Source organism: Strix aluco, chromosome 2 (assembly GCF_031877795.1).
Source record: "Strix aluco isolate bStrAlu1 chromosome 2, bStrAlu1.hap1, whole genome shotgun sequence".
Taxonomy (NCBI): Eukaryota; Metazoa; Chordata; class Aves; order Strigiformes; family Strigidae; genus Strix; species Strix aluco.
Window position 1 is genome coordinate 135,408,658 of NC_133932.1, and position 108,989 is coordinate 135,517,646.

The following is a 108,989-nucleotide window of genomic DNA, read 5'->3' on the forward strand; positions in this document are numbered from 1 at the left end:
CAGGAAAGAAACAAAGAAAGAACAAGCATTCAGCCAGCGTGGCAAAGCTTGCATTCATCCAGACTGCGTTAAAATCAAGCTTGACTGAAGAGCAGCACAGCGGCACAGGGAAGGGAAAAGCATAATGTCAAACTCTAATGGGCATCCCACCGTTCTTCTGTCCATCTGTAGGACACTGATCCTCTATCTTTTTCAATGGTTCACCATTTATTAGGTTCAGTCTGAGGTAGGAACACCAACGCTGCAAACCCCCATCTCATGTTCGTGGTAGACACAGCCACTATTTTTGGTAGTATTGGGACAAAGACTATGTCCTCTGCAATTCATTGGTTAATGGTACAACCCCTTCGGAGCCCAAAGCTGGAATCAGCTATTTTCATAGCACTTGCTTTTTTGTTCATGGAGTTAAAAGTTATTTAACATTACAGAGGTTTTGAAATGTAGCCATTTCTTCTCCTTTTAAGCTGCACTTACACCTCTTTTTTCACAAGTGGAAGCAAAGTTCAGGCCAAAACTGCAAGAGAGACTTCACAGTGAGCTTTGTGCTGGAGGGCATTAAAACCAAAATAAAACATATAAATAAATTTAAAAAAAAAAAAAAAGCCCCACCCTCACTTTTCCCCACCAGACAGATAGGAAGATTTATGCAAGTTACTGAGCAAAGCCAGATTTTGGCTGTTGGCAGCAAGTCAGGGTATAGCTGCCTAGCTACAGTCTAAAATTAGAGCACCTAAAAATTAACTGTACGGGTAAAGAACTTTGGTCCCTGTGCTGTATGAACACTGGAGAATTAGTAATAGACAGTTAACCAGCTCCACTTGTAATCCAATTACAAGCTTTTTTAAAAAAGAAAAGGTGGTTTTAGTGTTTTTCTCAATTATGTTTGCTTCCTTCATTAAAAGGGGTGTGGGGGAATGACACATGGGAAATTGGTTAAATATAATAGGGAAAAAATAGCTTCTCCTTACTGAAAGGTGGGAGACTTCCATGTTGTTTTAAGAAACATCACATTAATCTCGTGTTATACTGCTCAACAAATGAACATTTTCAGCTCTCCCCTGTGATGAAGACTGCGTTTTCCCGAAGGCGTCCCTGTGAACTCCTCAAACCTCTGTGTTTGCAACCAGACAACCCTGGGACAGCACCGGCCTCCAACCACAGGTGGGGAAACTGAGGCATGAAGCTGGGAAGGGTGACCATCCAAACCCAGACCACGCATTTCTGATGAAACCAAGGCAAGTGCTCCTCCTCGTCTCCCTGACTCCATCCCAGCTCTCATGCCAGGCGGATCCCCAACAAAAGTCTCTTACACCCTCCATCCCCTGGGCTCATCCAGGACAAATGAGGAAGCCAGGACTGTCCATTCCCCCCTGACCTTCCAGATGGGTCAACCTCTTGAGGGCTCTCCACCACCCATGACAGCTCCGGCCCCAAAGCCCATGCAGGATCTGTCAGTCCCAAGACAGTAAGGAAGAAATGGATGAAAAAAGGAGAAATGGATCTTATAAAGCACCCTCAGTTTGGATGGACATAACCAAGAGTTTCCCCATGGGATTTGCCCATTTCTGGTGCTTTCCAGCCTCAAAGGATTTTACCAATTGTAGCAAACCTTCCTGAGCCCTTTGGGGACCATCCAGCAGCAGCACCCTTATGCAGAGAAAAGCAGAGGCTGAGGAAATCCTCCCTTTGCCCTGGACTCCTGCAATTGTCCCTCAGGGTTTCATCCCCACACAGAGGGTGACTTCTACTGGGGGAGAAGAGAAGAAGGAAAGATGAGCCCCATCCTTCCACAGTAGCCCTTTCAATAGAGACCACCTTCCTACAGGGTAGAGAGGCAAGATAACCACTGCTGCACGGGTATTTGGTTTCTGAAGGCAGAGCTATGACATATTCTGAGTAGCTCTGCTCTGCAAGAAGAGGTTTTGGGTTGTTTCCTTGGAGACTGTCTCCAGCTGCTAGGTCTCTGCTCAGTGTTATCTGCTACTTGTCTCTTCCCTTGGCTGGAGAAAAGCTCATCAGCTTTTTTAGAAACTGGGAGGATGCTTGTGGTCTTTCTAAGATGTAAGAAAGCGCTCCTTAGGATTGCAAACTGAGAGATGTCCGTTTGGGGGCGTTGCTTTGGTGTTAAGACCACATAGATATCTACATCCAGGGGTTTGTCTCAGCGGGAGGAGAGGAGATGAAGACTGCACATGGATGACCCTAAGCATGTGGCTCTCAAGGGAAAAAAGAGCAAGGGAATGGGCATGAGACGGCAGGGATCCCATTCCTGAAACACTGCAACTGGAATTTCCTCTGGTTCAAGCTGCCCCAGCTCATCCTCAGTCTGCAGGAGTGGAGCTCGTGTGAGCTGCTTTGCAATGGGGAAAGGTGCAAGAGAAGGACGTGGCATCTGCTGCACCATTTTCCCCATTGCATGGGGTATGGGTCTGCCCACAGGCTTAGGGACACGCTGTCACCCACCTACCTGTGTTTTATGCATAGCTCAGGGTTCCCAAGTTAGTCTGTCCAAGCTGCCCCTTGAGGTCTTGAAACAAATGGTTTCTGCTGATGCGGGGTTGGGAGCCGACCAAAGGGACTCATGAGGGTCTCAGACCGAGCAAGTTTCCTTTCCAAGGATGCCTTTGTACACAGCACCAAGCATGTTGGAGGTCTGGCTGCGTGTAAGCATCACCACGGGAGCATCTGGGCTTTGGTCTCCTTTGCTATGGCAAATTTCACTGTTTCTACCACAGATTTTTACATTTTTTCTGTATTTTCACAGGTTTTCCCACTTGGTTAAGACTGTCTGCATCATCTATCACCAGCTACAAGCCAGAATTGTGATACTGACTGACTCAAAACTGACTGTGATACCCCTCAGACCATAAGTGAGAAGGTCCTGCAACACAAATCAGTAATAATGATTATTATGAATCTTAATGATTATATAAATCTTAAATTTTCCAGGACATCCAAAAGAGGCCCCAGATCTGCTGCAGATGCTCATTTAGAAACATCCACCTTTGAGAGAAGCTGCAATCAGACCCGTGCTGGCTAATTAGGTCTCACAAATGTAGTTTTGCCTCCTTTCACCCTGTCCCAGAGCTCTCCCCTGTGAATGCAGGAGACCATCACTGTTGGTGGTCTGGGAGAAGGCACAAGTGCTCTTGCCTTGAAGTGCCTCTGTCTATCAAAAGGTGAAGTTTTTCTTCTCTATGCTATAGAAATAGGTGAAGGGAAGTTTTAGGGGTTGTTTGCAGTGTTTCGGTTTGATGTTTTAGAGCAAGTGTGCTCAGCAGCCATCAATTTTATGTGAGTTAACAGTAAACACTGAATAAAATTAAGGAGTTAAGTTCTCAATTATAAAACTGGAAATGCAGCTGCAAAGAGATAAGCATAAAACCACTAGAGCAAAGACCTGGGTCCTACCTGACATTTCTCCTCATGCTCTTCTGCTACTGGGATTTCTCCTTAGGCATTTGTTACTAAGGCAGCAGAAGACCCTGCTCTGCTACTGAAATGCGTTTATCTCTGGGACTTTGACTCCCATGCATACTCGGATATTTTATATTGGCTTTTGAATTCAAAACACATCTCCAGAATCCATGCACAGTTGAAAATGCCTCTCCCTGATGAATGAAGAAGGATCTTGGAATAGAAATCCATCTCATTCCCTCGGGAAGTCAACTAACAAACCATTCCCGCTGAGCTCTGCAAGTTGTACAGCTGAAAGGGTTTGTGGACATCCTTTTGATTCCTCCTGGCTCAGCCAATCTGAGCAATAACCTGAGCCTTCTCATGGTGTTGCAGTAGCTTGCGATTTATGTTCTATGAAAAGCACATAATTTCTGAAGTATTTTTTACAGTCCTTCAATTGCAGGGCTCTATGTAGCAATCACGCGTGATGGATCAATGGACTAGAGGTGCCTCAGTCCCCCATGGTGTTAAATTTAGAGTGTTGCATCACAGCCAAATATAAAACAACCCAGAAATAACAAAGTCTGCAGGGAAAAGGTACCAGCCTTGTTTCACAACTCCTGTGGTTCCCAGCGGAGTCACCCCACAGATGCATGTGGGCAGTAGGCACCAGACAGCCCCAATTCTGCAACCCTTCACTCACCCAGGGAGTCACGCTGACTGCAGCAGAGCTCTTTCTGTAGATGCCCTCTGTGCACCCCACAGCTGCAGGACCAGGCCAGGAAATGCAGTATAAGGGTGGGTACTTGCTGGGGGCACCTACAACCTGAAGGACAAAACCTGATCTGGTCACCTTACGTTGTCTTTACTCTCCAGAGAGCCTCTGAATGGCTCTTCATCTCATCCTGTGATGCTGGAGTGTAAGAAGGGTTTCTAGGAATATTTATGGATATAAAGAGAGATGGAGAAGGAAGACTACCAATCTAGGAAGAAATAGGCTGAACAAGTTGAAATTACAATGATTTTAAAGCAAGCAAGTTGAAATTACTGATTATTTGAATGCAAGCAAACAGAATTGCTAAATTCTCATTGAAAATGAGAAGTAAAGAGGTGATGATCAGATTTGACAGGTATTTAGTATAAAACTTTTTCCCTTCCTTGGAAAATGTAAATGACACAGATAAAGAGCCCCCTCCATGTGAGCCCTGGGCTCAGCATTCCCTGCAGCCTCATGTCCTCTTTTGGTGGCCGTCTCTGTCAGTCTCTATTTCCCCTCTTGTTCCTTCTTAGCCTGCCAGTCTAGCTGGTGTCAGCTCCCTTGTAGAAACACTTGCAATCCCATTGTAACAGACCTCCTTGTGTCCGGGATGTCCACATCCTTTGGCCAAGGGCTGAGACAGGATGGATTTCACGTCTAGCTGAGAGCATGTGTGCAGCACAGAGGTCACTGCTGCCCTGGCACATGACACTGATGATGCCAGGACGTGCTGCTGGTTCTCCCTTGCCAAACTTTAGGGCTTGGCACGGCCAGAGCAGCAGGAGAGCTGGCACAGGAGTGAAACAAGGAAGAGTATGGCCACCTGTATATCTTAGTCCACATCTAGTCCCTTCTGGGGTCGGTAGAAAGGACTTTTCTGCTGAAATCATTTCCTTCTCCACCACCAGATCCTTCCCTTTCCACCCTGGCCATGACTTCCTTCTCTCTCACAGTCAGAAAATGCTCTCCTGCATGGTAACCCTCAAAGGCCATGTTCTCCAGCCTGACCCCAGGTTTTCCACTGCTTCCCATTGGGTCTCAGCAGACCGCTAGACCAGTATCCTGACATAGGATGAACCACTTGGTCCAGTTCACAGGCAGTGAGCCTTCTGGGATTCCCAAACCTTTCTGGACGGTCTTCAGGGACAAATACATATTATAAGTTGAAACACAGGGGCAACTGAGTGAAAGGTAAAGGCCCGTGAGATGTGGAAAATCATAAAGCCTGTGGTTTTCCTGTATTTCCCAGATATTTTCTTTCCCCTTTGCTCTGCTATGGGGATTTAAAATTTCACTTGTCTATTTCTCTTCCACCTCTCACTATTTGAGTAGGATATCAGGCTGCCCATTTGAGGTCATGTATATATGAAGAAGCTGTTTGCTCTTTCATGGATAAGAAAGAGGACAGATGACTAGAAACTGATAATTTAAATGGATACAGTTGTGCGGGGATTGCACATACTGCACCCTAATTCTTAGGGATTGTTTTGATGCTAAATCATCTCTATTTGATTTCATCTACTGCTCTTGGGAAGGAGTTTAAGTTACTGTTAGGTATTGGAAGCGTGAGGAAGGCAAAACAGCAAAACAGTGAGAAATCTGCGAAGCACACATTTTCCTTGGCACAGGGTGCCCAGAATAAACACAGGACGGGACGAAGGTCCAGTGATTTGTGTTTGATGTGGCGCCAAGGAGGGATGCGAAGCGGGGTGTAGGCCACACAGTCCCATTCTTTCACTTCAAGGACAGATTTATCTCCTGTTCTACTCGTTTCCCTTGAAATATGATTTTTTGTAGCAACCTTCCAACTCTGTGCCTCATCCTCCCTTCTTTCCCACACAACCCAGCTGCACCCATCGTACCAAGTTGACCTTGCTTCCCGTCCTCCCTCTTTTTCCCCAAAAAACCATCTGCACCCCTGGCACCAGGGAAAGTACTGTGTCGTTACTTAAAAGATAATGGCTTCACTACAGTCCCACCCACTCACCATACCTACTAAGATAAATAGTACCCCAAGTTTGTAGTTAACTTGGAGGGATGATAATCCAACACCAAATTGGAGGGACAGATCGATGGGTTTGTGCTCTTGCTCCCCCCCAGAAGGGATGCCTTTTGGTAAGGTTCCCTCGGCTACACCGAGTGTTTACCCAGGAACTGTGTGTGGGTGATTGCAATCCTTTTCTTTAGTGTAGTGCTCTAGAGCCAACCTGCAGTTTGTGCATTTATCGTAGGCAATCTTAAAGAATCTGTAGGTGTTGCATAACAATAAACCGTACTATTCGTGAATCTGACGGCTTCTCTTGAATGCAACCAGACTCACAGTGTATGGGCTGTTTGGGCTGGGTCAGACCTTTAGTGAGGGGCACTAATCCGTGCTATTTGTGAATCTGATGGCTTCTTCTGAACGCAACCGGACCTACAGCATACGGGCTGTTTGTGTGTCCGGGTCAGACCTATAGTTATGGCCCCAATTGGCATACCTGTGAAGGGATAAGTCCAGCCGCCCCTAGCCCCTCTAATCTCTGAGGACTGGCTAGAACACAAGGGAATTTATCTCTTACTAAATTTATTCTCACCCTAAACACAACAGTTACTTTTTAGAAAACCCACAAAAGTAAGGATGTTTCTTTGTTCACATATTCCTGCATAGCCCAAGCAGCCAAGTGATGACTGCATCTGAGGAAGGAGCTGGTGTGTTTGTTTCAGTGTTTTGAAGGACACGGGTGCTTATGTAGATTTTGGGTCAGCCTGATGGTCCATCCAGCCATGTCCTGTCTCTACTTATGGTCAACAGCTGTTACTTACAAAACAGGGGAAGACTGGCATTGATGTAATTTTTCTCTCCCAGGAGAGCAGGACACTGCATTTCAGGTGTTGCATTTAGGAGTCCAGTGGACTTATCTTCCATAATTTTTTTGGATTCTTTTTGAAACTGCATGCTTTTGGACACCCCAGCTTCTGCTGACAGTGTGCTCTGGAAAAAGGGAAAACAAAGAAAAACTTCTTTTTGTTTGTTCCAAAACTGTCTGCCCAAAGATTTCTGTGGATGTTTTCCATTCCCTGAGCTCTTAGAAACAATTGCTTCATCACCTTCTCCTCTCCATCCGGAGTTTCACAGACTGCCATCCCCTCCATCATCTCTTTCCCAGGTTGAGGACTCCTACTGTGTGCCTCCTTGCACAGAAGAGGTTTCTATCTCTGTTTATCCTGTTTTGTCCTCCTCAGAGCAGAACTTCACTCACTGTTCGAATATTAACTCACATCATGAGTTTATTCAGTGGTAGAGAGATGCTTTCTTCTTCATCCTTTATTCCTTTTCTAATAATTCATATAATCCTATTATTTTTTTTTAGCCAGTGCTAAGCAAAGAACCAACCTTTTCAGAGAACCCACAAGGACTCCAAGATCTCTTTCCCATGTAGTGAAACAAATTTAAAGTCCAGACATGTGAAAGTTTCTAATTTTGGAAATAATATCAGCTGTGAATATCAAAGTTTGAAAAAGATCTTCTAAGGGAACAGGGCAAAAACATTCATGGGATTTATTGTTAAATACAAATTGATCTCCTGGTCAGGAAGACTCAAACTGCGAACTGCTGAGAACTGCGGAAGTGTTATGGAGGACCTTTACATTGTGCTTATCTTGTTCTTCCCAGGCATCTGATGTTGGGCATTGTGCTGGTTTTGGCTGGGATAGAGTTAATTTTCTTCATACTAGCTAGTATGGGTCTGTGTTTTGGATTTGTGCTGAAAACAGTGTAGATAACACAGGGATGTTTTTGTTACTGCTGAGCAGTGCTCACACAGAGTCAAGGCCTTTTCTGCTCCACACCCCACCCCACCAGCGAGCAGGCTGGGGGTGCACAAGGAGTTGGGAGGGGAAACAGTCAGGACAGCTGACCCCAACTGACCCAAGGCCAGATGGAGTCATGCTCAGCATATAAAGCTGGGGCAAGAAGGAAGGGGGGACATTCAGAGTGATGGCGTTTGTCTTCCCAAGTCACCGTTACGCATGATGGAGCCCTGCTTTCCTGGAGATGGATGAGCACCTGCCTGCCGATGGGAAGTGGTGAATGATTTCCTTGTTTTGCTTTGCTTGCATGCATGGCTTTTGTTTTATTTATTAAACTGTCTTTATCTCAACCCATGAGTTTTCTCACTTTTACCCTTTCAATTCACTCCCCCATCCCACCAGGAGGGACTGAGTGAGTGGCTGTGTGGGGCTTAGTTACCGGCTGGGGTTAAACCATGACAATCACCAACAGAAATGCAACTGAAGTAGCTGGACCTTTGCTCTGGACCAATAAAACTATTTTATCTTCTTAACCTGTGGCTGGGAGATTTGTGAGGACAGAGTTGAAGCTGGAAATGCTCTGCGTGTGCTGGAGAAAAAGCATTTGAGTCAATGTGGCCTAAAAAGAGATTGGGACCCCAGACACTTTCTCTGTAGTCTTCAGAGAGCTGGAGCCCAGGATATAAGACAGAACCAAATCCTAGGGCCAAGAGCTGAAGAAATGAAGACAAGTCCTCAAAGCCAGCTGCCGTCACCTCCTACACTGAGGGCCTGGATTCTGGACCTCAGTCCAGAAATAAACTTGTAATCCTCACTGAAATCTTTATTTTGGTAAGGAGACCTCCTACCACCTCACTTTCTTTTGTATTGACCTGCTCAGAGCAGTAGAAGCAATGAAATTCAGGAACAGGCAAAAACATTGGACACTGGTGTCAGTAAGGAGGAAGAAGTATTGAGTACTTGCTAGCAGGTCACACTAAAGCTGGCCTCATGAAAGATCTGCCGAAGCCTATTAGCTAAGGCACATCCTGGGGGAAATCCTCTTAGAGCAGTGGAGGTGAGAATGCAGATGATATTACCGTTCCCATCACTGCAATCGTAGAGAAATAGGGCTGGGAAGGGATATTAAGAGGTCAGCGGGGCCATGCCTTTTATCTCAAGGGAGGATCAAGTCCATCCATGTCATATGTCACCAGGCAGACATGGTGTTAACATGCTCTTAAAGACTCTCTATGGTGACGATGACACAACCTTTCCAGCCAAACAATTCCTAACCTGGCTGTAATTTGACCCATTGCTTTTTTTTCCCATCCAGTACAGGCATGAAGACAAGATTATTCCCTTCTCTGTCTTTGTGTCTTTAGGTATCATGTCTTCTCAATCCACACTTCTGCAGCCTACACCATGTAAATTTGTTCTGTTTGATCCAGCAAAACCTCCATGATCTTCTCTACTAGTATGGGTGCTTATGTGTACAAACATATATATATTTGTGTGTGCATGTATGTATATCTTGATTATCATCTCAACTTCTGGAGTTGGACAACATGGGATCAGGACTGCTGTGAGTCTCAAAGTGCTTCTAACATAAAAGAGCTGTTGGAAATTGGCCTGTGAAAGGAGTATTTCACCTCTTCCCGTTTATACCCCAAACCTGCTGGTCTGTTCTTGGGCATCCATAAAACACTGGTTCATTTTTGGCCAAGAAATTTCTAGTGTGGCAGATCACTGAACAAACCTGCAACATAAAAATGCAGATGGTAGATTCAGGAAGCAATCAGGAAAGAATCACCAGGGCACACAAGGTACTTTTCTGCTTCTTTCCTTCATATGTGTTTGTCAGCCAAATCAATCCCCATCCTCACTTAGGACAGCCCTGAGGTTGCTCTGATTTCCATTGTGTTCTCCTGAGGTCTCCTCCGAGGCTGGGAAAGTGGAGAACAACTGAAGCACAGGCTGCTCCACCTGTAAGTGTTTTCCACCTCAGGGGACAACCTACTACAAGTAGAGGAGCCTCATTATTTAGCAAATTACCATAAATTAACCTCCAGCCTGGCTACCTTGGAGTAACTGACACATTTAGTTAATAATATATAATGTGCAGCCCCTCAGTTTTCTAGTAGGATGATCTCTGTCCTTGGAGGATTTGTAGTGCAGTGGCTGATTGCCCCAAGGCCAATGCCAGAAGCATCCTCTGCATCTGTCTGTGGATGAGAGGTGGTGAGTTAACCCAACTAAACAAGCCCTGGGTGCAGACACCACTCTATTGTGCTTTTATGGAAGATGGTAATTTTGCTCTGGAGAAGTGATGTCTTGGGGCTGGATGGCCATCTGGAGCAATGGTTAGAGCCCTGTAGCCAAGACGTGAAGCAGGACTCAAGCTGAGACTGGAAATGGGAATCTAAAGCAGGAGCAAACCAACATCAGTGATAGAATGAGGCAGAAAAAAGAGCCAAGAGAGGACACCAAGCCCCGAAGCACCAAAGTCACCTAGGGAGAACATCAGATTGCACTTGTTACACACCAGGCTGGGATGAAGCACCCTGCAGATTCCTTGCCTCCAACCCTGCCGCTGTGGGCATGTCCTTGGATCAGTCAAGTGCAGTTTGGCCAGAATGTCTGTCCCCATGTGAGGAGCAAAGATGTCCTCAGAGGATGACAGTGCTGCTCCCATGGGAGAAGGGGATTTGCTGATCCTGCTCTAACCAACTTTACACCCAGGAACTTGCCTTTTTAGTAGGACCTACATAAATGCCTCTAGGATACCTTGCTCCACAGGTTTATTTGGTAAAGAATCTTCTCTCAGAATAATTTTACAAAACTCAATTTCAAGATACGGTTTAAATTTCCATCCAGTCTTTAACTGCAATGTGTTACCTGTAAAGCCACAGGGTGTCTCATAATGACATAAGAAGACCCAAGACATTTTCTGGGTTCATGTATAAAATAAACCATGTTTGTCTGTGTTCTTACAGAGACCTCTTCTTGCCGATACGATGACAATTTGAAGATAGAACAAAAAAGTGTGTTGTGCACTTCAATCCTAAAGACAGGTACCATCCTGGGATGGTTCCTTTGATTTGTTCAGCTTCTGCTATCATTAGGGGTTACTCGTCACTTGTACAAACACCCAGGATGTTCCTGGCATTGGCCACGGGTAATGAATAGCTGGTAGGAGACGGTGGTGCTGGTGCAACTGGTGCTGGGACACATCATCACTTTCTGGAGTGCTTGAAAGAGAAAACCTCTCTCTCTCTTTCCAGGCTTCTTCCTGTAAGAAGGTGAGATCCAGAGAGCCAGAGGACATGGCAAAGTGTTCATCCCATCCCTCTGGTTTGTCAGGGCTTTGCAATTTGGGTATCCTGCAAATCCTTTGGCAATGATGGGAGCCAGGCTGTCTGGCTGCTGCCAGGATAAGACCTTAAAGTAACAGTTGGGCAGGAGCAGCATCGAGCAGAAGACATTTAAAAGGAGGCATTTGGTGGTTGACATGGGTCAGATATCTGCCCCCAATCTTGTCTTCAGGGCTTAACTATAAGAGGACAGGCAGTGCCATGGTTAAGACCCCAGGACATGGGATGGGGGATTCAGGTCTCAGCTTTGCTACAGACTTCCTGCAACCTGGAGCAGATCAGTTGGGTCTAGATGCAATGAGGGTTTGGGCCACAGGGTCATGTTTATTCTCCCTCTCTGGCCCTGGGATACTCACAGTGTCAGGTTGACAGCGGCCCAGCATCAACCAAGGGGTTAAAGGAGCTCCCGCTCCACCTCTCTGGGGATTATGGAGCGTATTTACTTGTTAAGTGCTTGGCAGTTCTTGGAAGCAAGACACACAGTGGGATTTGTAGGTAATGTCATGGGACTGATATAAAATACAGCGTGGAAAAATCTGTAACCCAGCTCATTCCCTCATCTGAGGGACACACTGTGACTCCAGCAACTGAGCGCATAGTGATACCGAGTCTCTCAAGTCAAGATTTTGGGTTGCTCATGAGTAAAATGAGGTGCTTAGCCCTGCTAGGAGATCCATGCAGCAGCTTAAAGGATCTCTGTTTCAGCAGGTAGAAGCTAAGCACTTTGTAAACACTTCTGAAAATCCTGACCTTACAGTATTTCCTCAGTGGAAGAATCCTATAGCATTGTTTATGTGCTCTTGGCAATGCAGGGTTGTTCTCCCAGTTCAAAGTACTCTGTGATGTGGAGGGGAATTCCTCCAGCATCCACATGTACCCTTGGCCATGAATCGTTTGTTTGCAATAAGCAACCAAGTTCTGTGCTTGCAGATGGTGGTGCATTTTTCTCTGTGCGTGTTTTTCTTCTGTGCATGCATGATTTTCTGTGCGTGCATTTTCTGCAAGCATTTCACAAATCCAAGTGATTTCAAATCATTTCCGTAGTGCTTTCTGTATGTAATTTTCAGTGTGTCTTGAGCTGCTCATTGAAAACATGTTTGAGCTGCTTTTTGTTGGCCTCATGATCTAATAAAACATGAATCTGTTCAGCTCACAGGCATTATTTTGTATGCCTACATCCAAATCGTTGACTCATGACTACCTGGTTTTACAGATGTTTCCCCTCCTGATGAATGCAGGCTGCATTTTGAAGGTCTCATGCTGTCCGAAGCACGTGAGACCCCCGTGCCCCTGGGATGTGGTGGCTCAGCATCTCTGAGTGGGCTGGGGATGGGACATGGGCAGGAGTAACACTAGGAACAAGCTTAAAAAATTGACCAACCATATCCAGTATTTCTTTAAATCCAACATATTTCCACCTGCCTCATGCAGCACATTGATCACTGCAGGTTATTTCTCCGCTGGTGGTTTTTTATATCCTGAACAAGGCAGTCTGCCAAAATCCTCTATCAGATGGTTCTTCCCACAAAGGCTGTGTCAAAAGGTGGTCGCAGGTGATGGCAGATGCAGAAAAGCAGCTCGTTGGCTTCAAATCATACAGAACTAAAAGATTACCCCAAAAAAGTGTCCACATTCCTGCGGAGACTTCTGGGTTTTGTTGATTTTTAAATGCTTTAAATGGTTTTGAAAGCAAAGTGATGAGTTTCAGATGCATTTGCATTTTTATTTCCTTTCTTGAAAAGGCAGAGGCTCTGTGGCAAGAGGGAGGGATGTTTAACATACCACATTTTGGGTCTTTGTCGAATTAAAAGCAGAAAATCTTTCCCCGAGCAGAAAACAACACATTTTTCTAGTTGTTTGCCACAACAGCAAGCAACCTTTTAACCCCATTCCCAGGGCAGTAAAACAATTTTGCGGGACTAGAGCTACAGAAGGGCAAAAAAAGCATTTTGCTTGGCTTTACTCTTCTTGAGGAATTAGTCTGTATTTTGTATTCTTCAGTCGTTGGACGTTTTCTTCTGAGCCTCATGATCTGAACCCACTAAGTAAGGCAAATCCAGATTAGAGCCTCTTGCAACAGAAATACTGGAAAGATCATGAGGGAAGTGGTTGGAGGAAGAGACAGGCAGGAGGACAATACTGAATCACTACACTTTTATTTTTGACTGTATTTGCCAATTTGGAATTTCCATAGAAGTCCCAAAAAGGCTGAAATTTGAAATTTCTGTAAGAGAGGCAACAAATTTATCTCTTCTCCTTGGGCTTGTTTCTCAAATCAAAACCAGTAGCAGAAACAGGGTGTGGACATGATGGAAGGAAACGTGCTGTGTTGTTTTAGCTTTAAATGATCTTTATTTTGGGGTGACAGTGTGGATGTCCCCCAGTCCTAGCATTTGTGCCTCCAACTGACCCAGTCCCAAGCTGCAGAGTCCAAACCCAAATGTAGTTTGGCTTGACTGGCTGATTAGGGCACGCCTCTTTTTTTTAAAATTTTCTCCTGCCTTGTGTTGCATCGAAGGAGTTTTAATCCTCCAGATAGCTCTGTGCGAGGCTGAAATAGCATAAAAGCTTCTCGTCTTATGGCATTTCACTCAGAGACAGCTCTGGCCTCTCAAGATGAGACCTCTCATCACACTGAGCCCTCTGAATGGCCCCGGCTGCAAGGATGCCTATGAATTATTATTCTTAATGTTATATGTAACACAAGCCCAGGCGCTGACCTCTCCAGGGTTATATAGGTCCCTGAGGGATCAAGGACATGTTCCAGCCTGTGAGATAAAACTGAACTCAAAGGAAGCCAATTATATATAACCCACACTCTCCTCTGACCCTTATTCTCCAGCACTGTGGTCTTTCTTTGCATTTGGGTCTTGCATGCTCCTGACCACCCCATCAGCCCTCAGACAGCTCCAACATCCTCCTCTCCATTCCTCCCTGGGATTTTTTCCTGACTACACCTTTTCTTCCTTTTCTCTGTTTCAGGATGGCATCACCAGTCAGGAAGTTGAGGGGCCATCCCACCTCCAAAGTAGGTGTGTCTCTGGCATCAGAGGCATCACCATGCCAGGTCCCCGAAGGGGAAGACTAAGGCCTCCATGGACAATACACACCTTCTAATGCAGCTTCTCCATCAGGTTTGGGCAGAGTCATGTCACTCCTACAGACCCAACCCCTCTTGTCTGTACCAACACTTGCCATGCTTGTCCATGCCATGGACTGGACCTTGCATCCTGCCCCCTCCCCATTTCCTGCATCCCCACAATAACACCACAGCCAATCACCCATCCAACATCTCACCCAACAGCAGCACCTTTTCTCCTTTTCCCATTGTCTCAAGATCTTGTCCTCACCCCCGGAGACCTCCCCCATCTTCACAACACCCTGTTGCTATGTCCCTGGGGACATACCCATCGCTCCCCTCCAGCACTGATCCCCATCAGGATGTTTGCAGAAGGTCATGACGACGTTGCTGGGACCTGTGGGTGGCATGTCCAATAACAGGGAAGGAGAAGAAAGTGTAGGAAAACACAACTGGTCTTAGGGTAAAGCTTGGTTGGTGATGAACAACAAAAGAAAAGGGTGGGAGACAATTATTTTTATTTTCCTGGTGCCTGCTTAGTCACCTCTGTCCTTAATTATGGACAAAAGGAAAAGTCTATTAATAGAAAGCAAGCAAGAAATCATAGTAGGTGACCTGCTTTATTTGACTGGATTAAGTGTGGAATTACAGGAGTGTTTAGAAATGTCGATAAGGGCTCCATCAAATTTGTTCCCATTGCTGCTTGTTTTCTGGGAATAGGAGGGATTTGCAGTGGGTCGTTCAGATTAAGAATCAGGTGGAGTAATTTGATCAGGCCAGGAGGAAAGGTAAAAGAAAACAAAACACAATGGTGGCCCTGGTATTGTCAGTTGAGAAACAGTTCTGAGTGTTTTTGTTGTTAAATGCAATTCTTGCAGCTGCGGTCACAAAAATCCCAGGTGCAATGAAGTGCATGTGCTCTGCAGGATTTTTAGTGGCTCCTCGGAGGTGAGGAATGGGATGTGGTGAAGAGAAAGAGAATAGAAGGAAGAAAGAGAGAAGAAGGTGATGGTAAAAGGGCTCTACAGGGGCAATGTAAAGCTGACCTGAGCAGATGGCTTCCTGCCACCTACAACTTCCACGTTACAAAATCCACTTAAGTACAGAGTTTAATAAAAGTTCTGGATATCAAGAAGCAGCAGCTATTTAAAGCTTTGATCACCTGCCAAACGTGGCTTTATGAGCCATATTTCCTGTCCCAAATCACTTCTCCTGTCTCCTGGCCAAGCTCTCTCCCTAGAAAATGGCCTTGTTTGTAAAATGAAATGCACAGTGCCTGTGCTGCCATAGCTGGTGACTAGTCCAAGGTGTTCCCATGCAGGTGTGTCTGGGGTTAAAGTAATAAAATTATAAGCAGGACTCCTGGAGCCCAGGTAGGGTGAACACTCTGGATGAGCCTTTGCCCTTTATAAATGTCTTATTTCTTTTGCCCCAGTGGGGTATGGCATCATGTTCCTGCCAAGGGTGCCCAACACCATGCTGGGAGTATAAGCTTTCTGATAAACTGTTTCAGGTAATGAGAAAAGAGCGCAGAGCAATTAAAGACATGAAGAGCACCAAGCAAACAATGATCATTGGTTGATCTAGACAAATTATATTTTAAAAAACATATGCATTCAGTAGAAATTATGGCTCATCATTCCATTTCTGAATAAAAATAATGTAAAGGAGACCTTCAATACTTCATATCTGCCTGGAAATACTGGCCTCCAAACCAGGCTGGAAGTGTGAGATTTCTGCTGGGGAGTTTCAATAGTGCTGACCACAGATGGGATTTTTTTCGTCTTCTTTATATCTCTTATGTGTTCTTCAGGGAGAAAAAAAGAAAACTCTGGCCTTATACCCATGTAAATGCTAGGAAAATCAAATTCTTCCCCCTACACTGTCCAGACCATATGTTAAATGTGACTAAGTTGAGGTTGTGAAATGGTTCCAGAAAAAGGGAAAAACTTGGGACTTGATCTCCATGGTTTCACCTTCCTTGAGGAGCTCTATATAAATTCCAGGTGTCTGTCTTCTGGGACGTTGTATTTAGCTTTGTGCTCCTCAAAGAGCTTGCTCAATTCGTTTAGGTATTTCTGATGGACTTGATCAACCTCTTCATTGGAGGGTCTGTGCTTCCTCTGCACTGGAATGGGCTTCCCAACTGGAAAGCAAGCATGGACGTTAGGAAGAGCCAGTGTCAGGTCCCTCTGAATACTTTGCACACCTTAGCACAGAGCTGGGGTCCACCTCTCCAAGGATGTGATGGACGGATTGATATGATCAGTCATGTCCAGGAGTTTGGGAGGCAGCAGAACCAACAACGTAGGGAGATAGAGGTTCAGATCCTGGCTCTGCTGTTGCTCTCCAAGGTCACATCTCTCCTTGCCTCAGTTTCCCCATTTGCAAAGTTGGTTAATGCCAAAGATCCTCTGTGTAGCTCTTTGAAGTAAAAATTCACTGCATCTCAGTGCCGTCCCTACAGCTGCTCCTAAGATCTCAGATGTGCTGCAGATAAAGACAACATCATTCTAATATTTGGGTTGGGCTTTCCAAGCTGTTCCCGCGTAGCTCTGAGAATCTACATTGCAAATGGGGAAACTGAGGCCAGGGAGACCCCAAGACTATCTAAATACACTAGCGATTGGAGTGCTTCCATTTTGCTCAAATGAAAGCTTCTGTGAAACACCTGATTTTTATTAGGAACCAAGTACCCACTTATCTTTAGAAAATCATTATTTTTTCAAGGGCAAATCTATTTAATTTTATTCTTAGCACTAGAAGAAGACCCTTCCCATCTCCCAGAGACACCAGCAGCAGGACCAGGTGCCTGCAAGGGACAGGGAAGTCCATGAGATACCTCTCTTGCTCTGGTGTCTTTATTCAAATTGTGTTTGTCAAGTGATGGTGGGTTTCATCATCGTGTAACGCTGCTCCTCATCAGACTAATGAAGAGCCCTTGTGATACTGCACAGCTCATAAAACCATTGAGACAATCCAAACAGGTTGTAAAACAATTAGAAGTAATTGCTGACTGTCAAACCTAATCAGTGGGGCAAGCTCTGACCTTCCCAAAGAGCCTCTTTAATTAGACTAACATAGAGCATCAGCCGCACTGGTGGGCCAAGCATGGAGTTGTTGAAACCAAGCAAAACTTCTTCAAATCCAAAGACTTTCTTGAAATTTGGTCTCCTATGGGCATGGTCTCTGGTCAAAATGGCTTGCCCTGTTCACGTGCAGATAGGTTGGGGTTTGTGGCTGTGTCTGCACTGAGAAAACCTGCAGACTGCTTACGTGTTGTCCTACTTGTGTTTGTAAAATTGGCTTGCTAGAAGTTTAACCCAACATTATTGACGTGGTTCGTATGTCTGGGCTGTGCTGGGGTTGGGTGCACCCTACAGGGGTGATGGGGTGACTATCTTTCTTCTGAGGCTTTCCTAGCACAGTCCAGATCATAAGACCAAGTCAGAGTCCCAAACCAGTGTCACACTTGAGCAGTTGCATGAAGATGCTCCTTTGCTAGCAAGTTTCTAGCCCATGACACCTTGCGCTCTCTGGCATGATGCTCCAGCCCATCAGGAGGATGACACAACCCAGGGACTGTCCCCGGTCCCCGCTATGCTGGCGTGCTGGGGAAGGACTTACCCACAGTGTAGATGGGCCGCCGGTGTGGTACCAGCCCGAAGCTGTACTGGAAGATGCCTCGGGCGTGGAAGAGGGGAAGGGAGATGCCCATGATCTGCTGGAGCCGGTGCTGTAGACGCCGCAGCCAGGAGCCCTTGGGGTTTCTCACCTGCTCAAAGAGGTCGTTCTCCCCAAAGGAAAAGATGGGGACCAGTGGGGTGCTGTGGGGAGATGAACCCAATGTAGGTCCATGAAGATTAGCAAAGCCCACCCCAAAACACCTTCCCCCCCTCTCCAAAACCAGTAGGAAGACCCCATTAACCAACCATAGACAAGAACACCCCTCCCCAAGCACTCCTTGACCCCATCCCCTGCGTCACCCGTGCTCGATGGCCAGGCGGACAAATCCCTTCCTGTTCTTCAGCAGCAAGGTGCAGGATCCTGGCCGGGCATCCAACGCCTCCTGCGCCCCACCGACGATGATGACCAGCAAGTTTCCACCCTCCAGCTTCCGCAGCACGTAGGATGCGCTCTCCTTGTCGGAGGAGACAAGGCCTGGGGGGCAGAGAGGAAGAAAAATGAGCATCTGTAAAACCCACGTGACTTGGTTTGCTCTGTACCTTTTTTCCCCATTATTCAGCTCTGGAGGGGTGATAGACACTTTATTTTCAGAGTTTTCCTACACTTTGGCAATCTCAGCCCAGCTCCCCTGAAAGGTGCTGGATTCATGCACAGCTCTGCTGTGTGAATATACAATTATCCCTTTGCTGTCTGGCCCAGAAGGGAGAAACAGGAAAAAAATCAGGAAAAAAGTAAACTGAGAACTAGCTGCACTTGAGCTCCAGGGAAAATCTGTTTCGGTTTGTTGTCAAATGAAACTCTGTCCAATGTTAAATTATTCTTAAGTCAGTGAAACATTTACTTGAAGTCAAAACACACACAAATTTCAGTGGATGCTGCTATTTTAAAGCATTTAAAAGTGAGAAATCCTTTATTCAGAAATGACAAAACAACATTGTTTTGATTTTTTTCAAAAAAAAATCCTTGTTTCAGGGGCTGAAATAATTTGCAGATTAAAACCTTTTTGTCAAATGGATTCAATCGACCTGAAAATGAGCTATGCACCAAACTCCCACATTACAGTGATTAAACCTTCTTTTGCCTGGGCTATAACTCTCTCATTGTTATGATTCCTCGCTCTCCGTGTAAATATTTTTTCAGCAGCAGGAGCCAGGATTTATGTGGAAAACAGGGTGATGAGTGCCCTGTGGTATCTCAGGGGGAGCTGGATGTCTATGTTTAGTCTATTGAATCCTGCCCACGACATAAGCCCATTCATCTGGAGAAGTGGACAGTCCCCAAGCCCACGGGTGAGATGGAAGTCAACTCCTGCCTGTCTCCAAAAAACTCTCTAGACTCCCTTTCCCCTCTCTCCATTTAATTTTTACCTACTCCTTTCCATTTCTTTTTCCTCTCCTGCCATGTGGTCTTGCAACAGCATTGCTATTTGCATCCTCTCTCCCTGGATGCTGCTTCCCTGCAAGCAGAAGTAGCTTTGGAAAAATAGGTTTTCTCCTTCTTTTAGTGGCAACCACAATTTCAAGCCTGAATGTTACTTGCATGGAATGAAAGAAATACAGGACCACCCTGCCCTGCTGGTCTCAGCTTTCCTGCTCACGATTTGCTCTGCATTTTGCTGTTATTACACAGCGCCTGGCACAGCGATGCCCTGAGCTCAGAGGCGATCTATGAAGTTGAACAACAGAGATAACAGCTAGGAGGACAATTTTTAACTTCAGAGAGTTATTGGGTGCCACCTCCAGTAGCTGTGTCCATGTATGGGATCTAACCAGACACAGATAAGGACAAACAGACCCTTGAGTCCCCAGAAAAATCACCCGCCCATCCCACTGCTTGGCAGAGGGTTTGACCCATGCTGCTGCCCTGCTTACCTCCGCTCATCAGATAGTCCCTGAAGAATGGGATACGAAACCACAGGGAGAGCATCATCAGGTGTGGGGTGATGCCTGGGAAGAGCGTGGAAAAGCCCGATGCCTCTGTGCAGAAATTGAGAAAGGCTCCTGCTGCCAGGACCCCGTGGGGGTGAAATCCCATCAGGTAGTTCTGCCTAGGGTCCAGCTCCGCCGTCTTCACTAGCTGGACACAGGGATGGAACCAAAAAAGGGCCATGAGTTAGTTCTGTCACCTTGGGGGGATGGAGCATCGGCTATGGAGAGAAGATAAGGAATTCCTGGGTGGGGCTCCATAGCACCCACCATGTCTTTGTTGGAAAAAGTCAACTGGAACATCTCAATCATTTTGAGATGTACATGTCGGGTGATTCAAGGATGCTTTTGTACATGGTAAGGTGAGATCCAGTCCAGACATCTAACAGAGAACAAGCTGATGGTTTTCTTTCCACTGGGGAAAATCAGCAAGAACCCAGCTGCTTGTGCCTGTGTTAGGTGCCCAGGTAATCCCTGAGTCCATCCAAGAGCAAGGTTGCTTCAATTTTACCGGGAGGAGGGAATGGGGAACGCCTGTGCTCAGACTTTAGAGATGGACAGCATGAATTGCAGATACAGTGCAGCCCATGGCCAGCCCTTGAGGGTTGGCTAAGCAGGTAGATTAAATATTTGGCCAATCTGAAAGTGGGTTTGGAGCCTGGGAGATACTACCCGGGAGAACAGGTGCCACAGCAGAAGAGGGGACAATTAAAGGGAGATAAGGGACAACCAGGATTTGGACTCTGTGGGTTGCACTTGCTATGGTCTGCCCAGAGGAGAGGGGCTGGTGTGACAAACCCACCCTCCAGCTATGCCACTGAGAAGACCCTGCCATGCCATCATCAACCAGAACGAACATAACCCAGACAGAAACAGTCAAAACTGAATGTTGATGCTTCTGTGGGTGCCGAGGATGCTCACAGCACCGGGGAAGGATGAACCTTTCCAAGATTAGCCATCACAGAACCATCATGAATCTCCAGACAACTCAAAGACGCTTGTGCTCAAGAAGAACCAAAGCTCTGTGCGTTTTAGCGTGTCACCCCTCCGAGTACCCCAGTCCCATCTGCACTCAGGGAGCAAGTAATGGTGCATGTGTTTTCCTAGAAGCAGACAGGTTAATCACAAGGGTGTATTTTACTTTCTTACGTCGTGGCTAATTTCCCATCTGTCCTAAGGCACTGTTGACTGTACACATGTGCCCATTCAAGCGCCTGCTCTTAATGAGGGGAACGGACAAACAAGAGTCCCACCGCTGCCCGGGTGCAGAGGTGCCTAGGCAGGAAGAGGGGCAGATGGCTGAATCACTAAGTGCCCAGGGCCCCTGCCATCATTTTTCAGTAATCTCATCTTACATCAATGTTTCCTGCATTCATCTTCAGCTTCCAAACAGCCTTTCATCTCTGCGTGATTTATAAGCAGAGAGGCGAGATGCTCAGGTGGGTTGAAAACCACTAAATTTCCAGCTGTGTGTGCATGAGGTGGCAGGAAGGGGGGTTGACAGCAGGCTCAAAGCCTGGTTGCACCCCAAGCTCACACCACCCTCCTTGCTAATGAAGAGCTGAGCTCACTTTATCCACTGAGCTGTGCAAACTGCTTCCACAGGAAAGCTCACCTGTGCTAAGACACCATACATCCTTAAAAACCCTCCCTAGGAGACATCCATCTGATGCCTTGGTGCTCACCCCAGTGAAAGAGGAGGGAGGACAGGAGAGGAAACAATGAAGAGTGGGGCTTGTAGCAATAAGACAAGGGGTAGTGGTTTTAAACTAAAAGAGGAGATTCAGGCTAGATATAAGGAAGAATTTTTTTATGACGAGGGTGGTCAAACAGTAGCACAGGTTGCCCAGAGTGGTGGTAGATGCCCCGTCCCTGAAAACATTCAAGGTCAGGTTGGGTGGAGGTCTGAGCAACCTCGTCTAGTTGAAGAATATCCCTGCCCATGGCAGGGGGGTTGGACTAGATGGCCGTTAAAGGTCCCTTCCAACCCAAACCATTCTGTGATTCTGTGATAAGAAGTGACAGAAGGGAAGAGGAAGGTTATGTCCCCTTACAGATGACTGAACACCCACCAACCAGCAATCTTTCCAGTTCTATTTCTGGCTGATCATATTTTCTCTTGATGTTTTCCACTGAGATCACCTTGTGATTTATTTTATTTGTTGTAGTGCACACCTATTTTCAGATACTGCATTTTCCATCTTGCTTTGCATTACCACATTATTTTCTGGGCTTTTTGGTTCTGGGGTTTTTTTGGGCTAATTCTGGCCACAAAGATAAATGCAACTCCTGGTGTTTTACAATACCCCTGGACAGCATGTCTGTCTCTGATAAATGATTCCTCATCTCCCTAGTGGCCTAAATACCACTAAAATCTGGAGTCCTACCAACCACTGTTGGTTCTGGATTGGGCCTTTTAAACCACACATGAATTTTGGAGCTTGATCATGAGCTGTATCTCTGACTCTATGTATCCTACACATCCGGCTGACAGGAACCTCATGATGTTCAACAAGGAAAAGGACAAAGTCCTACACCCGGGGAAGATCAACCCCAAGCACCAATACATGCTGGAGGCCACCCAGCTGGAAAGCAGTTGGTGGAAAAGTACCTAGGGTTCCTGGTGGACACAATTTGAACATGAGCCAGCAATGGGACCTTGCAACAAAGAAGGCAAATCGTATCCTCAGCTGTGCTAGATATTTTGCTAAAGGTGGAGGGAGGTCATTCTTGCCTTCTACTCAGCTCTGGTGAGGCCACACCTGGAGTGCTGGGTCCAGTGCTGAGTCCAGCAAAGGGCCATGAAGATGATGAGAGGACTAGAACATCTCTGCTATGAGGAAAAGCTGAGAGACCCAGGACAGTTCAGCCTGGAGAAGAGAAGGCTCAGAAGGGATCTCATCAATGTATATAAATATTTGAAGGGTGGATGTCAAGAGGATGGAGCAGAATCTTTTCAGTGGTGTCTTGTGACAGGACCAGAGGCAATGGGCACAGATGGAAACACAGGAGGGTCCCTCTGAACATCAGGAAACACTTTTTTACTGTGAGGGTGACTGAGCACTGGCACAGGTTGCCCAGGGAGGTGGCAGAGTCTCCATGCTTGGAGATATTCAAAAGCCACCTGGGCAGCTGCCTCTGAGTGCTCTTGCCTGAGCAGGGGGTTGGACCAGATGACCTCCAGAAAAAAAAAAAAAAAAATCTGTGATTTTTGGCTGCCTGCTCTAAGCCATGGGCAGCTAGAGGGTAGGAGTCTAGTCGCTCAAGAGTCGGTGGATCTGGTTAATGTTTCTTCAAGAGCTGTCCCCTGCAGTAGCACTGACCACATCTTAGTGACTTACTTGAATTATTTGTCTCTTTCAGCTTTGTAGACTGGGCTCCTTTCAGGGCATAAGCAAAGGAGGGGAGAGAAGGTCCCCATTTGTCACAGTGCCTGATCATTTGGATGATTTGGCCAGAACTTACAGAGAAACCAAAGAGCTTGTACAAGACCAAGAAGGAAATCTGTAGCAGAGGAGAGACTTGGGCAAAGTTTCTTACACCATAGGTTGGGCCCCTGGACTTTAACCAACCCTTTTCCTTCTGGAAACTCTTTAAGGCAGAAACTTGATCCTCCCATCTGGATTGTTCCCACTGTTTATTCACTTCTTCCCTCTCCTGCTGCCAGAGGTCAATCTCTGTTCCCAAACTGCCAGGAAAGTTAATACCTGACACCTCACAGCCCTGCTCTCCTGCACTTCAGCCCCAAAGTTCTTGAAGTGGCTGGGGTTGAGGTGCAGAGGGCTGGGACTCTCCTCCCTCCTGCCTTGGCTGGGTTTTGTCATTTCCACACCCACCGGATGGCATTTGCTGCTCTGGTCTTTCTGGGTGAGTTGAACCTTTAATAATTGTCAAAGGACTTAAGGGTCCAGCCAAGCCGGTCTGTGCGTAAACATCTAAGTGAGACAGGTGCTTGACCCAAAGTTTTCTTGGTGAGACAAGACCAGTTTCTCATCTCAGAGATGTCTGAAGGATGCCAAATTATGGTCCGAAGGCAAGGAGCTGTTAGAAGCTCAGGGTTGTGCTCTTCAAACTGAGCCATGGGTTTCCCCAAGCTTCGCCTTGACATGGTCGGGATACTGGCTGGCTTCTTGGCTGCTGACAGCAGTAATGACCCCTTGTCAAAGGTGATATGAGGCCTTCCAGATCCCAGATCTGGGGTGATCTTGACCTTCCCAACAAATGAACTTAAATTGGTGTTTTGAAGGATGAGGTCTACTTTATGCTTCTCCTTCACAGAAAAATATCTTGATAGCTACAGCTGGAAATCCCCCTTTATTCTGTCTATTCAAATATGGGTCCAAGACATGGGTGAAACCCTGCCCTAGTTCCCCCAGCTCCTGCAAAGACATGGTGGGACCTGCTCCATGCACTGTCAGCCGTGTTAGGAAAATGCATACGCAGACTTTCAGGAGCTCTGATGAGAGCCCACGTACTGGTGAGGATCTCAAGCAAATTAATCCAAATTAATTTTAAACTGGATTAGTTAAACTGCATTAACATCCCAAGTAGATGCTCTTAGCTGGAATTAAAGGGGCCTTCGTTCAGTATTTGTTTTGTTTTGTTTTGTTTTAATTCATTTTGGAGTGGAATTAAGCTAATTGGAATTAGGGCTTCTGAGTGACTGCATCGACCCAGGAGTTCAGCACTGTTTTAATGAAGCTGCTTTAATTCACCTGTTGAGATGTGGCTGGGGTTTCCTGGTTGTCCCCTATGGACCGTGGGAAGAGGGAGGACGGGCGATTCCCTGTGTAAGGCTGGTGTACTAACGCTTGAGGTAAGTAAAATTTTCCCTGAGTCCAACAGGTTGGAGGGCTGGGTGCTCCAGCACGCCCTGGAGATGAAGCAATACCTAGGCCCCCAGCCAGCATTGTTTGCAGGGATGAAGGGATTAAAAAGGCATCAAGTGAGGAATTAATCAAGTCAAGTTGAGATGAGTATGGGCTTGTCATGCCAGGGGACATGTAGCCAGGGAGGGCACTGACATGCCATGACATCGCATCCTTAGGGATTGATGAACATGTGGTGGGAGACAGGGAGTGGCATGGCATTGCCCGCACAGCCATCCACATGGCAGAGGAGGATGTGGTCAGGAAAGCTAGTCAGCAAGCTTCTGCCTTCTTCATTTAAAGTTTTCCCAGCTGAATTGCTATTGTATTTCTATCCTTCTGTGCCCCCAAACTCTGTTTCCAAGGATGTTATGTTCCTTAATCTGCTCTTAAGTAGGATAAACCTCCTTTCAACTTTGTCCTAAGCAAATCCTCAGGTCCCTTGCTGTCTACCCAGGCACCTCCAAAAAGCATCTCTTGAAGGATGAAACATGCAGGCAGTGTCTCTGTGGGATGAAACCCAGCAGAGAAATCCAGAAACCCAGCTAGATCCGAAGAAGGAGAAATTGTGGCAAGGCAACAAGAAGCGGGTAGCCCACCCAAGGGTGTCTGGATGGGAGACCAAAGGAAGGGCAAATATCCGAGTACTGCCAACAGCTGCCGAGAAAGATGGGTTTCACATCCCAGAAATTATGAGGGTCTGAGAGGGACAGTTGGAGAAATAGAGGTCTTTGGGCACTGGGGTTTACTCCAGGTGCTACAATGCCAGGTCAGAGCTGTGTTTGCAGCAAGTAGCAGAGAGTCTGCCCAGCCAGGTGGGTTTACATTGAGATTGGATGGGACTTCACCACCCTCACTCCCAAAATTGGGTAAGGATGGCAGCTCCAAAATGACCAAATCTTCCCTTGCACTTGTGTGACGCTGCATTTGGGGGTCTTGTAGGATGTCCTTTATCCAGTGGCTCAGCATGTTGCTTGGCAGTGCAGGAGGTGGGACACAGTCCTCTGGTGGACCTGACCTTGGCCGTGGCCTGTCTCTTACTTAAGGTCACCTGAGGGTAGAGAAGAGAGGGCCAAGACACAGGACAGAGAAGTTTTTCAGAAAAGGAGAGAGGGGTGGCTTTGGGCCATTTGGCCATATCTTGCTTTAGGCCTAACAAACCCTCTTCTCTCCTCCAGCCAACAGAAGGAAGCGAAGTGAACAGCCAAGACTGCTGGAAATCAGAAACTATATTTAATATCATGGGCCATGACATAAAATCCTCATTTACAAATAATACCACTCTTCTATGAAAAGAAAGGAAACATTGCTGACAGGGCTTGGTTCATGTGAACTAGAGCAGTCCCCTCTCTGCAACACCTCGTACTTCCCCAGAACCGTGACACACTCAAATAACCCCCGTCATGGTTTATGCAATTATGAGAATGAATGAGCTATGGGATGGAGCCTTCCAAATCACAGGTGCTAGGGTTCAACTAACTCTCTAATAACTCATTTTAGTTATGCTGACAAAAAACCAGTAATGCCAGCAAGTCCCCAAGCACAATGACAGAGGTTGGGACTCTGCCAGTTGCTATAGATAAGGTCCAACTGGCATTTAGATAGCCCCAAGGCTAGTAAGAAATGTCCTGTGGCTCTTCACAAGGGGAAAACAGGACAGTGAAGACCACAGGGACCTTCTCCACACAGCAGGCACTTTTCAGGCTGCCCTGAATAAAGCTGGTAAGATGGTGCCTGCTGGGGTTGCTCTGAATGATGACAGCACCTGAAGACAAAAGTTGTCCCTCTAAGACTTTAATTTTTGTTTCCTGCACTAGATTTAACTTGTAACCTGGGTTGTGGGATCTAAAGATGAAATGTCTTGTCTAAGCCAAGCATCCAGCCCCTATTTATAGTCAGCAAGAAAGACAGTGACTTCTGTTTGAGGACTACAGTAGAGATGGATCTTGTCAAGGTTATGTTTTCCCCATTTCACCCCCATCCTCACCTTCTGCACATCCATGGTTCTCCTCAGCTGAAGTTACCAAAGCACATTGGCTGTATGAGGGAGGTTGGTGACAGCAGTCTTAGAGTGGCAGGAGGGGCTGGGGCTGGGGAGAAGAAGCCCTGAAGATGTGCATTTCGCTTGGCCATGTGACAGGGAAATTTGTTTTTACTGTAATGCTGGGTGTATGCTTCATAAAGATGCATTGATAAATGATGGGGAAAGGACTGTGCGAATGGAGATGAGGGTTTGGGCAGAGACCTGGCAGCAGCAGACAGATTATTGACTGCTTTTTGAACATGGCATAGGTAGAGCAGTCCACAGCATCCAAAATCTCTTTGGGGGCAACATCAACCCCTAGCAGGCATCACTGGATATCTGTTCAAATGCAGTCTGTCCCAAACAGATTCATTTTGGATCTTTTAATATATTTCCCTCAATTTTAAGATGCAGCTGAGCTCAGCCATGTGTTGCAGGACTATCATGAGAGCGTATAAAAAAGGAGGACAGTGTTAAAATACAGGGGGATGAAGCAGAAATAACTTACTTGGGCAATGCACTGGCCCCTGCCTTGAATTCTCGCTGCTTTCTTCTCATCCCCCTTTTAAAATCATCTAAACTGGTCCTGCCTGACCTTATAACTCCCAAACCCCTAACTAAAATACAGCCAGCTCCAAGGGGAATAAACCAAGCAGTGAAGTGGTACTTGTGCAAAGGTGGTATCAGCAGAGGGTGCTCCTTGCACGCCTCAGAGCCTGCACGCTCCCACCCTCGCTGCAGCAAAGTGCAAATTCACGCTGCCCAGATTCCTGGAAAACAGATGCTCATCCCAACCTCTCTTTGCTTCCACAATCCCACGGATCCCTTAAAGGCAGCATTTAAAGCCACTTCCTAAAATAAAATAGCAGGCAGCTCTTCCTGCCTCCAAACATGGGTGCATGGCCATGCTAAGTTTGCTGCTGGGATCTGGGAGGATTAAGAGCCACAGTTAATCTTCCCAGAATGGCTAATTCTCCAGGGATGAACAAACTCAATCTACAAAAAATATGGCCCGGGGACCTCGTCTGTGTCCCCAAATCCCACTTCCCTGTTCTGATAAGTGTGAAGTCCATGGGAGTGTCCAGCTGTGCGTGTTCAGACCAAAAGCTCAGCTTGGTTCATCATCAGCTCGTGCTTGGCAGTAGGAAATGAAATGTCTTCCATGCAAGGGAGTAAACACAATTGGGGTTTTTAGGTGGGAGAAAAGCTGGCAGATGGGGGATAAAATAGAGTATAAAGCCAGGAGGGGCACGGGTAGGTGGGGCAGGATTTGCTTGGGCTAACCAGGGAGTTTCCAGTGAAATTAGGAGGGAGTAGGGAGGTCTCCACACTATGAGGTTCACCTGGGGAGCTCCTTGCTGCGGGATGCTGGGGATGCCAAGCGTTTTTCTGCGCTCTTGTAGTGACAAATGGTAGCAGATGCATTCAGCAAGGGCTGCTAAATCCTGTGTTCTGGCTTAGAAAGTCCTTGAGAAAACAAAGTGTGGAAGACTGAGAAAATGTTTTGGGGAAGTAGTAATATGTGGTTGCTTGGCTATAATACTCTTTTTATTATATTTTTGCTTTCTTCTGGAGAAAGGCACCACTGAAACTTCCCTTCCTTCACCCACAATGAACTGCATCCAAACCCAGTAGCCATGCTCCCTCTACTGGTCTTACTGGTCGTCCTGCCAGGTCCTCCCTTCCCCTGGAGGGAAGGACGGACAGACAATGCAGTGTAGCATTCAGGAGGGGGTTTCCATGTCTTTACAAAGGGACAGGAGAAGAGTTGTCGCTGGGCTGAGCTGGCAGCTAAGTTTTAGCAGAGAGGTTGGTCCGACACAGCCCAAGCAGTGACATACGTCCACAGATAAATTATAGAATATATATTGCATATAATCACTACAGCCACATAAATGGATCATAGTGATTCTAGTATTTTCTAAGGCAAGCTTGAGAATAATTTATTAGGAACTCACTTGGTGTTTCCTATTAAACCTCAAAAAATATTACCTGTCCCTTCTGGTAAAACTCACCACAAGCTTTCCTGGGATGTGTTTCTATTTCTCCCCAGAAAATTATGATACACCTTTTGGGGGCCTGACTTTGAAGCTCCTCCAGAAGCCCTTAAATCACAAGTTAAGCTCGGAGATGAGCCATAAAATAACTCACTCCAGATTCTCAACATCACTTTCTGCCATGCCTTTGAGCAAAGAAGCTCAGTGGCAGTAGGACACACACAAGGTAGACTTACTCTGATGGATGGTCTTGTAGAGAAGCAACGTGGAGATGCAGTTCACCCAGCTGAGACATGGGAAGTTTGGCTAGTGTATGCCAGCTTCCAGCACAAAATTCAGTGGATTTATTTGACTTGTCCACAGGAGCGGAAAGGGAGGGTGATGAGCTGGTTCAACCCAGCACATCTATCTCTACCAGTTGCACTCAAGTCCTCTGAGAGGCAATCCCAGCTTGCACAGTGTGGTATGCCGCTAACCAGCCACGGTCACAGACAACACCATCCTTTGCTCCTTCACCTTCACCAACCCAAGAGGCATACTGGGGATGAGGTGAAAATTGAAATGAGGGGAGGGGAAGCAGGGGAAATAAAAAAAACCCTGATTTTCCAGGTGCAACATTTGCTTTTGGAGTATTCTGGAGGTGGTGCCTTCACACGTAGATCTAAGTATGTCCATGGTGTTGCTCTTCTGGACTGTTGCACTTTGCCTTGATATCAAGCGATGTTTCCACTCTGATGAAAAGGAACAACGTTTGCTGGGACACGCTGTCTGCGTAACAAGGTTGTGTCTCAGCAAAGCCCTCATCTACCTGCAGCACTAGGGTCAATATTGTACTGAGTGGTGGCCTGCAAAAGGGGATGATGTGGCATCAGCAGATACATTTTAGGCACCATCACTTTAGGGGAATCTGGGCCCATCTGATTTGTTATAACACAACTATGTGTTAAGATCCACTCAGAAATGGTAGGAGAGATCCAGACAGACCCTATCTTCTCATTTTTTTGCCCAGCCTTGACTTCTGCCCTAAATTAATCTCCTTCTGCACCAATCCTGCAGTCTACACTCCAGGGTCTTGAAAATTTTGGGTGTGTTTTATTGGGGATGTGTGGTTTTTTCTCCCTGTCAAACTGAAGAGACAAACCTCATGTTTTATTGTTGAAGTGCAAGGCTGGGATTCGGAAGATCCAGCTCTTGTTTCTGGTTGAGCAGCAAATCTGACTTTGGGCATATCATTTCTGGTCCTCACTTTGCTTCAGTTCCCCCTAATCCTTATCCCAGGTCCTACTCTATGCAGGACAGACTCTTAGGCTGGGCTCTTGTTTTTCCCTTGGTCTGATGAGTCCTTTGGCTGTTTGGGCTCCCCATTTCATTTTACTTGGACTGCAGCACCCAGCCCCTGACTCCAGGCCATCTGTCTGCATCTTATCTGAGTTCCCTCAACAGGCAATGTTTCATTAAAGGAATTATCTTACAAATTCCCATAGCTCGGTCTACCCTCAAAACTCAGTCCCTTGCATGGCCCATGAACTCTTCTGCTGCATTGTTCAGATTTGTACGAACTTGTGCTGGCTCTGAGGCAGGACTTCGTGCTGGTCCATGCATTCACGCCATGCCAAGGGGATACCAGATAAAGAGCAAGGGCAAAGGCCGGCCACATGCATTAAAGTAAATCAGGAAATGTCACAGAAGTCTTTCTCAGAGAAACAGCAACTCTGTGAGACTGCCCACCAGCTTTACCCATTCAGCTTCTTTCCCAGCAAAAGGGGACCCTGACCTTGCAGGACACCAGAACCTCTTGGATTTTGGTCAAAACTTGGCCCTGTGTCCACTGGGTAAATGCTGAGCAACCTGAAGAGCAGGAGTGTCACAATATAGACACGGAAAACAGGCAAGGGGAGATTTCCCTAACTGCTGGAATACAGCGATGTTAAATGGGTGCATAAAAGGCAGATGATCAAAGGATGCAGTTGTGAAAATGGTGATCCACATTTTTTCTGGGTCTTGCAGTAATCTGGGAGTTGGGAAGACAATCCTTCAACACTGACCCCCCAGCACCCCATGCCATGATTGTTGGCCCCAGGCTGCCTCCAAACACCAAGGACAAAGTTGGTCCCTGAATCTCCTCAGAGCTGATGGGATCAGTGGCACTTACCGTGATGGGGAAATAGTCCCTCATGTACCTCCAGACGATGCTGTTCCGGATGCTGTGGATCCGCCTCCCACCCTTGCTGGGTTTTTCCCTGTCTAGGAACCACCACGCAGCATAGAGGGCACTGACCAGCCAAAAACGTGTGAAGAAGAGGGCGATGAAGGCAGCTGTGCAGCACTGTGCTGAGAGAAAAGCCACCAGTGAGTTGGCAGTTGGGTTAGGTGGACTTTGGGAGAAGAATGATTCACTTGACGGGACTCTGTTTGATCCTGCAATGGAGCCTAAGCCTTTCACTGGGCTTGCTGCTGAATTATTTTATCCATGTGAAGGCACCTTTAATGCAGAGGTTGTTTCTTTCGTATCTATCTGCCCCAGGAACCTGGAGAGGAACCAAGCACCATCCTTGCTACAACCACCTATTTCTCCAAAGGCCACTGTGTCCCCCTCTTCCCAGAAGACTGATGGACCTCACTGCGTCCAAAGGGTCTTTGTGCATCAGATCTCTATCCCTTTGCTGTCTGGCTTTTCTCTGGAGTCTGTCTGATCTCTGCAATGATAATGTTTGTGTTTTTACCCCAAAACTCCTGTCAATACGCCCTGATGACACCTGACATTTTACAGTGGCAGCAAAGTGGGGCACTAGGCCCTGTTTGTACAGTCCCCAATAGCTTTGTCCTAACCCAGTGATTGTCCATTTTACTGGTGTCCTTGATTTTTAATCTTTTATCTTCCCATACATAAGATTTTACTCTTTATTGAGTTTTTTCTTATTGATTTTGGACCTTTTCCTCCACTTCTCAGGTTCACTCTCAGCTCTAATCCTGGCCTTCTAGAGGATTTTCAGTCCTTTCAACTCGGTGTCATCACAGATTTTATAAGAATGCTCTATTTCATTCCCTACGACATCAATGACTTGGGACTTCCCCAAGTCATTAAAGACTTTTCTGAGCTGCTTCCAGTCAGTGTTCACCTTTGTCCTCTACCTCCCATCTCCCTCATCCCCTGTGTTTTGGCACAGGAACAAGAGAAGAAAAGTTTGTGTACAAACAATCATCACTTGGTACATCAAATCCCACCCAAGCCCAACACTGTCTGTCTGCAGAGACTGGGAAGCTCTGATGGCCACCAAGCTGCCACCTGGTAAAGCAGATGCCCTAAAAAGTGTCTGGGAAGAGCTGTGTCCTCTCCATCTGTCCCTCTTGAAGCCTTGGTCTTGTCTGGGAAGGGGGAGACTGAGCTAAAAAAACCCCAATATTCATCCAAGCCCTTTGCCTTCCCCAGCTGATGGGTTACATCATGTGTGGTGGGTTATATATTTTTTTCTTCTCTGGGTCTTCATCACAGATCTGGCAGCCAGGGATGAAGGATGTGAGGGTGGAGATGCCCTGTTCAGCTTCAGCTTCTGCTGTGAGATAGATGCATTGAGGCCCTCATCCTCTAAGACCTGGATTTTCATCTTTGGATGTTACCTGCCCTCTCCAGCTCATCTCAGCTAAGGCCCATCAGAGAAGAGGTATACAGTGCTCTCATTTAAGATCTCCTTGCACCTCCTGTTTCCTTTTACTTAAGGATAAATAAGTAGGTCTGGTTTATAGTCTTTTTTTTTTTTTTTTTTTTTTTTTGTGATAAGTCGTGCTGATCCCAGAGCTTTGTGTGTAAAAACAAATCCCTTCCCTTTTTTAAAACACTGGCATGATGGTACTGATAATTCCTATGGGGGAAAAAAAGCAATAATCTAGCAGCATCCTAAATCTCCTTAAAGCTGAAATGGGATCTAATGTCCTCGTAAAGGTAGAGACCCTGCAGCAGGCACCTGGATAGGCACTAATTCAGTGCATGGGGAAACGCTGCAACTCTCTGCAGAGCAACAGGTCTAACCTGCAGTACATCCTCCAGGTCAGAACAAACCACAGCTCATAGCTGGTGCCACTCCTTTCAAATGCCACAGTCACAGCCTTTATAACTCTTGAGGAAAATAGCATACAGCACGAAACAAAGCTCCAGGGTCCACATGACACATAAACACTGCTTGAGGAACAACGCAGAGGTTGCAATTTTGCTGCATCTGGGAGCCAGGTCATCAGGTCTGCTGCAAAACTGTGCAATGCCTACTCCTCTTTTTATCACACCGTGCAAAGCTCAAAGTGCATTCTGCAAAATGAAGGAGTTGTTCTGGTCCAAATCTATGCACTTCTTATCATCCAAGTGAGTCTTTATCTTGCAATTATATAATTATTAATTTCTCCCTTGATTCATATGCAATTCAACTTTTTTTTTTTTTTTTTCAGGGTAGAATTTGCACACAGTGACCTCCACTCAATCTTAAGATTTTTTTTTTTTTTGTGCTTGTAAAATCTTACAGTGCACTGGTTGCTGTGGGAAAGGCGCAGATTCCTGCCCCAGAATGGACCTTCAGTCTGAAAATTGCTGGGAGCAAAGAAACAGGAAAGTTCCAGAAAATGTATAACTAAATCCTACCATCTGCATCCAAACCAATCCCAGTCTTAGGCAGACACATGATTATTTATGGGCTGTATTTTGGCAAGAAGGGGACACTTGGTACCGCTGCCTGGTGCGTGATGGGAAGTCACCATAGCTGCTTGGTTCAAGGAAGACTGTTGTTCCCCTTCCAACTTCCTTGCAGATCTCTGTGTGTCATGTCCTCGAACTCTTCCATGAAAACATAGCAGAGGCAGTGTGATCCCATCTGTTAGACACCGAGACTTTCTGGACCACCAATGCCAAGATATTTCCACAGAGCTGGATTTCTGCTTCCCAAAAGCCATGTCAGGTCCCCAGGTTGGGTCCACCCGCTGCCCAGGACTTCATGCTCTTCAGCCTGGCTCCAGGGTCCCTTCACCAGCACCAGTCCAGCCTCTTTTAGGTTACACAGGTGACTCTTCACCTCTTAGAGTCTCCTTGTTCTCCAAGCTGCTGAAAAATAACCTCCCACCCAAGAAAGGACCAAATCCTGCATTCATTTGAGCTAAGGGCTAGAGGGAAAGACTGTACACCAGGAGCCAAGATCTATTTCTATTCCTGGAAATCCTGGGTCTTTCCTGAATCCACACTGGAGGGCAACACACACTCCCCTTCCTCCACAAGTCATCTCCCAGAGGCAGAACAGCAAGGATCCATAAGTCATGTCCCACAGGCAGAGCAGCAAGAACAACCTAAAGCCACCTCCTTGCCCCTTCTGCTTCTTTTCTGTAGGACAGAGCAGAAGGGATGGGTGGCAAAGAGAAATATTTGCTCATTGTGAGGCTGTTCCCCATAATCATTGCTTTCTTCCCTTGAGGGGAATCCCAAGATGAAAATGAGGAATGATGAAGGTTTCTTGCCTGTCCCTCCCTGGACTGCGGACCACTTCAGAGCTGCCCAGATGACAGCCGTATTTCCCTCAGCATCTGCTTTCCTACAAACAACTGTCATTTTCTGGGCTACCTGCCAGGAAAACACTTTAAAGGATATCACGAACATCACATTAGGCTCTTGGCCAGGGAACCTCAGCAGATATCTCCCTCCTGGGGCTAAACTCCAGCCTCTGTACAACCCACCGTGCCCACAAAGCAACCCGCAAAGGGCTGTTGGGTCTCAGAAACGCCGCTGGAAGAGATGGAAACCTGTGTCATGATGAGCATGGGGAGAAACCTGCAAGTCCCCAGTTCATTAGAAATCCATCTTTGAACCCCATCGGCTGCCAGGGCTCTGCAGAGCCAGACAAGCTCTCCAGCTTAGAATCACAGAATGATTTGGGCTGGAAGGGACCTTAAAGACCATCTAGTTTCAACCCCCAGCTTGGTCAAGCTCTCCATGGGAGCAAGCTCTCTGGTGAGGATGGGGACTGTAGGTGCATCAGGCACACAAACAGCAATGAGATGTGATTGCAATCACATCTGTTATCTGAAAATGGCCAGATAATCCTAGGCTGGGCTGAGATTAGCTACTGCACTGTCTACACTGTCATGGAAAGTGAAGAGAGACCCCTTCAAACTAAAACCCAAAACAAAGGGCCCTTGACAAGAAGGAAAGCTCCATACAGACCCTAAATCTTCTACTTTCTGCTCAGGCCAGATGCAGGGAGGTTTGTCTGTGGTTGTCCATGGTGAGGTCTTGTTCTGGGTGAAGGAGTCACAGAATCACAGAATCATCTAGGTTGGAAAGGACCTTGAAGATCATCTAGTCCAACCATTAACCTAGCACTGACAGTTCCCATCTACACCATATCCCTCAGTGCTATGTCATCCCGCCTCTTGAACACCTCCAGGGATGGGGACTCGACCACCTCCCAGGTCAGCCCATTCCAACACCCAACAACCCGTTCTGTAAAGAAATCCTTCCTAACATCTAGTCTAAACCTTCCCTGGCACAACTTGAGGCCATTCCCTCTTGTCCTATCACTTATTACTTGGTTAAAGAGACTCATCCCCCCTCTCTGCACCCTCCTTTCAGGCAGTTGGAGAGGGCCAGGAGGTCTCCCCTCAGCGTCCTCTTCTCCAGACTAAACCCCCCCAGTTCCCTCAGCCGCTCCCCATCACACCTGTGCTCCAGACCCTGCACCAGCTTCGTGGCCCTTCTCTGGATACGCTCGAGTCATTCAATGGCCTTTTTGTAGTGAGGGGCCCAGAGCCATAGGGTGTTCGTGGACTGCAGGACCACCAAGCTCTGCACCCAGCCTGTCAACCAGGGGTGCTTCTGGAGCAGCTCTTTCTGACCCAGGACCCAGCACCTCACATCTCCATGGGCATATGGGAGTCAGCAAAGAGAAGACATGTCCATGTGGATGTGATGGCTTTCTTGGACCCCCTCACAGGCCAAGTGGCTTCCTGGGCTGGGCTCCCTCAAAGAAGCTCAGTGCAAAAATGAAATGTTTGGTGGTGAATAACTTGTGTTAAGTAGTTTCATTGTGAGCTGCAAGTCTCTCCCTGGATGAGCATGGGCATATCACAGACAACACACATGTATATGCCATGGGGTCCAAATAAAGCCACAGGCTAGCACACAGAGGACTTTTCTGGCCAAGTCCAAACAGGACCGTGTCCCATCAAAGTGCTGCTGGGCCCAACATTGCTGCTAACCCAGCATTTGCCCATTCAGCCTAAAACAGGGAAAACAACAGCCTATGGAACGAGATTTTTGGCATCACAGCAGCCTCAGAGTGAGTCAGATTCATATTGCAGTTGTCAGTAGGGTTTGCAAGATGCACGTTGCTGAGGTCCCCAGTGCCAGCCTCAAGTCCCTGACGGTGACAGCCTACACGGATGCTGTACCCCTTGGCACAGCCAAGCCTGGCCAGGCTCTCCCAGACTGTGGACTATGGTCTGTGGCCAAGGGGGCCCGACTCACACTGGCACTGCGTGCCCTTTGAGCCAAGCTTGCTGATTGAAAGGGTTCAAAGGCTGGTGTCATACGCTGGATCTGCAGAGGTGGTACGCACAAATTTCCTGGCCCTGCACTGCCTTTGCTTGCATGGGTTCAGCCCTACACTAGTACTTCTGCATGGCGTGTCTGGATGGATACCTGTGCCCAAGTTCATGGTGATAAGGAATGAGAGAGGCAGTGGGAAGCAGTGCAGCAGGCTTGGACACCAGCCTGCTGATTTTGGTGCCCTGCAGAAGCCTGGCTCCACTTCATTAGAAGGGGGCACTGGTCAGTACTGGGATCCTGCAGTGGGGAGGCAATGGGGTCCCCTCTCCATGACCTCCATCCCATCTTTACACCGTGCACTTTCTTTCCAGCAGCTGTCAGCATCTGAAGCAAATGGCACCTTTTGTCTCCATGCCCTTGCCAGGAGCATCCTCAAGAAAACAGGCAGCGCCGACAATGCCTGCCTGTTGTGAGAGATGCTGCAGCAGAGCTCCCTGCCAGCACTGGGGTCGAGCTGCTGCACTCATCCAGCACCCCGCAGAGAATGGATGAATGAGCCCCTCGCCCAGTGCTTGGCTTCTCAGGGGGTGCATTCGCACAACCATAGCAACAGCTGCCTGTAACCAGCACTGCCGCAAGGCTGGCTGCTGCGATCTCCAGCCAAAGAGCTGCGCAGATGCCTGGCAGCGGTCGACAGTGTGTTTTCAGGAGCCCTTTTCTGGCAGCGGAAGTACAAGCCTGTCTCAGAGAGAAAGGAGCAGCTGGCGGCCAAATCTTGGCCCACGGAAGGTCTGATCTCTGTGCCTGAGGGTTAGGACTGAGTGCGGCATGGGGCGGTCGGCAGCTCATGGGATGAAATTAAAGGTATCCCTTAGCATCAAGATTTTGCACTTGTTAAACTGGGAGCTTTCAGGTGGAAAGCTCTAGACTTAAACTTTGTGAAATGAACCAAACCAGTTGGAATCACTCTATAAGATTTCATTACCACCTTTCTAATGTCTTTCTCATAGCATTTCTTTACTGCTTTTTGTTTTATATTGTGTCACAAATAAAACAAAATCAAACTGTTCCAGGGAAAACCAGTAATCTCTGGTTGGAGGTGTGCATCTGGGTCTCATCCTCATTCACAGCAAGCTGCATTTCCTTTCAGGAGGCAGAGACTGAGTTTCGAGTAGCTCCACATTACCCTCTGACTGGAGAGGATTCCTCCTTCCTGCCCATTTTCTGGCTTTCTGCTGGCTTCAGAAGTAATTTCCATCACTGAAAAGTCAAGTGTCAGCTTGCTCCCAATACCAAGAAGGGAAAAACCTAAAGTACGAGTTGTTTTGCTGGAAAACACTGTTAAAGCTCCATAAGCCCCAGCTGCATCCATGCTGGGAATGGGGATGTGTTGTTGTATCCCTTGTTAACATTGCGGCCACGTCTCTACTACGTCCCATCCCATCCTGGAAGGAAATCTGGGTGCAGGGGCAAACAGGGAGCTACAGAGCACCCCAAAATGTCCCAGTCTGGCTGGTTGGGTCCAAGGCTGCATGGCTTTTGCCAGATCTCCCCTCCCCTGCGCTGTCTCCTCCTGCAAGGTGGTCTCCGGTGCGCAGGGGAAGGTTGCTCACAGCTGGGATCTCTTCTGCACTGGAAGAGCCCCAGGGTTTATAATGCCAGTACAGGATGGCACCGAGTGCCCAGCACTCTGCCATGCCATAACCGTGCTCTGCAGCAGCTCAGTGGGCTGTGCCACCACTGCCACACTGGGATTTCCCCTCCAGCTGGAGAGGGATGTCCTCCAGCTTGTCCCAGAGCAACCCAAGGGGCCGCACTGGTTAAACCTCTCCAAAGCAACTCAGCAGAACCCATTTGCTGACCCAGCAGGTGAACATTCATGTCCATGTTGCTAATTCTCTTTTCTTCCAGTAAAGGGCAGCCTCACCCATCCTGGCTACCAACAATGGTCCCTGGCCTCTGCTGTTGCCCAAACTGTGCCAACCTGCAGTTTGGAAGGGTGTTACTTAGCTGGGCCAAGCCTATGCCAAGAAACGTGCGAACAGCTACACCATCTGGACCAGTATGGTCCAGTGCTCCAGTCCATCAGAAACAGGTGCAGAGGTGGCCATTCAGCCCCAGGCTGTAGCAGAGTTTGGATGGAGCCATCTCAGAAACATAATGAGGCTCTGAAGCATAGCCTGTACTTTCTTTACAGGTATTGTTTTGGACATGCTTGTGTGCCAGGACCCATATATACACAAAGATCTGCTGCCTCTGTGTATTGGGACTAGTCAACAGCTATCCTACCACAATAAAGCAAAAGCTTTTCAGAATCACAGAATCACAGAATCGTCTAGGTTGGAAAAGACCTTGAAGATCATCCAGTCCTACCATTAACCTCACATTGACAGTTCTCAGCTATACCATATCCCTAAGCGCTATGTCAACCCGATGGCAGCCCATTCCAACGCCTGACTACCTGTTCTGTAAAGAAATACTTCCTAATATCTAGTCTAAACCTTCCCTGGCACAACTTGAGGCCATTCCTTCTTGTCCTATCACTTGTTACTTGGTTAAAGAGACTCATCCCCAGCTCTTTGCAACCTCCTTTCAGGTAGTTGTAGAGGGCCATGAGGTCTCCCCTCAGCCTCCTCTTCTCCAGACTAAACAACCCCAGTTCCCTCAGCCGCTCCTCGTACGACACGTGCTCCAGACCCTGCACCAGCTCCGTTGCCCTTCTCTGGACACGCTCGAGTCATTCAATGTCCTTTTTGGAGTGAGGGGCCCAAAACTGAACACAGTAATCGAGGTGCGGCCTCACCAGTGCCGAGTACAGGGGCAAGATCCCTTCCCTGTCCCTGCTGGCCACGCTATTTCTGATACAAGCCAGGATGCCATTGGCCTTCTTGGCCACCTGGGCACACTGCTGGCTCATGTTCAGCCGGCTGCCAATCCCCCCCCCAGGTCCCTCTCTGACTGGCAGCTCTCCAGCCACTCCTCCCCAAGCCTGTAGGCCAAAGTGCAGCACCCGGCATTTGGCCTTATTGAAACCCCTCCAGTTGGCCTCAGCCCATCCCCTCAGCCTGTCCAGATATCTCTGTAGAGCCTCCCTACCCTCGAGCAGATCAACACTCCCACCCAACTTGGTGTCATCTGCAAACTGACTGAGGGTGCACTCGATCCCCTCCCCTCGTCTAGATCATCAATAAAGATGTTAAACAGGAGTGGCCCCAAAACCGAGCCCTGGGGGACACCACTCGTGACCTGCCGCCAACTGGATTTAACTCCGTTCACCACATAGATCCCATCTGAGACTAAGAATTAACATGACAATGGCAAATTCTAGGATGTCACCTTCCAGGTTGGCTCCTGATGGGCTGTAAATCACCCCAGGCAGTTTGCACTCTCTGATATCCTGTCTCTGGGTCTCCCATCACCGTTTCCCAGTGCATCCTATCTAAAACTGCGTGTCTTTCATTTCCATCAGCACCTGATGCCCTTCACACAGTAGCGAGTTTGTCTGGGTCTCGGTTTGTTAATGTGTCTCTTCCCCAGCCTGCTTGGGTTTTCCTGGAAAAATGCCCTTTTGCAGTGTGCAGGGGCATCTGTATAAAGTGAAATGTCTGTTTCCAGGGTTGCAAAGCAGAGTCCCTCACGCTTTTCCCATCATACTATCCCTCAGGCATGGGAATGCCATTTCTCATGACAAGCGATAAGCAGATCAGCACCTTAGGCCAGGAAAAAGCTAAACCTAAAGAGCAGGAGAAGCTGAAACCCCACCAGGGTTTAGCTGCTGCATAAGACCCATCGATGTTCCCATGCACAGGCACGCAGCCAGGCACTTCCCTAGTGCCACCGTGCTCAGATGGGGAAAAAAAAAAAAAAAAAAAAAAAAAACAAAAAACGAAAAAAACCCCCTGCTTTAGTGAGACAGAGCCTCCCACGCTGCTCTTCATACAGCGAGACAGACATGTGAGTGCAACATCTGCTGCTAATCACTTGTCCCAACACAGCCTGGGATTCACTGCAGGCTCCCAGAGATGCCTTTAATGCCACTTTCCTTCAGTCCCAGGTCTTTCTTGGGGCTGGGGACAGAAGGGGTTGGGACAAAAGCTGCTCTGGCTTCTGAGAGAAGGACGAGGAGATGTCTCTTACCTAGACATAGGAAGCTGAAGACCCATTGAAGCACCGACGCCATCTGAAGCCTTCTCTGCAGTGGCACGGAGAGCGGAGCGAACTCAATCTTCATCTTGGGCTCTGTGTGCACGTCTTGGAAGGAGAAGGAAGCTCCGCAAGTGGCGAGTGCAAAGTCGCACGTCAGTATTTACCCAGTCGTGCAGTATAGGGGATTGTGCAATGTACAGTGGCGGTGGTGGCTGCCCACAGCCACCCGCCCGTGTGGGGAGGAGAGGAATGCTGCTGGGAGGTGTCACTGACTTTATGCCAATGTGACTCACCACGTGGTTAGACTGTGAGGATTTCATGCTTTTATGACCCAATCTGGGAAATAAACTCCCTTCAGGGCCCAATCCTCCCTTCAAGTGCCTGTCTCAAGTTTTGCAATATTAGGGTGTTTGCCCAGAGGACAAGGCATTTGTGTGTGCCAGACAAACTTTATTTTCCCCTTTCCCTTACAAACCATGGCAGAAGGGGACAAGCAGAAGGGACAAGCACGGGCAGGCCAGTTGTATTTGCAAGTGATATGGTGTGGGTGGGTTTCAGTCGCAGCCAAGGAGGTGGGCAAACAACAGAGGGTGTTTCACTGCTGAGCATGGGAGTACACGAGCAGCCTCATGCCTCTGCCAGGACACGGATGGATGGATGGATGGATGGATGGATGGATGGATGGATGGATGGATGGAGAGACAAGTGTCCACATGCATCCTTGCACACATTTATGTGGGTGTATAATATAGGAAATGCTATCTCCCTTTTGCATTTCTACCTTCAAGCAGGTGCACAGTCTGAACCTTTCCCTAGTCATATGCAAAGAGCTGCAATTTACTGAACGGAAAAAAATTCAGAAATTTGGGGAAAAATTCCTCAGGGAACCAACAAGCTGCTCAGGTAAACAAAGAAATCATCTTGTGAGAGTCCTGAGAAAACCAAGGGTCTCGTTGTAACCAGGATACAGAATAATACCACTAACAGACTGAATTAAATAAGCCAATCCACTGCTAAAGGACCAGCGCACACACAAAGGCATCACTCGCTTGTCTAAGGGGCATTTCAAATCCCCAAGGTCACCACGGCCAAGAATTACAGAACAAAACTAAAAACAACCCTTGGCAAAAGCAAATCAGAGGTGTTAGCTGAAAAATAATCCCTCCTCTTTGTCAGGCCCTAGGAAGACGCTGGGCTATGAGGAGTTTACATCTGTTAGACTCCATTTTCCAGAGTCACTAGAAACAACAGGGCTCTGGTAAAACCCCAAGGGCTCTTTTCTTAAAGACACCAGTTGCTTTGAGTTGAAACTGGCTTAGATTTCACTTGAATCTCTCCCTGTCCTTTGTCTTCTGCTACAAATGTCAGGACCCTGTCTGCTTTGAGGCAGCAAAGGAGGCTTTTAACTCTTTCGGCTCTGTTGCCTGGAGACGAGATGTTTCCTGGTGACCAGAAATTTCCAAACTGCTGTGAGGAGATCTGCAGGTCCAGGGCTTCTGCTCTTTCTGGGCTGTGCAGCCCCCAGCACGGTCAGGGAAGGGGGAGTGCATGGTGGGATCAGGAAAGACAAAGTCCTTGCAGGGACATCCCTGGCCCAGAGATGATGTTTCAAGGTGTTTTCCATCCTGCAGTCTTGTCCTTGTTGGAGCTGAGCCATCCCAGGGAGTTCTTTTGGTTTTTTGCTAGTGCAAAGGGTCACACCTGAGCCCTGAGGACACCCGGACATGTGGGAAGTATTTCCTGCTCCCAGAAAATTCAGACTAAGCCCTGGAGCAGTTGTATTGATGGTTCCCTGAGCAGTGGTATTACAAAGAGTCCCAGCTCCTTGCTTGTGGCTTATTATGACAATGTTCTGGATTTATTATGAACGAGCCAGATCCTTGGAAGACCTGACCAAGGAGTGAAGCAAGGCTCAGTTGGGTAATAAATATTTATGTCCTGCTCTGCTGTGGATATGCAATTTGCTTTACCTTAAATCAGGAGAGAAAAATACGTACTTATGGAGGGCTTTGAAATCTCCTGCTTAAATTAGAGAGGGATCAGAGATTTCTAGACAGTCAGGAGGAGCTGAGAAAGATGCATCTCCTTGCTGTGTGTAGATAAAATAAAATCTGAGGTTTGTATTAGGGAAGAGCAGACCTGTGTCTCTGAAGTACTAAACTAGCTAAGCAGTGTGTGACATGCCCAAACACTGAGCACGGATCTCTACAGCCTACATCCTGCTACCCAGGTCAGCCTTATGCACCTGGTGGTCTTGGCTACCAACAGACAGTTGAATCAAGAGGTAGAAGCGAGTGCTGACAGATATCCTGAAGCCATTCAGGCTCTACAGACCTCATCCAGCCCCGAGTTGATCCTTCCCCACCTTGAAAGCATTCAGGGCCCCTATATCCTCACCCTCCTCTGACACTTTGCAAATGAAGAAAAAAGCAACCATGGTCAATATATTTCACAGAATCATCTAGGTTGGAAAGGACCTTGAAGATCATCTAGTCCAACCGTTAACCCAGCACTGACAGTTCCCAACTACACCATATCCCTAAGTGCTATGTCGACCCGACTCTTAAACACCTCCAGGGATGGGGACTCGACCACCTCCCTGGGCAGCCCATTCCAACACCTAACAACCCGTTCTGTAAAGAAATGCTTCCTAATATTTCTTGTCCTTGAAAACTTTATGGGTCTCCCAGGCTTCAGACAGGGCTTGTTTTCACCCTCACCTTACTAGTGCCCACAGGGCAGTGATCCCTCATCCCATCTTGGAGCTGGATCCAGATTGGGCTCCTCAGTATCAGACGGAACATGACAGATGGTAGTGAATCAGTGGGGCCACCAAGATGGTCAGGGCTAGAGCTTGGGCTGTGCAAGGAGAGGCTGAGAGCTGGGTATGCACAGTGGAAGTGATGGCAAAGAGGGTTTATACAGCTTTCTGCAGCTCCCTGCTGGGATGGTAGAGAGAAGACAGAGACTCGGAGGTGCCCAGTGATGGGACAAGAGATGACAGCCCAAGCTGAGACAAAAGAAATTCCTGTAACATACAAGGAAGCATGTTGTTGGTCAAACCCTGGAACAGGAGTCTGAGGGCAGGGAGGAATCTCCATCCTTGGAGACAGTCAAACCTCACCTGGACGTGACCATGAGCAACTTGATCTTGTAGGCCTTGCTTTGACCAGGGGGCTGGAGCAGAGACCCCAGAAACCCCTTCCATCCAAAGAGCATCCAGGCTCTGTGATCTCACCTGGTTTTCAGCATCTAAATGTTGGATGCTGAGGTCCAGACTACGCAGCTGAGGATCCGTTCAGAGTCACAGCAGGGAACACAAACCTCCACCATGGATTTATCTAACTTATTTTAGCTGTCTAACTCAGAAAGAGACAATTTGCTTTCTGCAAGTGTTTGGACCTCTCCAAGGAAGACTTTAATCTAACAGGAGGGTTGAGGGGCAGGAACTTGAAAGGCCTATTTTGGCCCAGTTCAGCACCTCAGACTACACCCAAGCCTCAGACAGACTCATTTCTCTGCAGGGAGCCATCTCTGAAGGTCTCACCTTGCTCTTTGCCAGTCACATTGTCCTGCTCTGCTCCTTTCCTCTTGATCTCTCTTCCTGGCACTGTCTACATTTTGGCAGTCACTGCTTTGCAGGTAGGTCCTGGTCTCATCATGGTCAACCCCATCCTTACTAAAGGGTCTTGCTACTGTTCAAACATCCTTCACAACTCTTAATAGTCATGGGATCATGTTTGAGGATTGGACTAAAATAGAATCAAAACCAAAAACCAACCTCATGATGGAGCTAGGCTGTTATAAAACCCATCAGGTCAAAATAGGAAGAAGGACTTTACCTTTACAGTGACTTCACATGGGTCTGGGCGGGAAATGGAGAGGTGAAGGGTCATCCTGCTGTGTCTGTGGGGGACCACCATGCCTTGCAGTGTCCTTTCTCTAGAAAGGAGACATGCTATGGGTGTAATCTTACATCGCGTCTGTCCTTGTAGTATCACAATCCCCATCTTGCCTGCTCGGGGAGGGAGTGATTATATGGGATGGGGAGGATTTCTACTGGGAAATGAGAAGACACAGATTTATTCCAGGCTTTCCTTGTAGCTTTCAGCAAGTCATTCAACCTCTCCCTGTCAGGACATGAGTGACGATTTGCTATTTGAGAGCAATGGTAACAATGGAGAAAACTTCACTGGCCCTTAGATGAACATCTGCATGGTAGGACCTTGTGAGAGACTGAAACGTCAAATGACTGTCTCAAAGCTTGCTTGTGTCTGTGCAAACCTCAAGGACAAGCTTCCGCCTTTGGATTAGTCTAAGGAATGTCACCCAAGGAAGCAGGAGTGTATTGAAGGATCCACCCCCCACATCCTTGCAGCTGCATTGTCAAACTCCTTAGATAAGCCTCAAAGGGGGAGACATGGACTGAGCAAAACCAAATGTTTATCAGTGGCTCCATCGTGTAGCCATTTGTGAATCTATCACATATGACAGACACCATCCATGCATTGCTAATGAACTGATAAGAGGCCAGCATTTCTGCAGCAAAAACCTGTGGGACCAGAGAAAAAAAACCCTAAAGGTGGGCAGATATGCTAATCAGCTGATACGATGAACTTAAAAGGCAACAGAAAACTTTGCTTCATGTGCACCCACCACCAAAGAACTGAAGACTGAGGACCAATGGGACACTGCTGGATCCATGGTGGTGACTATTCTTGCAACTCTATTCCGCATGCTTGCTTGATTTCTGTCTTTTCCTTCCACTCTGTCCTATCGTTACCCCTCTTCGCTTTTAATAATAAAAACTGGTTTGGGTGTATGGCATTTGACCTCGTCTTAATCTCGCTATTGGGATCAAACCTCCCCCAACATTGGATCGGGACAGACCTACCCACAAAAAGGCCCATCTAATTTCTCTTGCAGCTGCATGTTTCTTTGGTCCCTTTTGCATTTTCCTTTTGTTCTCTTTGTTGATTTGTGTTTCAGTTGTGGATAGATGAGGGTGAATGCTCTCCTTAGGAGCATCGGATGAGAAATCATTGCTGAGCTGTCATCGTAAGCATGGCAGTGACCGCTGGGACTGCCCAGCACTGATCACTAACAATCCCTACAAGTCCCACGTTAGCACCTCCTGGGAAATTTTGCTGCTGTTTAATTTACCCTTGTTGCTTAATTCTCACCTCCATGGTTTTTAAACCTCCCTTTTCTCCATTTTTTGTAAATTTCTCACCATTTCTCCTTATTTCCTAACATACTAGGGCACTCACACACATGTGGCCCATGATAGAACTCCAACTACCTTCTCCTTGGCTTTTCCCTTCTCAGGTATTTATAGTAATTTATCCAACCTCCTATGGCTTGTGTTTAGTCTGGGAACATTAAGTTCCTTTAATCCCTCAATAGGTTGTGCTCTGTAATCCCTTTATCAGTGGCCCTTGCGAGACTCAGTTGATCAATGTCCATCTCTGGGTAACTCATAAAGCCCTGAGTCACCAAGCTGTAGGCTTTGAAAGTCACCGAGCTTTGCAAGTCAGCACAGTGGGGCGTGCCCACGAGACTTCACGAGTGGAGCAAGTTGCACAGGGAGACCTGGCCATGCTCCAGGACCAGGGCTGAGAAGGCCTAACATGGAGGAGCTGAAGGGACGCATGCAAGGGACATGTATGGGAAGCCAGGACATGGCATAGCTGGTCCTGCTTTGCCCTACCAGAAGAAGTTGGTCGTGGCTCCTTGTCGAGTCCCTTGTTGAAGCCCCACCACACGTAGAGGCTACGGGACTTGCTGCCCCATCAGAAGAGCTAGAAGCTCTCTCCAGATCACTGCTCCTCTCTTCCAATCATAGATAACCCTCTTTTTTTCCCTAAAGCTTCTCAGTCATTCACATGTACTCCTAGAGCTTCCCACCAAACTAATTTCCCCTCCAGTGGGTAAAATTATCAGAAGGAAACCGAAGGTACCTTTTTGGTAGTTGTCCAGCGTTTTCTCTGAGTCTCATTCCTTGCTGACCCATCACTCCACCAGCAGTAGGTGTATCTCCCCTGTGAGGTCCTTCTTGCTGGGGGTCTTCCCACCACACCAAACCTCTGTGATACCATTGCACCAAGCTTGATCTTTGTCAGTCCCCAGCTTTGGGTAAGAGCATGGGTGTGGGAGAAGACCACTTCTGCTTACTGCTATTTTTTTTTTTTATGCAAATTCTTTCAAAATACGGTCTTTCAGTTTTTACTCCCCCTTCCACCTGTTGCAAAATCACTTCTTCTGGAATCTGGCTGTGTTACACCAGTGATTTTCGTTACAGAATTTCATGTCCTTCAGAGCACTTGAATTATTAGTCAAATTCTTCTTTTCATGCACTTCAATTATTCTCTTTATGCAGCACTCTGATATGGATTTTCTTTGGCTCCCATCCCATTTGGCCTTGAAGCACTCTCCCAACATACATGAATCATAAACAAAGTTGACAAGGAAAGCAAGAACACTCCAGGCAGATCCTTGTTCCCGGCAGTTGTGTGTGATTATAAAATGTTTTAAAATTTGAGAAGCCACTAGAAATCCCCTATAAGTTGCCACTCACGCTGTTGTCACGTTCTCTTGTCCCTGGTGATGCATGTTGGGGACAGGAGCAATTCAGACAAGCATCTGGTGCAGAGATTACACCTGCAAAGCTGTTTTGAGTGCCTGGGACAACCCTGCCAGGACAAGGACACAGAGGCAGCAGTGCTGTTGAAGATAAATATAGGTAAATAGAGCTTTCCTTCATCTGACTGGGTAGTGTGGAGTTGAACACACTTCACCAGAGGGTCTCCAGGTGTAGTCCAGGTCTAGCTTTGGAGCTGGAGACTCACCTACCTTTAGCCCATGAAGCTGATGTCCAGGGTCCCTCTATAATGGAGGAGAAAGGCTCCAAAGGAGATACGGGGCTTATACCAGCCCCACCTTGTTATGATTTTTTTATTCATTTTCACTTCATTACAGCTCTTGTTGGTGATCTCCTGGGAAAAATGGGATAAATTGCCATCCCCTTCCTCTGACACTCGTGGGGAGGTCAGTGTTTAGCCAGGAACCAGGTGCCTCCCTTTGAGATGGCTACCACTGTATAGAGGTTTTTTTTCTAAATAAAACCACCTTCCCCTCCTATAAGGTCTTGCACTGAGCTTTGCCGCACCATTCCTACAATGCCATAACATTATTTCCTACAATAATTGGTGGATAAATGTGTACAGGGCGGGAAGGGGAGAATGTGGATGGACAGCACATGATGAGATGTCAGTTGGTGGTCCGAGAAAACAAGCCAATCCCTCTTCATCAACACATCTACATCTAGCAGAGAAAAACATAAATCTGAGCAAGTTCCTCTGGTGGCAGCATACACTTGCATCGTCTAGCTGGTAAGCATGGTCTTCACACTGTCATAAAATGCAGGAGAGACAATCAAACCTGCCCCAGGGTGGTCTCCAGTAGCTTAAGCGTGACTGAAAGGCATCCTGGCTTCATCTGAGGATGCCGGGAGAAGATTCACCAGGTCCCCTATTACTCAGCTCCCAAACCATCCTGGTTATCATTACATGGGGGGTGCTTGGAGCTATTTCCTGCCCCCACACCAGTGGATCCCAGCATGGATGGGACAGGGAACCGCTGCCTGGGGTCTACCCAAAGTCAGTGGTGATTTTGGGTGCTGCAAAATATCAGGCTTGCTCTGGTTTGCACCCCACCATGGTGCCCTTAGCATCATGCAAAGTTCTGGGCAGAATTGTGCCCCAGACTGGTAGTCCGATGCCGAGTGACACCCATGTCCTTGGCCATCCCCAAGGCCAACGTCCCACCACATGGCATCACACTCAGCTGTGGCCTTTTCCCAGAAGATGCTGGAGAAGGAGAAAGCTCTTCCTGCTTTCTGCTGCAGTGCCTGTAATTTAAACACAGAGACATTTTTATTTATTTAACTCCCATCCTCTCAGAGAGAGGTTTGCAGCCAGCAAATCAATTTGGCTGATTAGAGCTAATGGATTTTACTTGACGTAAGCGATTAAATTATTTCCATAGCTGATTCCTGAAAGTGAATGAGCGGCCATGCTTCAAGATTTATATATAACTATATGTTTCACTGCAGGAGATGCTAAGCAATTTTATTCATTCTGCAGCTTCTAACTCTGTCCAGGTCTGCCTGGTATCTGCAGAACAGCAAGAGTCTCCTGACGCTGCAAAACCTCACAGAGCAGTTTTGCCCATGTCTTTTCTTACAAAATAAATAAATTAAAAAAAGATGGGTAGTGCGTGACCGAGCGTTTCAGGTGAGACGTTGCAGGTGAGGGAAGCTCAGAGAAAGGTTCAAACCCACTTTGTGCACGTGCAAATTCATGATCCCCAAATGGGTGCAAGGTGAATGACTCAAGCGTGTCCAGAGAAGGGCAACGGAGCTGGTGCAGGGTCTGGAGCACAGGTGTGATGGGGAGCGGCTGAGGGAACTGGGGGGGTTTAGTGTGGAGAAGAGGACGCTGAGGGGAGACCTCATGGCCCTCTCCAACTCCCTGAGAGGAGGGTGCAGAGAGGGGGGATGAGTCTCTTGAGCCAAGGAACCAGCAGCAGGCCAAGAGGGAATGGCCTCAAGCTGCGCCAGGGCAGGGTCAGACTGGCTCTTAGGAAGGATTTCTTTGCAGAAGGGGTTGTTGGGCGTTGGAATGGGCTGCCCAGGGCAGGGGGGGAGTCCCCATCCCTGGAGGGGTTGAAGAGTCGGGCTGACCCAGCGCTGAGGGATCTGGTGGAGTTGGGAACTGTTAATGTTGGGTTGATGGTTGGACTGGATGATCTTCAAGGTCTTTTCCAACCTAGACAATTCTGTGATTCTGTGTGCTGTGCAAACCCTGGCATGCAGGGCTGGGACACCAGACAGGGGCTCGCACCCACCAGGAACACACTCATATATTACCTCCCCATTATATTAAGGGCAATTAACTACACTAATAGCTCTTAGTTCAGCAAACCCCGAAACAGCAAGGTGGATGCAATTCAAAATGTTTTCTGCAGGAAACACTCAAGCATGTAAATGGCCTCTGGCAGCTTCAGATCTCAGACCAAGACGGGTTTTACACCCTCAAAAATCACTGTGGCAGCTTTGAAATAAATGAAATTACAGAGAGTATTTAAAAATAAACACATCCTTGAGGTTGATCAGCCAACAAGCTTGATCCCGTTGCAATCGATTGCGCGTCTTCCTTGCAGACCTCAGGTCACCATTGTGGGGTGATGCTCTTCCAGTTTTCTGTGTTGTTGTTGCCATATATATTTTTTTTTTTTTTTTAAATACCACAGTCTATTGGATGGGAAAAGCTGTTTGCCATCATCCTGTGCAGAAAGCAGCATGGAAATACAGGGCTGGGGTATGACACCAGCAGTTTGGGGACAACTATCCCACCTTTGCTGCATGACCTGGATGATCTGACAACGGTTTCATCTTCTGCAAAGGGGAAGTGCAGTGCCGCAAGAGCCACGTGCCTTTATAATACTGGTTTAAGGGTAAAAAGTCAGCCTAAACAGAGATCAGCACATCTATCGTGGGTGCGAAGCAGCACGCACCATACTTACAAAAGCAGTATGTGATGCGTTGATGCCCCAGAAAATGGGCTTGGTCCCAACCTGGGAGATACTGAGGAGCTTCCTAAATCTTTATTTATAATTACCCCTTTTAATTGCACTGGATGGAAGATTAGGGATGATATAATCCTTGTGGACAAAGCAATGCCTGGTATAGACACCTCTAGTTGCAATTTATATTTTTCTTTTCCCCAAAGGCAGCTCTTTCCTTCAGCCATTATCAGCGAGGGCTCCAACGCCACCTATAAAATGGGTTTATAATTTATATAAAATTTACTAAAATTTACTATATTTTCTATAAAATTTACCTACAGGTAAGAAATGAAATTAAGAAAATCAAGGCAAAGACAAGCAAAAAAACCCTCAGGGTCCAAGACTCAACAAAGGGGTGGAAAGCCTTGGATTAAAGAAACAATCCCAGCAGGAGTAATCCTGCTTTTCACGGCACTCCCAGCAGCTGCAGTTGCTGCCTGGTGGGAATTGGTTTGGGGTTTTTTTTGTTGTAATTCAGTATTTGAGGACACGGATTTTGGAGGCACCAGGATCACTTGGGTTTTTTTGAAATATGTTCCCAGTGGGAATTCTGGCAGTGCAGCCACGCTGCTGAAGACCTGATAGCTTCAAGTCTGGGGTCGTCTTCATGTGGGTAGACGAGAAGGTGGATACAATTAGGCTGAAAATGGACTTTATTGGGTTCAGAGAATAAAGAGAAAGATGCGGGCAGGGAGGGAGGGAGGTTGGAGGGGAGAAGGTGGAGGTGAGGATGGAAAGGAGGGCGAGGAGTGGGGTACAGGGTGGGATCTGGGGTGTGAATCCACTCAGGGAATAGGAGTTAAGAGGCAGCTGTCGGCTGGGCCTTGCAGCAGAAGAGGCGGGGGGGGGGGGGGGGGGGGTTTGGTTTTGCAGGTGCAAAGAAATATGGAAAAAAACCCAGCCAAAATAAAATAATTACATGTGTGTGTGTGCATGGGTGTGCACGCGTGTGTGCGTTTGGCTTTATCCCTAAAAACCCGACAGGGAGAGGGGAAAGGGGTTCAGTGGGTTGGCAGTGCAAAGCTTGTGGGATCTGTGCGGGCGTTTGTGCATGTGTGTGTGCACACGTGTGTACGCGCGGGGTGTGTGTGGGCACACATGTGCTTGCACATCTGTATGTCTGTGTGTATCTGTGCACGCAGGGGTGTACGTGCACGTGTGTGTGTAAGAATGTGTGTGTGCCTGTACACGTGTGTGCAAATAGCTGCGTGTGTGTGTGTGCATGTGTGTCCATCTATGTGCAAGTGTGTGCATGCACGTGTGTGTGTATGTGCATCTGAGGGCACATCTGTATGTGGGGGGGGTGTGCATGCACAAGGGCGTGTTTGTGTGTGCACGAGTGTGTCTGTGTATGTTGCACACGTGTGTGTGCTGGTGTACACGTGAATACACGCCAATGTGCCAGCTTGCGTGTTTGTTTGCATGTGTGAGGGGGTGGGTGTGTGCAAATGTGTATGCACACGTGTGTCTGAGTGGGTGCATGTATGTGAGTGTGTGTAAATGTGAACGTATTAGTGTGCATGCGTGTGCACATATGTGTGCATGAATCTGGGTGTGCAGGCGATTGTCCACACGTGTGTGTGTGAAGGTGTGCAGCTGTGCATGTGTGTGCATGCGCACGTGTGTGCACCTGCATGCATACATTTGTGTGTGCCCACATCTGTGTGTATGTATGTACATATGTGTGATTGTCCATGTGTCTATGTGTTTCCACGTGTGCGCACGTGCATGTCTCGTGTATGCATGTGTGCACATGCATGTGCATGCAGGTGGGAACGTGCATGTGTGTGCATATGTACATGTACATGTGCATCTGTGTGCACATGTTTGCACGTGGGTGCATTTTTACAATGTCCGTGTACACGCATTTGTGCATGTGTGTACAGGTGTGAGTGTACATGCATGTGTTTGCATGTGAATGCATGTGTGTGCATACATACATGTGCATATCTGTGTGCAGGTGTGTGTGCAAGTGTGAGTATGCACATGTACGTACATGTATGTACAAACATGTTTGTGTATGTGCATGTGTCTGTGCAAATGTGTGTGTGTGTGGTGTGTGTACCTGTCTGAGTGCACACGCGTGTGGATGCGCACATATATGCATGCAGGTGTGTGCATGCACATGTGTCTTGCACGTGTGTTGGCATTCATGTGCCTGCACATGTGTGTGCAGGTGTGAGTGTGCATACATGTATGTGAAAGTGCATGTGCACATATGTGCATGCATGTGTGTCTGTTCACATATGTCTTTGCACATGTGTTGCACATATATGTACAGGTGTGTGTGACCTTGTACATGTGTGTTTATGCAGGTGTGTGTGCACATTGAGTGTGCATGTACATGTGTGTGGACACGTGTCCACGTGTGCTGTCATGCCTTTGTGCGCATGTGTGTGTCTGCATGCATGCATCTGTGCACGCTTGTGTATGTGCATGCATGTGCACATGTGTGTGTGTCGGTGCATGTATGCAATCGTACACGTGTGTGCATGTGTGCATATCTGCATGTGGGCACGCGTGTGTGCGTGCCTGTGTGTGAATGCATGCAATGGGAGTGTTTTGCGTGTGTGTCTGCCTGTGCACGTGTGCATGCTTGTATAGACGTTTCTTACATGCGTATGTGCAGGTGTGTGCCTGTGCATGCGTGGGCATCCATGCACGGGTGTGTCTTACATGTGTGTGTGCCTCTGAGTGTATGCATGTGTGTGCAGGCATGCACGGGTGTGTCTTATGTGTGTGTGCAGGCATGTGTGTGCCCGTGCATGCACAGGTGCATCTTGCATGTGTGTGTGCGTGTGTATCCATGTACAGGCATGTCTTACGTGTGTGTGTATGTGTGTGCATCCATACATGGGTGTGTTTTGCACATGTGTGTGCTTGTGTGTGCTTATGCATCTGTTTGTATCCATGCGCAGGCGTCTTACGTGTGTGTGTGTGCATGTGTGTTCATCCATGCACAAATGCATCTTACATGTGTGTGTGCCTGTGCGTGTGTGTGCATCCATGCATCGGCGTGTCTTACGTGTGTGTGCGCGTGTGTGCATGTGCGTGCATGTGCAGGCATGCATGGATGTGTCTTATGTTTGTGTGTGTGTGCATACGTGTGCATCCATGCACGGTAGTGTCTTACATGTGTGTGCACGTGTGTGTGCGTGCATGTGCATCCATGCACAGGTGCATCTTACGTGTGTGTTGCCTGTGCATGAGTGTGCATCCATGTACAGGCATGTCTTACGTGTGTGTATGTGTGTGCATCATACATGGGTGTGTTTTGCACACGTGTGTGCTTGTGTGTGCTTATGCATCTGTTTGCATCCATGCACAGCCGTCTTACATGTGTGTGTGTGCGCATGTGTGTTCATCCATGCACAGATGCATCTTACATGTGTGTGTGCCTGTGCGTGTGTGTGCATCCATGCAGGGGTGTGTCTTACGTGTGTGTGGCTCTGTGTGTGTGCATGTGTGTGCATCCATGCACAGGTGTGTCTTACATGTGTATGTGCACATGTGTGCTTGTGTGTGCGTGTGTGTGCATGTGCAGGCATGCAGGGGCGTGTCTCACGTTTGGTGTGTGTGTGTATGTGTGTACATCCATGCACGGGAGTGTCTTACGTGTGTGTGCCTCTGTGTGTGTGCATGTGTGTGCAGGCAGGCACGAGCGTGTCTTACATGTGTGTGTACATGTGTGTGCATGTGTGTGCATCCATGCATGGGTGCGTCTTGAATGTGCGTGTGCCTCTGTGTGTGTGCATGTGTGCGCATCCATGCACAGATGTGTCTTATGTGTGTGTGTGCGTGTGTGTGTGCATGTGTGTTCATCCATGCAGAGGCATGTCTTATGTGTCTGTGTGCATGTGTGTGTGCATACGTGTGCATCCATGCACAGGTGCATCTTACATGTGTGTGTGCCTGAGTGTGCATGTGCATCCATGCACGGGCGTGTCTTACATGTGTGTGTGCGCATGTGTGCATATGCGTGCATGTGCAGGCATGCAGGGACGTGTCTTATGTTTGTGTGTGTGTGTGTGTGCGCATCCATGCACGGGAGTGTCTTACATGTGTGTGTACATGTGTGTGCATGTGTGTGCATCCATGCATGGGTGCGTCTTGAATGTGCGTGTGCCTCTGTGTGTGTGCATGTGTGCGCATCCATGCACAGATGTGTCTTATGTGTGTGTGTGCGTGTGTGTGTGCATGTATGTTCATCCATGCAGAGGCGTGTCTTATGTGTCTGTGTGCATGTGTGTGTGCATACGTGTGCATCCATGCACAGGTGCATCTTACATGTGTGTGTGCCTGAGTGTGCATGTGCATCCATGCACGGGCGTGTCTTACATGTGTGTGTGCGCATGTGTGCATATGCGTGCATGTGCAGGCATGCAGGGACGTGTCTTATGTTTGTGTGTGTGTGTGTGTGCGCATCCATGCACGGGAGTGTCTTACATGTGTGTGTACATGTGTGTGCACGCGTGTGCATCCATGCACAGGCGTGTCTTACGTGTGTGTGCCTCTGTGTGTGTGCATACATGTGCATCCATGCACAGGGGCATCCTACATGTGTGTTGCCTGTGGGTGCGTGTGCATCCATGCACGGGCGTGTTTTACATGTGTCTGTATGTGTGTGTGCATGCATGTGCATCTCCATGCACAGGCGTGTCTTACATGTGCGTGCCTCTGTGTGTGTGCATGCGTGTACAGGCATGCGGGGGCGTGTCTTACATGTGTGTGTGCATGTGTGTGCATCCATGCACGGGAGTCTTACGTGTGTGCGTGTATGTGCCTGTGCGTGTGCATGTGTGTGCTCACACGTGTGTGCAACACCCCCCACTCCCCCCTTCCCCCGCGCCCGCCAAGCCCCGCCCCCACCCGCCAAGCCCCGCCCCATCCTCCGATGCCACGCCCCCGCCCCGGCCACGCCCCCGTCCGCCGAGGCCACGCCCCCTCCGGTGCGGCGAGGGCGGGGCGGGCTGCGCTGCGCTGCCCTGCGCGCGTCCCTGCGCTGCGCTGCCCTGCGCGGGTCCCTGCGCTGCGGCCGCGGGGTGCGGGTGCGCTCCTTGCGCGGGGTGGTGGGGGGGAGGTGGGGGCCGCCGCCGCCGCCGCCGCCGCCATGGCGTGGCCCTGCATCACCCGCGCCTGCTGCATCGCTCGTTTCTGGAACCAGCTGGACAAGGCGGACATCGCCGTCCCGCTCGTCTTCACCAAATACTCGGAGGCCACCGAGCACCCCACCGCCCCCGCGCATCCTCCGCGCCCCGCCGCTCCCATCGATACCCAGCCGGGCGGTGAGGCGGGGGGCGGAGGAGGAGGAGGAGGAGGAGGAGGTGGGGGGGAACCGGCTCCCGGTCCTGCCCGGCCCGGCCCGGCTCCGCACGCTTCTCCCCCGGCCGACTCGGTGATGCGACACGACTACAAGCCCTGGAAGGTGCAACGCCCGGAGCCGAGCTGCAAACCCAAGAGCGAGTACCAGCCCTCGGATACCCCCTTCGAGAAGGAGACGCAGTACCAGAAGGATTTCCGTGCCTGGCCCATCCCCAAACGGGGGGACCACCCCTGGATCCCCAAACCGGGACCTTCCCCCGTCCTCGCCCTGGACCGCGGTTCCCCGGAGAAAACAGCCCAGGAGAAGCGGCGGAAGGGTCTCCCCGAGAAGAAGGAGGAAGACCCCGAGGTGGAGGATGAGCAGCCCAAGGGGGTGCGGGCCGGGGATGGGAGAGAGAAGGGGAGGAAGAAGGCGGAGGAGGCGGGCGGGCAGCCGCCGGACGCGGGCAGGGGCAGGGCGGCCGCCGATGCTCTCAACAGGCAGATCAAGGAGGAGGTGGCGGCGGGGGTCAGCTCGTCTTACAGGTGAGAGACCCCCACACACACCCCCATCCCGACCCCCAACCCGCCGGCTCCTCGCCAGCCCCTCTCCGCTCCCCTCTTTGCCCATCCCCGGGAGGGATAGCCCACCCTGGGCGCTGGGCGAATAAGGCTTTGAAATTTTTTTTTTTTTTTTTGGGGGGGGGGGTGTTGCTGATCTGCCCGGGGCGGGGGGGGCTGTCCTTAAAATTCCCCACCTCTCTGGGTGTTGTTGGGGCGTGGGTAGGTGCTGTGCAGGTACTGAATACACGGGGGCTTTTTATTGGGTGGGTTTGCAGAAGGATTGAGCGTGCGTCCCCCGCATCCCTCCAGCATCCCAAAATTCAGAGACACCCACCACCTTGGCTTTTGGCAGAGGGAGGTTTGGGTCCCTTCCCCGGGATGTCCAAGTTGCCGCTGGTCCTTTCCCAGCGCATCCCTGGCTGCCGTGGGGCGGCCAACCCAAAGGACCAGCACCCCGAGGGTCCCAGGCGCGAGTGGGGTGCCCCACGCGCAGGAGGCTCCCCTGAAACACCCCAAGCCCGTAGCATCCCCAAGACAAAGCATCCTGGGGACGCGTCGGGATGCGGGTGACACACGTCCTAGGCCGCTTGGGTGGGGCAGCCTTCGGATGCTGCCATGTTTAACGCGACGCGGCTGGGGGTGGCACATCCCTCAGTGTGTCTGTGTCCCCCCATCAATAAGAGGTGCCCTTATTTAACCCCAGGAAGAGACCCCCGTTTGGGATTCGGAGCACGAAACTCCTTGCTGCGAGCTGCTGCTGTTGTTTCTCTCAGGGTGAAGGGGTCGGATGTGTTGGGAATGCAAAACAAAAGTGACGGGGTGGCTGCCCTGCGCCTCCATGTGCAAGGAGGGTTTGCTGCGATTGTGTTTTCCAGAGCTTTCCTTGGCAGAGCCCACGGCCACCGAGGCCGGGGTGGAGGTGGCGGAGAGCAAAGCTGGGGTTTGTTGTGATCAAAGTGTCATCGCGGCCTTTCTGCTTCTCCCTCTACCCGTGTGAATGCTGAAGTGTTTGTGCCATTACAATATTGATGGATTTGCTTCCCCAGGGGGGTTTAGAGGTGACACCCTGCCGTCAAACAGGTAGTAAATTCCTGCAGCTTTAAAATGAAGCTGGGTTTTGACCCCTCTGTCCCACCGGTGACTGTGTGGCACGGCAGAGCTGGCACTCGCCTCCTTTCCCATGTCCCTGGGTGGGAAACAGTTCAAGCAGTGAGATTTTGATTTTTGCTCTAGTTCGGCATCAGCTCTGGCTGTTGCTGGGGATGTGAGTGATGCTGTGGGCTCAGGTGCATCCAGGTGCAACAGCGGTGGTTGGCTGAGATGTGAGAAAATGGCCAGGGATTTTCAGGGTCTCTGTTTTGCAGGGAGGGAGGGTGTGGGGAAAGGATTTTCCAGAAGTGACACAGTCCTGTCATCTGTTTTGGCCAGCTGTGATTTTTGACTCAGCTTTTTGTCTGGTCATCTTCCAAGATCTGGGCTTATGTCAGCGATGGCAGGACTAAAGCAGAAAGCTCTCCTAGAGCTGGAGAGCTGTTGTGTTGCTCTCTTTCACTGGTGCAAAGGATAATCAGACTTATTTATTTACATATTTAAATGCAGATTGCTCACCCTCCTGTCTGCTCCAGCAAATTCATACAGCCACCGTCGCAGCAGGGTGGACTGTGCTGGGTTTCCTCCCCAAGCAAAGGGGTTGGGTCAGCTCAGATGTTGAACCCAAGAGGAACTTGAAGGCTTCAGCTCTCCTTCTGTTGCTCCTCAGCTTTCAGGACACCCTTAGGGCTTCTTTCTCCCCTTATGTCCTTATCTGCTCTCCCACTTCCACGCTTTTCTTCCTTGCAGCATATTGCAAGAGAAGTGTTTGCTCTGATGCTCAGCCCTGGAACATAAGCGCCTCTTCATTAATGCATAAGTGATGTTGTGGCTAATTGTTCGCGTTTTCTGTTCAAATTAGGCATCTTTTAAAGTTGTTTATTGTTTGGGTTCTTTTTAAAAGCCAAATTCTCCAAATCCTTATTACTGTCAAGAACCTTGCTGCTCACAGGAGTCCCTACTGGGTGGGTTTCAAACATCTCCAAGGATGGAGACTCCACAGCCTATTTGGGCAAACTTTTGGGTCACCCAGCAGCCTAAATTATCTTCTAGTGACCTTTTGCTAGAGAGGAGCAAGGATGGCTCACTTGGGGCTTGTCCTCCATGGCCTCTGCTGGGCTTGTGCGTGGATGAAGGCTTGTTGGCAGCAGAGAACAGGGGGAGATTCCCTTACAGCCCTCTGCCACCGCTGCAAATCAGCGTAATGTGATGCTCCAAGGCTGGGAAACAATTCCTTAGTGAAACCGAAGAGCACACCAGTAATGGTTTTTAAACTCGCTCTGTTCCCCTGAGTATTATTTCCAGGTGAGGGAACAGAGCATGGGATAAACAACTCGCCCAAGGTCATCAGGGAAGTCTGTGCTAAAGGGAGGAATTCCCTTTTCTCTTGGTGTAACCTCTTTATGCCAAGACAAATTAATATCGCGGAGACCATGTGCCTGTGGCCTCCTTCCAGGTCTGCCCGAAGCTACAGAGCAGAGGTGATGCCTGGCAGTGATGGCCATGGTGATAGGATGAGGGGTAACGGTTCTAGACTGACAGAGGGCAGATTTAGATGAGATCTAAGGAAGAAATTGTTCCCTGTGAGGGTGGTGAGGCCCTGGCACAGGTTGCCCAGAGAAGCTGTGGCTGCCCCCTCCCTGGAAGGGTTCAAGGCCAGGTTGGATGGGGCTTTGGTCAACCTGGGCTAGTGGAAGGTGGCCCTGCCCATGGCAGAGGTGTGGAACTGGATGATCTTTAAGGTTCTTTCCAATCCAAACCATTCTGTGATTCTCTGATATGGAGGATGGAGGCTACTCCCAGCCCAAGGGATGGATGATTTGATTACATTAATGTTCGAGCCCAGAAGCCTTCAGCAAGACCAGAGCAGTTACGGCAGGGCTGTGCATGACTGCAAGAGACTGCCTGTGCCCAGAGATCCTACAGAATAAATAGGGTTTATTTATATTATTCATCTTTATATTATTTGTCTTTATATTACTCATCATTTTATTTATATACATTTATTAAATATTTATTTTTATATAGGATTTATTTATGTATTTACGCCCAAATAAATTCCCCTGGCCATCAGGGGAAACAGTGGGAAGATGTCTTCATTTCTAATGGTTTCCAAAAGTGAAGCGACTTCCATGGCAAGATCTGGTTTGAAGCCATTGACAGCAAGTAGGTTTGAAGGTGATTGAGTCATGCATGATGGCATCTGCTTGCCAGTTAGTGCCCTGTGACTGTTCACCTCTTTAGCTGTGGGGAAGCTGAGGCAACGGTGCTGCGTGACCTACCTGAGCCCCCACAGTGCATCTGTGCTGGGTCAGGGTGCAGCTCTGGGGCAACATTCTCCTGTTTGCTGTTCTTCTGGGGTCAAGGTGCTGGAAGCCACCGCTGTGACTGGGTGTGACAGAGGTTTCCAGCACTGAGGTGCTTCTTGCCTCAGTTTCCCTCCCCAAAGCAGCGCTACAGGGGCAGGTTGCATCTCCCTTCACCCCTTTCTTCTCTTCAGTCCTGCTTCTCGTGGTGGCCTCTGGACCCTGAGGGACCAAGTAAGGACCGGGGCATCCTTCAGCGAGTAGGAATACGAGGTTTATGTGCCTGACCTGACTTCTAGATAGGAGTCAGGACCCAGCCTGGGGGTTTTCAGCTCCATGGAAAGCTGTTGCTGCTGGACGGAGCCTTTTCTTGTTCAATGATCTGGTGTCTCATGGAGGATCTGGTGATGTCATTGGGGGTTTTATCTGTATTGGGCACAGAGGTGGCCCTGATGACCCCTGTACTCGAGTGCTTGGGAGGGGACTGTGCCTCCTGAACTCCTGGAAGGCATGGGCAGATCTCTTCTCCCCACTGCGCCGAAGGATAGAGGGGGCTGGTGTTGACCCTGGGGGTCTGGGAGCAGAGGGAGTAGGTGATAGAATGTGCAGACAGTGGTGTTTGCCCATGGAAGCAGAACAATTAGAAGCACATTTGGCAAAAATGAAAGAATGAATGAATGTTTTCCATTTTTGTTTGAAAATGATGGAAAAATGTTAGAATTAGGTGTTTTCTGGGTGGGTTTCTTCCTTCTTTGTCTTGCATTCTTCTCCTTTTGTTACCTTTATTCCCTGAAGAAAAAAGATATAAAAGGGAAAGGGGAAATTTCACCCCTTTTGCAGAGTGGCAAAATGATTACTAAGGTGAATTTTCCCCAAAGAAATAATATTGCAAAACCTAGGTTTCAACGAAAAAGAGATCTTTTCTTTAGCAAAGCAATTATTTTTTTTTCCCTACCAATTTCCTTTCCTATCAGCGGAAACAAAACAAGAAAGGCTTCAATGGAAAATTTTGGACTGCCTCTAGTATTAATGAATTGCCTGTTGCTAATGTTCTGTCATTCATCTCAAGCCCTGGAGGTACTAAAGATGTGGAGCAAATGAGAATTTGTAGTAGCTATAGAGATGAATGAGTCAGTGCTGGAGACTTGCTGTGTGTTTTTCTGAGATACAGAGGAGATAATTTAGGGAGGGGTGTCCACACAGGAGGGCTGGAGCAAGCTACAGGGGGGCAGGGAATTCATGGTCCATCATTATAGTTGTGGAAATGGAGGGCTGGAAGGACCTCCTGAGATCATCTGGTCCGCATCCCATTTCTGGGGAAGGGGATGATATATCTAGACCACACCAGGTTGATTTTATCTAACCTATTCTTAAAAATCTCCAGTGGAGAACATGTCCCACCTTGGTGAGACACCCGGCAACACCGCTCATACTGTCAGATCTGCCAAACTTGGTGGGAAATTTTCCATTGCCTTCTGAAATTTCAGATCCTATCCATAGGCTGGGTCTGTATTAGTAAATTAAACAGTTCCAGGACATGTTCCCAGGCATGGGGACATGATCATTTACACTCTTCAGTTGTTGAAACGGTCCTCAGCCTGCTTCCCAGGCTGGGTTTGGGTGTGGGTATGAGCCAAGAATGGATCCCAGCAAGCAGCTTGGGTGCAACCACCTTGTTTTGAGGATTAAAGGGGTTTAATAGTGTGAGTGTGGGCTATCCCAGGCTTCAGCCCCAGAGAACATTCCTGGGCAGATTTAATTTCCCAGTGTCATTTCAGCTACGAACTCCCCGTTTGGATGACAATGTCATTGAAGTAACCCATGTGGGTAAATGGATCCTATTTTGCTTTCAGCTAGGAGGAAAGGGGCAGGATGTTTTCTTCCATCCAGAAAAGGCTGTTCAAAGGGGTGTTCAGCAGCTCTGGCTAAGGCTGAGCTCTGGCTCAGCAGTTACTTGACACGTACCTTTAGCAGCAGGAGGAGACACGACCTCTGCTGATATGAGTGTGAGCGTGTAATAACCACGAGTGGAGGAAACTCTTGTATTTACTAAGACACGAAGAGGATGGAGATAGGTGTTGCAGACAGTCAGCTCTCCTGCCGCGCTCTGCATCTTGATCTCCTCTGGATATAGTCCACCAACTGAGAAAGGGTCTTGGTACTGTCTCCAAGTTGGAGATACTTGGTATTATCTCCAAGTTGGAGTATTTGCCAACATATTTCCTGCACTCTTATTAAGATGGACAATACCCAGCCCCAAAAGCCAACTGGGAGCTGCTCAGCAGTGTAGGTGGTACCGAATTTTGCGGCTTTGACTGTGTGCAGGCTGGACCTGGGCTGTGCATGCTGTAGGACGAGGTTGAGCAGAAGGAAGAGATAGAGGTGGCATTCAGGTGATGGAGTCAATGTACTTGAGCTCCTCAATGTCCTCTGCTCCTGCTCAGCTGTGTCACCTCAGCAGGGACCTTTAGGCACACGGGACTGGATGGGACCCTCTGAACCAGTAAGTCCAATTATTTAGTTTGTTGTTTAGTCTTTACAAGTAACACCCTGAGGCTCTGTCTCAGAAAACTAGGGAATTTTTACTTGCACGATGCCAGCTGGAAGGGTGTACCAGGACCTCAGTCTCTGATGGTTTGCAACATCATCTCATTTCCAGTCTGAGTCAATGGACAGGCTATAGTTTGCTGTTTTGTTGGCACTGGGTTACTTAGTGCTTTTCTCCTATCTGGAGGTCACTGCTCAGTGTCTCCAAGTACTGTACGACATCGTTTGACTCTGTGGCGAGCAAGTCAAAGCTTTTTAGTTTCCTTTTTACTCCCTGTAGCAACCATTTCTCTCTCACTCTTCCTAGATGGAATGACTCGTTCTTAAACACAGATGTTGTCCTTTGGAGCTGAGGTCCCCATTTCTACTGAGACTCACATGTCCTGTTTGTGGACATCACGGATGCGTTATGAATCCCGCACCCTATGGTAACCAGGACCTCCATGTTGTTCTCCTTCTTAGGCAGTTACATCCTTGGAGCTCCCATCCCATAGCAAAATATCCTGGTGATTAGTACCGAGCCTAGAATTTAGTACTAATAATTTTCATCCCATTCTGAACATGGCAGTCAAGGTCAATCCCTTTCTTCCTCTGTGATACCCTGATCCTCTTCCGTATTGGTGCTGCCTATAACGTGTTGTTAGGAGGTCTCATCAGTGTTGCCCTACTTTTTTGTGCCAAAGTCAACCTTAAAAATGTTAAACACTGCTAACCTCCTTCCAGGCTGCAACTCAGCCTTTCAGTGCTCATCACGGTCATTTCCCTTGCCCAGTTTCTCGTTGCGCTGATATTCATATTCACTGGCTTAATTAATAATTTCCCACATGGCCCTGTATCAAATGCTTTACTGCAACCAGATAGATTTCCACATTTCTTTTGTCTGTTAAGTCAGTTATCTTATCAAAGGACATGTCAAATATCTCTCCTTCTACCCCTCTGGTCACTGCCATGTCTGTTTAGACCACCAGCTTCTCCTGGATGCAGGAGCAGATGCTGTAGAGCAGACCCCACTTTCCTTTGGCGGCTTCCAGCTATGCTGTAACACAATAAATAAAGAGAAGAGGAGAGGGATCAGATAATTTAGACACCAGGACTTTCCCTGTCTTTCCTTTGCCAAATAAATCACAAACAGCCATCGTAAATTTGTCTTCTCTTACATTCAGAGCCTGAACTTTGCTTTTCCTGTCTCCTACCAGCTGAACAAGCCTTTACTGTCAAAGTACTTCTGCACTCTGTCCCACGTCAATCCTGCTTTTCCTTGCTCTTAGCTGAATGTATTCACAGCACTAATGCTGATATCTTCAGCTAAGCCTTGCTGCGCCAGGGCAGGAGCATGGATGCTGTCCTGCTAGCATGGCCAGCAGCACCAGGCAGGAGGGGGAAGGCAGTTTTAGGAAGGTTTTATAGGACGGAAGTTTTATTTCTCTTGATTTATAACTCAGCATTGTGGATAACCTTCTGATGTCCTTTATATTTTTGTATATATATATATACACACACATACGCACACACAAACCAAGCTGTTCACTAAGTTACTGCTTTATCCTCCAACTTGTCTCTCCAAGTCCGACATTGCAGGTGTTATGTAGTGAGCACATTTTGCTTTCTATTAATAACTCCTTTTGCTCAAACGGTGCCTTCACCTGAAGGGACCCCACAGTGCTTTGCAAACACGGTGTGCGTACGGAGAGAATTCTGCTGCTTTGGGGAGCTGGCTGCAAGCTGTGATGTTGAGACTATAAAACAGGGTGTTTTGGTGCTGGGAAGGTGGGGAGGCTGCTTTTTTTTTTTTTTGCTTTTTTTTTTTTAATTTTTGTTGGGGCTGTAATTCAGTTTTGCAAAGGAGGATGCATTTGAGGGATGTTCTGAGGTTGATGGGTGGGTTGTCTGAAATGATGTGCTGCTCGTGCCTGGAAAGAAGGGGGCTGGCTCCCATGGTAAAAATCACTGCAGCTCCTGTAACACAAGCAGAATTTCCTGGGGGTGAGGATATGGTCCCTGTCCCTGAGGATGCCAGCTGCACAAAAAGACACCTTGAAGAGGGGAATTTAACCAGTGGTCCTAGGGGAGCAGCTTGTTTTAGGAAGCACTTTACACAGCTGTGCAGTGGAGCAGGGAAGGAAATATTCCTGCTTCACAGCCCACCTGGGATGTGCAGCTGGGGACAGTGCTGTGTGGTGCAAAACAAGCAGGTGATGAGCAGCGTGCCCCATGCAGGGGGTGGGCTGGCATTGGGGTACAGCCCAGGGACCCCACATCCCCATCCATCTCCACCTGCAGGGACTCGCCAGGGTCTCTCTTCCAGGCTGCAGTTCAGGAGCACAAAATAATATCCCCGGTGAAGATTTTTATTCATCACTTCATTAATCAAAGCATCTCCCAGCTTGTCCTTGCTGCCAGCAGATTTGTAAAGCCTTGCTGTTTGGCTGGTGTGTGGTTGCTTAACACCAGGCTTTACATTCATCTGGTTTTAACTCTAGAAATACCAAAACAGAGCCATAAATGAAAATGCAATGCCATTTAGGCATTGGTTACTCCATCTCCACTGTATGGGCAAGGAAATCCAGGCTGTTGTGAGCCATGGACTGGCTGCCGACAGCTCCGCATCCATCTGTAGGACTCCGGCTGAATGCAGTCGGCTTTCTTCTGCGTGGCAACATCTTCCCCATGTCAATTAGCTCTTGCAAGGTGTTTATCCGCCCAACCTTGCAGGTGCCGTCTTGGAAAGTGGCCAGAGATTTCTCGCTGAAATACTTTGCAAGGTCGCTGGTGCCCTGCTAATGTTGCTTGGCTGCTGCTTTTCTTTTGTGGCTCTTTGAAAGGGTTGAAGGTACATGGGGCTCTGCAGGTGCTTTGTTGCTTATCCAGCTCAGAAGGGGAATAAAAATGAGGGTGTTTAAAGAAAACAGTGGCCTTCTGGAGTGGAGCTATTTATTAACTGCAAATAGCAAGGTTATTCTGCTCGTAGAAATCAATAGGGCTATTCCCAACAGTGCTGGGGTTGGCACAGGGGTCTTAGCTGAGCCCAAAGCCCAGCGCAGCTCTCCTCCTCTCCCCAAAGCCCTGCAGGACCAGCATGTCACAGAATCCCAGAATCATCTGGGTTGGAAAAGCCCTTGAAGCTCCTCCAGTCCAACCATGAACCTCACCCTGACTGTTCCCAACTCCTCCCTCAGCGCTGGGTCAGCCCGACTCTTCAACCCCTCCAGGGATGGGGACTCCCCCCCTGCCCTGGGCAGCCCATTCCAACGCCCAACAACCCCTTCTGCAAAGAAATCCTTCCTAAGAGCCAGTCTGACCCTGCCCTGGCGCAGCTTGAGGCCATTCCCTCTTGTCCTGGCACTGGTTCCTTGGCTCAAGAGACTCATCCCCTCTCTCTGCACCCTCCTTTCAGGGAGTTTTAGGGTGTGATGAGGTCTCCCCTCAGCCTCCTCTTCTCCAGACTAAACACCGCCAGTTCCCTCAGAACTCTGTCCTCTTGCAGGATCCCTGCTCTCTCTCAGGATTAAAAGCTCGTGCCTTGGAGTTGATGTCTCAGATTTTCTTCCCCATGCTCATCCCAATCTCGCTCCTCTTGCACAAGGTATGAGCAATATGCTTCTTGTGGGACTCCCGTGTGTTAGGGCTAGCTGTCAATTAAATGATGCTTAAGTGCAATTAATTATTAGGTGAATTAGTTAATGTTTTCCTCCATTTTGTACTTTTTCTCCTAATTCCTTCCCACTAAATCAGCTAGAGAAAGTATTGTGGCCACACAGGTGGAGGGGAAGATGGGCAGAGAGTTCGTCTCCCAAAGAAGGGGGAATCCAATCTATTTCTTCCAAAGCAAAGATAAGCAGACATCTTAGAAAGCACACATTTATGGAGAGCTGGACAGTTTGGGTTTTCCAGAAATCCAATTAGACCAGCTAAAAATTTGGCTTTGGGAAGATTGGAGCTGGCCAGGCCAGTGGGTTGCAGTAAAAAAATCTCAATTTTGTGTCTGGGTGCCAGGTAAATGGCAAGAGGAGAGGTTATCCAGGTGCAGGGGGAGGAAATTCTTCAGGCTCAGCCCTGACTGCTGAGCTTCAGGCTTCCTCCCACATTTCACTTTGCCTTTCACCTTGAAGGAGGCTGTGCGTCTGCTCTCAGGCAGGCAGAGTTGCCTGAAAGCAATCACTGCATCATGCTCTGATGGGCTGGAAACACAGGCAGGGACGTGAACCCTGACTGGTGCCATTCCCAGATTTGGGCAGCAGTGGGGCTGATGGTTGGTTTATGGGCTGAGACCTTCAAGGAGGAGCTGCAGGTGCCCTCAGGGTGCCATTTCACTCCGAAGGGGCGTCTCTTTCTTTTCTCACATCTACTTTGACTGTGGAGCTCCCAAGCCCCAGTGGGAGGTTGAAAGAATGCTCAGCATCTTGCAAACTCTTTTGCAGCCAGAGCCACGTGTCACTGCCAGTGCAACAGGGCAAACTCTATCGCTGAAGTTCCTAAAACTAAGGGCAGAATTAGCTGCAAAGGTCTGATTTTTCCACTTTGCTGGATTTGTGGAGGCCAGCATGCTGGGTTGCAGATCGAGACTTGGAACATGCTTTGTGCTCTTGTTATTTAGATATAAAATGGATGTGCAGAAGGTCTGAGGTGGGGGAAGAAAGGAAAGATCCGAGGTTGCAAGTGCGAGATCCTGTGAAGGTATGGAAAGCCCTGGGTTGGGTTTGCATGGCGTTGACATGCCACGGCTGGGTGACAGCCTCCTTGCCAGGTACCCAGAGCATCCAGGGGATGAACGCACCACTCTCAGTCGAGCTTGTCGCGGTGTCGGCCAGTAGCTATGGCAACTCTCACGGAGGATTCCCGGGGAGGGATGTGTTGGCAAGCAGCCCGGCGGAGGGAGGACACAAGAAAAACCACATGTACCCTCCCGGGAGCTGGGACAAGTTTCGGCAGCATCGTCGTGCAGAGAGCCCAGGGAGATGCTGTTGTTGAAAGTTGCTGTGCTTTTTCCTCCATCGGTGGGGTAAAAGCCTCTGGCAGCGCTGCGGCATTGCAGTGGCGTTGGAACAAAGCTTGGTGCAGGATGCTATAAGGGGAGAGGTGATTTTATTGTGTCTCGTGGAAATGCTCCTGCAGCTCTGGATAACCCACAAGGCTGGAAGGGTCTGCTGCATTCTGCCAGTCTGATTTCTGGGGTGACAGAACAGGTTGTTTCAGCCATCAACTGCCTCTAGCATCTCCAGAAAGCTAGCTGGCCTTCAGGAGAGATGCAAAGGTCCATTGCTTGATCCTGCCCCAGAGCATGGGCTGAATTGGATGGGTTTTGAGGTTTTCCCCAGCCCCGTTTGCCATGATTCCCCTTCTTGATTGTTCTGGGGCAGCTAACTAATGTGCTGATCCTTGTCCACGGTGGAAAAAGAGGTTTCTCTTTTCTGGCCAGTTGTGATTTGTCTCTCACTGGCTGCTCTGAGAGCTGGAAACCCTCAGAAAACTCCAGCACATGTGTTGGCTTAGAGGATGTTTTTCTAGTTGAGCTTCTGCTGGTACCTCTATTCACATCTGAAGTCTTGGTAGCACTTTTGGTCAGCTTTTGGAAAGCCTAGCTCATGGACTTCAGTGGTTATGGAGGCCCTCAGCTTCAGTATAGACCAAGGGTCTTGCAGGGTGGTGCGATGTGCGAAGCTGGCAGTGAACAACTGGAAGATGTTTCTTTAAACTCAACATGCCATTGCTGTGAGTTGCAGCCAGGTGTGCCTGTCCAGCCCTTCCTATCTCAATGTTTGGTCTTCCAGAGGTTCTTCAGCATGTCTAGTAGTCTTTCAGTGGTGACATACACATTGTCATCTTCTTCACACCCTGTTGGGGAGGAGGGATGCTCCCAAAGCTAATGCTGGGATCTGGAAACCAGGGTTTTGACCATGTTACACCGATATTCGAAATGGAAATTGGGTGGGAAGTCAAACTGGATGATGTGTGAAATTGGAAGGGAGTGAGGACATGGTGCTTTCACATGAGACTTTTGACATGATGCAAAATAGGGGGAAACAAAGGTATTTGTATTGTTCTTACAGCATGGAAAGGGCTGGGATGTCTGAAGGTGATACGCTGCTGTATAGGCCACTTTCATAGCCTCTTTCCTCTACTGTTGGGGCGAGATATAAGCACTGAAATACATAGAGGATGTATTTTATTTTAATCTATCAAAATGCTTGCAAACAACGCTGACTGATTTAACCCGGTCCCTGTTCTGGATTTCAGCAGACACCATGTTCCAGCCCATATGTATATTGCTCAGTGTAAGACCAGAGTCTGGTAGTGTCCAAGGTCTGGGGCTATGCCCTTGGTATCGAAGCTGCATGGGTGTGTTACACAGAAGGTGAAATGAGGGGAATCACCGTGGCCCTGATTGCTGCGCCCATTCCATCCTTCTGCTGATGCCAGATGTGGAGACATCCCTTGGGAAGCTGCAGAGGTGTTGCAGATGTGTTCAAAGCTTCTGCAGGGACAAATGAACATGCCTCAGTGCACCACGGGGCAAAAGCAGAGCTGCTGTGCTGCAGCCGTGTGGCTTGAAACATGTCCAGGTGATCACATACTCACAAAATATGGTATCATAGGAAATCAGTACATAACATTCAGTGTAAGACCATATGGAAGGAGAGGATATTTATTTACAAAACGTATAAATAAGTTGCTTTCCCCCCTTTCTTTCACAGATTTCATTCCTTTACACTCACCCCATGCTCACAGGTCCTGAGATGTCCACGTTCAGGTGGTCTGGCCAGGATTGCTGATGAGCAGCACATGGGCTAAGGCACACCAGCTTTTGAGTTCTCATTTAACCTCTCAGGTTTTTCTTGTCTGATGACTACAAACTCATTTTTGGACAGATCTTTTATATCACTTAGGGGTTACTGATCTCAGCATCATCCTTGATAGGGCTCATCAGAGCTCTAGACACATCTCCCAAGAGCTTGATCCAAATCTCAGTGGAGTCAGTGGAAAGAAAACAAAACACTACATACTCAGCTTGAAGCATGGATTCTTTTCTGCATGAACATCACAGTTTCAGCTAGCAAGACTACTCATTTAGCTCCTGCATTGCATAGACCCAGCATTGCCGGGTCAGAGAAGTGCCGAGGCCTGCACAAGCTCACAGCACAGTGGAGAGAATGAGCCAATTCATCCCTTCTGTATAAGACACAACCTGCCTTAAATATCCCTCAGGCAATTTAAATTTACAGCACTACTTTTCTCCCATAGTTGTAACCTTATTGCAGTTAGGAGGTTTTTAAGGGTGGAAAGGGGCATTAGGACCATCCCATCTGAGTGCCTGTACAGCGCTGTATTTCATCCATGTGGTCTTGTTCCGAGTCCTTCACTTGTGTTTGGCTAAATCATTTTGCACGCTGGAATGGGAATTCAAAGAGAACTTGACGTATTGGAGAAACAGCCTGAAATAAATAAGAAGCAGTTCAGGAGAGGTGAAGGCAGGATATGACACAGAGGTAGGAATTATCAGAGGTACTGGTGCAGATGGGAGCAGCTGGTGCGGTAGCATTTCTGCAGTGAATCACAAATCACACATTAGTAATGTTATTTCATTAAAAAAAAACCCCAAACCACTCAAAAAATAAAAAAAGTACTTTGGGGCAAGTACTGTGCTGAGATTTATGTAGAGGAATTTGACATGTAAGATGTGACATTCTTCCACACTAGTAAAGCCTCAGGTAGACTCTCTTATTCAGGTTTTGGCTTTGTACTTCAGCATAGCTGTGGACCAGAGAAAGTCCTGAGGACACCCATTAGAGAGGTCAGGAGTGCAGAAGACATGGTCGTTGCAGAAAGCTCAAAGTATTGAATGGGTTTGGGTAGAGAACAGAGCACCACAGAGAAATGGATCGTTGTCTTTGCATATATGAAATATAACGGTCCACTGGGATGCTCGAACCCGCTGTAGTCACAGTCGAGAGGAGCAAGACTTGGATGTTGAAAGTTAAAAAATGTACTAAGTGCTTTGCTGGAGCAAGTCTGAGGGATATTGTGCATCTCTGGAGATGCCAGCAGGATATCTCCACAGTCCCTCTCTTTGAAACTAGGAAAAAAATAAGTCGTTATCATTCATTCCCTGCATTGATTTTCTGTCTGCAGTGACCTTGGTGCTGCTTGCTATTCTTTATGCTCTCCAGGGCACAGGTTGGATCAAGCAATTATAGTTTTAATAAAAGGTTCCTGGGTGTATGATGACATTTGATTCATATTATCTTGATGGCTTCTGCTGATCCTCAATCATTACCCCCTGCCCTCTCTCCTACCCACCATGCTCCCAGTCCTTTATCCCATATTGGGGTCCAACTGTTGGAGTCTTACCCCACGTTGGACTTCGTGTGTCTTTGCGACCAAGACCCAATAACCCGTTAGCGGGCTCGAAGCCTGCTAACACGTGTGCGTAGCTGGTGATTTGAAATCAAAAGTATCATCACTCAGCAGCAGGGATTAATATGGGACCACTAATCCTGCCCTGCCTGGCTGCAAACCACCGTGTGAGGAGAGCTTGCATGGACACAAGAGCCGGCTCTGCATGGGTATGACAGAGATCGATGGAAAAAACCCTATCGTTAGGGGCAGGATCAGGATTTGATCCGACAGAGCAGAGGAAGCATTGAGTGCAGCCAAAAATTGCCTCTTTTAACTATTTTAGCTTTGCTTTCAGCAGAGAAAACCCAACGTGACAGCTTCAAGGCAATCACTTTCCCCGCCCTCCTTTGGGTTGATTTTTCTCCTGGCTGGAATGTTAGTTATTTTTTTGTAATGCAATATTTAATTATTACTTAATATAAACATTTTATGAACTGTTATAACGGGTGAATTATTTATGGGAGGGGAAGGAGTGCTTTTTCTGAGCCTTTCTGCTCTGTTGGCTGCAATAAATATCAATCTAGGAGTGTGTTTAAAACATGCATGCTCTGCCTGGGAGACAACAACAGTGCTGCCTTCTCTCATCTACTCTCTCAATTAAGTACCTGCTTAACATATCTGTCTCTAGCATGTTTTATTTCTCGATTAAGCTTGGAACAGCTCCAAAGGAAGAAGTATTTGCAGATCGTCTTATTTCCAAACGCATGTTGTTTACCCAGTGCATACAAATGGCTCAGAGAGGATGTAAACATTTGCTGCGTGCACAAAAGTGCTTAGTAATAGCAAATCCTCCTTCCAGTTCTTTGCAGAAGCGTTATAAAACTGGTGCTTTTCATTTTTAGTTCCTAAATTTACCGCCTGGGAGCTTTTTTTTTTTTTTTTTTGCTTTAGGAAAAGGATTGCAGTGCACACTTTTGTGCGCTGGCAGCTGGGTTTTGGCGGGTAGGTCTGTGATTGCAGATTGGTTGCAGAGGGCGTGCAGTGGAGGGGTATTTTTATTCACTCCTACATTAACAATATCCTTCTTGGGAAGTGGGTTTCCATGATCCAGACATATTTTTAGGGCTATTTATGGCAATGTTACGATGGCACTGTCCTCTGGACCAGGTGTCTCTAGAGTATCGATGCAGCACTGTCAAAGCAAGGGGCCCATTTGCAACCTCCTCTGGATGCTCCAGGCTGGGTCTGAAGGTGCCAAAAGACCCCAGGACATCCGACCCCTCGGTGGTAACATCCCATCGGCTTCCAAAGCCATGTCGATGCAAGGTGCTCCTGAAAATGGGAATGGTCTCTGAGTCTCCCAGGTTTCTGGGGTTTTGTCCCAGTCTGCGCAGCTCTTCAGGCTTTGTTTTCTGCACACAGCATTTCTAAATCCCCTTTGCTGGCACAGACAGCCGTGCACATACCCTGGGATTTTCTTTCATCTCTTCTTGGTTTTAGCTCCCCAGCGCACGTTACACACAGGCTCTTTGCATCTGGAAACAGAAAACCACGTCTCTACTCCACTTTCTCCTCCAAAGGGAATAAATCCTACACTTTGCATGCTGCTTATTGCTGTGTGCCATGCCTTTAGGTTCCAGACACTCTAATTTTGGGTCTCTTTTCAGCTTCATACCCTCTCCTTTGGAGCAGAGCACCAGCCTTGGTAGCAGAGGGCCATCATCACGCGCGTGTGAGCGCTGTGTTGCCCCGATCATTTCAGTGTGCTCAGAGCGATGCTTTTGATTAAGCACAGCGAGGGGCCTCTGAACACCAGCACCTTTGATGTAAAGACACAACCCATTTTGTCTGTGCTTCACTTTCAGGGCTTTCCGCTCCTTGCAGAAGCCCTTGGAAACAGCCAATTAATTATAAAATAACCTTCTTCCAGAATCTACTTTCTCACCATTTCCTGTATAAAGCTTTCCGACAGTCCTCCTTATCCTCTTTTATTTCATGATGGCTTTCACGAGGACAGCATGGTACCAGCAATGACCAGTAATTGCTTCGTTCACTCACATCGGTCCTTGTTTTACCTAATTAGGAGGAGATTTCACAATACAACCATCTGCTCCAGTGCCTTGTGCTGTCTCTTTCCCAGACTCCCCTGAGACAGCTTTGATGGTCCCAGTATTTACCGATTTGGTATCATGGGACTAATCCAGTTGTTGGGGAGCTGGAGTCGGTGAGTTCTCCTTATTACATCGTTATTGATGCACGAGTGATGCTGATGGTCTCCCAAGCTTGCAGAGGTGGGGAAATGCAGAGCGTTTTCTACACTAATTTTCTCATTTCCTACAACTAATCTACTTTTGTGCCTCCTGTGGGCAGGGATAGCTTCTGAAGAAAGGTGGGTTAACTGGAAATGGCATGGACTTGAATAGTCCACTGTTAAAAGTGATACACCTTAATGGACCTAATTCTGCTCCTCATTACACCCATGCAGCCCCGGTGATTTGTGGTGGTGTGTTTTATGGTTTCCTAGAAAAAAAAACAAACGCATGGGCATATTAAGCTTTGTCCTCTTCCCAAAAAAGCCTTCCTACCTGCCATTTCTCCTACACTGTCCTGCTAAACTGTCTGCCAGTCTGCTCAGCCCAATTTAGTCTTTCCATGGTGCTTTAAAAGCAACCTTCCCCACAGCACCCAGAGCAATTTCAGTGTAATTTCCCCATGTTTCCTCCCCAGTAATTCTACATAGGTCATGCAAACTCTGGAGCAGGAGCTTTGCACCTTACCATCCACAGCACAAATCAAATTTAAATCTAGATTTTGCAGCCCTTGAAATAAGGCAGTAATAAGGGTAAAGATGGGGGAGGGAATCCGACTCAGCCTTTCATTGCTTTCCCTTAGAGCACTAATCCTTTACCTTAAGATTGTTGCTCAAGCCTCAGCTCTCTTCTTTCATCTACTTAGTTCACACCCAGCTCTACTATGGTTCTTCAGTTAAAAAGAATTACAACCTCTTAATTTCAACTAAATAAATATTCAACGGGTACATTGCACGGGAAGGCATATAATGAAAAGCAGAATTCAGCCCTCTCTGTCAAAGCCAGCAACTGGCTTGTCACTTTTCTGTGCTAAAAAAGTACTTTAGATTCATTATATATATAAAATCTTGTAAAGAAATAGTACGAGCTCACGTATATACACACACATAGGCACAGCAGAGTCAGGTGATTGGACCAAATGTAGGTTAATCTGCATCCATCCATGTTCTGTATTGCATTATTCAAGGCTGTGTAATTGTCACACTCACGTGTCGTGTGTAGCCCATCTCCCCATGCCTGACTTCACCTGCTTGTGTTACACGCTTGGGACACAGTGGAAATGCAGCTCATCAAGCTGCAGGACCGTTTGCTGTGAAATATTCATCGTGTTAGATCTGGTACCCAAGCTGATGGATTCAAAAATATCTGCACCCGTCAGTGGGAATTCGCAAACCTGCGTGCCATGGGGATGGGTGATGTATAAAGTGTCATGGATTTGAATTCTCTTTCCTTTTCTGAGAGTAAGATGTTATACATCCAAAGCAGGTATATATAAGACATTTGGATTATATGTTATTTTCTATATTTTACTTTGTAGCCTGAAATAGGATAAAATTGGGTGTCTTTGGAGCCTAAGCATATGTGTGTGCTTTGCTTTCACAGGCAGTATTTTAGCTTGGAGGCTCTGAGCTGTTGAAGTGTAAAATCACTTAGGAGATACCTGGTTGTTACAGCACCCAGGTTTCAGTGGTCTAACAGAAAATAAGAGGCCATCCTGGTTACATTTTGGCCTCTAAGCTGAGCTGCGGGCTTCTCTAGCCTGTAGGCATCTAGGAGACGTATCCGTTGGTGTGAGCAGCAGTTGAGGCTCTGACCTTGCATCAGTGTCTCCGTCAGCTCTGCAGGATCATTGAAGGAGGGTGGGGGATGCTGACAGGAGATGGCAGGGTTAGATCGTGTTTTTACCTAGCATAGGCAGTATGTACGGAAGAAATATGTAGTATTTGAGATTTTCTTTGCATTGGACTTCCAGCAGCACGTTACTGCTCCAGCTCAGTGCAAGGAAAAACTTGAATGCCACATATTCTGGGCATGAAATTTGCCATGGGGTTTGCTTTACTGCTCTTCTACTTAGTGGTCAAGGTCCTTGTTCCTCAATGCCTCCTCCATGAACGTTCATGGGGATCCTGATCTGTGATCTCCCTTTTCCTAGCATTTGCCTTGTTGCCATCTTGGACATGTAAACCTTTTGAAATCAGGTGTCTAGGTCTTCTATTAAAGCCCATGCCAGAATTGCTTTCATATATTAACTGAAACTCAAGACTGTGTCTGACTAGTTGCCTCATTTTTCATGTGTACGATTAAGTTTTCGGACACCTGGTGCCCAATCAGCATATGAAAGATATTCAGATACAGTCACATAGTAGCTGCTACAGTGAGGAGCAAATAATAATGCCCCAAGTCATCAATTCAGTGGCAAAACAATAGCTGCTATTTAAATTTCACCATCTTCCTCCTTTACCTCCTTTACTGCTGAATCAATTTCTACTCCTGTGCCAGGATGAGCAATTACACTGTCATGCAGACTAGAAATGAAATCAAAGAGCAACGCTAATTTTGAGCTGCGTTAGAAACACAGAAAGAAGGGAAGTAATGATTCCCTGAAGGGAGCAGAAAAATACAGCTAGTCGAATAACGTTGCTGCGACAGAAGAGCTATTTCGTGTCAAACGTCTATGTCCTGACCTTCCTTCGGAGAGACCCATCCTTCTGCATCTGTGATTTGGACGATAACTGAACAAATTCAGACCAAATCCTACCTGTCATCCCCAGCACCACCCACCTCCATCTTTCGCCTCAAGGGCAAACCTTGCGGTTCCTATGCAGCTGAACTGCAGTATCACTAAAGCATCCCCAGGTTGGACAAGTGCCAGGATCTAGGGAACAAGAGCTGGTGATGAGCTCAAGCGGCTTCACACCAGAGCTTCCAGGAAATTCAAGGCAGGAGGGTTTCCCCAACAGTCCCTTCCCAGCACTACAAGGGTAAATGGTCTTCATGAAAACCCCCAGCAGTGTGAATAGAGCAATTTGGGCCAGAGCTGTTATCAGCGGTGCTGGTCAGTGAGATGCACTGTCCTTCATCTCCTTGGACAGCAGCTCTTCAGTTCTGTAACCATCTGGCCTGTCATTGCTGAAAGATAATGCCTTTGGATTCCCTCCCCATCCTGCTGCTGGATCTCTGGGGTGGTCTGATCGTACTATGAGTTTGTGAAATGCAATCGCTTCATTTGACCTGGAAAGCTTCATTTTCCCTAGCCTTCGTTAGTACATCTTGCTGCAGCAGGCTCTTACAAGTCACATCGTGGATTCACATATAGCTTTTGCAGTGTGGTCCACCAAACTCTGATTCAAGAAGTCATTTATGCCCATATTTGCATGTAAGGAGCAGCTGAGAGGTGCTGCGCCTGTGCTGAAGTGTTTTGCTGAACTGAAATAATGCATTTTTGATTCATCTCTTGTTTGTGTCTTCAGACACTTGAAACGAGGTGCTGAAAACATCTCTCCACCAAGAATCCCACTGGAGCCAAAGGCTCACGAGGCCACCAGCCGAGCACAGCTTGTGTGCTCTTTGCATGGCGATGGGCAGAGGCAGGCAGATTCAGCTGGAGACAGACCCAGCGTTGCTGCAGGCGGCTGCCGGCCTCTCTGTATCCCATCGGATATTTGAATGAGTTCACTGCACTCAGCATGAATAGCATTGAAAAATCTTTGCACTTGAAGAAGAGCAGAATTTACAATGCTGTGTTTTCTTTGCAAGTTCTTCCACTTCTCATAATATGAAGGTTTCTTCTCAAGGATTTTTCCCTCTAGAAGCTTAATGGATGAGCCTAGTTAATTCATGTGTCCAGACCTTGATGCAGCCATGCAGTTGTGCGTGTTGTCTTGCAGGGGAGGCAAATACATGATGCTCTTTGGCTCAGCAAACTCTCACAAGAGCACTTTGGCTCTCTTCACCCTGTTTATGTTTCTGCAGCCCATCCAGATCTGCCTGTGGCAACACTTTTCCCAATCCTGATCTTGCTACAGCACCCTGTCAATAAAGATGGGTTTGTGTCAAAGCACCCATGCCATGAGCTGCTTCGTTTGTTTAACCTTGTGGCAAATTTTAGTCATCTGCCCATTTGGAGGACAAGGGGGATGAGACACTGTTCTTGCTCCAACCAATTGGAAAATAGACACACAGACCATTAAATGAGATGTTAGTAGAGCTTTGACCTGGCCCTGATCCATTTTCCTGGGGTGAACATGACATTTACAGATGGGTTGTTTCTGCTAAGCATGCTCAGAAATGTCAGGCTGTGATCACCCTGGGAGCTTTCCTGTTAGGCTGCATGGAGTGTCCTCGTTGGTGACACCAACACTGAATGCACCAACTTTACAGGCTTGAGCTTGTATGAAGATAGCACAGCAGCTTCTGTGGAATGGCCAGCATGTGTCCCTTCATCAGCAGGGCCCCATATCTTATAACACCAAGGGAAATTCAGAGAGGTATAAATGGCAAATCTCCACGGGGTTGTGATTCACACCAGGAGGGTTCCTGCAGTCTCACTGCCATTGGGTTTAGCCTCTCTTCAGATCTCCAGATGGACCTTCCCTTGTTTCTGGCATTTCTGCAGTGGGATCTCCTGGTGTTGTCTTCCACAGAGTCCACACTTTTCCCTTTGGTGGGTATTTAGCCACCAGGAGGTAGGGAGGGCCTTGGGCTGCTGGGCTGTAGCAGATGCTGCTGGATATCCTTTAGCTGGCTCAGATTGTGCCTTCCCCATGGCTGGCTGAGCACAGGGACTTGGGTGAACGCTGCAGGAAGAGTGGAGCTAAGGTGAAGGCAGCAGTGGAAGGAAGGAGATGATCATGGGGGTGATGGTATTTACCCTGAGGTCCACAAAGTGGGCTTTGTGTGTCAAAGGTGCCCAGATGTGGCACCAAACCTGAGTGTGGGGATTTATCTCACCCTTTCCTATCATACATGGACCTCTCCACGCTACCCAATATCCCAGTGGCTGACTATTCCTCATGGATGGTCCTCAACTCTCCTATTTCTCTGTGCTGAGCAGTGACAGGGCTGTTACTCTTGGGGTTACTCTCCCACAACTGTGTTGCTCTCTCAGCTCCTTGCCCCTCTGCAGTGTTCACCATCACCTTCAGTCCTGTATTCGTGACATTTTAACGTGACAGCATGTGCAATAATTCTGCCTCCTTGGAAGGCCATGCTCCATGGCCCTCAGGCAATGCAATATCCATGATTTGTGGGCTGCTGACTCGAGCAACTTTTATAAATGGATCACAGCATGGTTCTGCTCTGCCAAATGACTTGAATTCATCCTTTTTAGTACATTAATCATATCTTGCTCATGGCTTGCTTCAGCCAGTGCTGAAGTCACCTTGTTGAGGGCTCAGCACTTTCCTCCTCTTCTATGCCAGTGCTGTACTTGATGGGCCCTAAGCAGGGATGTCCACAGATACTGGTCCCTCCCCATCCTGCTCACACTTACTCCATTGTGCATTGTCCAAGTTTCAAATTCACACATTAAGACATCACATTGTTTTAGTCGTTGTACACAATTACATGTTGGCTCATCCAAACTGACTTGCTCTGTGCACGTATATATATGTGCATGTGTGAATGTCTTAGAGGTTGATTATTAACATCTGGGAAAAAATAGTCTTGGGCACCAGGAACTTCATTATACCATTCACAGTCTCAGTGCAGCTTTACAGTAAATTATTGTGTACAAGATAATAGCAGGGGCATTAGAGGATAAAGCTGTCTTTAAGCATCCACGTAGGAGTTGGAGACAGGGCACTTGATGCAGCAGACAACGAGGGAGTAGTTCTTGCACTTGCGGTGGCAAATTTTGTATGTTGGCAAGACCATTGCAATAAGAGTTGGTTGGATTTGACCTTTTTACCAAGGGAGGCTGGGGTGAGAGATGGGATGAAATGGTTGAAGACAGTGTCTTGGGGTGCAGGAGACATCTTGTGTTGCAGTAACATGTCAGGCTGTCAGAAGCAACAAGGAATCATCCAGGCCCAGGATTTTAGACTTATTTATCTGGGAAGCAAGAATATGTTTCGCTGTTTACTATTGCAGGAGTGACCTGAGCATGGGACAGTCTTCCTTTATTGTTGAAAATGTGTTAGGAGTCATGTTTTGGCTCTTGCAGAACAACAGCCATTGATCAGGCTTATCTTTAAAATTAATTGTGTTTACAGGAGGATACACCGCCTGTTTATATTGACTCCAAATTGAATTTTTCTGTTCACGTTAGAAAAGAGAACCGCTTTAGGATCAAAACATGTGCATGTTCCTCATATGAGCAATCCTTTGTGAGCAGAATTTGCTCGCAGTCCAGCTAGTCCGGTATCTTCTGGCGGATCACAGCCAGGACCAGACAACTGGAGGGAGATTGGAGGAGGTTCCTACAGCGTGGAAGAGCTCCTGTTTCGGCCCATAATGTGTAGAGGACAGCTAAATTCTGAAGAGCGGTGTTAATGGTCATCTCGAGGATGTGTTGCTGAAATTTCCTTTGATACCTCTGAATATTCTCAATAACCATCTAAACAGCCATGACTTCATTAAATCTCATTAAATGCTGGACTTCAGTGACCTCCTTTGACATTGAGTTCCAGAGTTTAACTAGCCATTATCATTGATTTTGGGTTTCCCACTGCTTCATTTCATTGAACATCTCTTTTCCTGTATTAAGGGGGAAAAGGGAGCTGAAAAATATTTGGGAGCAAATTATACTCTATTCCAGAAAAGCAAAATAATTTGAAAATCTCAGACAAATTTGCTACTTAGTTTGGCCAAAATGTGTATTTTTTTCATTGCTCTTTTGTTTAGAGGAATATTAAGGAGAAATGTGATGTTCTGAAATATTTGTTGTGAAGCAGTCTGATGTTTTATTTCATAAGGGGATTCATAGTCCTTTCATGTTGTCCTGAGTAGAATAAAGAAAAAAGATGGGATGGAAAAGAATTAAAGAAACTGAAAAGGAAAGTTAAATTTTAATTTTAGAATGAATGAAGCATTTCAGCCCAAACATTTCATAAAGGGTTGTTTTTCCCAGTGAAAAATCTGAATATTTTTCATTTTTGGTTGAGCCATAGTTTTTCAGATTAGGCTAGAAATATCCCTTCTGTGCAGGGCTCCACCATGAAGTTCCTGGTCTCCCTTTTCTGGGCCATTCATTATTTCATATGTGCACATCAGGATGAGGGGATTGAGCTGGCTCAGTGCTGGTAAAATTGCTGTCAGCAGAAGACAGTTAACATCCTGTGCTGATTCTAAACAAACATAACTTCTCTTTAAAGTCCTTCAAAGTAGGTGGAAGCTTTGAAGTGGTTAAACCTGGCCCTGTCTCCCCCTTCTTCCCCCTCTTGGCTTTGCTCTGGCATCAATAGATGAAGGTAATCAATGCCTACATGAGTGTTGGTGAGCATCTCCAGAGATGGCTGCATGCCATAGCTTGGAGCTCACACCAACCCCATGGCCCCTGGCTGGGGTGGAAGAAGATGTTAAGGTCACCTTCACCTGCAACCACCTTTAGCAATCCTCAGCCAAGGGGAAAATGCAATTAAAACAAAATAACCAGGGTGGATGAAGCCCCATACAAGAGCAGTGTGGTATCCACTGATATACATGGAGAGCAACTCTTGGCTTTAATGGCTATAGATCATGCCACCACCTCTACAGGCTACTGTCATCTTATAACAAGATCTGTTACCTACTAATTTGCAAGATGTCTGCCTCATCCTGTGCAGCCCTACGTTCTCATCAGGTCTGTAGATGGCTAAACTCCCTTTATCTTCACTAGGAATTTTTCCTGTTGGACTTGGCTTGCAAAAGGTCATCTGATGCCTCATATACTCCTTTTTGTTGAGTTTCATTTTGATTTCCATTTCCAGGTCAGCACTGAGTTCCTGACTGATACTAATTATTCTTTGTAAGTCTGGGACCAGAGCTAGGCAGAAAATTAAGAGACGTGTAAATTACTGTTATTTCAGCTCAACCCCTCCATTTCATGCCAAGATAGCAATTCTTAAAATCTTCCTCAGCAAAATTAAGAGCCATGAAAATCCCTTAAATAAAGAATCACGGGGCTGGCCTAAGCTGTGCCTGTTGGGCATGTCCATACTGGTGCTAGTCCGTGCTCGTGACTCATCCTTGCAGCATGAGCAAAGGCTTTTGCTCAGGTTTTAGGTGACGTTTGAGGCTGAACTCATTAGGATGGGGTCTAGCCCGCTCCTGAAATACTTTCAGAGCTAATTTTGTGTGGAGCAGTCTGTGGTGGTCCAGACACCGCTATGATCTGTTCTCAAAACAGGGAAAAATAACATTTTCAGGGCTCATTTCAGATGGCAGCCAGAATTTGTAATTTTTGGGCACCTTCCCCGCAAATTGGCCTTGGGATGTTAAAGAATAATGGGGGAGGTCTCAGAACTGCCGGGGCTTTCTCCAAACCAGGGTTAGTTTTAGTGTTACAGGAGCAACCGATGCAGTATCTTAGACAACAGTTATTTTTACTATTCCCAGAATACCAAAAAAAATCAACTCTTAAAGCTGCTGATTTTCCTTTCACTTCTTTGCTGCATGTAAGGAGTATATAAATTTATAAAGCAGCATCTCTCAGTGACGTAAATATGCTGGAGCATCAGGCCAGTTCCAGATAGCCCAGTGCTACTAAGAGGGTGTAGCCATGCCATGGACTGTTTGAACAACATGAGCTCATGGTGACATAGGACCATATCAGACAGGCATTTGATAGAGAGTCATCAGACCTGGAAGGGGGATTTAGGTCACCTTCCTGAGACATCCCTCTCATCCCTACAACCAAGAGATGCAGACCCCAAGCAGGGCACCTGCCTTCTGGTTCATATTTTGTATTAGTAAATTCAATGTGCCTGGCACTCAAACGTGGTGATCCAGGCTGTGAAGTTGCTAGCACACTCCTGCCTACATTTTTGGCCCAGGGCAATTAGTACTTTTCCAAGCGATTGTTGGGCTGGGTTCAGGAGCTGGCATATTCCAAGAGCAGTTCCCAACGGGCTGTTTTGCCTCACTCATCTGTGGTGGAGATGGAGAGATTTAGGAATATGTACTTTTGTGCTAATTAATCATGGTAAGTTGAATTTCTGGGCACTGACGCAACCAGCACAGAATAGTCTGTGTTTATTCTAGCAACACTTTTTTACAGTTTATGTGTTGCCTGAAGATCAAAAATAGTCACTGAAATCAGCTTGCTGCACTAGGCGTAGCTGTAGTAAATGATCTGAGTTCCTCTCCTCCTTCCACTGCCTCTGCAAGCTCCAGATAGCAGATATGCAGAATTTGGCACACTGGGCACTTGAGCATGGTCACAGCAGGGAGTACTTGGTCCATCCCAGGTGTGGCAGGACTCCATACAAACATGGCCCATGCTCTCTCACATGCTTGAAGGGACCGGTGCTAGTGTAACGCTCATGATGTGAAATCGTGCCTGTTTGCCTGAAAAGGATTTAGAATAGAATCACAGACTGGTTTGGGTTGGAAGGGACTTTTAAGGGTCACCTAGCCCAACCCTCCTGCAATGAGCAGGGACATCTTCAACCAGATCAGGTTGCTCAGGGCCCAGTCCAACCTGACCTTGAATGTTTCCAGGATTTGGGCATCTACAGCCTCTCAGCGCAACCTGTTACTTCTAGATATGCACTGAATTCATGTGACATGCCTGGTATTTACAACTTCTTTGTCAACACTGTAAAATATTTCAAGATCAATAGTTTTCTATCCTCCGCTTCCAGAAAAGATCTTGGCCGAGCTATTTCAGAGCTGGTGGACATAGTGCATCAGCATGCATCCACCTAAGAACAGCTATTGGTCTATCCTTTGCCTGCAAAGCCAGGCTCATCCTGGGAGACGCAGGGTAGTCAAGGTCCTGTGGCCAAGTATAGTGGAGCTGAGTACTAGCAGAATTGTTACATCTGCATTAAGACCAGCAAAGCAAGGATGGAGAAGAGCAGAAGAATTCACGCTCATTTTTAAGAGTCAGATGAGAGTGGTTGTTGCATTAACAGCCCAGCTCTATTGCATGATCTCTTGCTTTTGCATTTCAGCGGCCAGCCCATGGGAGTGCAGAAATGCATTCCCTGCCAGCCCATAGATAGCACTAGGCTTTTTTCTCCCTTTTCCCCACCTCGTGTGTTTGCCTTGTCTACAGAGATCACAGGGTTTTCAGGGAGCGGCCCGTCTCTTTCTGTATGTTTGCATAATGTGGTGCATAATGAGGTTGCCAGGCACTATGGTAACAAATACAATCACGCTGCTTCAAAGCTCACCTCCATATAAACCAGCATTTTATGAGCAGCAGAATGAATAAATCCTGCTTTGTGTTGTGTCTGGTTTGTGTCCAGCCCCTGCGTGCACAGTACGACAGCCTCCATCCTGTGTCTCTGGTTCTGTAGATGCAAGCTATGCTTAGGTTTGCTGATTGACCTGGTGGTCCATGTGGGCTGGTTGTCCAGCTGGTCTTAGAAGGAGTGAGAAAAGTGACTTTTACCTGCCTTTCCCTCAGCTGAAGAACACGGTTTGGATGTTCTTCCTGTGCCCGCTTACTGATTTTGAGGAAAGACGTTCTGATTTTCACCTTCAAGATTTCTACATCTGCCACAAATATTATAGAAAATAATGGCTTCAAAAAATGCTGGGAAGGAATCTGACAGATAGACATGGGCAGAGAGAATTAGTGCATGATTCTATTTTCTTTTGGAAAACAGTTGAAAATACGTCCTCTACTTTGGAACAAAAGTGGATCCTAGGACGAAGCCTCTTCTGAGGAGTTTAGAATGTATTTTGAGTTTGTCAGTAATGTATTCACATCATTAATCCAGTTCTTTAAAGATTTTTCCTCTTCCTTTTTCTCAACTCTTCATGCAGGAGGGATATTTAAACAATGCACTGCACAGAAATATCTGTGAACAAATGGGTGACATTCACTGAACAGGAAAGAAGAAGACACAGATGAGCCCATTCATGTATTGCTCATTCAGTGCAACAATTTCATGAGGAATAGCATCCTTCAAATAGGCAGTATCCCTGGCCTTTGGCAGTATTATGCAAGCCCAAGAAGGGCTGAACAGTAAAAGAGGGGTAGGGAAATGAAGAAATACAAGGAAAATAAAAAGTAGATGTAAGTAGAATCAACACTAAGAAAGGATGGAGAGTTGGAGGTGGGATTTGGCTCATAGATTAAGATACCTACATTTAGTGGTGTATGCATGTCTTCACATGTTCTAGATGTTTGTGTTCCCATCAGTGGAGATCTTTTTAATTAACAGAGCCCAAAGAGGCATTCAGCTCACCCTAAAGCAGTCACCTCTGACATAGGGAAGGGCTCTCCAAGCTCCACTGACTCTCTTAGCCAGTCTGTGTTAACTACCACAAGGACACAGTCACCCTGCAGATGTGGTGAGACCTTAACATTGGTGTCTTAGGAGAAACACACCCAGGAGACTCTTGCAACCAGCAGTTATCTTGGAAGAGAAAGGGTTTTTTCTGTCTTTGCAGTGGGATTATGTGAATGGGAAGTGGTACTGGGTGGGCGGGGACCTGCACTGATCCTGCATGTGAAGGAATCATTTATTACGGTTTCTGAGGACAACAGGTGGACTTCTGCAGCCTAGCCTCCCTGTCTAAGTGGGTCCTCTGATGACCAATTAAGTGTTCATGTCCATACTGAAGCTTTCCTGAGCTTCTGGACTCAGTCCAACTGCTTATCTTCATAAAAGTAAAAGCTGAATATCTCCATGACCATTTGTCAAATTTGGTTGAAGCTTATTAAGATGTTCAAAGCTATTATGGGAAGGGATTGACTAGCAGTATCCTCACACAGATTTCATTTCCCTAACAAACCAGGCTGAAAATGAGTAACACAACCAAAGGTGGTTGGGTGGAACAGGGCAGGAGGGACAGGGTCTGCAACTTAGTGGTCCCATTACCTCAGAGGTCCTGAAATTAAGACAAGGGGTTTGATTTCCATGGAAAATTCACCCCTTTGCAGAGGGCTTGTGTCACCACCATTAGGATAGTTCTGGCTTGCATTGGAGTTTTAAGGATCTAAACACTGCCTGGGATTATGTCTGAGCACAACCCGTTTAACACACTTGGGGTTTCTCCATCCCCATTCTCAGATGAATGGCAATTTTTAGAGAGACCTTGCTGAGCAATGGGGGATTCCATTCCCACATTACCACTACTCTCCTGTTGATTTCATTCTGAACCCTTTTCTTTTTTTGATCTTCAGAAACGAGTTCAGACCCTGGGTAGATGTCAAGCCGGTGAAAGCTATAAAAGCCAAGGCCCAGTACAAGCCGCCAGAGGAGAAAATGACCCATGAAACCAGTTACAGCGCTCAATTCAAGGGGGAAACCAGTAAGCCTGCTCCAGCCGATAACAAATTCCTGGAGCGCAGAAGGATACGCACTCTCTACAGCGAACCCTACAAAGAACCGCCAAAGGTGAGAAACGTGGCAGAAGGGACCTAGGGCCATCACTGCTCCTGGTGGGACATGTCCAGCACAGTAAGGCTGGGCTGAACACTGCCTGCTGTCATTCCCCTTATGTGACATCTTCATTTCTGACCAGTGGGTGCATCAGGGGATCCACCTTGGGGATGGTGGTGGATGAAAAACTGAATATGATTTGGCAATGTGCACTCGCAGTCCAGAAAGCCAACCGTGTGCTGGGCTGCACCCAGAGCAGTGTGGGCAGCAGGTTGAGGGGGGGATTGTCCCCCTCTGCTCCGCTCTCGGGAGACCCCCCTGCAGTGCTGGGTCCAGCTCTGGGGGCACCAACAGCAGAAGGACACGGACCTGCTCGAGTGGGACTAGAGGAGGCCACGAAGATGCTCGGGGGGCTGGAACACCCCCCTGTGAGGACAGGGGGTGTTCAGCTGGAGAAGAGAAGTCTCCAGGGAGACCTTAGAGCGGCCTCCCAGGACTTAAAGGGGGCTACAGGAAAGGGAGGAGGGACTCTTGATCAGGGAAGTAGGGATAGGATGAGGTTTTAAACTCAGAGGGGAGATTTAGATGAGATCTAAGGAAGAAATTCTTCCCTGTGAGGGTGGTGAGGCCCTGGCACAGGTTACCCAGAGAAGCTGTGGCTGCCCCCTCCCTGGAAGGGTTCAAGGCCAGGTTGGACGGGGCTTTGGTCAACCTGGGCTAGTGGAAGGTGGCCCTGCCCGTGACAGGGGGGGTTGGAACTTTAATGTCCCTTCCAACAAAAACCATTCTGTGATTCTATGGGCTGTAGTACAGGTTGATGCACTTTGGAGACAATAGTGCCCTACATCAAGCTGTGAGGGTAGGGCCCAGATGAAGAGGTTTTTGCATTGTCATCTCCCAGGTGATTATCTAGACAGCTTTCTCTTTCTCCCTCCAAAACTGTAGGCACCCCACATTATACTTTATCCCAGTAACAACATGGTAAGAACCAGACCTTCATCTGCAACTAATTCAGAGCGCTCCATAGATTTTGACAGTAAGCACTTTTGGCTTTGATCAGATCGAGGACATGTGTCAAAAAGGGCCTGGACTGAAATGTCTTCCAGCCTCTAGGAGCAGTGGAGGATCTGCATATAAAAAGAGGCAGTCTGTCCTAAACCCAGGACCATTAGTCCTTCCCAAAGTTTTTAAGTGCTTAGATTTGTGAGGTCTCAGAGGGATGGCAGGGCCATCATGGAGGAGCTGAAGGCTTTTGTTCCTCCTTAATCTTTAAGCTGTCCTCTTTATTTCAGGGGTCTGTAGAAACAGGTGGATGCAAGACACTGTTGTGGACTTTGCTCAGGTGCCAGTCGGTGTCTTAATTACTTTCCCAAGTAATTACCCCAAGTAATTTTCCTCTGTTGTGGCAATCTATTAAGGGACAGACTGAGGAGTCATGTCCTGCAAGAAAGGTGGGGTTATGAAGCAGCCTCTTTGTCCTGAGCATCATTTATTTTCTTCAAATCCAGAGAGACACAATTCCCTGTGGGCTTGTAAAGCCCTTCCTGAAGTCAGAGAAAGATGGAGGAATTGATAAAATGACTGATAACATTCCCTCTCCTATTTACCCTACTGTGTCCTGATCTGGATGCAATGGGCTCTGCTGGCTTCAGGGGCACTGTGACTTCAGGACATCAGCACCATGAAAGGAGTTGGCCATTTGCAACTCAGCATGCCCCCAGCTGCTCCCCTCCCTTCGTGGCAGGGCATAGCAGAGTAGATAAGTAACATTCATGCTGCTTCTGATCTAAATCCTGTTTTCCACCTGTCCTTGTGTCTCTCTCTCTCTCTCTCTCTCCCTCTCCATCTCTGTGTTGTCGTTTTGCATGTCGCCCTCCATGCAGGTGGAAAAGCCTAGCGTAAAGCCTTCCAAACCAAAAAAGACCACAACAAGCCATAAACCCCTGAAAAAGGCCAAAGACAAGCAGATTGCATCTGGCCGGGCTGCCAAGAAAAAGAGCGCTGAGACCTCCAACACAGCAAAGCCAGAGGACAAGGAGAAAAGTAAAGAGATGAACAATAAACTGGCTGAGGCAAAAGAGTAAATGTCACTGCACTTTCCTTTCTTTCTCTTTCTTTTCCTTTTCTTTCTTTCTTCCTTTTTTTTTTTTCTTTGATTAAATAAAGGCCACAAAATTAATTAGAGGCTTCTAATCTGCTTTTTGTTCTGATTGTATTAGAAGCTTTTCTGTTTTATTTCCAAGGAGGATTAGGGAATCCTTGTTTCTGAGGTCAGGTTGTTCTGCTTTGCCTGCACAACACGGCTCTGCACAGAGTGAGGGATGTGGGAATGCACAAGCGGGGTCGTAGGAGATGAAGGTGATGGATCAACTGTGATTGCGTCCAACAGCCTGTCCCTTTCCTTGGGCTTGGTCCTTCAATGCTTTGACGGTGTGGAATGCCCGTTGAGCCATGGAAGGGCTGTGCTCTCATCCCCTGAGGCCCTTCTGGGGTTGGCCGTTGTTCGGTCATCTCCCACTGGTGTCAGCAGGTGAAAGGTTTTGGAGACAGAGAGGATCAGAGGTTCATACGTGGTGCTGTGGATCTGCTGTAAATCCACCAGAATCAGTGGTGTGGCCAAGAGCAATTTTCCCTGGTGACACTGGTGGGACTTTTGCTCCAAGAAGCAAAGGAAGGAGATCCCGTGCAAATAAAGGCCCAAATCTTCCCTCAGGGTAGCTGGGGGATAGTTCTAGCTGCATCAAGGCAGCTTCACCCATCAACACCACTCAAAGGACTTGATTAATTAAAAAAAGGGGTGAGGGAAGGCACAGAGAGCAGTGAAGACTTCCCAAGCATGTGGCAGGTCAGACTAGGTTATCAGCAGGCTGTTCTTCCCTATTGTTTTCCCTAGGTTATGGATCTTTTTAGTTATTCCTGGTTTGTTTTGAATCTTGGTCTGCTTTCTTCACTTCTGGGGTGCCAGTAGACAGAGCTAGATTTCAGAAAGAGGTTGAGTTTGCAGACATGGCCTTCCAAGGGGTAGAAAGAAATAAGTCACCAAGGTTGTCTAGAGCTGTCAGCCCCTGTTGTTTTGACTCTACCAGCTGTTGGAGTTCATGTGGGCTTGTAAGCATTCCTAAGAGGACCATAAACCAGTTGCTGGGATCCCCAGACTCCCTCCAGGCAAGATCTCAGGGTTTCAATCCTATTTACTGTGCTCTTACTCTAGGAAATCCCCATGCCCAGCAAGTCCAGTTTGGAAGCTGTAAACACAGCAAGACCATTTGTCAGCGAGTATGAACTGGCCCAACAGACTGGCATTGCCAACCCCAAAATGTGGGTTGCTGAGTCAATGGGAGCTGGGAGAGGTATGGTCCCAATCCAAATTTACATGCCTAACTCCTGGATTGGGTCCTTAAATACGTAAGGATTAATCTTGATCCCACCAAACTGAGCTGTTAAACTCTCCTGTGGCAGAGTAGCTGCAAGTCAAGATGCAGGGTTCTTCTTTATTTTTGCAGCTCGGTATTTCTGTCCTAACATGCAGTCCAGCTTGAAACTTTCAGAGAACAGACAAGTGGGAAGAATGAAGAGAGAGATGGGAAGTAGGGTAGGGAGGCGGTGTAAGAGGAGAGTATCGGAACTGTGTTGCTGTAGAGGTGTTTGAATGAGGAAAGTCTTGCTGCTAGGATGCTTTAGAGATGTGAAACTATCTAACAGAAAAAGAGGTGGGCTGGGAGAATGAGGAGTCCCGTTTCTGGGGTCTCACCCCATTAATATTGGGTCTTTCGGAAACATAAATGAGTGGTGGGCTACAAGGCTGAGAGAAGGTTTCCAAAGAGGAGGAAAGCTCTGTGGTATACAGACAGTGACATTTGCTGGCCTTAGTAATGAATAAATGCCAAGTTCAGTGTATTGTGTGGTGTGTCCTGTTTGCCTTGCGCTAACAGCCTAAACCTTTGAGTATAAGTAAGTGTAGTGTTCTGAATTCAGTGGTGTATTTCCAAGCTTAGCTGTGTTAGAACTGTGTGCTATGAGCTAGTCAGGTTGTGTATGTGGAAAATATATATTCATATATAGAAATATATATATTTAAACCTCCAATGTTTAGGAGGAAACCAGGGAAATCCTCCAGGAAGTAAAACTGTGGAAATCTTTGCGAATGTAGTGCATTTTTTGATGTGCATGCTCCATGGAGACGCTGACCTGTCCATATTGACCATTGCTTTTCTGAGTGCTCAGAAGCCCCTGCAGCACCGCTCAAGTGCAAAGCTCAGCTCTGTCTCCAGAGCAGCTCGGCAAAAGGCTTGTGTTGAGCTGGTGGAGAGGACTGCTGCTCACAGCTCTTCCCACCCCGTCACACAAGGGACAACTGGCCAGAGAAGCCTGAGCTTCCAAGACTTGGTGTGATTCCTTGGCATTTAGATGCTTCATGCATCTTCACACTCCTCAGTAACGTCCTTTCCAATCACAGGATATAGCAACAGCCGTGAAGATGACGTGTCACAGCAGGCAGAACATGGCAGGAAGGCACGTAGACAGTTACCAATAGCCCAACACACCGATCTGACTTTACATAAGGAAAGACCATGCCAAACAATTCTCCCTATTATTTTTTGGCCCTAAGTTTCACATTGAAAGAGACACCACACTTGCCACCATTTCACCTTGAATTCAATGGGAATTTAGCCCTTGACTTCAAGGGTAGCCAAATTTTGCCCAAGGAACATCATTAAGATGCTCAGACCACCTAAGCCAAGCATCTCCATGATTCTGGATCAACTGCTCATCATCCAGGGCTTTAGGATTGCTTCTTCTCAATGAAGAGCGTCCTGAGTGTTTGAACGAAACATGCACCGTAAAGCGGTCAGAATATGTCCCTGTGTTCCCTTGAAGTTTTTGGTGGCATCTAACTACAAAGCTAGGTATGAAGGGCTAGCCAGTGGTCTAAATTCCCTCTCTAGTGAAGGAACTTTCCAAGGGCCATTGAGCTACCTATTTTGGACACCTCTCTTTGGGTGGGATGAATGATCCTTGGAAGGTTTCAGTCTTTGAAGAAAGAGCCTGGGAGACTGGTAGGACCTGGGGACCTCCCTCTCAGACAGCAACAAAATAGGGATATAAATCCCGGCCCTTGCTCCACGTGCACCAGGTCCTCAGCATACCTCCAAGCATGCAATTTAGCATTGCATTGAATGCCAGGAACTGCAGCAGAGTCAGGCCTCGGGGTGAAATCCTGCACTGCTCTACCTTCCACAGACTTTATGCCCATTTGACCCACTCAGGTTTATCAGAAAGGAGACCAAATCTCTGCCGATTCAAGTTCACTTTGGACTCTGAGCTTGTCGATCCCACTGGGAAAGAGTGCTCTGCTCTTCTGTGTTTCCAGCTACCACAATGCTGATTCTGTTTCACTGCTAATTTGTAATGTTTCGCTTTCCTTGTAAAAAGAAAAAAAAAAAAGAAATGTTTTGCTTTTTACCCTGTGAAAGTTCCTATGCTGTCTATTGCTTGCTTTCTCATTTTCACTGTATTGTACTGTTACTCCTTTCTGCAAAATGGTGCTATTTGCTGACTGAGCTCCTGTTTTCTGACTGCTTTGCACACCGATCACCTGCTTCTTCATTTGCAACGCGTCCAGTGTAAAAACATGGCTCCCATGAATTCCACAAACTCTTGCCTCTTGGAGGCAGATAGGAAGTGTCTAATTAATATTTTGTGGCCTGGGTTTGGTTGCATATCACAAATTGTCTCTTGTAATGTGTTAAGCACACCTCCTCGTGGTGCTTTTTCATTCTTGCTGTTCTAATGAGAATGACACACACACACACACACACACAAACACACACACACAAATTAATGTATAGCCAATTGATTGTGACGTGCTTGTGATCTTTGCTTGCTCAAAGGGTTTTTTTTTTCCAATGATAAATAAATGCTAAAGACGAATACCACCTCCTTGATCTTGTTTTCTCGATAAGAAGCACAATTAAGTGAAAGAAACACCCTTCCAACAGTAATCAGATTTGTGTTGCATAGAGCCACCACTTCCATGCCTGCCATAGGGACAACTTGAGCTGTCACAGTCTGAGTCCCTTTAGATGGCCGCTAACCTCAGACTAGCCTGACGTGAGAGCTAAGCATTTGCAGATGTGAAGATGGACAGTGAAGTCATGTGGACGGAGCAGGTAGTTTGCTTTTATTTTCTATGTGTACAACGTCTTGAGCAGAGGGTTCGTGCGGTGAGTGCCCTGCATGCAGACTGCTGCTGCACCTTGCTCGTGTCCACGTTGCGCTGTATCAGGGAGCAGAAACTGAGCCCCATCGAGAGCTGGAGGGAGGGGAGGTGATGTGGATGAGGTCACTTAATTACACACCCTTTTCCCACTGCCTACAGCTTTTGCTTTGGCCCAAAACCACCTGAAAGGCCCATGAGAGGGGTCAAGGGGACATAAATCCTCACTGAAAGGAGGTGGCAAATTCTTGGGTTGAGCACTTTCAGCGTGCTGCAAGGCTAGCCACCGTTGAACAGGCACTTGGCAGTGTCTGTGGAGTGCAAAGCACTGATTTTATGTTAATGAAGGTGTTGGCACTCCGGAGAAAATGATGGATGAGAAGAAAGCAGGGCTGAGGGCACAATTTTATTTTAAATGGTGAACCCTAATCATAGATTCATCTCTTTTTGCTTTTAATTAGCCTGTAAGATCCTACCTGCAATTTTTTTTTTTAATCATGTTTTCTCTTTTAATGGCTATTCCAGTAACATCCCCACCAACCCGGGGAAAATTGTTTGCATTGGGGTTGTATTTTGAAATCTCTCCTCCAACACAGCTCTGCTGATTTCCATGGAGCACCAACCCTTTTCTGTCTTGCTGTTTCTAGGTGCTATTTCTCATCCCTGCCTGGTTTACAAATCACTTTCTGAATTTATTCCATCTGTGACTACATGCTAATAACAGTGCTGCTTTCTGATGACCTGCTATATCACCCTGCCTTCTCCCTCCCTTCCCCACCAGCTTCATCCGTTCATCAGTCACACATAACTATATGTTCTGAAAAGTGTTTCAGCTGAGCTGTAGGTCTGGGGATTTATCATTTCACCCCTCCACAGCTGGTATTGGAAAAAATGTTCATTGTTAAAAGGTTGGTCGTTGATGAGGCTTATCTGTGACAATCTGTGTTGGCCAACAGAATGGTTCTCCCATGACACAAAGGTACAGGGTCTTTTCCATGCTGCAGCATGGATGGATAATGGTCACACCCAGCTGACCACACTCACTGCTGGAAAACATGCCTGTGCTTCCCTGTCGCTCTCTGAACTTGCTCAGCATTGCAAAGCCTAAACACCCAAGGGGGCAGGATGCGTTTCTAAGATACAGTAGGACCTGCTGGGCTGACAACAGGCATGGGGATGTGCGCTCCCCGGTCTTTAACCATCACTGTCTGAACCTGCTGCTACTCACTCCTTAATCTTTGCCAAGCCATTAGTGACTGGCACTGCCCACCTATTTCCAAGGGCTGTTGTGAGAATGATGTCTGTGCAAAGCGCTGGAGGTGGGTTACTAAAAATTAAATGCTTTGTCTTATAAGAGCGTTTAGTGTGGAGGTGCTGACTGGAGTAAAAATAGTCCTAATTGTCAGTGTTGGTGTCTGGTGAGGGCACGAGGAGGAGAGAGAAAATATTGGCATGTTGAATTTAAAGAGTCAAGTCTGCTTCTCACACCCTTAATAACGGAGCATCTGAGTGCGGCTTTGCAGAAACATTGCTTTGACTGCACAGTGTGAGCAGCCCCATGAGGGGTGGCCGGCATGTTTTGGATTTTAATCAGCTGCTTTCAAATACATCGTGTGCTGAGGGCTTCAGCACACAGCCCCGAAGACGTGCATGGGTGGATGAAGAGGTTCCTGCCTGGTGCTCTCATCCCTCCATCCTATCCCTTGTATCAGATGGGAGCTTAAGTGCCTTGGGCACAGGACTGAGATTTACCAATTTTGCCACTTCCAAATCTCTGAGCTTCCTTTGAAAATCTCAGTTATTATTATTACATCCCTGACTGGTAAAGCAAGGTCAAAGGATGAGTATGAATATTTTGTGAGCTGACATGTCAGCCCTTGTACGAATGCACCAATATCCTTTGGATTTAGGGTTTATTTAGAGATGTGCCAGTGCCGGGGAGAAAGGGACTTTTTAAGAAGATGTCTCTGTCATAGCTGGTACCTCCCAACATCCAAGGAATAACCACCATCCCCAACAGAAACATCAAATAAAGAAGAGAAGCTGTACAGGAAGAAGATCCCTAGTATGAATGTGATGACATGGCCATGTTCAGCACTAAGAACAGTATCTTTTGCACAGTTGGGAAATATTGTGATATTCAGACATGGGCTTCAGCTCTCCCTGTTTCCAGCAGCGTCATGGTAAGTTTAATCCAATTGGGGATTTGACAGCTCTCTTCCATTTACTGTTATTCACATGAGCTTTCTGGGTTGGGAGCAATTCCACTAATGCCACCGGGTCTACTCACAAGCTCAGAGGTCTGTGATGAGGGGTAACACATCTCTGAGTACTTCAGGACTGGTGGTTTATCCTGAACTATGGATTGCTTGTAAACAGTCTTAATTTCTGTTGCAGGGTGCCTTGGAAACAGTTCCCTAATCATGACTATCATGTGGAGGAGATGTGAGCCCAAGGACAAAAGAAAAGCCTGCTAATGGATTGAAGGCATCTTCATGCTTTCTAAAATGCCAGCTTTCCCTGCAGGGAGTCTGCTCCACGGAAACCAACAGCAAGGACCAGCCACAGAAAAATGATGGATGAGGAGTAGTGACAGATCTTGCAATATGTGAGAGCACTAAGGAATAATAACCGTTTCTTCAATGCCAGCAGTTCAATGATGTGAGAGATGGAAAGGGAGAAGCATTTCTGAAACCCCCTCATTGTCATCTGCCCGCCTCCCACCCCACCTTAGCCTGAGACATGCAGCAACCTCAAACCCCTGAGCAAAGCTAGGTCTTCCCATATCTCCTTGGGCAACCAGAGACCTGCGTGCCCTGCCTTGCTCTGAGAGCTATGGAGAGCTGGGTCACGGCAGAGGGTGAGGAGAACCCTGCACAGCATGTGGTGGAGAGGAGCTCACCACACGATGGCTGTGGCAGATGGGTCTGTCCTCATCAGTTAAACAGCACCCAGGAGCGTGATGGTGCCAGTACCCGAGGGTCAAGATAGGGAAATCCTGAGAGCAGTCCCTGGTCTTTGTACTGACCTGCTCCTTGGCCTGGTTCAGGATTTAGTACCCAGCTGAGGACCAGTTCAGCTGTGGCCTCCTTGTTTGGAGCCCAGAGATTTATCAGCAGGGACACAAGCCAGCAAGGCACCTTTAATTTAATGAAATAGATAGTGTTTTGGAGTCACAGAGCAGTGGACATCCTTGCCCCTGTTGCCCCTGCTCCATCCCCTCTCCCCAAGTCTCATCACTGATCAGACTTCTCTGTCCCTGTTGGCTCCTTCCCATGCAGTGCCCTCACCCCCCCATCAGACCCATCTGCCCACCATGCTGCTATTCCTTCTTGCCTTCAAAATCATTTTCCCTCCACCTTCCCTGCCAGCTTTTCCGTGTCTGTCCCACAGCTGCTTCTCCAACCCTTTGCTTTCTCCCACATCTCCACCTTCAGCACCTTTCCCCTCCATGTCATCCTAAGCACCCAGCTCTACCAGGGACCTTCTCCTTCCCATCCTCCCCAAGTTACTGTCTCGTGTCCTGTCTCTCTTGGACTGTAAACCTTTTTCTTTGCCTGTACTGTGTGATAACGCTCACTGCGTAGAATAAATAATACCTCACCTACCGACCGCCCTTTCTCTCTCTTGTTTCTTAGTGTGGCTTCAGTAGATGTGTCTGCAAGTGCACTGTGTGTCTGTCCTCGTGGCCAGTTCAGCAGTCGGTCTTGCTGTTGGAGTTCTATCCGTAGTCTTTTGGGATGACTCTGCTCGTGTTTTTGTTCCCCGGTACCTTTCTTTTTTACAGCCACAGAGACAAGCTTTGTTGTCTATGTAGAAGACCAGCATATTCAGAGCTGTGTGACCTCCTGTCCTTTACAGTTCTGGTGCATCTGATAAAGAGGTTGGGCTTTCTCCAGCTTCATGCGGAGATGTCCCGGGCTGGCAGGTGGCTCAACAAATGCAGCAACTGAGGAGAATGAAGGAGAAATCTTGTAGCCCAGAGCAGAAGCAGCCAGTGGTAAAGGAACCGCATTTCCTGGCGCAATACAGAAAACAGTGGGCAGAAGTGGAAATCCAAACGGATGCACCTCTCAGGAGAAGAAGCAGAAGCTGGCTTAGCATCAGGACATGTTTCAGAGATAGATGCCCAGGAGGCTTCTTGTGGTTCAGAAGGTACCCTGAACATCTGCTTCTCCATTCCAGGCTAGGACTAGACATGCCCATGGTCTCTTCAACCTGTGAGTACATCAGAGACCCAATTGTGACTAAGACCCAGATGGCTCCTTGCTGCCTCCTTGTCCTAATTTATTGCCTGAAAGTGCTAGTTTGGTCTGTGCTGGCTGGTGCTGTGGGTGCACATGGAGATGGTGCTTCTTTCCAGGTGCTCCATACACACAGTAAAAGTTGCAGGAGCAGCTCAGTTCCTCTACCCTTCCTGTGACCCTCACTGCCCGTGGTGTGACACCACCCTGCCAGAAAGCAAAGGAGACTCCATCTCATGCCAAGTGAGCAGCTGAGCTCACAGCATGGCCATCAGTCTGGTTTCATGGGCCATCTGCGGAAGTTAGGTCTGAAGACCTAACTCAAGGTCAAACTGAAGCTGGTTGATGGACATGGATGGGAGAAGGATCAAGCAGTGCTCAGTCCCTTGGGCTTCCTTCAGTGCCTGTTCCTGTCCTTGGGTGTGCAAGAGCAGACAGAAGAGATGAAATGTGTGGGGAGCTCCGATCCTCAGTGAGGAGCCTGGAGATTTCATCTAGGACAATTGAGACCTGCAGCTGGGTTGTGCTTGACATCTCCAGGCTTTAGGAATTCCAGTGTACCCACTGGAAAGAGGCAGTGGGAAAGAGGATCCCTTGCTGTAGGTAATGCCCTGCATCCTTTCATATGTGCCACCATGACCTGCTCCCACCAGCTGTGCTTTCACAGTGCTTCTGCCTCTCCAAACTCTAGACTCCAAGAATGAAAAAGTTCTAAACCAACCTAAAACAGCAGCCAGAAATCTCAGCTGCACAGTTTTAGGGACTGAATAGTATTTAGGACAAGATTCCTGCATGCCACTGAGGTCCCTAGCCGACCTTGGAGGTACCTTGAAGTCTTCTAACATCTAAATTTCTGCTAGCAGAGCTTTGTAAGAGCTTCTATATCTGCTGCTTTGCAGGTGAACGTTTGTTTAAACTCTGAACTGCTGAGCTCCTTGTTGTTCTCTGCATACCTACATCAGGTCAGATTTCACAACCAGACACTTTCTTCTCCTTCAGCCCTTGCTGGCCCCAAATTGGCACACATTTCCAGGGCCCACCCCACCTATGCAAGCGATAACAACCCCTCTGCTTGCTTAGATACGGACCCAGGCTGAAATTCTTCATTTTCCTGCTGTAACTTAGAGTGTTAGCCCCACTATTTGATGCTGTTGCCTTTTCTAAGGAATGTAACTGAGACCAGTTATTAAGTACAACGTTAAGGCCATTTTCCAGGACAAAGACTTGTATTTTTGTCGCTATTATCACAGACAGCAAACTTCAGTGCACAAAGGGCAGTAAAACATTCAGAAGAGAGAGGTGACTCAACTTATCCTACAGCCTAATTGTTAATTGCATTTGCCCAGGAATTGATGAGTTTGTATCTTCTGAGGAACATGAACCTGCCAAGGTCCTCCTGGGTGAGGGCTCTAACCAAAAGCTCAGTTCCTCCACAGAGAGCCATCTCCTCACCTGAATTCTCTGGGAAAGAAAGAACAGATTTCTCACAGTTCTTTTTTTAAAATGCCCCTTCAGCAACAAACTTCACAGCTATATGTGCCTGCAGCTCTTCTGCTATTTCTGAGCCACCAGCAGAGGATTCCTGCTGCTTCTAGTTGCTCTTGAAGGCAACTTAATTTTCCATGTGGCTGGAGTTGGGTCTGTCTATACAGACTCTTAACAGCTCCCAAATAGTTGAAATGCTTTGAATGAAGATAATTTTGCAGAAGACGTAAATGTCATCAGTTCTTTTTGATATGAGACCACCAAAACATCAAGACCTGAATCCACAGAGGAACAAGGATGAGCTGGAAGCAGGTCCTCCACATCTGTGAAGAACAGAATACCACTGTTGGAGCTCATCACTGTCAGAGGCAAGTTTAGGCCCCAGGTCACAAGATCCCAGCTCCCTTTTGCTATACCAGGACCAGCAAAGAGGATACTCTGCTATGTGTGCTTATGGTGGTCATCCATTGGTTATTTCCAAACACCATGTGCTGTCTCTGGGAAATGTAGTCCTGCTGAATTTCATACTCTCTCTTCTCTCTCTCTCAGACATCACTCAAGTAATGATCTGTCACCTCCAATTCATCTCTTCTGCACTTCTCACCATGTCACATTACATAAATAACAGTTTGCCACCGGCAGCCCTTGTGAGGGCAAAGATCTCCAAAGTCTTTCCTCGCTTGGCTAAGACAAAGATCACTTGTAAATGTTGTTGCTTGTGTGTTAGGACTTCTTACATTTCAGGATCAGGCTTTCCTTTCAACCCTCTGATTTGCATCATCCCAGCTCACTCTTTCCAGGCTGGTACCCAGGGTCAGACCTTGCTGTGCAGCCCTGCAGAGCAGCCAGGGCTGTTCTCCTCCCAGTGAGAGAGTGTGCGATGCTGTGTTGTCCCTGGTTACCAGTTCCTGGGAAAAATAATTACCTCCCCCTCACACTCCCTCCAGTTTAAAACAGGTTTGGAATGAACTTTACTGGGAAGGCAAATCACAATTATCTGTATTTGATGCAAACAAAGAGGAAGCCAGGGGACAAGGGATGGGGCACAACCTCTTTCTCCTCCAGGAAGCTGGGTCTTAGCCAACCTGCAATACGTGGCTGAAGGATGCACACACTCATGAGAAAAGAGCCAACGGATTAAAATGAAGAAGTATCCACCGTGCAGACATGCACCGCATGCACCAGCTTTCTTGGCTGCCTCAGCAGGGAGGTACCACACCAAGGCTGCTGAGAAGGGTGAATTCCCCTAGTGACTATCATCAGGGCTGAAGGGAAATGTTGATGGAGGGTGATTTCAGACAGTTTATGTTGCTCCAGGGAGGGCTGATTTTTGACTTTCAAGCTCTATTGCAGGGCATCAGCAAGAGCAGGGTTGGACACCAAGGAAGAGGTGTGATATTACTCTGGTGTTGACCCACCTACAACCTGGATCATTTACATGCACACTGGCACAGGAAGACCTGAGCTCAGGCCCCACATTTACTGCATCCTCCCTTACTAGGTCAGATGTGAAGATGTGCTTAGAGGGGGTGGCTTGGCATCTGGAGTAGCTGCTGGCAGCCTCCTGCCCAGCTTGCATGTGCAAGTGCCCTTGGGCATGCTCTCCACTGACAAGGATGTTCAGGCGTCTCCAGCCTTCTCCAGAGACTAGGCAACAGGTCCTGTCCTAGCAGGTGTCTGTGCATTAGCAGTATGGACCTGGTCTGTCCTGACAGAGGGGCATCTTTCCAAAGAGGAGCTGCCCTGCATTTTCCCCTAATCCTTTGATTTACAGTGCTGGGCTCACCTCATTCCCAGAGGAACTGGTAGGTTGGAAGGACTCAGCAGTTTTCCTACACTGGGGACACAGGGGAAAGGCCTTGCCGACCTCTGCCAGCAGCTTCTGGCAGCAAATGTCTCTTCACTGTAAGCACAAAGGGCAGGATGGGGGTGAGTATTGGAGAGAGAGCTGTCCTGCCAGGGCTTTCCACATGGTCCTGCCCCTCCAGCCTCTCACACAGGGGTGGTTAGACTCACATGTCGGAGTTGGGCTGGTTTCATGGACCGAGGAGAAGGTAACTAGCAGCTGTTCTCCTGTCCATGGTGTCAGCCTCTCCTTCCCTCCTTTAACATGCAGGCTGGGACCATTCCCTGCACAAAGCCAACATCAGGCTGGGGAATGAATGGGGATCTCCACAGTCCCTTAATGCAACTGCCGTGCAAAGCTGCCCATTTTAAAGCTGAGCAGGTTTCTCCTGCCTCCATCTGCTTTCTGCAGCCTCACAGATCCCTCCCCATCCATCACATATTCCTCCTATCCCTGGAGATCCTCCTCCTCTTTCTCTCTCCTAATGAAGAGTGATTCCCTCATTCCCTACAGGCCTTTCCTTCCCCATCTCTCCTTCTGCACTTCAACAAGACCTGACCTTCCCTCCAGCACCTGTCCAGAGCTTCTCCTGGCACCATCTACCCTAACTCCCAGGCTTTGTTCTCTTATGCTCCCATCCAAGACTACCCCAGGTACAGAGCTGGCCCCAGAGCTAACAGGCACCCAATGCCTTGGTGCCACCACCACCTCCTGGTGTCTCCTGGGGGCATTGAAGAGGAGAAGTGCTCTCAAATGGGGGTTAGCATGTGTTAGCTGGTCTTGCTCTCCTGTCAGTTGTTTTAACAGGCACCAGGTGCTTCCTGAGCAGCACAGGAGCTTGGCTCCCCTGCGTTACAGGGCTTTCACCACCCACCTTGAGGGAAACTGCTTCTTTATGAGACAATTTTACAGCGAGGTGCTCAGTCGATGCAGGTTATAATCAATTGGCAAGCATTTTTCATAGCTGATGGGTGGGCCTGATCCTGGTCACAGTTGAACCAGGGGCTGATCAACAAGTCAAGAGCTCCAGCCCTCCCAGTTTTGCAGACATCCATAGGTTTTGGACCAGGACCAGGCCCACCAACCAGCCTGAGGACATACCGAACATGTGCGGGCTGCTTGGGAAGTGCTCTGCAGAGCTACTTGTCACAGGGCAAATTCCAACAACTCGGGGGTGGCATTTTGGTTTTGTGCACCAGCCAATTGCTCTGACAGCTTTGCAATGATGCTCTTTCTCTGCTTCCAGGACCCCGGAAAAAACCACTGGTGCTACAGACCAAGAACCGAGTACCTTAGTGCAGGACCAACGCACATGAAGTCGAGCACTTTCTTCTGAGCGGCAGTTGGAGCAAATGTATAGTCTGCATGAAATGTCTGTCGTCTGGCTGGCATACAATAAAGCTGATGATCAGAGCTGAATGACAATTTTTCTTGTCTCTCAAGCACTGAGAAGTTACTGTCACCAGGATCTGTGTAATGCAGTTAGCATGTCTGTGCCTTGATTTATATTCAGTAAAGTCAGAGAAAGAAAATGGGTCCAATTCTCCGTTTATTCATAGCTGTGGAACGGCGCTGGTTTCAGTGGTCTCTCTAGTTTACAAGGGCAACAGAGAGATCAGGTTCGCTTCCATAACTCATAAAAGTTTCATATTGGATTTCAGAGATTATTCCGGAAGCCTAGTTGATAGCATCAGCAGCTCTTTTCAAAAATCCATGGAAGATTTAATGCACTATAAATTCTTAACCACTGTCAGGAACTCACATTTGGATGTTGCACACCTTGTGCAACATCTGGCAGATCCCCTTGTCATTGTGTTGTAGCCAAGACCATCTCAGACCTCCTTCTGAGACTGTTAACGTTCAATTTGTTCAATTTGCCATTTAGGACAAAGGCTGGACAAGACACCAAAACCTTGCTGGCAAATTAGTGTTTTTTCTCAGCATTTTTTCCAAAACTGTGTCATTGAAAAAATTTTAAAGTACGAACTGGAAATGTTGTAGGAGGAATGCAGCTGGTTCATGGGATTAGCAGGTCTGGTTGTTCTGTATGCACATCTTTTCTGGGTGAGGCTCCCTATGTCCATAAAACATATGCAGCACATGATGGGAGATGTCCAGCCCTTCAGCCTGTCCCCTATAGATAACCAGGTGCATGAAGTACCCAGACTGCAGTTCCAGCAAGGCACTGGCCCAGACCACTCCAATAAATACTTTTAGGTTTAGACTGAAGTGTTATAACACTTAGAGCTGGGATTTGCTTTGCTTTCCACAGGTGCTAACTTCAAACAGAAGGCTGCTCTTCCTTCACAAATTAATTATGCAGGGCACTTCATCAGAGGTGAGGAGAGCTGGGCAGCTTTCATGGAACATGGCAGCTCCAAAGTCCTCCAGAACCAGAGGGTCTGGTTTGCTGGGTCTAGTTCAGAAGGAAACTGCTTTGGGCTTGGAGGAGTCATTCAAGTATTTCAAAGTGAAAATGCAAGTCCACAATATGCCTCCTCCTTCTCTATAAGTACTCCTCCTCTACAGACCCCTGTTCTGTGCAGGAGTAAATCAAGAGTGATTCCAGCTGACCAACTTTAAAATGAGTGAATGTTTTAGGATGCCTTTACATGCAGAGACCCTTGGTTACTACCACAGTTTGCCACTCATATTGTACCACTGCTGAGGCACCCTGTGATGGCCAAAATCCCAAGGGTGCCAAGAGCTGTGCAGACATGGAAGAAAAACACAGGGACCCACCCAAAGGACCTTGAAAGCGAAGCAGGAACCTAAAATTGCCTCAAGCTCCTGATGTTCACATTGTGGTGAGTTGTCTTTGGCAACAGGAAGGTTGGAAATAACCTCCTTGTTAAAAGGATAAAATACGGAGGAATATTTGTAGCAGCAGCGTTTGTACAAGCCAAGAAGACATTAGAGTAAATCCTATCACTGAACCATTGCAAAGCACCTCTAAGATGTGAATAGTAACTAATGAAATATTCACTACAAAGGGAAGTAGATTTCATGCCAGTGAATAATTGAACCAAGCGTGTGCCTCGCTTAGTAGCTGAAGGGTCCTTGTTACACATGATTAAGTAATTAACTTTTTTTGTGTATAATTACCATGATTGCACAATTATTAGAGAGAGGCCCAGTCCAAAGCTCCAGTGCCAGATGTCGGTGGCCTGCAGGAGGTTTTGCTCCAGATCCCTGGAGCTGCTGGTGTCCCAGGGAACCAGGACCTGGAAGGCATCTTGCTGTTGCTCTCTGATGTCTCAGGCCCCATCACTTTCCTCTGAATCAGATGCACCTGAGGAAAAAAGGCACCATAGATCCAGTCAGCCAAGGATCTTACCTACACACAATTATTTGTAGTAACCCAGACATCCATGGCAGAAAACATGAGAAAAAAGGCTTGTTCTCCCATCAGTATCTTATCAGGGAGCTGGCTTGGAGGGGCAGAAAAGCCAACCCTAACGTTCACCAAAATACAGACTTTTTTTCTGCCACTTCATCTCCCTGAGACAGCTCAGCACAAGGTGAGAGCAGTAACAAGTTTCATTTCACCAGTGGAAACTGTGGGGAAATGTGTCCGAAGTAGGAAGGTGAAATTTCACAGAGGTAGGTCTTGAAATGGCAGTTGATTTAAATGCTGATCCATATCAAGGCAGAAAATGCCCACTTCAGAAAACGTTTATGTAACTCATAAATAACTACATATTTTTCCACCAGACTGGGTATGATATTTTAGACTGACCAAAAGGAAAAAAAAAATTCAAATTTCATTTCATTGGTGGCCCTCTACAATGGGGTTACAGCATTGGTGGATAAGGGTAGGGCAACTGGCATCACCTGCCTGGACTTGTGCAAAACTTTTGACAATGTCCCTTACAGCATCCTTGTCTCTTAATTGGAGAGACGTGGATTCAATGGATGGAGCACTCGGTGGGTAAGGAATTGGCTGGGAGGTCACACTCAAAGAGTTGCAGTCAACGGTTCGATGTCCAAGTGGAGACCAATGACAAATGGTGTCCCCAGGAGTCGGGGTTGGGACTGGCGCTGTTTAACATCCTTGTTGTGGACATGGACAGTGGGGCTGAGCGCACCCTCAGCCAGTTCCCCGCCAACACCGAGCTGTGTGGTGCGGTGAGGGAAGGGATCCATCCCGAGGGACCTGGGCAGGCTGGAGAGGGGGGACCCTGTGAACCTCATGGAGGTCAACAAGGCCAAGGGCAAGGTCCTGCCCATGGGACAAGCACAAATCCAGGCTGGGCAATGAATGGATGGAGAGCAGCCCTGCGGAGAAGGACTTGGGGGTACTAGTGGATGGAAAACTGCCTGTGAGCCAGCAATGTGCGCTCACAGCCCAGAAAGCCACCCGTGTGCTGGGCTGCACCCAGAGCAGTGTGGGCAGCAGGGCGAGGTGGGGATTCTCCCCCTCTGCTCCGCTCTCGGGAGACCCCCCTGCAGTGCTGGGTCCAGCTCTGGAGGCACCAACAGCAGAAGGATGTGGACCTGCTAGTGGAAGGTGTCCCTGTCTGTGGCAGGGGTGTGGAACTGGATATCTTTAATGTTCCTTCCAACCCAAACCATTCTACAATTCTGCAATTTCGTATAGAAATGCAATGTTCTGATTTAACTCAGCATCTCCCCCTTCTCACTCCAAAACTTTCATATTGCCACAAACTGGAATATTTACTGTTTATTAAGAAAAAATAACACTTACTCTATCCTGGTAGATTCTGTTCTCCATTGCTAATATTTCTCTCCCCTTTCTCTTAGTGTCAGCTGCTATCCTCAGACTCTTGCTTCCTTCCATTTCACTTTCCACTTAGCTTTTTTTCCCTGACACAGTATGTCCCACCCGGGTTCCTCCTACTCTCAAAAATAACCGAGTTACCAACTGTCGTATTGCCCACCCATCATACTGTATATAATTTCCTCCCGTGCTTGTCTTTTTAGATTGCAAACTATTTATTGCTGGGAGTTTCCCTCATTTTCACTGCTCTGCTTGTCTTTTGCTTATCCTGAGGTATTACCGTAATAGACGTGATTAATAGGAATTATCCTCCCACCAGCAAGACTAATTCAATGCAGCTGAGTTTTGCATGGCTGCTTTTACAGCCTTACAACCTTGGCTGTGCTTTGTATCAGCAATGATGCAAATCTACAAGGCTGAGAAGGGAATCCCCCCAAGCAAGCAAAGCCAAGGCTAAAACAGGAGCAACACAGGAGACCTGAAATTAGAGCAAGGAAAGAAAAGGAATATTTCCAGATCAGAAAATAAATGCCATGGAGGGAGATAGAGGCAGGAGGCAAAGTTTTCTGTTCCCCCCTCCAGGAGCTGGGTAATAAAACTGGTCCAGGGAAGATGTATCCCCTAGAGAAGAGGAGCAGCAGTACTGGAGAAGAGGAAAGTGTTCAGGAGGGTGTTTCAGACTGGATTTACCTTTTGTAGGTGACAGGCTTCACAGATTTGAGGACTTCCACCGATTTTCAGGGAAAAGCATGCCCAGGGCTAAGGAAACATGTAAAATTCATAGGAGAAGCTTTGCCCACCAGCAGCACTGGCAGCATTAACATGGATTAATTCTGCAAAACTCCTTATCTGATGGGTTATTTCCATTAATGAGTCAGTGAGTGAAGGAGCTGGGTGGCTGGAGAGAGCTCCCAGACAGATCCATCAAGCACCAGGGCAGAACCAAGGGGGGATTCAGTTAGGATTTGAGGACAACACCACCCATGGTGTAAAGTGGCCGGAGCTGCTGGAATTGCATCTGTTGGATTTGCCCTTCTGATTTCTGGCCCACTTCCTCAGAAGGGTGTAAATACCCCCAACTGGATTGACTCCTTGTTGATTACACCAGTCAAGGTCTGTCCAAATGTCACAGAAAATCCAACAGCTCTTTTTAAGGCTGTGAATAGCATGCTGGTTTGCTTGGGTTTTTTTTCCCCCACAATGATTCCTAGATGACTTATGCTCCCCTGTTTCTTCAAGGCTCTTAAAAATGCTGACCTGAATTATTTAACCTCTATTCACTCCCCCTTTCCTTCATTGTCTTTTCTCTTTTGTTTCCTTTACCTTGATGTGTTTATCTCCCACTCTGTCATTCCAGTCACTTCATTTTTCCTTGTACCCTCATGAATCTTTCATAGTTTACCCCTCTTTGCTCTGGTGAGGGGCAGGTTTTCCTATTTGGTGGCAATCAGTTTTTATGACATATCTAGGTTACTGTCAGAACTCCTTCTCTGTGTAAAATGTCTTTCATTTTTTATGAATCTGCTTTAATAATTTATTCCCCATCAATGATGTATAGTAAAATCACCGTCCTGAAATGGCTTTTCCGTGTTGAGGTAATGGAACAAAGACAGGCAGGAAGGTACTATCCCCGGATGGTATTTTGGTGCAAGATAAGCCACAAGTTTCAGAGGAAGGAGAAAGCTGAAATAAATGAGAAGATGTTACTGTTCAGGGTCTGGATGAGAAGAGGAAGGAATGGACCTGCCTTTACTTTGCCTATAGTGCAAAAGTCACATGAACCATCATGATACTCTCACTGGTAGCCTTTGGCTCAGAGCTAACCAGCATGGAGGTGAACCACCAAAAATACCATATGCAGAACATCCTTCCCATAAAGTCATAGCCACACATCTCAGAATGCCAAAACCACTCCATCACTTACCTTCCCTGAACTGCAAATATCCTCACTGTGGTCCAAAATGGATCATAAGATGTAACTGAGGTTTGTGACCCTCACCATATCATAAATTGATGGGGGTGGGAGAGCTGCTGTCATCCTGGTGATCGAGGGATACCTGTGACACAAGGTTGGTAGCAAGGTTGGTGTTATCTTTTATTAGAGGAGGAACAGAGTTTGAGAGGACATTTCCTCAGGTCCACAACTGCTGCACCAAATCAAGTTGAGGCTGTTGGTCCAGACCCTTGCAGTGTCCTAGAATGGGTTAATAAGGAGTCAAATGCACACATTCAATATTTTAATAGGCACAACCAATTATAAGGTATAACCAAAATCCTCTTAATTTTCAGATGACATGACAGTGTGGGTCAAATCTTGGTGTAAAACAGCACCATTACATTGCTTTGAACCTCTGCTTTGGAGGAGTGCGGGTGACTTAATACAGCAGAGGATCTGGAGATGTCAAACCTAGGATCCAAAAGATGCAATTTGTTCCTTCCTGACATTCAGCAAAACCAAACTGCCAGATCCCAGTGATCCCGACCAATGAGGTAACATAGCCTTGGATTTAGGCTCTGCAACTGGAGCCCATCCTTCAGGAGGGCCTCATTCAAAGAAGTACCAAATCCCCAAGTATTTAAACATTTTATCTCATGCACTCAGAGTTCACAAGTTATTAAAAATAATTAATTTAAAGCTGATATTGGATTATTTCTTGTTTTCATCCTTTATTCTCCAGCCATCTCTTTAAGCTTTCCTCTGTAATGATTTTTTTTAAACCAACAGAAGCAGAGACATTTACCAATCCAACTGAGTCTAGCAGCTGCAAAAATAAATGTTCCTTTAAAAATAATTTCCTAAATTGCCCGAGGAGAAAAACATAAAGGAATATTTTTCCATGGAAGTAAATGTGGAAGGAATTACTCTTTTTTGCCTGGTTCCTCAGTATTTATCATGTGAATATATATCTTTGTAGAATTCATTAAATAAAGCAGCTCAAGAAAACATAATTGATTTTTCTCTGTCCTCTGTGTAGCTCATTTCTGATTAACTGTTCCTTGTTTATATTTCCCCAGGAAGAATGATGAATATATATTTATGAAACTGTACAATCGCAACTCCCAGAACAGCAGGTTTTCAAAGGGTGAGTTATTTTGTATTAAGCATGAATGTCTTGATTGTCCAGTAGCAGTTAGCATCATGACAGAACTCAGTTACTCATTCATGTCTAGCAGAAATATGATAAACCAGCTATTTGACCCAGGAAATAAAACCCAAAGCAGTAACAAAACAAGGTTTCTCAAAGCGAGGCAAGCTAATAAAATGCTAACAAGGCTCGTGGCAATGTGTTTAGGCTGGGTGCATTTTAGGAGGAGAAGGAGGTTCTCCAGAAATCCAGCTTAACTGTAACAATCCTCATGTGTTTTCATAGGAGACGTGTGAATGACATGAATTGTCTTTTCTGGGCCAAAGTCATACAAACAGAGCTAAAATCTCCCTCGGTCTTCAGGTGTTAATTCCACTACTTTCTGGGGCATGTAAACTCCTAAAAAAGTTTTGAAAGTAGTCCTCAGGGTAGTGTTTAAACAGCCTTTTCCCACCCACACTACCCTCTATACCACATTTCCCCACTCATGTGTGGGCTTTGGTCTCCATCCCTCATACACAAGTAGATTCAACCAGGAGGTGAGAGCATCACCAAAAGCCATGTTTTATTCAGATTCTTCTTCCAGGTTTACAACAACGGCCTCTGTTGAACCTTGCTTGGAATCAGTGTGACTGGGTCCATCCTGAAAGGGTGACTGGTCCAGCCTTCCCCTAGAGGAGGTGGAAAGAGAGACTGGCAGCCCAGCGGGCCCAGGCACTGGTGCAGACAGTGATCTGGGAGACAGGCAGCAGAAGGGAAGAGCAGAAGGCTTAAAATTGCAAGGAGGGATTTATCCAAGCACACAAGCCCTCACCATCCGAGATGTTCACTCCAGTCTCCTCCACAGTCAAAGGAGAGAAATGGGCACTTTCAGCAGACAAATCATCTCATCCTAAGGGAAATGGTAAAAACAGCTTGTATGAATTGCATTCCAGAGAGCCGAGCCAGGGATAATCATCTCAAATATTTAAATTTATATTTAGATATCTGATGTCCAGAGATTTGAATCTCCAGTGTTGGCATCCTGTGCCCCAGAGAAATGCAGAATCACAGAATCACAGAATCATCTAGGTTGGAAAGGACCTTGAAGATCATCTGGTCCAACCGTTAACCTAGCACTGACAGATCCCAACTACACCATATCCCTGAGTGCTATGTCAACCCGACTCTTAAACACCTCCAGGGATGGGGACTCCACCAGCTCCCTGGGCAGCCCATTCCAACACCTAACAACCCGTTCTGTAAAGAAATGCTTCCTAACATCTAGTCTAAACCTTCCCTGGCGCAACTTGAGGCCATTACCTCTTGTCCTATCACTTATTACTTGGTTAAAGAGGCTCATTCCCAGAAACATACACAAAGGTCTGGTAATATCTTATGTGAAGTTTGCATTGCATCAATGATTGCAGAAAAGCCAAGGAAAAAGCTTTGCTATAACAGCAAAGTGTGGATTCATTGCATCTGAATTTAATACATGCACATACCAGCCCCAAACGATGCTAGGACTGCGGGTGTTAGCACAATATTGGATCATCTGTCCTGATGTTGTAGAAAAACAAAATTCTTTTTTTGTTTGTTTGCAAATAGAAAATCAAAGCACAAAGGATTTAATTGCTCTCCCAAGTTGCTATAGTGCAACTATGGAACATCTCCAAATCTCAGTCCAGCATTAGTCTTATCTCTAGAAAAACTTTTTGTAAGCACTATCTTCAGAAATGTGCTGTTTTCTCCCTCCTGAAAGCAGCTCAGCAGCTCAGAAATAGGTGACAAATGGATTTCCTGCTTCTTTCTAGATGCACACACATTATTCATAATTACTTTGATGACATTTTCATTTGTCTGAATTTGCATGGCATAATGGCAATGATGTGCTGGATTTCTCAGTGAAAAGTGCAAGGAAAATGTTAAACCAAAGTTGTGCTACAAAGTGTCACTAAGACATTTGGGAACAACTTGGTGCTCCTTATCTACCCACCCTCTCCACAGTGTCCACCCCTTTTCCCAGGCAGAATTTGGGATCAAGGCCTTAGAAGACTTCACAAATACCTGTGTGGACATGAATATATGTGTTCTAACTTCAATTAGGATAGGCCTTTTATTTTAAAAGACTGTGTGTAAAGGTTTCAGGATGGACATTGCAAAGCCACTTCCCATCATGATAAGCTATTCTTGAAATGTTCCTTCTAGACTGTTTTCTCCCAGTTTCCTCTGAAATAGCAGACATCAATCATTAAGGGAGACATAATGCGCAGCAGAGGCAATACCTTCTCTTCTAACATAAAAAATCCAATTCTTCACTGCTGGATTTCTAACTGTGTGAAACATCTCATGCCCACTACATAAAAACAAAAGAAATATAGGCTGCTAAATTTCCAGTGGGGGAAAATAACCAACCTCTTGTTTATATACATATGAATTTCCTTATACTCAGCATAGCTAGATGGATTTTGTATTGAAAGGGTGAGGGGAGAAGATCTTTGTCCACGCTCCC

At 47.3% G+C, this 108,989-nt stretch overlaps 2 protein-coding genes across 3 annotated transcripts; one reads left to right on the forward strand and one right to left on the reverse strand.

Moving 5' to 3' along the window:
* Positions 1-15,956: 15,956 nt before the first annotated feature.
* On the reverse strand, positions 15,957-40,627 carry MOGAT2 (monoacylglycerol O-acyltransferase 2). Its single transcript, XM_074817035.1, has 6 exons — positions 40,534-40,627; positions 31,033-31,211; positions 19,939-20,143; positions 18,367-18,541; positions 18,008-18,207; positions 15,957-16,526 (listed from the first exon to the last, which is right to left on the reverse strand). Exons 1-6 carry the CDS (start codon positions 40,625-40,627, stop codon positions 16,372-16,374), a joined length of 1,008 nt encoding a protein of 335 aa, XP_074673136.1. The 3' UTR covers positions 15,957-16,371.
* A 14,576-nt stretch (positions 40,628-55,203) lies between these two features.
* On the forward strand, positions 55,204-100,090 carry MAP6 (microtubule associated protein 6). 2 transcript variants are annotated; one of them, XM_074816507.1, is made up of 4 exons: positions 55,204-56,016; positions 84,681-84,894; positions 86,763-86,959; positions 99,918-100,090. In XM_074816507.1, the coding sequence occupies exons 1-4, from the start codon at positions 55,280-55,282 to the stop codon at positions 99,985-99,987; spliced, it is 1,218 nt and encodes a 405-aa protein (XP_074672608.1). In that variant the 5' UTR covers positions 55,204-55,279; the 3' UTR covers positions 99,988-100,090. The 2 variants fall into 2 exon arrangements, with proteins under 2 accessions (XP_074672608.1, XP_074672609.1); XM_074816508.1 differs by having other exon boundaries at positions 86,763-86,922.
* The last annotated feature ends 8,899 nt before the right edge of the window (positions 100,091-108,989 follow it).

Coding starts and splice junctions, on each gene's coding strand:
- MAP6 (XM_074816507.1), top strand. CDS start 55,280: ATGGCGTGGCCCTGCATCACCCGCGCCTGCTGCATCGCTCGTTTCTGG. Junction 84,895..86,762: donor CCTACAAAGAACCGCCAAAG/GTGAGAAACGTG, acceptor CCCTCCATGCAG/GTGGAAAAGCCTAGCGTAAA. Junction 86,960..99,917: donor AAACTGGCTGAGGCAAAAGA/GTAAATGTCACT, acceptor CTCTGCTTCCAG/GACCCCGGAAAAAACCACTG.
- MOGAT2 (XM_074817035.1), bottom strand. CDS start 40,627: ATGAAGATTGAGTTCGCTCCGCTCTCCGTGCCACTGCAGAGAAGGCTT. Junction 18,542..19,938: donor GGACTATCTGATGAGCGGAG/GTAAGCAGGGCA, acceptor TCTGCCCCCCAG/GCCTTGTCTCCTCCGACAAG. Junction 16,527..18,007: donor GCGGCCCATCTACACTGTGG/GTAAGTCCTTCC, acceptor CTTGCTTTCCAG/TTGGGAAGCCCATTCCAGTG.